The sequence below is a fragment of the Megachile rotundata genome, chromosome 2, assembly GCF_050947335.1.
Source record: "Megachile rotundata isolate GNS110a chromosome 2, iyMegRotu1, whole genome shotgun sequence".
In the NCBI taxonomy this organism is placed as follows: Eukaryota; Metazoa; Arthropoda; class Insecta; order Hymenoptera; family Megachilidae; genus Megachile; species Megachile rotundata.
Genome location: NC_134984.1, coordinates 9,657,117 through 9,774,324, shown reverse-complemented (window position 1 = coordinate 9,774,324; position 117,208 = coordinate 9,657,117). Strand labels below are relative to the sequence as shown.

Sequence of the window (117,208 nt, the reverse complement as noted above, 5' to 3'; positions counted from 1 at the left end):
GTGTCTTCTTTCTTGATAGAATAAACTGCATTCAAATTTTCATTGCACAACACTGAACATTCTGAAGTTCACCTTTTAAGTGCAAAAATTTCACAATAAATTTTTCGTACCAGTATCTATAATGAATTCTAAAAATTTTATACTAAATGTTCATGTTTAAACTAACTCAAATTATAATTTTCAGTTTAGCAAAATAGGAATAGAAATTTGAAATTAAAGTTGCCAAAAAAATATAATAGTATTGACTAATGCAAATACTCAATAAATAGGGACCAATAACAGAAACAAATAATTTTCTGAACAACTTATAATGTGAACTATATTATTTAATACTAAGCAATGAAATAATATTGGATAATTGAAAACATGGTAGATAATTATATGTAACAATTATTAAAAGAAAAAGGCAAAGTAAAAAGTTTTCAGATAATGAGTTTTTCAAAAAATAAATTACATTTTACACAACTCAAAAAGTTTTTCTCTTTATAAATAAGATTTTACACATTTAGACAAAACATTACATTTGTTTAATTACAACGACAACGTATCTGAAACAAATCTCTAAAGCAATCCTGTTTTCATTATCTCAAAACTTCGCAGCACGCATTTCCTTAAAATTTTAAAAGAACGAAAAACAAAAAAGATACAGATCGGTCCAATTGTGCCCACCGTAGCATTATTTGCTGGTTACTTTTCTGTAATGATATCCTTTATTGTCTCTATTTTACAAAAACAAAGAAGCAACACTGATATATTGCTTGACCGACGACGACGACGACGACGTAACTGATGATATATAATTCGTTAGGAAACGTGGTGAAGGTTCGTCTACGCTGTGTCGCGTTTATAAAATCAATCAGCTCAACCCGCAGAATCGTATTCTCTACAATGCAACTAGAAAAATAGTTCTATTCGAGACGATGCAGATCATACCTGTGTGTCTGACGTTTCTCGTCTCAACAGGATGATATTAATCAATGAAATTAAAATTCGACCTGGGGCTTTCCAGTTTTCAAGAACTTGAAAACACACTACCAACAGACTTTTCTCATTGTAATAATAATAATTATAATAATAATAACGATAATAATAATAAAAATAATAATAATTTTACCATATAAATGATAGAAATGTTCAGGCGCTAACTATGTATACAGGGTACGATGTAACATTTAAGCTTTGTTTCATGGATGGATTCAGCACTTAAATAAAGATTCATATAAATGTACGTTTAATTTCACCTTGTTTCAGATTTATAACGAGTTTGATCTTTTAATAATAATGAAAAGTAATGCACTTAGTTTTGGGATTGGAGTACATTAATGAATTGAAGATTTTCAAGGAATTAAAGGACGATGAACATTTTATATGCTTATATGAAGGTGTAAATATTAATACCAAATGTATTTTACTGAAAACTTTTATCTTCTATGAAAGTAAATACAAGTTTCTCTAAAACAGAACTCGCTGTAACTCAGAAACAAGATTAAATTGAACATGTACAGGTAGATGAAGGTATTCACAGCTAAAATAGATATAAATTACTACTGTACAAAGCACCATTTATACATATACTTAACATAAGTTAACATTTCTTTTTTATTATAATGAGAGGTAGTATTAGTTACAAAAGTATTCGAACTCTGTTTACAAGTATGTTTCAAGAATGTTACGCAGTAAATTTTATTCAATCTTCTTTAACTGAACATAAAGCGCATAACATAAAAATTGTTTCCTGTTCTAGCTTAGCTGTAAATGCTGTTCGAATACTTTCATACGCCAATGTATATTTATATGAAGTCATTTTTTTGAAACTGTTTTTAAGCGTTGAATCTATTTCTGAAATGGGTCCCACATATTACATTGCACCCTCCATATACATGTACATGTATGTGTATATACATACTATATACACATAACATTTTAACAAAATTATTGGGATTTTACAGTAGGACAGTCGACAAAATTTCAGATGTACAATTGATGCAGTGAATACAAATTCTCGAAATTTCTTCTCGAACATACGTAGCAGCTTTTGGAAATGAAGCATTAAAGGAGAAACTTGCATTCAGTGCATGTTTAGTGCAACCAATATAAAAACACGGGCAGTTATATTCAAAAGAAATAAAAAAGAAAAAAAAATAGAAGAAAATAAAGCGTGAAAGTATGCGTGTACCACAAACGGATTCGAGAAGCGCATTTGGTGTTGAGATCGAATGGTGCACACATCAACATAAAAAAAATTAACGTATTCTTTTGATTCAGCGTTACGATCAAAGAATTGAAAACAAAAATTGAAAGAAAATGCCAATGTACAACAGGTATATACATGGTCAGACGAAATATAACTTGATAGGAAATGATTCTGTATATAAAAATTGATTGAAAATGCGATATGAGCCAATTAATGTAATGATGAATGACATTGCTAAAATTTATCGTTAGTACGCGAAAGTTTCTATTATTTATAAGTAATTATAACTATCTCTCAATGACTTTATTTACAGATTCTTTTTATGATATTCAGTTTTTATCTAAAAGTGGTAAAAATCGATAGATGATAGCAAAAAATATTTTGTAAAATGAAAGTAACAAGAAATAAACATAGTATTTCAAAAATGTTAATGATGATGTGATTGGCTTAAGTCGAAAGTGTGACAAGTGCACACACATTAAATTTTCTTGAAAACCAAAATTGTTGTGCTACTTTTAAATTATTTTTATGTAAAGAACCATTTCTCCAACCGTGTATATACTGTGATGTACCAGAAAACTAAAGAGAATATAAATCAAAAACGATAGTTTAACATTGACTGAAAGACGAGAGAAAATAATAATAGTTATAATAATCATTCATAATAACAACAAATGGCAACGTGCGTGTTACTTATTCGCGTAAAAGTAATTCCCTGTCGCATATTTATATCCTCGCGTTCGCATCACCATTTGCACCTTTTTTTTCTTTCTTTTTCCTTTTTTCCACTCTTCTATACTGCGTCCCTTCGAAACACAACAACGCTTTTCCTTTCGTCAAGGACAGAAACTCTTATTCGTCGCATACATACATATGTACATACACAAAAAAAATGGCAGAATATGTTTTACTGGCTAACAATAAGTTCTTCACGAATTGAGGGAGAATAAATTATGGGAACAAAGTAATTCTTCTGTTTAAAATCTACAGAATAGATCAAAGTGTCTATTCTGGTGAAATATAATGCAAAGGAATGTTGCATAATTTATTAAAGTTTCCTTTCCTTCTTTTTTTATTAAGTAACCAACCGAAAGTCAGATGAGAAAACGTCGAATTTGTGAAATTTTCATTGTCAAATATTGAACGATGACTAGACTGCTAGGCGTACATCACACACACGTTACAGGGGTCATTGATGACCGGTGTTACAAATTTTATTAAATAGCAAAGAAAGAGAAGAATCATTGGTAATTCAAAATGGCAAACTGAAGTAGAATAAAATTAATCCTAACATATTGACTGCTATAGTGACTAGTGCTATAAATTTCGATTAATAAATGAAACGAGACCCGATTACAGCTAAAATTACACCAATAATTCTAGATAAACTTAAAAAATTATAATTAAATGATTAATAGGAAGATTTTGAGCAGCTATCGATAGTAAACTATTGAAATTGAAAGATTGCCCAATGGTATTCTGTTACAACGTATATCATTACACATACGCCCATTGTGAACGCGTTGAACAATCTGTAAGTGCCTCGCTATCTACAAAAAATGGTCATCCAATTTATTTTCAGAATAAAGTGTGTGCATGTACATTTCAGCATTAAGAGGATTCTTATTTTCACCTCTGACCCTCTTCTGACACCAACGATTTCATAAATATAAAAAAACAGCACACGGGAATAAAAAAAAGAAAGAAAGTTTACTGCAAGAAAAAAGAAACAGTAATCACACGTAATTATCGAACAAACAGAAACATGCAACAATAAATGAAAAACGTTCAAAACTTTTTTTTCCCTCATCATTTTTCGTTATCGTGATATTTCGTATATTTCTCGACGCACCTGCTGCAACCTACAGATTTTCGTTTTCGTTTCTTCATTCTTTTTTTTTTATTCGATATACAGTTAGCCTCTGCGGCCATACTAGCGGCTCGATCGTTTTACAAATTAAACGTTGGATATTTTTTCTCGCACTTTTCGTGTCGTTTTTCTATTTATCTTTTTTTTTAATACATATCGAAGTTTATCGAGACTTTCGATAAAAATCTCCTCTCGCTATACGCACTCCCTGTACGTGCACGCGTCTGCACGCACGCGACTAAAGAAAAAACAAAAAGAAAAAAAAAAAGGAAAAAAAACACGAAGAAATTAGAGCGACTTATCATATCACAGTATCGTACGCAAAGCTTATATGAAATCGCAGATAGAACAGCATAAAGGCCAAATGGCGACACTATACGCTTTTTTTCTTCTTCACGGTATTATAATTATCTGAGGAGGACAATATCTTTTTTTTGTTTGTTTATATCTCACTTGTTAAGAAGAAGCATTTGAAAACCGCATTCTCCGCACACTTTCTTCCCCTTTTTCTCTCGCACATGCACTCTTTTTACACACTCTCATTCTCTCTGCTACTCTTTCCTTTTTCGTTTTTTTTTTTGACTTCTTCATTTATTACACACTCCATGGCAATGACTCACATCCATGGTCCATGATAACTTTTGCACGAATTTGAGGTTCTCAGTATTATTAGTAACAAAATAGTAAAGCGATAGCCGTTTTGGGTTTGTACGTATTCCGAGAATAAATCGGTGTGTTTGGGGTTAAATTTATAGAACTCCATTTATCTGAAATTTTGCTAAATTATAAGGTGAATAAGAGTTGTTAGACAACGAATTTAATTTATGAAAGACAATTTGATGAATTTGAAAAATAAATAAAAATTGGAATTATCTGTCAAAATGCATGGGTATATTGAAATACTAAATTTAGATTCTTTAATGAAAAAATTAGTGCTTATCTGTAATAATTTATAATTTGTATATTCGTTTGTTAGTATGTTTATTATACAGCTGTTAAATTTAGCAATGTATTTAATAAAATAATTATTAAAAAATTAGCAAAAGGTATGAAATACAAAATCTATGGATTTTTAATTCATAATTATGTGTTAATTCACGTTTGACCTCTAAATGATGATCAAATAACAAAAAGAAATATTTAAATGACATTAAATTCAATAAATTACATAAGGTAGCAGAAGGCTTAATTTAAGAAATACAACAGTTACAATTAGTTGTATGTGTACATAAGTGCAATTGTAATTAAGTAATTAAAATTATAATGTTTCACTATACTTTGAATTTCATTGAACTATACTATGAATTTCTACAAAAACAATATATACTCCACATAAATAGCAGTTGTGCTTCAACTAAAATTTTAAACTGTTCTAAATAAAATTTAATTATTAAAGTATTCATTTGCAGAGATAATTTTAATAACTAATTGAACATTTGAACCTTCGAACATTGTTTTAGGAAAACAGTGAACTTTGTGCAACTACATTTTATATTAATTAAGTTATTACATATTTTGAACGTATTGCGCTCGATGGCTATTATGATGAATATCGTATTCGTTAAAAATAAAAATGACTTGAATATGATTGTAATTATCGTCTAAAATAAAGCATACAAATGTATTTTAAGAGTAATTGTAAACATAGCAAATATCGATTTCATCATGAAAGTCGTTTTTAAGGAAATAAAAAAATACTGCAAATTCATATAATTCTAAAATGGACGGTAAAAGGATATACATCTTGAGATTGAATGTATAATAAACTGTAATATGTAATAACTTAGTTAATATATAAAATTCACACAATTTTTTAAAATCACATATGAATAATTTAAAAAATTGTAAAGGAAGGAGGAAAGCATATTGGACCCCGAAGAGTCAAATGCGTGGGCATTAAACGTAAACATGGCGGAACTCTTGTCCTGTTCACACAAATTCAAATAAATGGAATTCTACTCATACTTTCTTGACAAATCGAATTTTCGTAAAAGAAGAATATCTTCTTTGAATATTGCTTTCAGTTTTACACGCGTGATTTATTATCTGAATACGTACCATCACGGCAAAGTACAGTATGCAAGTAATATTCGACTGTATTTAACACATAATTCGCCTTTTATTCATTTTGGCCATTAAGCTCAGCAAAAAGAAAGAATATCTCGATCGTAAAACTCGCGATTATCACAATTACTTATCTATACTCTCAAATCACATTGATAATAAAAAAAAAGTGTATACATAAATAAACTTATATCATATTTTGTAGTTTCACGAATCACTGTAGACATTTTTCGCGAAATACTTTTTAATCGATTTTCAGTCAATTTCGACGCGTGAGAAAAAGAAAATGAAATGAAATGAGAATAAAGGAACTCGAATATTACTTTATACTGCTTACTTTCTTTTTAAATACCCACGAAAGGGAAAACTTTGGCAACATACTAAACGTTGGCAACAACATTCTTTCTCTCCATTGTTCGTTAGTTTTCGTTTTCATTTTTTTTGTTAGTTTCAGCTGGGCAGCACAGCCTTTTTCATACACGCAAAATAATTATCTTTTTTTGTGAGTTTCTTAAATTCTTTTTATACGGCACAAGCACTCGGTGATAACTTTTGTTTGCTCTTTTACCAATTAATTAGCGATATAATAGTTAATCGAGTAGCTTCATTGTAATTCGTTAATAATTATTCGTAATAGTTATCAATATATGTATGTACAGCACAGAAAAACTGTTTCACACTGAATAACAAATTGTACAGTGATACAAGGCTAACACTGAGATCGTCGGATTCTTTTTTTCTCTTTGTTTCTTTTTTTCTATTTTTTTTCTTTTAAATATCGTTTTGCCTTTTTGAACACCATCGACGTGGTGATTTGTTTCGAACAATCACTGATTAAATATTTAAACATTTCTGGAAAGCTTCAACCGAATGCGAATACAAGACATTCAAGCAAAAACGAAAATCGTGCGTCAAAAATGTTTAAATAAGTCGTTATACGATTATTGTATAATTATATGATCGATTGGACATACACAGTTACCTTTGTTTACGATGTTTCGCGTGAATTGCATTGGCGATAGCAATTGAAATTATAATATTCTTTTAACCCTTTTGCTACAAACATTGTTATTTTTATCATTATGAAATGATACGTGAAAAATTAATCGTCGTTTAAGATCTTTGATATTAACACCTTATTAGCTTGTACATGGAACGTGATTACATTTTGGATACGTTAACTGATCTAGATTTAAACGGATACAATGGTTTAATTAGTATTTTAACAAATTTTTATGTATTGGAAAAATGATATCTAAATGAAGATTTTTAAATGTAAAAAAGAGTTTAAATTTTTATTGTTTAGTGAACTGTTCAAGAGTTACTAATCAAAAATTAGAAAGAGTAATTTATGTTAACAAGGTTTTCTTAATTACACAGTCAATTTAAATATAACTGAATTATTGTTGATAATCAAAGGTTTCATTAATTTTTAATTGGTGATTCATCAACAAGTATATTAATAAGTGCCTGGTTTGGTTAATAATTATTTAGCAAAAATTCTTGAAGATTTGAAAAAATTGTGTTGCTAATGTTATATTCATAATGATAGTATTCATTCTTGATTTGAAATATATCCATTTTTATTAACATGTTGATTGCTATGGGATTCAATAGTGAATACATAATTTTGAGAAATGATGAAAGAAAAAAGTTTGCAAGTATTATTAAAATTACACAAGCAACTTTAAATAGTAAACTTAAACATTGAATTAAAAAATTAATCCTCGATGCGTTGATTGCCATTAATCATTATAAGAATGTGATTTAATAAAATAATTTACAAAAGATTGAAAACCTGTTAAATACTATTAAAATTGCACTAACAGCAAATAAAAGAAAGCATTTAATACAAAAATTATAATAAAGAGAAAGAATCTCTTGAATAACAGTATGTTTATACCAATCTGAAAACTTACATTGGGAAATTAAACAATGGTTTAAATATTTCTTAATACAATAGTCTTACTGTACTGTCCATTTTCATTGCACCTGGTATCAAATATAAATATTAATAATCAATGAGAATATTCATAATTAATTAAAACATTGAAGTATTAACATTAATTATTAATTAAAACGTTAAAGTATTATTAACAAAACAAGTGAAGGATTTTAAATACTACTGAAATAAGTACTTCAAAATAGCAATCTGAAGCATCGTATTAGAATATTAATTTTATTTATATTTTATATTAATATTTATTAGTTATAATGTTTGTTAATTTGTATTACTATGTGCAGTTAGATCTGGTTGCTTCTACTATGGCAATCAACATATTAAATCATTACAATTTCTTTAAAAATACCTTCAACATACAAAGTTGGAAATTTTACTTTAGAATGCAAACTAAAGCAAACAAGTTTGCTCTACAATACTAGGAATCTACCATATAAGTACAGAACTATTTATACCATAACAGTCAACATGTTAATTAACGTCTTAAACACAGAAATTTACCATCACAAAAATATGTTTTTATATAAATGTTGTTCAACAGTGTAAGTACTTTGAATTAGTAACCTACGCAATTGAATTGTTGCAGCAAAAGGGTCAAAAGGAAAAAGGAAAATATGTTTTATTCACGACTCAATGAATAGCATCTCATAGAATGACGCTTTCTGTCAGTGTGCTCTCGTATTTGTACACACACGTTAAGCATTCACGAGTTCAACAGTTCAAGACGGGATAATAACATCAACTATTTAGCTTCCTTTAAATTAACACATTGCGCGGGGGTTGTGATTCAATAGAATACAAGCAATTGTAACAAACGTTTGACACTTTTATCGTCAAGCTTAAACAGCTTTACTGAAACCTCTATTTTGAAATACATTGACGTATACAAGGTGCAAAATTCTTAATATCAAGAGAAAATAAATAGATGTTTGATGCAAAAATACATTAAAGTTATGGAGTAAATTTTGTTCATTTCCCAAAAAATTTCTGTGCAAGTTTTATAAAACAATACTTTTAATAAAACTTGAATCTACTTTTTAATGCAACTTGAATTTATTATTACATAATGTAAATTAAATTTGTAATCTAATATAAACACCAAATTTCTCTTGATTTTTAAACTTTTTCCCAGAATTTGATCATTAAGTTAATTTACATTTGTAACAAGCTTTTACACAATTTTTAAAGATAACAGAAGCATTAAATTAATTTTTCAATCTGTAATTTACTAAATCATAAACCTGAAAATTTCAGAATTTTTCCTTGCACACTTTCCATTACATAATTATCATTAAAGAAATGATTAGAACTTGCTACTGATTATATAATGGCATCTTTTTAATTAAGTATCCTTGTCAAGATAACGTGAACATTTAATGAATCAAATATAACGATAAGAACACGTGAACGTGATAAAAATCCTCGAAAAAATTTCCTCCATAATTATTCATTTATTTTTTTCACTTCTATGAGAAATCTTGCCACGCTTTATACATGTGTTAAATATTGAGAACGAGCAAAATGAGGCACGCAATGTGTTAATTTACATCGTAGCGTTTCAACAGTTCAACTGAATCTATATCGTTAATAATATAGCTGAGAACGAGATGTGCAATAGCGATTTCTTTTACCTAAATTACAAATTTCTCACGATACGAACCGTCAGGTTCGATTTGTGCCCACTGCGAGAAAAACATATACACTTTATGTTACAATACAGACTACAAGAGTGTTCGTGGATAAATGCAATTAGCCTGTCATTTAAACAAAAACAACGGTGTCTCTTTATTATTCACATTTTTAAACGCCTTAATAATGAAAACAGAAAAAGAAAAGATTCGCTTTTTCAATGTATACTTTTTTCCAATTAACCCTTTGCACTCTGACTCTTTTAACCAACTTTAATTTATTTTTATTTCAGGTTCGTTAAGTAAATCTCTGCAGCATAAATAATAACTTTTTCAGAAAGAATAAGTATTTGTTAAAATCAGTATAAGTTTTTGCCCTTTTTTTGTGGTATTTGAATATACAGGGTGTTCAAAGGAACTTACATTAATAAACTGAATCGAATGTTTAATGAATGTATATCGAAAAATCAACAGTTTTAGAATAATGAGAAATTCTTATATTTGCACATTTACAAAGAAAATATCTTTGTACCGTAGAATTGCGAATTCAGTAATTTACTGATAATTCTGTAATTGTATTGAGTCTACAAGTACATGAATGAGATCAATATTTTGTATATAGATCATACTTTTCCAATTTATAAAATATATAAATAAAATTATAAGACATTTGTAACTTTGGTAGAACAAAAGTCAATAATGGAAAAAATGTGTCTATTGTTTTTAAAGTTTTACTTTCAACTTTTGTTCATTTTATCTTTGTATCAAGCTTTCATTTGTATGATCCACATTTTGCACCAATTATATTCTAATAAGTTTAGAAAATTCAATATATGCCACATTGTAGCATAAAGTAATAATCAGTGGATCATTTTTATTTCAATGAGCTGAACATGTATCATGTGAATTTCAAAATTTAATTCTTAATTATAAAACAGGTGTAATTATACAGTATTCGTTTAACTATTAACCAAAAATTTTCTCAATTTTGTTGAAGTTTTCTAATAAATATTGTTAGTCAGTAACAGTTCCATATATAACATGAAATAAATAATTTAAAAAAAAAAGTATAATTATCCAATTATGAACCATTAATATTTCTGATGAATGTAGATAATATTATGTATAAATGAAAAGATACATGTTCAGAGCTCTAAGATAGTTCTTAATTTTTGGATACAAATAATATCCCTTGTCTATTAATATTTTGTTAATAAAATTATCATTATGAATGAGCCATCTGATAAAAATGTTAATTGCAATATCAACAAAATGCTAATTCCAAAAAGGATTTCAATTTGCACCCAAAAACTAGTACCAACATAATAATTCTATTACAAAAATAAATGTAAAATTCCTAATAACTGAAAAAATTGATTTTTCAACATATATTCGCTAAAACTTTTTTAAGCAGTGTAACGCTGATGTTCCATAAGTCCTAAACTCTTTTATCAACACCCCGTATCTGTGCATGTTTGTAGCGCAAAGGGTTAATGATCACTATCGATTCAATTGTTATACGTTCAGAAAAGAACTGTGTATTTATATTTGTGTTCTTTTCTCATCGATAAACCGCGTGTTACAAATATGACATCGTTTCAGCATAGCTGCCACTCGACGCACGCTAATAAACAAACGCTCTATGGTCCTATTTTTCATCAAGTACTTCTGTGCTTAATCTCTGCGAACTTAGCAATGTTGGCCATTCGAACCGGTCAACGGCACAGGCTGATACTGCATTCTACTAACGTTTTAAGGCGATGGAGCACCTGACTTTTAAATAGTTTCCTGCATATCGGATCATAGATATACCCTGAAGAAACGTCACCTATCCGCTTAAAGCAATAATAAAACGATTATTCTTTATCGCCTGACGTAATTAGAATAATAAGGTCTTACGATTAAAAATGAATTCGTCATAACTGAATGTAGTTTTGTCTTCGACTCTTAGGAACTATTTTTGTTGTTGTTTCCTCATACTGTATCACAGTTCACTAAGAAATATTTTTGTGACTTTCTTTCTTTTTCTGCATGTTAAAAATGTATAAAATAAACAGTATAAAACAAGCGAATGTATATTTTAATGATTCACATTAAATTCCTTTAAAATGTTAATAATGAAACTAAACGTGGTATTCGCGTTTACGAAGTCATCTTTCTTGAAAATTCGTTCAGCGTATAAAGAATGACCTTTTCTTCAAGGTATATTCCAAAATGCATCGATAATTTTTTCTTTCTTAAATATGTTACATTATCGTAGAATTATTCATTTGAAAGCTGTACCCCCAGCTGTACTGTTACTATATTGTTGAACAAAATAGAAAATATCAATGGAGCTCGCATTCATTTCTTTCAGTAAAATGAATTTTGCAAAAGAAAGCAATAACAAAAATTGCCAATTTCAAGTTGTTAATAACTATTAACTTCTCATTAATAATAATAATATTAATAATAATAATAATAGTAATAATAATTATAATAATAATAATAGTAATAGTAATGATAATCTAATTAGACAAATACACTTTCATTCCTTTATATGAAACTTATCTGCAGTAGTCTGTTATTTTATGATCACTTTCAAAGGCGATAAGTTTTCACACACTTTTCATCATTCATATCGTTTTTCTGAAGATGCGTGAAATCTGCATTCGAATCAAAACACAATGTAAAGTCATTGTTTCGCTATTTTGTTCATCTATCGAAAAATAAAATATATGTTGGAGGTAGGCTTCCTGTACAACGAATAGAATCGTCATGAAAGGAATTATATTAAATCCGTGGTGTTTCTGTTTTTGATTGATTACTCGTATAAGTTTGCTTTCGTTCTCTTACTGTAGATCAGTAACAACCGTAAAGTGTATTGATTACTTTTTGTTTCGCTCAATTTAGAAAACTAACACAATTCCGATAGAAATTCGAGAAAAAAAAAAGAGAGAAAAAACGTAACTTCAAAATAAAATTGGACATCTGCTAGTAGAAGAACACCTACATGAACTACACACGCATTCACACCATCATACTTTATGATCACAAGCAAGTATTTTATTATAATTATCATTACCAGTAATTAATAATTAATTATTCATTAAATAAGCGAGTCTGTGTAAAAATTTAGCGTTTTTTTGTTTGTTTTGTTTCGACACATTCGCACTTTTTTTCTCACTGTTTCTCATTCAGTTTATGACCTTGAGCGCAACCTTTTTTGCAAAAAATCAGTTTATGATTCCTTCCTTTTTTTTCTTGCTTTTTTTGTTTTGTTTTGCTTTAAATCTCTTAAACTATTATCTGTCGCGGCTGGAAGAAGTAACCACTCCAATAAAGTTATAAGTCAATCACACTATTTTTTTTTAATATTTTACACGTGTTCAGTGACACACTTACATTCACCATTTTCATTACACTTCATCACACATCTTTATAGCTTTCTTTACTTTTCTTTTATGCTGTCTTAAATAAAGTACATGTAAACTAGCAACCACTATTTTTCATTTTAAACTTTCTAAAGTTTTTTCTTGAAGACTCACTGACTGCTGCAACAATCCTTGCTTTAAGACGCTGTTCTTTAAAGATCATCTCGGCTGGCAACTATTCAACGTAACTGTTAGTAGTTTAGTAATATTTCTGACGGACGATCTCAATTTGGCATAGTTAACGTAACGGGCTCTTTCATTTTTTTCCTCAACTATTCGTAAACTTTATTACAATGGCCTACATATGTACTTGTTTACTTGAAAGGCATCAGCATTAAACCACTGTCACAGCACACGCAGTTCTTGAAAAACCTGCTTCGTGGTCAATTATTTAGGTTAATTTAAATTGCCTCTATATTTTCTTCTCTTCCAAAATGTTTCACTTTCATGTCGATTCGAAAGGTGTTTCTTCAAAACATATACCAGACATTTTACGAATATATGAATTTTCACACTTTTGTACAAAGAAATTTTGCTTTCATACTTTTCGAGAGCAAAACATAATTTGCTCGTTAATAATTTCAGTCAAATATCGTAAGAGACGTCAATACTGAGACTTTAATGTTGCTACAACCTTTTCAAAGGTATTTGTAACATTTCAATGTATGTACAGTCAGAACGTACAATGTGTAAGTCTTGTCTTCTTCTGGTGATTGACTATTATATACATTATCTTTTGAGGCACGTTTTGCGCCAGTTGGCTTTACAGAATTATCACTGATAATTTAACTCGAAAACTATAGCATAGCTTCTTTTACTGTGATCGATACCAGAAGTTGCAGTAACTTTTTGATAATGGTTCGATCATCTTCTTTCTATTCAGATACATATTTGGTCTTGCATTTTAGTAAGCAGACTCTTTGAGCTGTTTACACTTTATAACAGATAACTTGCGATAGAGGTAATTGTGTAGTACAAAAACATTGTGTTATTTACCCCATATTCTTAGTGCCCATTTCACTGACCACTATAGAACTGTATGCGACCACCTGCAGTCACTGGCATTTCTCTCATAACAGCATCCCAAGCTATATATTAATCAAGAAAAAGAAAGTATATTGATTTCTATTTCAAAAGTTATAAGTAAATATTTTATTCTAGTCATATATTAAGATATTAAAAAAGCAATTTGAAAAAGAATGATTCTCAAATAGGCTATCCTTAACAACATGTAAGAAACAATATTTTAATATTATTTCTTTTGAAAAATACAAATTACTTTTGTGCTATAAATTGGAGAAAAACTTTTGCAAACATCTTTTAATAGCATCAAAACTTGAGAATCACTTTTAAAACATTAACCCATAATTTTAATTAACGTATAATACAATTACACTACTAATACAGTGCAGTTTCGTTATATGGCTCCTATTTGTGCTCCTAAAGCTTCTGTTGAAGGTAAATTCTCAAACTGATAAATTAAGAAATTCTTGAACTTTAGAATTTATAAGCTATATCACGAAATATATGAAACTCCACTGTGCACGTTCAGTAATATACTTGCAAATTTTATAAAACTTGAGAATTACTTACCTAAGCCAACAAACGAGACGATTTTATCATGATTGTACGTTTGTATATTAACATCTTCTTCAGGTGCTACATACAGCATAGAAAAATCTTCTTTCGGTTGATGATGATATTTGTCCATTATTCCTGGAGGAGGTGTTGGTGGCGGCGGTAGACACGTAGGTGGAGGAAACCTTGGAGGGTAACCCATACACGGTAATCGCTGCATCATTACGGGATGCATAGGCTGTTGCGTTATGTGAGCATTGGGTGGTTGCATGAAATTGGGTGCAAACTTATCGCATCTCATATGTTTCTCAAATATTGGAGGATATCTATCGAAATTAGGTGGTTTACTTATAAGCGGAGAAACTACAGAAGGAAAAACGGAACTGGCAGTTGAAGTTTCTTCGGTTACTGAATCTTCGGACAACAGAAGCTGTTCGTTAATTTCGAATCCAAACCTAAGCTCTGTTGGCAACTCGCTGTTCTTAGAAATATCGGACGAACTTTCGTCTAGTAATATGACCGCAGGTCTAGAAGCCTTTTGTTTATTAGATGTCTGAGATTCTGATTTCTGTAACTGTTCTTTATCCACAGGTGCACCTTGCTGTTGCTTAGTTTTCTTCGATTCAACATCCTCCTGCTGATCTTGTTTAGAATTAACAGAATGTGTATTTCCTGACTTAACCATTTCATGTTTCACATTATTGTTTTGTTCTTTTATTGTTTTCGTTAACTTTTCATTTTTAGTTAATTTTGTAGCATCTGAATCAGTGCTTTGAATTTCTTGTGTCGATTTTGGATTATTCTGAGTACTGGATTTTTGTAGCTCAACCTCATCAGATGATCCCGTTCCGGGATTATTTTTGTTTTCAGAATGACTAATGGAATTTTCCGTGATAGATGATTTTTTGGTATTTTCATCGGGATGAGAATATCCAGTTTTCTTGAAATGTTGATCTTCGTGCAATGCCTGAGTTTGTACACTTTGATTGTTTTGAACGTAACCTCGACGTGATCGAGGATTGTTACACCTCATGTTCAGAGTCGCATCTTTATTATTAACACCATTACCACTAGTATTATTGTTGTCAGCATCGGCGTTACAGTTCGTTATTGCATTATTGAGCTTCGATGGCACTGGATTCGTTACTGAAACTTCGTTTGAAATTGTGCTATGACTATTAGTATTTGCATTTTTTTCTTGTTGCGTTAAATTCTGACGCATTTTTTCAACATCTTGAACGTACTTTATAACCTGAATGTTTTTATTAATAGCTTCTTCTTGAGCTTCTGCTTTTTTTCTTTCTGTTAAATTTTTCATCTTTGCCAAAGTTGGGGACGGCGGTTTTTCAAAGCTAAGGTTCAAGATGTGGTTTGAATGAGTGAAATTATGTTGCCTTGTTTTTCTATCCGAGTGCTGTAATTCATCTAGGCTCGGATAATAATCCTGAGGAATTTTATCTGGTTCTGAAGGTGTTTTAGGTGGCACACTAGGCCAAGAAGACGTATTTAACATAGTCGGAACTATTGTAGACATATTTAACACTGAATTGTGTGTCATATTAATAGTTGCCATGCGAGCTATATCTGCGTAACTTGCCTGTGGCGTTCCGCCTGATGAGGTAGCTATTTTTGATAAATTGTGTTTGGACGTGTTCGATGTGACTGGCAATGAATGGACAGAATCGGAATCACTGCTATCCGATTTATCGCTGAAAAAAGGAAAAATACTTTGATAGCATTCGATATGCTTTCAATAATGGCAAGAAATGTTAAACAGGCGAATTTATGTTTCAAATTTTCGTAATAATATATACAAAAAACCTGTTGCATTAGTAGTTACCTTGGGGGCATACTACTCGCTGATTTTCTTCTAAGTTCAGGAGAAAGCGGTGTTCTATATTCATTGGAAAATCCCCTGGAGGTTTGAAGATAAGATCCAGACGTTGCCAAATTCTGAGCTCTACTACCACTAGAACTTCTTCTCTGCTTTTTACTCTTCTTCTTTTTCGTAACTACCAGGAATTCTGTTTCATGTTCAGGTTCTGGATTGATTTTTTTATTGGAGTTTCGACGACTAGCATAATCATCCCCAGTATCATTGCAATATATAGACTGACCTTCTTCAGTTCCCCAGGATCGTCTATCACCACGACTATCGATAGCTGCATCCCCTGTACTTCTTTGTTTCGCACGCCGTAAAGCAACGTTAATCGTAGCTATTAAATTAAATATAAGAAGATATTAATACAAAAAAATATTTTCCTCTAAACGTATGAAATTAATATAGAATACTTACCATGTTGACTGGATATACTACTGGCACCACTAGAACTAACACTTTTTTCTGTTGTGAGGTCTTCAAGTTTAGTCTTAGATATTTCTTCAAGAGAATTAGATTTCTGCAACTTGGCAGGTAACTGTTCCCTTTTAGTGTCTTTTTCTCTACTCCTTGGTTTTGCTCCAGAACTAGTTTTTACTCTTACTGGATTACCTGGCTTTCCTTTTTTGCTTTTAGATTCCTTGTTTTCGATAAAATTAATTAAACTGTCGATATCTTCATTACGGTGTCCTTCAACTTGTTCAGCATTATATATGATAACGTTAGGTTCTTGCGACTGCTTTCTTCTAGATTTTTTTCGTTCTCCGTTATAGTTTTGCACTGCATTTCCATTTTCATCTAAAGATTTCTTTTCTCCAGATGCCGTAGTATGCGATGTATACCTGGAACCTTCTGCGCAAAATCCATATACTTTAAATTGTTATAAACTAAAGGTTTAATATATATGTAAACAATTAGTTAAAGTATTATTAAATAAATGTACAAGTAATTGTTTTACTAATTATTACTCAAATCTTACTACCTAAAGTTAACATAATTAATTATCCTAATTTGACAATATATATCTTGACATGCCACCTACCCATTGTAATATTCTGTGTTTGCAACGATGCGGACATCATGGAGCATAAACTTGGAACTACTTTACCCTGACTAGTACTAGAACTGTTTGCAGTCCCACCAATACCACATTTCACGCTATTAAAGGTCTGGATGGAGAGGGCTCCAGTTACCTCTATACCATTCACAGATATTTTTGATTTATCTTGCTTTCCACTATGTTCTCGGAAAGAAAAATCTATAGTAGTATCCACAGGAGTTTGAGCTATGTCAAATGTAGGACGTGATATATATTGAGATCTACGTGGTTCAATGATTTTCATTTCAGTTCCTTCATCATCTTCTGTATCTAAAGAGTGAGGTCTCTGAACCCCACTTATTGTGGATCCCACATTCCTTTCACTAATACTACCCACCTGAAATAAATAATATAGCAATAAAGAATAAGCAAAGACAAAAGTTATAAAGTTATGTATAAATGAAACGTGGTAGAAATTCATAAACAATAATTGTACTAATAATATATAAACTTTTTTATTTACCTCAGTATCACCTAAATCGATCAACATGTAATCTGACTTATACTCTGGTGGTGGATTATCTGATTCAAGCATTTCATTTGTCCCGTGTTTTCCTTTGTTACCTCTTTTCTCGCGTACTTCAAGTTCAGTTTCAGACAAATCTTTCTTCGTATCTTTTTTATCTTTTTCTTCTTTTTTTGTATTAGTATATGATGGTTTGTCTAGAGATTTGGATTTTTCTTTATTGGTCCAATCATATGTTGTTCTTTCTTCACAGAAGCCCTTCTTTATAAATTACAAAAATATACATTCAATTATATGCCACATGATAGTATTATATAAAACCCATAAACGTCTTTATTTAAATGTTTTAATTATATATAAAAAATTATAATTGTATCTAAAAACTTATTTAAAATTTCAAAATACATACCTTTTTATCAAACAACAAGTCTAAATTAGCCAACGAAGCAAGATTATGCGATGCATTAACATTTGACGGTAACGAACCACCTTCCCTTTGTCTAGCAGATACACTAGGTCCTGTATATTTTTTATTCTTTCTTCTACTTCCTCCGTAAGTATGGCTAGATCCAGATGTTAAGTAAGCAAAACTACTATCAAATTCTGAAGTAATAGGTTGGGCCAAGTTTTGTAAAGATCCTCCGTGTGTTAATCTTTCAGACACAGAATCTCGTTTATGTCTTCTACGATTTGATCCAGGTAAACAACGTGAATTAGTTATTATCCTACGACCTTCCTCAGTTTCATCAGCCTCTGCTTCTTGCAGTAATTCCTACAGTAAGCATAATTAAATTATTATATTAATTTTGATAAAAAAAAATAAAAATATTATTACGCTTACTTTAAAAAGGCTTGATTTTCCTTCACGATCCTTAGGACACTTATAAGTTATAGCTTCATCCAGTAATGCACGTAATTCACCTTCATTTAATGTAGATAAAGTAGCTGGTTCTTCCTAAAGGTTATAACAAAAACAAAAGGAACATTGGAATTAGTTATATGCAAAATATTAAATCTTATACAATATATGTAATGATACTATGATATGCCATCAAAAAATTAGGAAATTTGTATAAGCAAAGAACTAGTAAATATGCTAAATCTATTTATGCACCTGTATATTTTAAAACTATACATCATAAAAGATTAAAAAGCACTTTTCATTAAAGAACAAGTATTATATAAGATACAATGAATTGACAATATTGAATATATAATTATATAGAATACAGAAATGACATTAATGGACCATGAAAGGTTATATGGAACAAAAAATTAAAGCAAATTTAGTTTAATCATCTATATATTACAGTACTGACACATTGTAATATGTTTACGAACACTTTGTTTGTAACCTATACATGACGTAGAAACATGTTTTGCAATCTAGATTCAAATATGGAAAGTATGCCAAGAGACCAATTCAAACTTTAGGAGTATACCATAAGTGAAAATACATTTAAAGATGTACTAAAAAAGTAAAAGATAACCATAATTTCAGCTATAATTTGTTTAAATTATTTAATTATTTTTATAATTATATGAACTAATACTTTCATATATTACTACTGACATTATTCAATTGTTTATAATATATATGATTTAAGATACATATCATTTTTTAATTAAATAGATATGGCAACCATACAAAAAAATATTTTAGATCAAAAATTATATTATAACAATTAATTATAATACAACAAATAATCTATGTATAATAAAAAAATGTATGTTGTAATATTTTTATGTTATTTTCTATTTATTCTAAACGCTATAGTATAAACTAGACCACAAGGTAGATAAGCATGGATATAGATAGATTCAGAGTGAATTTAAGGTTTCACTTATTGGATTTTATGAAGAAATATAGAGACCACATAGAAAAAAGTGTATTAGTCTAAATGATGTACTTTAATGTTATAATTAATACTATATTTAGATATTACATTTGCATATTATTTTAATCATATTAATTATATATATATATATATATATAATATATATATATATATATATATATATATATATATATATATATATATATATATTCAATTTCTATGAATTCTAAGATATTAAATTCTCAACTTGCTCTAGTCATTAAATTTTGAGATTTTTCTGTGCATCCAATTTTTATCTTTATTTCCAAAAATAATAACCACTATATATAATATAAATTAAATATAATTGTATTCAAACGTGTACAACAATTTACATAACCATAAATATTTTAAGTTTATACACACATTTAATATATCGATTTATAAAATATTTTAATGAACCATACATGTCATTCATTTTCATGGCAATTTGGCTAACATTGCCTTGCAATAACCTGACTGGTTTCATTTATAGCAAAATATCTTATCAGAATGGCTGCCTATGTAAAAAATAATTGACTACTGCAGTCTTTTTTTTTTTTTTCTTTCATCTGAAACAATACACAAACACTGATCGAGACAAAGCGTTTAGTAATATAACTACTGAAAGCTACATATAAAACCTGTAAGCGATTGCTTGCAGAATATGCCGTTTTTACGAAGATAACAAAACTTATTGACCGTGAATCGTCGTGCATACATTGAAACACTTTATACGTTTTTCGTAGCTGAGTTAATAATAAGCTCTTATCGTACTTTTAGCAAAAAAGGAAAAAATTATCATTCGTTTCGCAGTGTTGAGTAACATGACTCGGAAAAAAAAATATTGTACGAATAATACAAACCAATCATCTTTGAAGATTTGGTAAAGCACTGTTAATGAATACTCGTAAGTCCTTGGAAACGGGAAAAGGATAGCCAATAGCGAAATTTATCTTTGCTCGTAAATTAAAATAGGACACATATCAGGAATGAGTTTGGGCTTGTCCAGAGATCGATAGGGGGTCGCGATTAGCTAATTGAGACACGAGATACCGGGGTGACTTACAGACGAAGGAAAAATCTGCTGGGCAGTGCCGGCACGGAATTTATATTTTTAGAGGGCACCTGGGTCGGCTGCAGTCGTCTTTGCTTCGTCGAACTGCAGTCCTGCAGTATAGCACCGTTACGTAGAGATTTTGCGCGTTCGAGCATACGATAAACGTAGCCAACGATATGTTATCACTGTTCACAAGAAATAGTATCGGCAGTATCAAAACTATGCTGCCGATTTAAATGCTATTGTGACGAGCGGGCGCGGCGCGCTCTTCTCAGCATGGCCGCCGCCATTACACTGAGAACACGACCATTCCAGGATCGTAACAAGCGGGGGCCCCTAATGTCCGCATTCGTTATCCTTTGTCAATCTATACTGCACTGTCATATGCCCGAAACAGTTATATAAATTTACAAAATTTCTTTATTAATTACATTCATCTACACTGGCGAGCATGGTAGGGAAAAGTGATCCCACCACTCGCTAGTTTTTGAATGATAAATTTTTAAATATACAAACATTAAAAATTGGAAAGTTAGAAATGTTCAAATTCACTAACTTTTAAGTTTTCAAATTTAGAAATCCAAAAATTTGCAAATCATCAAATTTAAAATTTTATAAATTCGAAAATTTGGAAATTTTTTAAATTACATATTTGATTCCCTAAATTTAAAGATAAGTGGTGGAAGACTCCTTCCCTACTTTAGTTAATAGAAGCCTATGTTAGATTTGACTATGTATTGTAATTGTAAAACAAATAGCTTGCCATTTCATAAATTTGTATTCAAAATGTATAAATATTAAAATGTTAAAAAAAAGTTTCACTTCATTGAAATCAATTTACTTTGTATAGATTGGATACTCTTCCATCATTGAACTCACATTAAGGTGATTGTATTGCAACAATAAATTCATAAATTAAGAGATTGATGAATATGACAAATGAAGTGATAGAACTTTTAATATAATATTGACATAAAATACATCAGTAATACAAAATAAACAAAAAATAAATATTTTTCTTGTCAGTCAAAGGGTGTAAACTACTGAGAGAAATACAGCTGCCTTTTTTTCAACACTCTATTCTTAAAATTGCATATTAAATCATTTTTATTATTTTTTCCAACAAATTCTTAGATAATCATTCCTACATTATAATTAACAATGTACCTAATTTTCATACACTGTATATGATATATTTTACAATCTTAAATATACTTATATCCATCTTAGTATAGTTAACCTTTATAAAATTTCATTAGTGTTTAGATATCATCATTATATATGTTCAGTTATATTTTAAAGAAATTTCATAGCAAAGTGTGTTTGTAGTACAACCACCTTAAAATTTGCCGATGCAACTCTTGTGATAATTATAATATAAATATATCAGAAATAACAATTATGGTAACATTAAATTGTTGTAATGTCAAAATAATAATTTAAATCAGATCAAAAATTGTCATCAAATACAAAAATTGACACAAATGAATGCTTGGTATAAATTTATATATCATATATAAGTAACATTTAACTAAACTATCAATCTTTCAGTTATATTGTAATGCAATTAACTCTAAATGAAAACATATGATTGACTGCTATTAAAGAATTATAAAATCTAATTATATAGCAATTTAATGTAATAGACAGTAGGCATTATTTTATGCTTTTAACTCATGAATTAATAATGTTTATTAGAAATATAATAATAATTATATTTTCATTAGTTTCACATTCATTATCAGTGTACTATAATATTGAACATTAAAATAAATACATGCATAAATACATCTGTTTGTCACTTTTACGTGTTCATAAGAAAATTTACATTTCCAAAAAGATCTTATCGAGTAAATTAAATAGTCATTTTAAATAGACAATTTAAGTCAATTTAATAGTCAATTTAATTCAATGTCATTGACAATTTAAGTAGTTATTTTAGCAATTATATGCCCATTTTCCTATAAATAATTGAACTTTCCTATAATAATATTTGTGAGTTTATTAATGTAAATTTTAGAAATACATCATATTCTGCAATAAACTCCTTATATTTATAACTCACCTGCTTACTGTCTGAGGTAACACTGGTTGGTGCACTTTGATTTGTTGAATCTAAAGCAGTATCAGCATTCGTCGAAGCACATTCTGCATTCGAACTCTGACTACCAACAGTTTCAATGCCTACCACTGGATTTTCACTAACTCTTTCATTAGAGATTTCACTGTTGTTATTTTCAGTAGTTTTGTCAGGAGCTACTGGTTCTTGACGATGTTCTGGCCCTGGGGCCATTTTGATTGAAATTGACAGCGTTGTGTCCGCTGTACTCATAGCTTCATCATTTTTCTTTGGTGTTTTTAAGGTCTAATGACCTGAATTATCTGATCACAGAGAACAATTCCAGATTCTTGCGTTTCGTATCATGTTAAGTTTATTGGTTTTGTTCATGATATATTAAACCATCACAACAATCACGTCCACACAAATATTAACATCTTTCACTGATGTCACAGAAGGTTAAGAACGATCGGCTCAACCGATCACAAGTTCAACTTGTGAAACTCGATTCAAAAGAATGTACGTTCAAATAACAACAATTATTTCTATTTAAATCGTGAGATTCAATTCAAAAAAATCTATCCAGTTTACTCAATTTTACACGCGCATGATGCGCGCTGCTAAGGTGACAAAAATGGCACCGTCCACCGTCTAGTGTCGTGACTGTCGATCAATCAGGAAACTGTTGTCTTTACACATTTAGCGGGATACCTGAACCAATATTTAACCACCAATCTTGTTGCGCAAAATTGTTGCTTTACATGTGTCGAACGCGATAAAACAAATTTAGGAAAATATCATGATTTTTCGACTTAATTCTGTTTTATAAAAAGCAAAAGAAAAAACACCAACGTTCGCATTCAAATTAGTTCAAATTTTAGTGAGATACGAATTCTAACGCCTTCAACTATCGTTGTTTATTTCAAAATATTTTGCAGATCTCTGTTTTATATGTTAATTTTTTACCATCCAGGTTATTTTAGATTTGTTTTTGCAGTTTCAGTGAAAAATATTTACTATATATTTTTGTAGTTCATAAAAAAAAAATGCGAAACAATGGAAACACTGATCCCATTTATATACTGTGTTAATATTGATATATTCATTTGAAATTATTTGTAAAGTTTATGGTTCTATTATTTTCTTCACTTTTCTCCAATATTGAATAAATAAATTATAGTTGAAAATAAATTTAAATTACTCCGTTCACGTTCGATAGCAGGAACAAAATGCTTTTTCTGTAGTACTTATTAGAATTTGATTCCAGTAGTGGAAAGTTGTATCTTCGCTTGACATGTCAGTTTACTTGTGTACATGTTTGCAATCTTTCAAAAGAAAGACGTTCATGAAAGTCCAATTTTGGAGTTATAAAGTGAGCTTCACAATCGTCGTAGTTCGAAGTACTCATAAATTCAAAATGGCCGCTGTCGATATTAAAATGCACACTTTTCTTACGTACGCTTCTCGAAAATTTCTTTTTACACAAAATGCAATCTATTCATAGCATTGTTCCAACCGTGTACGGATGGAAGACACGAAACTGTATTTATCCAAAATGACGATAATATTTCTGACATTGCTTGTACACACATGCACACACACACTAAAAAGTATGTATAGTTTGCTCTTGCTACAGTTCTGCCGTACAAAGGCTTCGGAAGACACTGAGATCACTTTTAAAACATTTCACTGACAAGTAGGAATATCCTACGGAGTTAGAAATATCTGATCGGATCATCGGAGCGGATTCCAAAATCGTCGGTGAATTATCGATCGCTTGCTGTTACTTTTGTACGTACAGTTTTTTGACAGCAGCACAAAAAACTACATCGACAGCTTTTATATTGATACATTCAATTATAACGTAAACAGTAAATCCTGTTACTGAGATTTATTTTAAATATAATATTAATTGTATTTGAATGAAAGGAAAGTAGTCCACCCAAAACTTCATCGCACGATGTCCGAATCCATCCGTACGGTTAATCAATTTTTTGCACTACAACATTTCACTTGATTTCACTACTGTTTAACATTATTTTTAGCTAATCACATCAAAAAGAAGTTACAGGAAAACTGACGTAAACCTGCATAGACAGTTTTCAATAAACGAACGCTTTTGCGCAGAGAAACGGCGGACCAGCCGTTTAGCCTCCGAAAATGTCGTCTGGCTTCAGGAGCGTAACTATACGTCAAGCTGCGTACTACAGTCACACTTTTTTAATCAATTTGAAACAACTCATAATAATATAAAAATACATTTTTATAGTTAATTTTTGTATTTTAAACAGCAATTTACAATATTGTAGTAAGAATTGTTTTATATTTAAATGATTAAATGTAGCACAAGAAATATATAAAATCTTATAAATATCTCTTGTTTTATATAATAAATAGTAACGCAAGAATTCTATTTTATGAGAAATATGTATTTTGCAATTATATATACTACAAATAAATATGAATTGAAAAGACGCATACAAATATTAATAGCTACGATACTGTTAGCAGTGCGATTGCTATATGCGTCACTAAAATCGATATATCTCGAACTCGAACTACAGAGCGATATAACTGTCGATTCTACCGATTCATTGACGTTGTATGTTGATATATACTTCCTAAGGTAATTTAGATTAAATTGAAGACAGTAGAGTGTGTAAAAGCAGGTGGATAGTTACAAAGTTTGTAAGTTTAGAATTGAAGAAATATTATTTAACACGGTTGACTATAGATAACAGATCTTTACACTTCGTTGCAGATAACAGGTTCCGGTACAATTACATTTCCAAAACAGTGGGGGAAATTCTGAGGCGGTAAAATGACACAATCTGAGAATATTTTTTTGTTTGTGCCCAACATTATTGGTAAATAAATATTTACAATTAAATGTGTCATAAAAATCTGTATGTAATTTTAATTTTTTATACGCGGAGAATTATGAAAATAGTCTTTAGACTGTAGCAAGTAAAATATAAAGAAAAAAAATAATATTGATAACATATTCAAAGCTTCATTTACACAAAAGTACATTTCATTGAATATAAATTTTTGTGTTTTATTAATGAAATAGAATTAATTTATATAAAGGTGTATATTTAGGTGATATCTTTTATGGTTAAAAAATGTTTATAACATACTTTACATTGTAAATAATTTTTATAATTAACATTAATAATGTCTTTTCTTTATGTACTGTTTTAAAATTAAAACATTTTAATTTTTGCTTAGTGTATAATATAACATATGATTAAAAAAAAGATTAAATACATAGCACTTTAAAGACTTCTTGTATTGATTTGTTCTAATTTATAGATTGTCTTTTTTATGGGATATTTTACATTGTTATTTAAAATAAGAAATTATTATTTATTAATTACTAAACTGTATTCAGGATATTTAAATATTAAAAATTAAAATAGGAAATGAATGCTTAGAAGATACTATAATTTTAATACAAATAATGGTAGAAATGAAGCTTTTACAATAACCAGAAGTAATTAAATAATATATGAAATGAAGACTTAAATTTGCACATATATATTAAATATTTTAAACATTATAGCACACTGTATATAATAACAAAATATAATACGTGCATATGTGTATTGACAGGCTATGGCAGAGTGATTTTGGCTATTATATCCTTTTATTTTATGAAAACTAACCACATAATTGCATCATGGTGTTACATTATTAGTGCACTATTAGATGCAGTGGATGGCCATGCAGCAAGATATTTTAATCAAGGCACCAAATTTGGTGCTATGTTAGATCAACTGACTGACCGTGTTGGTACTATGTGTCTTTTAGCCATATTATGTGTGTTTTATCCTTCATACTCATTCTGGTTTCAATTAAGCATGGCCATTGACATTAGTTGCCATTGGATATATTTGCACACGTAAGGAACTGTTTTATCAATGATGTATATTTATTATATACTGTATACATAATTACTGTAATCGGTACATTAACATATAAGAGTGCACAGAATATTTCTTTATTATATCACTATAAAATCTTGTTATGTTGTAGGTCTCTGTTGCAAGGAAAGACAAGTCATAAATTTATTGACATGTCTGAAAATCCAATTATGAAAGTATATTATACCAATCGTACAGTTCTATTTATTATGTGTGCTGGTAATGAAGCTTTTTATGCTGCTTTGTACCTTTTGTACTTTACAGAAGGACCCACTTGTAAGTTATTAATTATATTTATACTACATGTATAAAGAATTAATTGTAAAGTATAATATACATTTTTATTTCAGTGGTTGGCATGAGTTTATTCAGACTGGTTATGTACCTTTCTGCACCAATAGCTCTCGTTAAAACTGCTATTTCTTTATTACATGGATATGTATCTTGTATCAATTTAAGTACAATTGATTTAAAGGAAAGGCAAGAACTAAAAGCAAAATAAGTTACTGCACTATCTAATACTTTCTAGTCACTCTAAATGTGATTAATTAATTGATCTTCCTAATTTAACATTTGTTATATGCAAATATGTATTTACATTGGTCAGTCCAATTAAATGTGCCACATTTAAAGCTAAAATTGACCAACTATTTTATTATGAAATAGGTATGTAATACTACTCAATGTTTAATTTCTATTTTAATAACCATGCTTCAAGCATTACACATTATATTCCAGTACAACTAATGTTTAAAAGAAATACTCCATTTAATGTTAGTTCTGTTTTTATGTCTTATAATATTTTTGTACTTAGTAAATGATGATATTTTTGAATATATATATATATACATATATGAATTATTTTTTTTAGCAAATATATTTTAATAGAATAACTGTTAAGAAAATATTAATAAATGTTACACTGCTTCTGATCTTTAAATATTTTAATGTAATCAGATAGAGATATATTTGATGTTTAATCATTGTGTTGCATTTTTGTTGGTATATATATATATGTATCTATAATGTATAAATTTAATGTGGAACGTGTATAAAACTGTAAGAAAATATTTAATAAATATTTTTGTCCCTTGTACAATATTGACATAATCTTTATTATACTACAATTATTAATACAACACATTATAAGTATATTAATACAGTTAATTGTATTAACACAATAAATATATAATAAGGTATACAAAATAAGTTATACCAATCTTACATACATTAAAATTAATTAGCATTAAATATTTATTTATATATATATAAACACATGTTTACTATGCATATGAATCAATTTCTTTCACTACTATAAAAACTGTTCATTTTCATTACATTAAAGCAAGTAGTAGTCTCGTAAAAATAAAAAGGAAAATCATTCATTATTTAAAAAATTGGCATAAAAGAAAGGGCAAAAAACCGAATACGAAATAGCATAGAAATATCTGTAACATTGCATCAATGTTTGTAATCTACAATTTCTACAATAAAAAATTTCGAAAATGAAACAACATAATAAATAATGAACACATCGTTTGTTTAACGTATAATATTTATAACGCAGCTATTATTGCTATCGAAACATTTTGCTAAATCATTATAAAAACAATGGATAAATTATACAATGTGACACGTGTTTTCTGCAACAGTAACAAATTTTTGCCAAATACACACCGTATATTTTTCTATTGTAATATTCATTAAGTTGACGTATCTAATCATACGAAAAATTTCCGATATGCGGCAATACTTAAATGACAAAATGATCAACTAACCTCAAAAATTTTGTTCTCATTCCCCCGTCATGACCAGTCATGTTTCGGCGCCATGTTAATACTTCAAACTATTCGCGCATGTTGGAAAGTTCACAAAATTTGTATGAAATTTTTCTTGTCGTTAAACTTCTCTGAAATAAAACTTCCACTAACTAAGCTTACTAGGGTGAACAAAAACGCCCCACTTGAACAACGTGTACTGTTTGCACTGTATTGAGGTATCGAAACAAAGTACAATATTTATAAAAACAGATGAGAATTCTTCACCGGCTTACTACGGGATGATTCGCGATACGACAGCGCCAATGTCGTCAGCTGCCTGTAAAGTGGCGGTTTTTTTACTGGTATTTGAACTTGCGGCTAACCGCTATATCCTCTATGAGATAATTGAAAATAGTTTATACAAATACTAGATATATGCGGGTAATTGAAAATTACGAGTTGAAAACTTTTTTAAAATCTGGGTCAATTCGAATCGAATATTTCATTCGAGTTTAGCTTTGTATGAGAATATTGAAAGTTTGTAAATATAAATACAATGAAGTCGTGTTACAGTATGTCCTTGAATGGGACTGTAGGAGCAGAAGAAATTGTGGAATGAATCATATAAGCAGAACTTCCATGTAGCGCTTGAATGTTAAAGCTCTGGTGTCAACATTATAACTCGCGAATTCTAAATTCGATTTTAAAATTTATATTTTACGCAAGATGTATGCTTATTATTCAAAATTCCGGAATTGCAGTAGTTCTGTGTACACAGCTTATTGCATAATTTCATATTAGCGAAAATAAAAAAAAATAATGTTATTTCTTACAATATATTGCGTAATATTTTTCTTACTTTTGCATTTACATAACCGATTACATTATATAATACGAAAATGCTTTTGAATTGCAATATTTAAATAAAATTAAAAAAAATATATCGTAAATCGAACTGTATATCGCAGTCGAACTCGATTTCGAAGCTGGATTCAAATTATCACTCGAATTTATTTATGTATATATGAATGTTAAGATTTACAATTGGAATTCTACGATTGAAGGTAAAACTTTATGTTATTTCTATTGCAATTTATGTATGAGTTGTGGAGTATAAAAATGGTTATTAAAAAATTAATATTCCTTATAAATGTCAGTATCTATCAATCACGTTTTATTGAAATTTATATTTTACAGTATATTAAAATTTAAGTTATTATTATTTTTCAATAGCTTTCATATATTTGTTACAACTTTATAATCTTGTTATCAATAGCTATGTAACATTACATTATTTGTTATACATATAAATTACTAAGTTTTATTGTATGATAAATGTATAGCATGTACAGAAGTTTATATTTTCCATATTTGCAAGGTAAGAAAATTTGTAAAACAAAAGTATTGAATTTTTGCAACGTTTATCTTTATTTTTTAATTCTTGAATAATGGTAAACAAACATTTATTATTATTATTACAGGTAGTTTCAAGCTTCCGTTATAAAAATATTGTATTATGATTAACATATAATATGTAATCACACATAGTATGTAAAAGATTTCGTACAAAATGTGCAAGTGTTATATACACTGTTAAGCTTTCCATATAATTACAAACAAAACAATTTATAGACTCACAATACACAATTATTACATTGTTTACTTTAAATAAGAATATAAAAATTGTTTAAAAATTGAAAAATTTAATGAAATTATAAAAATTATTTGCAATAATATATTTACTCACGTAACACAGTTATTAAATTTTCTTCAAAATTTAAATCTGCTCTTGATGGATATATCAATTTCATGTTACCTTCCATATCCACTACTTTTACTTGTTCTACAACTAAATTGTGATAGGTGGATGTAGTTTCTTGATCTGAGGGGCATCCAAAACCCTGGATGACTAATTCCTTTAAAAACTGGTCCAATATGTTTCTATTAAAGTACAAAATAGCATTATAATATCACTAAAGTATTTTGCAATTACCTTTATAACAGTATGATTAATTTATATTATTATACATTTTTTAAACGAATCAGTTTTGATTATTAATAAATTATAATTTTACCTGCAAACGTGATAAGATGTGGCACTGGTTACCTCTATTAGCATCGTATCAGTATTAACTGACATTTTTGTAACATCACTATTTGTTATTGGTGGGAATGAAATAACTTGTTCTGAAGAATCCAATAAACATGGGAACATAGGTTTTCCTTCTAACAGGTAAAGGTACTTGTGAATTCCAGAATATACATTACGCTTTTTTTCTTTTCTTAAATTATCAGCTTCTGTTTGTAATTGTTGAAATAATGAAGCACCAGTGTAAATTTGATTACGCATTAGTGGTTTAATTTCTAGTTCATTTGGTAGTTTTGCAGTATATGTCAGGTCACCTAAACATGAAAGATAATATTAATAAAAAATATCTTAAACATATACTTTCAATTCTTATTATATTTACCAGGAGTAATTAATTTTACATCATGTGTAGCAATAGTAGCTGCATTTCTTTTTTCACATATTCCATCATGTAATTTAGTTTGAAGTTGAATGAATTTTTTAAAACTGTCTTCTGTAAATTTCAAATTTTTAACAATGCAAGCTGCAATAAATGGTCTAACATTTTTCACGTGTTTTGTAATTTTAATCTCTGGAGTGTCATTTGTTACTTTTAATACTTTTAATTTATGTGTTAAATTCTCTATCGTGTTAGCACTGTTTTCAGATTCTGATAATTTCTGAGCTTTTTTTCCTTTCTTCGATTTAGTATTTGCATTAGTAGAACCACTACTTCGAGGGCAATGTAATTTAATATATTCTATTATTTGTTTATTATGGCACTGATCTACCAATTTTAACAATCTTTTATCTGTTAACTTATTTCCTTTCAACTGCAGTTCTTTTAACTTATTACAATCAGCTATTTCACCTGGAACAACTACATAAAAGAAAATTTATGATTACATAAGTTCTTTATAAAATAATTTTGTATTTTGAAGAAAACTCACCTGAAATTAAATTATCTGCCACGTTTAATATTTTTAAACATGAAAGTTGGTTTATAGCCGCAGGAATCTCTTTAATTTGATTACCATTGACATAAATTTCAGAAAGATGAGTTAATTCTGGGTAACAAACATCAGGGAACGTTTCAAATTGATTGTTCGAAATGTTCAAGACACTCAGTTTGGTATTACCAATTTGTGTAGGTAAAGATTTCAAAAGGTTTGCACTCAAATTCATTGTGGTCAATTGTGGAAGTTTTCCAATTTCATCCGGTAAAGAAACTAATTTATTGCTGGAGCAATCAAGAAACTTTAACTTGTCCAATTTTCCAATTGTATCAGGTATCTTTGAAATTTCGTTCGAATATAATACTAAGTTTGTTAAGTTCAGTAATTTTCCGATTTCTTCCGGTATTTCCTGCAAGCATGTCTGCGTGATCTTTAGATAATTCAAATGTTGTAGGTTAAATAAGGACTTGTCGAAGCCCCGTTTTTGAATTAATTCAGAAATCGCAGGGCCTGACAACACCAACTCGTGTTTATTTTCTGCAGCAGCAGTTTTGATCACATTCCACGAATTATCCATTGTCATTATTGTGGATACTGGTTAGAAATATAGCTAAATTTCTGCCAACAGTATATAGAGCAACGTCATTTGCGACGTTTTGAGGTTATTTGCCGGGCTATGTAATTTGAAACATGCGTTATTAGTTCATGACGACATCTATGCGCGTAAATTCATCTGTAATATAAAATTGCGCAGCGCGTGATTTATTATTGCAGTTTTAAATTGCTGCTGAATAATATTTATAATATCAGAATTTTTTTTTAATTTAAAATCAAATTCTTGAAAGAACAATGTAATCTTTGTAATTCTTTCATTGTTATTACGCATGTTTAACGGTTTGTAATAAATCTGCACCCCACCAAGTCACCCCAATAGACTTTTTTACTACCCTTGTCCTAGACAGCTGTCTATTTTTCTGCAGATGTTAGGGATGGTGGAGATATAACTACATAAGTAAATAGAAGAATAAAAACTGGACAATAGAAAGCATGTTTATTCCCTCAATATTTTAAAACATTTAATAAATTTTATTATTCCTTTGAAACTGTTTTCGAATTTCTCGAATAAAGAGGGTGAGTTTAAGAAAATAATGTTGATAATTAAAAATAATCATATAAATAAACAGAGTAAACTTAGATAATTAATTCACACATTTTATATGTTTAAAAAGTTATTAAATACAAATTTTTATATACATATTCTGTCAAATATACTATGATTAATAATTAATATTTGTTACTAAAAAGAGAACTTGTTTTTTTATAACAAGCCTGTGTCTTCAGCAATGTTCTATTAATTCGAGGGTTATTTTTAAATTTCGAGCGTTGACCCGTATGCAAATTAGGGTTTTCAACGAGTTCTAATAAATGCAAATTATAGCATGGGAATTTGGGGCGGCAACTATCTCGCTTGCGTTAGAGGAAAGAGGGTGTCATGTAAAATTTATCTTTAGGCAATTTAACTATTACATTCTATTATCTATTTTCTTATATACGTGTTGAACCGGTTTCGAACAGTTCTCACCTTGATACAGTTCCCTTTATCTTGACCTGTTAACTGGGCATGACGACTTAACTCGTCATTCGAGCGATAAATTTTTAGTAGATAATATACTCATTAAAAGATCTTCATCATCAAGTATATTCGTATACTTTTACTAAGAAGCAATATTTACTCCATTTCTTTTTTGAACAAAACAGAAATAATGTATCTTCTGATAAAAATAGTCACTGGATTAATAGGTGGAGTAAATAAAGAGAAAATGACATCCTCGAAATTTTAAATATTTATTCTCAAATGAGACAATTAAAGAGAAACAAATAAATATAATTCTAGATAATTTAAAATTAATTATACTTACTTGAATATTAAACATAGAATGTTTACAGTAAACGCGAAACTTTTCCTAAAAATTTTAGTCAAACGAATTAAAACATCGTTTTTACGAAATATTAATTATGAATTATGCACGACACGATAGTATTTATAATTTATTAGTGGCGATTAAAAATTCGACTGAAAGATGGAAACATGACAGATATTATAAATGGTAATCGGCACGTAAAAACAAACGACGGTGTAGATTTCCCAACAAGTGAAAAAAAAGAGGTATCATAATTTTAAAATATGAAGGAAGACTTTATTACTGACCTTCGAGGTTCATCGTCATCGCAGTGAAGGAACTGGCAAGGTCCTCAGGAAATATCGAGTATCACCGATACAGGTTTGCCCACTGGGATTTGCATCTGAATAAAGTGCGAAGGAGGATGTTAATTTTAAACGGTGTGAAAGACCGTTTAGAGCGCCGTACAAATAATACTTTGATTTTTCAACAGGCAATGTCAACTACCGACATTTTTAATTTAGTTGAACTTCCGTGTCTCCAAACAATTCGATCTTTTATATTGTTTATGAATTGGTTATATTACAGTTTCTCTTCCTGCACGATAAATGAAAAAAATATAACCTTGTACACATGACTTTTTGCGAGATTTAGTGGTCTAGAATTTTTTAAAATAAATAAAACTCCTAAGTTTCCAAATCTCTGCATTTGCAAAGTTTTACATTTTTCAATATTTCACTTTTGTAATCGTAAATTTTCCAAATCGTTGAATTTTCAAATACATAAATTTCCAAGTTTTCAAATATGTAAATTTCCAAATTTTTAAATATGTAAATTTCCAAAATTTTGAATTTTTAAATTTTTAAATTCTCAACTTCTCAAATGTCCAAATTCCTAAATTTCTAAATTTCCTAAACTTCAAATTTCTAAATTTCCAAATTTTCAAATTTCTGAATTTCAGTCACAGTTCTGAATCACAGTCGCCATCTTTTTAAATTCCCTAATATTCAAATTATTACAGTTACAAATTTTTAAATTTCTAAACTTGGAAAGTTGAAAATTAAAAAATTCCTAAATCTCTAAATTTGCAAATTTGCATTCCTAAATCTCTAAATTTGCAAATTCTCCCTAATTTCCACATCCACTAATTCAACAACTTCTAATTCTTCAAATCCCCAAATTTGAAAGTCCTCAAATATTCAACCTCCCAGATTCCCAAGCACCTATACATTCAACTTCCCAAATTTCCCCAATGTCCACAATAAAAGTCCCATACCAAATGTCAATCGCCGATTCCCGTTTAATCATCGAACCCAGCAATTATTATTTCCCGTCTCCATAATCTCACCAGCAAATTACCTTCATTAGCGATCGAATCACGTCATTCCTCCGAGCCTCTCGCCATAAAGATGCAAAAGGACATTGTGTCTCGATAAATATTATTTATAGCCATCGGTCGAACGTTCCCTATAGTATTGCCTCTCGACTATCCCGTACGTGACAACTGTAGACATTGTCCAGTTAGTTTCGTGGGAGCCTTCGAGGAATCGAATTGGCAAATCTCAACTTCCTGTTACCCAAAGTCCACGGTTATCAGCCACAGTCCCCGATCGCTTCCGCATCGAGCGGAAACATGGAGCGGATCTGCGGGTGGGGTTCTTCGGCCGCGTATAAAGCTAAGAAGAACCGGTCGATTTTCGTCAGTGGAATCGTTTCGAACCGTGTATCCCCTTTTTCCCTTGAAAGTACACCATGAATTCGTCGATCGTTTGCTCGTTCGTTATTCTCCTGTTAGCCTCCGCTTTTGCGTGGCCATTTCGGCGACGGGACGTGTTGGACAATTCGGTGGACAGCCCTGATGGCGTGATCGCTCATCTTCAACATTTCGGACCGATGCTCTACGGATTCCCGGATAACGAAACCGGGGCAATTGTGGCAACCTGGCATGAGGGTTGGGATAGAAATCCGGAGGAGTTGGGCAACTATGCGGAGGGTGACATTCTGTTTCCACTGCAGCTCGGGAAAAATGGCATCAGAGCGGAATCCGCTCGATGGCCTGGTGGTGTTGTGCCCTATATGATTAGTCCTTATTTCAGTAAGTGATTGTTCATTCTTTTATTTAACACAAAATACCCTTTGATAAAAGTTAGACTTAACGTTCAAGCTATACTTCAAGCTAACGTTTTAACTACTAAACGTTCAAATTTATATCTTGAAACAATTTTACGTAATAAAATAACCATTCATTTTTTAAACACCTTCATACGTTTTTTTTCTGACTTATATTTACTGTTAGTATAATACAATATAACGTATGCAGTACATTTTATTAGTTTCATAGAATATGTGTAATATCGTATTATACTCGTGATGCATACAGTTTGAATGCAAACGAACGTAAACCCGGCTCGTATTTTCCTTGCAGTGTAATTCTGGCTTCAATTTTAATTATAATCAGCACAATCAAGAATTGTTAGACTCAAACGTAATATTTTAACCTTCTTTTGTTGTAATAATGTAGTAATAATTAGATTTTAATAAATTGCTTTAAAAATGATAGGTTAAGGGGTTGAAATACTTGAGTTCTCTTTACAAAAAATGAATTCATTCTTTCGATCTTATTATAGTTTTTGACACATTATTTATTCGTAAGAGATATTTGACATAAATAAAAATTAGGGATAGTTACAGTAACACGAGTTTGAACTACAAAAAGAAATATGAAGGAATTCGAGATCTTTTATTTATAGATTTTAACTGTTAATTTATGAAGTCATAAATATCCCTTTAAATCATTATTACAATTTTCGTATCATTTACAATTTTTGATATATGAATTCTAAGATTCATTAGTGATAAAATGTTAATGCATCACTCCTTGAAATTTGATGACGGTGAACTGTTAACTGCATTCTCGAGATTTCGAGATCGTGACTGAAATTTCTCTTATGATTGGAAGCACTTTACCTACTCGACGTTTGATTGAAGATGAACAGACGATGTATGCTCTGATGCAATGTAGGTTTCATTTGGATATGAATTAATGTAGGAGTTGTCCCTCATCGTTTGTCTTTGATTTTGAGATATCAACTTGAACATATTCGAGTTTCTGAACTTCTGAATTTTCAAACTTTAAAATTCTAAAATTTCTGCATCTTGTAATTTTCAAACTTTCAAATTCCAGAATTGCTGTATCTTGAAATTTTCAACATTTAAAAATTCAGAAAGTTTTCAAATCTTAAATTTTCATATTTATAATCCACTGTCTAAATTCTCAAATCTATTTCTAATTTCTGAAATTCTTAAATTGGCAAAATTGTAAGCTTGAATCTTCATGAATTTAAAAATTGACTAACTAAAAATGAACGCGTTGCAGAACCTCCTTCTTCTGCATCGCCATTTTCTATGGTAAACTTAGACTTTCGCGCGTAACTTAGATTTTTCTTGTTAATAATTAAGAATAATTACAATGGAAAAAATATTTAATCACTAAAGTTATTTATCTATTTCACATACATCCTTTATTTGCAATATTTGTGCTTTGTTTCTTATAGTCTCTTCCAAAAATCTTCTTCAGCCAATTTTAAACTAGAACTGAATACGTTCGAATTTACCGAAATATTCGAATATTTGAATTATTCTAAATATTGAAAATATTCGAATTTCATAATCGAATTCCATCGACACTTTAAATATTCGAACGTCAAAATCGAATGTCATTGACATTCAAATATTCAAATAACAAAATGAAATTTCACTGGTATTTAAATACTCGAACGTCAAAATCGAATTTCACTGATATTAGAATATTCGAGTATTCAAATTTCAAAATCAAATACCACTAACTTCCAAATATTAAAATTTAATTCACAGTCCTATTTTAGACAAACTATATTCTACATTCTCCAAATTTATTTAATATTGAAGTTTATTTTCTATATAAGCATTTGCTTTCAGTGAAAAAGGTCCACATATCACCCTAAATCTAAGTAAGTGAAAAATAAATTGAATTTCAGACACACAACAGCGAAATTTAATTTTCGATGCCATGGAGGATTATCACAAGTATACGTGCATCAAGTTCAAGCCTTACACAGGAGAAGAAAGCGATTATATCAGGATCACTGCTGGGAACAGCGGTTGCTGGAGCAGCGTGGGAAGAATCGGTGGACAACAAGACGTAAATCTTCAGGTTCCAGGTTGTTTAGTGAAAAAAGGCACTGTGATCCATGAACTGATGCACGCTGTAGGGTTCTTGCACGAACAGAGCAGGTTCGAACGAGACGAATACGTGACGATACAGTGGCAAAATATTTTGAATGGTGAGTAATCAAACAATATTAATTGACAATTTTAAGATTAAGGAAATTTGGATATTTGATCTTGTAATTTAGAAAATTTAGAAAGGGGATTTGCAAGATTAGAAAATTTAGGAAACAGAAAATGAGATATATCTGGGTAATTAAATATTTAGGAGTTTATAAATTTAGGAATTTAGAAATTTTGGGATTTGCAAGATTAGAAATTTGGAAATTAGAAAATGTGACAATTTATAAATATTGGAATTTGAAAATTTGGTGAAAAATGTAGAAATTTAGAGATTTGCAGAATTAAAAATTTGGAAACTAGCAAATGTGAAAGTTTGTAAATATTGGAATTTGAAAATGTGGAAATCTATAAATTGAAAAAACTTAGAAATATAGAAGTTTGGAGATTTGAAAAATTAGAAATGTAGGAATTAGAAAATGTGAAAATTTAGAAATTTGAAAAATTGAAAATATGGGAATCTATAAATGTGAAAAACTTAGAAATTAAAAATTTAGGAATTTGGAAATTTAGAAATATTGAAATTTGAAAACAAACTTGAAATATTTATTTCTGTTTTATTTAACACTATTAAAAATAATATTTTCGCAGCGTTATTCTTAAATAAATTTATAAGGGTACATGTATAATAATTTATGATATCAGTCTTCTCTTCACGAATTCATTACACAAATATTAATTAAGAGTACAAATAACATTATTAATACTAAAGTTATTAATATCAACACAGTAAATTAATTAACACAAACGTACGAAACGTGTTAAATTATATCTCCACCAAATTTAATTAACTCTCTCCTTTAATATTTGCCATGTCTGAAATACTTCATTTCGTTACTATAACATTTTTAATTACGTTAAAAGTTAACAAGATAAACATGTTTCATTGGTAACCTACATAACAGAACGCAAGAGATATCAAAATAAATCAAACGTTTAAAGTCGAAAAATAATTAAAAGCAAGTAAATAAATGTTTAAATTACCTTCAGTGGACTGAGATCACTATCGTAACTCCTACTGTAAAAATATGGCGGAGTGGTAAATCTCTTTTACTTCTATTTTTAGTGTTGGCACTCTAGTAATTTGCTCAGCCAACGATATCTGATTTTTTTTGCAGAGGCAATCTTTTTAGCTCCCATTTATTCTCGAAATTGGAGCAACGTTTGATATCATGTTCCGATTTTTTGTTCTATTTTGGCAGATAATTTACGTTAAACCGCTCTATTAAAAGGATAACATTTAGAACAGAATTATTTTTATATTATGGCTGTTTTCTGGTGTTTATTTTTATAATAGACACGTTAGAAGAAAGTTTCTTTGCAAATTAAATTATTCACTGAGAATTGGGGTTATTTTTTCAAATTTTTTAATGGAAAATAACATATTAAAAAATCAGAAATCTACATTAGGAAGAATATTTGTGATTCAGTAACAAAATTTATGTGCATTTTGCATTTTTCACAAAATCATTCAAATACATAATGCATTTCACCCCAACTCAAGTTTTAAAATTCAGTATTTTAGTATAATAGCAAGTCTTAATGTCATTTAATAATGTTGGAAGTAACGGACAAAACAAATGAACTGCGCTATGCGCGTCCGAACACGCATCACGATGCTTTGTCCTACAGTTACAGTTTTACCTTCGTCAACGAAGCACCGCGCATTTTGTAAAGACATTTTTATATTATTAAAGTATTTTCCGTTCACCTCAGCACTGCAGTTTATTTTCCTGGAGCTAATCCTAACAGGTTATGGGCCCAGACACATTCTGGTCGCGTGTGGAAAATTAAACGAACATTTTTTAGTACGACGAATTTAATTCGCGATAGTGCAGTGAGTGTGAAAAGTTGTGAAAAGTTAAAGTTTTTGTCAAGATGAGTTCCTCAACTTCAGTGCGCATCGAACCACTCGGAAAAGACAATTACGACACGTGGAAAATTCAAGTGGAAGCTCTACTGATAAAAAACGACAACTGGAAGTACGTTAATGGCAATAAAATACGACCCGACGTAACTCAGGGCGAAGCGGCAACACAATGGGACGAAGCGGACGCAAAGGCAAGATCCGATTTGATATTAGCAATTAGCCCGTCCGAAATTAAACAAATTAAAAATTGCAAGACATCGAACGAGATCTGGAAGAAATTAGAAGGTATTTACCAGTCGAAAGGTCCGGCGCGAAAAGCGACGCTATTGAAGCAGCTTGCTTTGCGAAAAATGGCAGAAGGCGACGACGTGAGATCGCATATGAACTCTTTCTTTGACGCGGTCGACAAATTAGAAGACATGGAGGTTAAAATCAACCCGGATATGCTCGCCGTTCTTCTGCTGTACAGTTTACCCGGTTCGTTTGAAAATTTTCGGGTGGCCATCGAATCCCGAGATGAATATCCGACGCCCGAAGCGCTTAAAATAAAAATTTTAGAAGAGAGCGCTGCGCGAACCGATAAAGCAAAAGAGTCGAGTGATAGCGCGATGTGGGTAAGAAAATCGACCAAGCCGGACAGGTCAAACACAGCGCAATGGAAGCGCCATGATACCGCAACAGAAGAGCCGAATAAAAACGCGAAGGAAAAACTACGTTGTTTCCGCTGTAAAAAGATAGGACATCGAGTTTCGGAATGCCGCGGACTGTTCCACGGGCAACGGCAGTCAACTGCAGGAATGGCTAAAGAAGATTTTTCCAGTAGCAGTGCACCAGGAGCGAAGGAAGTCGCTTTCCAGGCTGACCAACGCATTCGCGAAAAGGGTACAGAAGGGAAATGGTGTCTCGACAGCGGCTGTTCATCCCACATGAGCGGCGACGCGTCTTCTTTCGTCGAGATGAAAACGTCAACGTGCGATACGTTAAACCTCGCTAGCAGCGCATCAACACAGGTGGAAGGTCAAGGTACAGTGCGATTATCCATAAAAGACTCGAATTCGCGAAAAACTATAGAACTCCGCGACGCGCTGTTCGTTCCCGACCTTCGCATGAACCTTATGTCGGTCGCGAAAATTACCGATAAGGGATGCAGTGTTCTGTTTAGAAAGCATAACGCCACCGTGTTTGCGCCCGACGGGGAAACAATTTTCACCGCTGACCGACGCGATAATTTATATTATGCACAATCCGCGTTTTTTGTGAGCGATGCAAATTTAAAAACGGTAAATGATATGGAATTGTGGCATCGGCGACTCGGTCACGTTAACGAGGAAAGTTTGCGAAAAATAAATCGCGATAAAAGTATACGCGGCGTTTCCTTCGGAAAAGACGAAAAACTACCTACTTGCGAAATCTGTTTGCGATCAAAAATGACAAGATTACCGTTCCCAAAAAGTTCGAACCGTGCCGTAGGTGTTCTCGAGATAGTTCATACCGATATATGCGGACCGATGAGCGTCGAATCGATCGGCGGCGCGAGATATTTTATATTATTCATTGATGATTATACGCGATGGTGCGAAGTCTTTTTCTTGAAACAAAAGAGCGAAGCGTTATCTGTTTTTAAAAAGTTTAAAAATTTCGCTGAAAATCAAACAGGCGCGCGAATAAAGTATTTGCAGTCTGATAATGGTCGCGAGTTTCTCAGTAATGAGTTTAACGAATACCTAAATTCGTGCGGCATTAAAAGACGATTGACCGTAACGCACACGCCTCAACAAAACGGTGTAGCCGAGCGTAAAAATCGAACATTAGTTGAAACGGCGCGATGTTTACTTCTCCAGGCGGGACTGTCGAAGCGATTTTGGGCTGAGGCGATAGCGAACGCGAATTATACGCGTAATAGATTACCGTCTCGCGCTCTCGACGGCGACAACGCTTATTATCGATGGACACGTAAAGTACCGGACGCGTCGTATTTCAAGGTTTTTGGTTCGAAGGTCATAACCCGAGTTCGAGACCGTCAAAAGTCGAAATTCGAACCGCGCGCGCAAGAGGGAATATTCCTCGGTTATTCGGATGAAACAAAGGGTTTTAGAATATGGCTTCCCGACGAGAACCGCGTCGATATATCTCGAGATGTAAAATCGGCAGACGAGACGTTAAAAGGGCCACTGAAAATAAATTGCGAAGAGCGAGCGAGAAACGAGAATTCGTATTCCGAAAATAATGTAGAGATAGATATTCAAAATGATAAAACAACCTCGAAAGTCATGGAAAGCAGGGATCAGTTGAGAAACGATAGTCAAACAATCGATCGCGAGAATAGTATCGTTGAAGTGCCCATAAATCCTTCGCAACAGTCCGATTCTATTCCGACACGCGTGAACGAAGTCAGGTACCGGGTAGGTAGGCCACGAATTATCCGGACCGGGAGCCGTGGTAGGCCGAGAAAAGTACGCGGTACGGTCGAAACTCAAAACGATATTCAAAGTGATTCTCAATCTGAAGGAGAGAACGAATTATTCGAAGACGCCGTATCTTCGCATCCGACGGAATCAGCTGGTATGGCCGAGATACCGCTGCAAACCGCGCTTTCCGGCCCGGATAAAACGGAGTGGCGTGTCGCGATTCGGGAAGAAATAGCGGCGATGTTAAAGAACGACGTATGGGAGATCGTTGAACGCCCTCGTGATCGCGAAGTCATTGGGTGTCGCATGGTTCTCCGCGACAAAATAAACACCGACGGACAGGTGACGCGGAGGAAGGCGCGTTTAGTCGCACGCGGTTTTGCTCAGCGCCCGGGTTTAGATTACGAAGAAACGCACGCGCCCGTTACGAGATTGAGCTCGATACGATTGATAATAGCTCTAGCCGTCGAATACGATATGCAAGTCCATCAATTGGACGTGTCAACTGCGTACTTGAATGGAGAAGTCGATAAAGATATTTTCATGACGATTCCGGACATTCTCCCTGACGCGTTGCGCGACATCATATCGGACGGACCCGTAGAATATAGTGATAAGGCGCGAAAAATGCTAAACGAATTATCGAGCGGCGATAAAGTATGTAAAATAAAAAAGGCTTTATACGGTTTGAAACAAGCGGGTAGGCAATGGAATAAACGCCTCGACGAAGAATTGCGAAACATGGATTTCGTCCCCCTCCATGCTGATCCATGCGTGTATATATTGCGAAAGGGGGAGCAATTTCTCGTTCTTGCCGTATATGTAGACGATATAGTAATAGCCGCGAAAGATTTTAAATGGTTAGAACGCATTAAGAAACAACTCATGCAAAAATTCGAAATGACGGATTTAGGGAAGATCGGACATTGTTTGGGTATCGAATTTGAGCACAACGGTACGGAAATAAAAATGCGGCAAAGCGCGTACACGAAAAGAGTTTTAGAAAAATTCGGCATGTTAAATTCGAATCCCGTGACGTCTTTTATGTATAACGATCGACATTGTAAATAAATGCGTTGTAGTAATTAATTAGCGAAACATTGTATACATCAGCGATAAGCGTACATCCTTGTTTTGAGGGGGAGTGTTGGAAGTAACGGACAAAACAAATGAACTGCGCTATGCGCGTCCGAACACGCATCACGATGCTTTGTCCTACAGTTACAGTTTTACCTTCGTCAACGAAGCACCGCGCATTTTGTAAAGACATTTTTATATTATTAAAGTATTTTCCGTTCACCTCAGCACTGCAGTTTATTTTCCTGGAGCTAATCCTAACAAATAATAATACTAAATACTTTTCAAAGTTTATTAGGTTTGATTATTGCACTGAAAATAGATAGCTGTAACAAGGTATGGTAAAGCACCAATTAAATGTATTTATCTGTTGATAACAATTTGATTTATAAAATGTATAGTAGTCAACATATGTATGAAAGTTGACAAATATTTGTATACTTCGTATATTCCTCAATCGTTCAGTAAAACATTTAACAGCCTATTTTTATATAACATTTCTCTACCATTTTTATTTATTGAACATGCTAGTAAAACTTTGAATAAACAGTATGTGGCATAGAAAAACAAAATAGTTCAAAGCAATTCATATTGTCCTTTTGTTATAATTTTTTAATAAAGCGTTTAAATTTGTATATTAATACAACATCTTTATTTTTGCATATAAAATATGTTGGTAAACAACTGAAACACCTTATGTATAGCATTCTACGTTTGAGATCCGCCATTACTGATCCCTGAATGACTGATCCTTGCAATTAAATATACTGTTACGATTACCCTTTTCACAAGAAAAAAGACAATTCCAATTTTACAAACATGTAATCAACCTTGTAAATAAACGTATTCGACAATAACGGTTTACTTTTCTGTTTAGGACACACTGGAAATTTTGCGAAGGCGTCGAAGCAGACTACCGACGCGTTTGGTGTTGGTTACGATTATGGCAGCGTGATGCATTATTCCGCAAACGCGTTTTCCAAGAACGGTCAACCCACCATAGTGACAAAAGTGAGTAGACATGTAATATATTAAGTCGAAATCATCAAGGTCCATGGCCTGGCGATCTCATAAATAATTTTACAATTTAAACAGATCTCGTAAACTTGAAGATTCGTTTAACATGTCGCGACTAGTCATAATATCATGTTACATGTTGTTTTTGTCGTTTTTATGGAAATTTATATTCGAAATCGTGTTTTTAATGAATTATTAGCTCTGTTGAAGGAATTCGTTAATTTTCTTCAAGTTTAATACTAATTTCACTAGTGTTAAATAGTTAGGTTGTGTTATATGTGGGTATCATTTCAAAGGGAGGGACAAATTTTGATTAAAAAAGGAATTTGATAAAAGGTGTAGTTCTTGAAAAATGGTGATATATTTTGAGATATATTTTGTTTATAATGTCGACATTAAAGGGTGAAAATACTTAGTTGAATAGCTTGGAAATTATAAATGAACTATAAATGTAGTATAAATAGAAAGGTTTTAATTTTTAATACAGAGTTCAGAGATAAAAATGAATTACACAAAACTGCATTCGTTTACTTTTCATTCTTCAATTATCAGTTATTATTTTTTCTAATATTCCTTTTAAGTAAAAAAGTAATCTACTTTTCTGTAAACTTCTATATGAAAAGTATAAAGTAATTAAATGGAATTTTTATTTTTGCATTTCAGAAAAGTTTCCTATATTTGATTTTCTCTCATATTTTTGCATAGAAGAATCTCCAGATTTATGATTAAATACATTGTTAATTGCAACATTAATAAATCTTAAATTAATAAATTCACAAAGGTTAAGTCTACTATATCTCTGGTCTTTTTGGTGAACTTTGACTCTAACGTTTCCAAATATGCTCCTTGTGCAGAGAGATTTGTAATGGCATGATCTATCAACAACCAAAAGCTCATTAAGTTCTAAGTAGGTCACTTGGGGAGCTCTTTCTGGCAATAAAATATTAAACCCTTGCTAGTGGTGGTGATGGAGGATGTATATTCTAGTACAACGTTGGATGGCTTTGAAAATTTGAGAATTTTAAAACTTTTCTACTTCTAAATTCGTTTTTTTCTCTGTTTTTAAGTTTATAGATTTGTAAATTTGTAGATTTGCAAGTTTGTAGATTTGTAGATTTGTAGATTTGTAGATTTGTAGATTTGTAAGTTTATAAATTCCTACATTTATATATTTTTGTGTTTCTAAGTTTTCAAGTTTCTAAATCTCTATGTTCCTCAATTTTTAAATGATTATATTTCCAAGCTTCTACACTTCCAAATTTTTATATTTCAAAATTTTTACTTTCCACATTTCCAATTTTCTACATTTGCGAATTTATATTTCTAGAATCTTCAATTTCCCTAATTTCTACATACTCAAATTCCCAAATTTCTAAATATTAAAATTTCCGATTCCAAAATCCAAATATTCAAATTCCCCAAGTCCCAAGTTCCTTATTATTAAATTTCTCCAATTCTCAAACTTCTACAGTTCCTAATTTTTACCTTGTTAAATTTACAAATCACCAAATCATTAAATTTACATTCTCAAGTTTATAACAAGATGTTCCCAAACTTTCAAACCTTTGAATTATCCAAGAGCACAAATTCCCAAACATCTTAATTCCTAAATTATCCTCCCACATCAAATTTCCTTAAATAATCCTACTGACATAAATGTTCAACAAGAACTAAAAACAATACTTATTGTACATCATACAATAGCCAATATACTCATTTTCAATGACTATTTATTTTTATATGTATACTTTCCTTCTTCTTCCAAATATGAACCTATTTTTGTTCACATCATATCATTACAATTCATTACAATTCACGTTATTTATTAATGCTAGTACATCCACTGAAGTACAGAATATTTTTACAAAATGGCGTACTTCAGTCCCGTTGCATGTCCTGTGGTTGTCCGTAGGAAACTGGCGGCGGCCTTCTAAGTGTTATTGGCGAAATATTCCAGGGTGGCAATAAAGGACAACTGGGACAACGAGAAGGCTTCAGTAAAAGAGACATCCAGAAAATTCGGAAGATGTACAAATGCGGCAAACGGAGACGAAGTTATTGATTTATGGAACCGCAGACGATGGCTTGATAGAGATTTTGGCATCGACGACAAAGAAGAAGAAACTTGAGAATCTAGTCTTTTATAATTAAGCTTTACCTCACCTTTAAACTTTATTCTATCTTTAAAGTATGACGATTTTATTAAAACGATACGAATTTAGAAGCGGTCATGGCAAATCAATATGGATAAAGAGAGAAATATAAATTTAGAGAAACTGTTTGTGTGTGCATGTTGGTGAATGTGAATAATTTTATTGTTAAATATTAGATGTATTCAATGCTATAAAATATTGTAATAAATGCGTTCGATAGAATTATTGTTTTTTCTTCTATAACTATACACTACATTTTTTGATGATAGGTGTATTCATTAGTCTATGTTTTAAGCAATTTTCATTATTTCTGTTTGGGACTTTCTATCATTTATAAAAACGCTATTTTACGGCTTCTGTTATTTCTGTTCAGGAGTTTTTTAACCACTCATTGCATGAGTTTTTTAATTTTATTGAATAATATATTTCTGAACTCTTACTAGTGTGGTATAGATATTTTCTGTTAAAAAAATTATTTAAGGAAAAATTATATAAATTACAAATGTATAATATTTTAAAAAGGGATAAAATATGTATTAATTATTAATACAATATTTATTAACAATCTCGTATTTAAAATTTCAAGTTACAACGTTAATAAAATTCAGAATCATTCTCCTTCACTTGTCAAACAATTATTTAAATTTGTAGCATACTGCGATCGTGAAAATCAACCAGCCCACGTAATAATTCGATTTATCCGAAAATAGAAGAAAGGAAAACGGAATGCGAGAGATATAAATATGAAATTTCATTTTATATTCACATGTCATACATATAAAAGTTCTGTAATCGTACTGATGGCCTTCTGGCGAAATATTTCAGGGTGACTAAAGTAAAACTGGGTCAGACAAATAGATTCAACGAAAGAAAATATCTGAGATATATTAAATGTAAATAATACACGTACTTTTAGCCTACAAAGTAGTTTTTGATATTCGGAAATAATGTTAAGTATATATGAATGTTATTAACAATTTAAACTTCGAGCGATTCAATATTGTCGCTATTTCTTTTGTTACGTCTGTTTGGAGAATTATGCAATTTATCAAGAGTATTCAGGGAATAAAATTATTGGCTTCATTTTTGCAATACTTTTTGCTGAGCATAGTTCAGCTTACTATAAATAGGTTAGGGTGGCATGATTTTACGTTCTTATATAGCAGACGTCTTTCTGAAAATTAATATTGATTTATCACGATTTTATAATACATTTTAAATTGCAATAATTGCGTTGAATACAAAGTGAATAATTAATTAAATTATTACGGCGGATTCAATGTTCCATTAAACATTAATATTTCATAATAATCATTTCAAAGAAAATTAAGGTTGCGGTTACAAAATTAGTATTGGCCGAATCGCAATCATATCAAATTTCACAAATATCCATTTCTGAATTTACTATGTTAACAGATCCTATTTCATATCACGAATAATACCATTGTAATAAATTTCACATTTGACTTATTTGATAATAAAAAAAGTTTATTACACAAATTGTTATCCTCTTATATAACAATTGGGCCAATGGTCATATCAGTCGAAGCTCATATAAAATCAATCAATCAATCAATCAATCTTAGAGAACAAAGGTGAACAATCTCTTTACGTCATTAATTTGTTTTTTTTTACAGAAGAATTTATTGTATAATTCCTATTTGTTTTTATGATTCACAATGGCTTACAATTAACATTTATATCATGTACAAATACACGTTTTGTATCTCTCGTGCAAATTTTATAAATATCCATTTCTGAATGTGCTATGTTAACAGATCCTATTTCATATCACGAATAATACCATTGTAATAAATTTCACATTTGACTTATTTGATAATAAAAAAAATTTATTACACAAATTGTTATCCTCTTAGAGAATAATTGGGTCAATGATCATAGCAGTCGAGGCTCATATAAAATCAATCAATCAATCAATCTTAGAGAACAAAGGTGAACAATCTCTTTACGTCATTAATTTGTTTTTTTACAGAAGAATTTATTGTATAATTCCTATTTGTTTTTATGATTCACAATGGCTTACAATTGACATTATTATTATGATGTACAAATACACGTTTTATATCACTCGTGCAAATTTTACAGAATAAGTATTTAAAAGTATATTAAGAAAGGTTAATCACTGATTATTTCTTACGTACGAGAAAGATTCCACCGTGTACATTCATCTTACGCTTTTTTGCATAAGTTCTTGGTACATACTAGAATGTACAATAGTCCACTCATGAATTTAAAAAAAGCAATCCTCGCGAAGATACATGAAAAGAGTCACGTACACAGCTTCTCTAGTAACAGCTCATTTATTAAATATATTATTTTTTCGATGATAAGTGTTTTCTTTTAGCGTGACACGAGAAAGTGTGACCATGCGAATGTAATAAGCAATAAACACATCACAGAATTTTATGCGCAAAAACCTCAGGGTCGATTTGGCCGCATCATTATGAGCCATGAGAAACATTGTCACAGCTTCATCAAAGTGTCATTAGCACTCAAGTAACTTTGCTTTTTCTCTTTCATTTTGTACCACTTAAAGTCTCGCTTACAATCTTTCAAATCAATCATTGTACAGTTTTTAATCATTTTGATGTTTGTTTTAACGGAGTGTTCTTTGAAAAATTTGCGAAGCTTAGTTTTGGGAGAAATTTTAACAAAATGTAGTTGTTTCATTATTTTGAAAATGTGGTATTATTATTGTTATGACTCGAAAGTGGAGAATATTCGATTATATTTAGATTGCAAATTGAAATAAACAGTATAGTAACGCATTAAGTAAAATAAAAGAAATAAAAAATATTTTTACTTTATATATGTTAAAATATATATTTTGAATCGTTAACATAAAATGTTAAATAAAAATATTAAATATTCTTTGTTAAATATGAATTTTAATAATAAATACATAATTAATACCGCTATTAATTAATAATATTCATTAATTACAAAATTAACGAAACAATGAATGAAATTACTATTCTTCTTATCGTAATCAAAGTTCCTTACAAATGTATTAAAAAATGTTTAAATTTACTTTTTTTAAAAATAAAACCCAATATGAAAAAATATTCTTTGACTTATTTTTTAAAGAACATTACCGATATATTCCTCGTACCATAATTTTTGAGTCACCCTGTACACAAATTCAAACTACTTCCACTATTTAGTACCATTTAGTACTTCCACCTACTATTTTTCTATCGAAGATAAAAAAATCAAACAATATTGACCTTCAAGATTCTAAGAACACACACGTTCCAAGGATGTCACTTCGCCAACCACACCTTCGAGACTCAATAGTTGCCGATAACGTCTTTTTGTCACCTGAAATCGGAAGACTCTTATCAATGAGTGTCCCTGATTGCTTCCGCACGGAAGCATCAATTCAAGATCACATCCGTCACGCCCATTTTTCGCAGGTTATAAGGACAAGAACGTCGATCATTTTTAGCCAGTTTCTTATCACAACGAATATCATTCGTTCCATCACAATTTCACATCCGTCCATTAAACCGTTTCGAAACGTTTGGAATTGTTCTTGGGATCATGGTTAAGATGTTCTTCGTATTATTGATATTTGCTTTCATAACTTTGACGTCCACGCGTCCATTTCGGCGGCCAGGTGCCATAAATAGCGAGATCCATGACATTAATAACTTGAGTGGTCATCTCGAACACCTTGAAGATTTTTTGTACGGTCTACCTGACGGCGAAACTGGAAGAAGAGTAGCAGAATGGAATGAGAACGTGACTGGCAACCCGGAAGAGTTGGGTTCCTATGCGGAGGGTGACATTTTGTTTCCGATGGGAACCGGAAGGAACGGTCTGAGAGCGAGTTCCGCAAGATGGCCGAATGGCGTCGTGCCATATGTTATTAGTCCGTATTTCGGTGAGTTTGTTCTTCAAGATGAATTGCTATTTAGCTTCTTGTTATGTAATATCGTGCACTTGTATGATTAAGGTTAAATTTGGATTCTTTAGGAGGTGAATTTTGAAAATGTGACAACTAAGGAGAGAAGGGCTAATACTTTATTTTTTGGTCGTTTTTAGGGATTTTTGGAGGTTTGAAAATTTGAGTATGGGGTGAGAATTTGAGGACATAGAGATTTGGGAGTATTGGGATTAGGGGATATCGGGATTTGGAGATATGGAGTTTTGGAGTAAAGGGATTTGGGGATGTAGGAAGTTTGAATTGTGGAATTGGGGATGTAGGGATTTGGAAATATAGAAATTTGGAAATTTAGAGATTTAGGAATATAGAGTTTTGGAGTTATTGTGATTTGGAGATATTGGGATTTGGAGTTAAAGGGATTCGAGAATACAGAGTTTTGGGGTAAAAGATATTTGGGGATGTAGGAAGTTTGAATTGTGGGATTGGGGATGTAGGGATTTGGAAATATAGAAATTTGGAAATTTAGAGATTTAGGAATATAGAGTTTTGGAGTTATTGTGATTTGGAAATATTGGGATTTGGAGTTAAAGGGATTCGAGAATACAGAGTTTTGGGGTAAAAGAAATTTGGGGATTCAGGAAGTTTGAATTGTGGCATTGGAGATATAGGGATTTGGAAATATAGAAAATTGGAAATTTAGAGATTTAGGAATATAGAGTTTTGGAGTTATTGGGATTTGGAGTTAAAGGGATTCGAGAATACAGAGTTTTGGGGTAAAAGATATTTGGGGATGTAGGAAGTTTGAATTGTGGAATTGGTGATATAGGGATTTGGAAATATAGAAACTTGGAAATTTAGAGATTTAGGAATATAAAGATTTGGGGTTATTGTGATTTGGAGATATTGGGATTTGGAGTTAAAGGGATTCAAGGATACAGAGTTTTGGGGTAAAAGATATTTGGGGATGTAGGAAGTTTGAATTGTGGAATTGGGGATGTAGGGATTTGGAAATATAGAAATTTGGAAATTTAGAGATTTAGGAATATAGAGTTTTGGAGTTATTGGGATTTGGAGTTAAAGGGATTCGAGAATACAGAGTTTTGGGGTAAAAGAAATTTGGGGATTCAGGAAGTTTGAATTGTGGCATTGGAGATATAGGGATTTGGAAATATAGAAATTTGGAATTTAGAGATTTAGGAATATAAAGATTTGGGGTATTGTGATTTGGAGATATCGGGATTTGGGGTTAAAGGGTTTTGGGAATATACAATCTTAGGGCAAAAGAAATTTTGGGATTTAGGAAGTTTGAAATGTGGGAATTGGGGATATAGGAATTTGGAGATATTGGAATTTGAGGATATTGGGATTTGAAAATGTAGGGATTCAGAAATCCAATTTGGAAATATAGTGATTCGGGTTTACTCTGATTTGGAGGTATTGTGATTTAGGAATATAGGGAATTTGGAATCTACCGAGTTGGGAATATATTGATTTGGGAATGTACAAATTTGGGAGTACAAATATTTGAAAATATAGAAATTTGGGAATATAGGAATCTAGATCTATAGTAGCCTAAAGTTTGTGACACTTACAAGGAACATCACCCAACTGATACACGCCGATGTTAATAAAACTTTCACATGTTATAGAATTCGAAAAAATATTTTACACATATTTTTTTTACATGCGAATATCCACTTTGAAGTCGTAAGAATAACCCTTAAAGTTGGGGTTGAAAAAGCTATTTTCACAAATGTCCCAGGAACTATTAGACCTAGACAATAAATTCAAAATACAAATTTTTTCGTATTGGAAGTCCACTAATAATGGCGTAAGCGAATTTTTGAAAAATTTGTTTATTTAAAAAATATGTTAAAAATTAACATTATTTATTATAAATCAAATAATATAATCATATAATCAAATAAATAACATTATTTGCAAAATCTTTATCTAGGTCTAATTCTTTCCGAAATATTTGTGAAAATAGTTTGTTCAACACCAACTTTAAGTGTTATTTTCACAACCTCAAAGTGAATATTCGCACGTAAAAAAATATATATCAAATATTTTTTAAAATTGTATAGATAAAATACTGTACAGATAAAAATTTGTATAGATAAAATTTCATAAAAATCGTCGTGTAACAATTGGGTGATATCCCTTGTATCAGAACAACTCAATTTTCCGACGGTGAATACGCACAGTTTATTTCAATTATTATATAACACACGTATTATAATTTAGTCTGCGAGTGACATCAATATTACAATCAAAACCGAAATACTTGATCCCGCAACGAAAGTCTTTGCAAATACAAGTAAAGTCCGTAATGACAACAAGTATGTCCCGTAGTGACAAGTTATAAGTGAAGCCTCGTAACAACAAATATAAAGAAAGAAGCGCGTAGCAACAAATATAAGAGAATGAATCGAAGAGAAGAGCGGGCCCGGTGCCCTCGCCTATTTTATACGTTTCACTCCCCTACGACGTCTCCTAGCAACCACCCGATTTCTTCGAAATCTGCCACGTGCCCTCCGTCGACCTTGGCTTCGCGGTCATCCCTCTACGACCGATCCTTGCGATGCCGCCCGCCCTTTGCGGCCGAGCCGCCGCGCCGCCACGCCGCGCGCCGATACCGATGTCGCGCCGGCACTTGCCGGTACCCGCCGTCAAACGGAGCGGTCCGCGCCTTTGTACTCGTTTCTCGAAAATTACGTATCAGGAGACGTCGCCGAGGAGTGTCTTTCTTTTCTGCCGAAGTACGCACCTGGGTTCGCCGGCATTTCGCGGTGGATCAAATACTTATTAATTGGCATTTTTCTCGGAATTTCAGAGCATGTGCCACGTGCCACTTTTGCCACGTGCCACTTTTGCCACGTGCACCACGCACGTGTACATTTCTTAGAAAAATTAATTATCTATCGTCTTCGAGTGCGACCGATCCCGCAGACAGCTAGCCGGAGCGCAGGGCAAGCAAGCTCGCCCTCGCCCGGGTTCTCACCTCTCCCGAGCGGAGTGGCCCTCGGTGTTTTGGTGAGCACCACCACTCCCGGGCGGATTGGTTACCCCCGGTGCTACGATGGTGTTTTTCATGCCGAGACACTCATGGTGTTCGACGAATACGGCCACAGGTTTCCCCGTGCACGTAGGGCTTCGAGGCATGGAAACTCGCCATGCCTGCTGCTTTTGACCAGTCGTCCCCGAAAACCCCGCTAAATTCATTAAATCTTATGTTTATCTTTAAATTCTCATCCCATGCTCTGAAATGCCTCAATTGGCCAGTTCTATCCGTAACATCCCTCGTCAAACCCATTTAATTTGATAAATTTAATTTAATTTTGAAAAGCTGATTCAAACGAAGAGGAATACCTTCCGGAGATCATAGGGTTCATGTTTGTACCTTTGCAATATAGTCAACAATGTACCACTTACAGTTGGAAACGTTTTACAAGCTCCGGGAAACGAGAGTTAATTACATGCCTGCGAAGCAATTATTTCTCTTCCCGTATGTCGGAATGAACGAGTGTTGCAGTGAAGTTTCAATTTGTTACGTTTTAATTAGATTCCACGGTTACAGACGTATGTAGGTTGTTTTGAAATGGTTTAATTAAAAAAGTATCATAACACCGTAAATATTTTCATTTCAACCTCCAAATGTTTGCTTTCAGTACGTTAAACACGCTCGGTACCAACAATTTTTGTACGCTGTATTCAAATTTATTTAATATCGTATGATTTTAGTGAATTTAATTGCAATGGAATTAACATTTACGTTAATTTATTTCAAAATATAATTTTTTGTTTGCGTAATTTGTTTGTACAAATTTTTATTTGTACAAAAATAAAATGTTTTACTAAGAAGTAGATGGTAATTTATTTCGATAATTATATTTGGTAAATATTTTCTATAAATTTTCTAGTTGGATAAAGACATTTATAACTGAATTGTAATGGATGTCTTTCGTCATATAGAAACTTTATAAAACATGATTCAAAATTATGAATTTCGAAATTACTGTATTATTAGGTTACAATGCCTCCAAATTTCAAAATTACCTAATCTTAAAATTCTCAAATTTATAAATCTTCAAATTTTTACATTTATTCAAGTTTCAAAATTTTTGTAAGAACTCAAGTTTTTAAATTCTTAAATCTCTACACTTCTCAAATTTTTAATTTACTGATTTAAAATTACGAGAGTTTTAAATTTCAAGGTCTGAAATTTTGATATTTCTAAATTTAGAATTTATTATATTCCTAAATCTCTAAACTGTGAAATTCCGCAATTATCAGTTCCACAAATTTTCAAATTCTTATATTTCCATTTTTGAAAATTCAAACTACCAAATTCGCAAATATCTAAATTTATAAATTTCCAGTTATCCAAATTTTTAAGAACACAAATTCTTAAATTTCCCTTTTTCCAATTTTCTGGACCTCAAATATCTAAATTTCAGAATTTCCAAATATGCAAACTTCAAAAATTCAGTGCCACAAATTTCCAAATTTCGAAATTCTCACTCTTCAAATTTCCGAAATCCGAAATTATTGTATCTTAAAATCCCAAGTCTCTAAAATCACAAATTCCCAAATTCCCAAATTTCCAAATTTCCAAATTCCTAAATTCCCAAATTCCCAAATTCCTAAATTCCCAAGTTCCCAAATTCCCAAATTCCCAAATTCCCAAATCCCCAAATCCCCAAATCCCCAAATCCCCAAATCCCCAAATCCCCAAATCCCCAAATCCCCAAATCCCCAAATCCCCAAATCCCCAAATCCCCAAATCCCCAAATCCCCAAATCCCCAAATCCCCAAATCCCCAAATTCTCAAATCCTGAAATCTCAAAATTCCCAAATCCCTGTTTCTAAATCACCAAATTTCCAAATTTCCAAATCTCCAAATCTCCAAATCTCCAAATCCCCAAATCCCCAAATCTCCAAATCTCAAAATCCTTAAATCCTAAAATTCCCAAACCTTCAAATTTCCAAATCCCCAAATCCTCTAATCCCTAAATCCCAAAATTCTCAAATCCCTAAATCCCCAAATCCCAAAATTCTCAAATCCCTAAATCCCCTAATCCCCAAATCCCCAAATCCCCAAATCCCCAAATCCCCAAATCTCCAAATCCCCAAATCCCCAAATTCCCAAATATCCAAATATCCTAAAATCACTTCGTCATTTCTAATATACAAACACTACTAACAAAACTACACGACTTACTCTACCCCCGGCAAAAATCCAACTCACGCTAATGTTCCCAATCGTTCCAATGGTAATACTATCAATTAACTAGCATTGTTCACAGAAAATTCCTAGAAAGTTTCACAGAAAATGGTCCAACAAGTCACGAACCTTGTTTACAGACGCTGATCAGCGAAGATTGATTTACGAGGCAATGAACGATTACCATAAGTACACGTGTATCAGATTTAAGCCGTACCATGGGGTGGAGACTGATTACATCAGGTTCACCGCTGGTAATAGTGGTTGCTGGAGCAGTGTGGGAAGAGTTGGTGGTTGGCAAAACGTGAATCTTCAAGTTCCTGCCTGTGTAACGAGAAAGGGTACCGTGATTCACGAACTGATGCACGCTATAGGGTTTTTGCACGAGCAGAGCAGATTCGAGAGGGATCAGTTCGTCTCCATACAATGGAACAATATTCTACACGGTGAGTTTTGACATTTAGCTTGCAAAATGTTATCTTTGGAACATTAATTTCATTTGAACTCCATATTGTAAAGCAAGGGTAACTTAATCTCTTTACACTTTTAATCCCTTCCCGTGCCATTTATTTATCAGATGTGTCAGTCAAGTCTAACTATTCAGGGCTATATCATTAAAATGAACAAAGAAAATTAAAATGTTGTAAGTATTTTATATTCAGGGATCCTTGATAATGCAACTTATAGTTGGATCTAAATTTCAAGTTGAAGAGTATCCAAAATTTGAGTCGGTTTGTTACATTTGAGCTGTAAGTGGAAGGGGTTAATTGTTAGCCATATGAGCCTACTTTGAAGGAGCAAATTCATTCTTGAGAGAATTGAAGGTAATTATAAGAATAGATAAAATTTAATACGGTATCTTTATCTGTAAATAATCTATAGTAAAAATAAGTTAAATTTGCTAACATTTCGAGGATGAAAGTTTGGTCAATTAATTGTATTGAAAAGATGTTTATTATGAAACTAGTACAAGTTCACCCTAGGTTCAACTTATTCTTATTGTTAGCTAAATATATTATTTAGTAGGCATTTAGCTTCGGTGAATTTTAGTAATACTGAAAATACCGTGAAAAACTAATAATAAACAAAATAATATTCAATAATAGTTTTAATAAAATTAACCAGTTAACTGTGGTGATCTTTTTGCAAAGCGCGCACCAGTGTGTATCGCGATAATCAAGTGGTTACGAGTTAACTCTCAAGAATTTATGAATCCATCTCAAATCATTTACACTTTTTATTTGCTTATTTCATTTCGTGTTAACCTCTAAACATTTTAAACATATTACAATTTACGAATATAACTTAGTTTTCGCCAAAATTATAATTTAAATATCAAATTGTAACAAAATTTTACAGCATGACGGATATAGTCGTCATGACACCAAATTCTGCCACATCTCCATGACGGATATAGTTGTCAAACACAATTAACTGGTTAATAAAAATAATAATTGCATAACCTCAATATGAGTGAGGATCTACAGACCTTTAATTGTAAGTATCACAGCTGATTTCTTATCAGCTCACAAGTTCTAGTTCAATTTCTAATAAATACTCAATGAAGTACCTTGTTTTAGTATCAATGCACAAAACCCTTACTGCTATTTCAAAATTAGCTACGAATTGTTTACTTTGTCAAAAATAAATGTGGCTCAGATTTCAACGAAAATTATAATTGATTGAAAGCGATGCTGGCAGGTAATAAAATACTTTTCAGAGTAATAACATCCCTCCAATAAAATCCTTATTTGCAAACCCTTACCAGCGAAGATAAATTATAAAATATTGCTTTTACAGAATTTGTTATTAAACGTGTCTGTTCTTTGGGGTTTACAAACTTTCCAACCACTTTACTTTCTTCTTTGTATATGCTCTTTCTCGAACAGAAATTAAGGAGGTCTTGTTTTAGAAGTTTTTGAAATTAAAAAGTTATTTTAGACGTTTTTGACATTCGAATTAAAATAGGAAATTTCCATTTATTTCTCTGCAGCAGAAGGAAGTCCAATCTGAATTTAACAGTTGTTTTTATGTGACCTGAGTGACAAGTAATTAGAAATACACAAGTTTTTAAAAAAAGGTACAGAGTTAAGTTGTGAGGAAAAGTGATATTAAAAAATAATAAGTAGATTCAGATTTTAAGATATTTAGAATAGCAATGTTTGTTTTCTAATTTGGTACAAAGTTGGTACAACTTTTTGTGTAGAAGCGTTTTTATGGAATCCTTTTAATGGTAATTTTCATCTGCTCAGATTTCTATTGTTTCTCTTCATTATTTCGGTCTCATTGTTTCACTTTATTGTTTCTTCTCATTTTGAGGGTTATCAACTCTTTTGTGTTCTTTCAAAGAGAGTTCATTAGAACTTAGAGAGTTTATGAGAACAATTATTCATAACGATAGTGATATAAAATGTTTCTGGTTTTGAGAAACAAATTATTTGTTTACGATAATTATTTGCATTAATAAGAATTATCATACTTTGTAAGAATCATAGCAGTATCATTGCATCAAGAAAAGTTAGCGTTATTTTTTTTTAACTTCAAGTTTATATTAAACTTGATACTTTTGCAATGCTGAAATTTAAGAATTATTTATACACGATATTTTTGCGTATTTCAAAATTATTTTTATTTTCATTGCGCTGCTTTTTGTGTATTTAAAATTATTTGCAAGCTATTATACAATTATTTAATGTCTTGTGTTAATAATGAAAACTTTCTTTCATATTGGTACAAATCATTGATTATTATTAACTGACAGTAATTTTATATTTAAGATATGATTGATTCTATTAGATTATAGCAGTACTTGAAAAACAATTGAAAACTGTAAGATCAGTACAGTTACTGTAAGATTATTATTGTAAAATTGTGAATTGTAACATTGTTCTTATGCTTTGTGTTCTACAATTAATAATAAATGTAAAATATCTCTTTATTAGGTCATGATAACAATTTCCAAAAGGCTTCGAAAGAAACCACAGACGACTTCGGTGTTGGTTACGATTACAATAGCGTGATGCATTATTCATCGTATGCATTTTCGAAAAATGGAAAACCGACTATATTACCGAGAGTAAGTATGAACAATGAAATGTATTTAACTGTTAAGAAAATAATAAATAAATCTCCAGATAACAGTATTAAATGCTGAAGTAATGCATAAATAGTTAAATATTAAAGAAGTGATTATTATTAAAATCTTAATTTTTCAAATTAATTTAGAGAAAAATGATTATATACAGTTCCTAATTATCAGATATTATAAAATTGGATAATCGTTACATATCAAATAAGATTTCTCTGAATAAACGTTTACAATATACGCAAATTAAAATTAATTCTTTCGAAAGTAAACATATATTTCGACTAAAATATTTTCACAACTTCTCTGATGATTTTTTTATAACAAGAATTGATATATTCACCGCTTTAACGGATATGATTGCTGCAACGTTAAAGAATGAAGTATTTTTATTATTACTTTGACTGTGAAAAGTGCAAGGATATCACGATACTAAAAATAATTTTTTATCGATCGTACTTTTCAATGTTGCAGACTCCAAATGGTTATTTCAGTGACGCTGATAAATATTTCCAAGACAACGTCAGTATTAAACTGGGTCAACGAGAAGGTTTCAGCAAGAGAGATATTCAAAAAATCAGGAGAATGTATAAATGCAACAGATATGGTTGATTTTATTTTCGATTAAAATTTTTTTAAATTCTGTTACCTGGAACTAACTTTCCTTGCAGAATTTAATTTAAATTGATTTACCAAAACTTTTCAAGGTTTCTAAATACAAAAGTTGATTAATAGATAAAATTGGGTAAAAATTTAGATATAAATCAGATAAAAATTAGATAAATTTTGGATAAAATTAGATAAAAGTGAGATAAAGTTAGATAAAGTTAGATGAAATTGAGATAAAATTAGATAGAGTTAGATAAAATTGAGATAAAGTTAGATGAAATTGAGATAAAATTAGTTAAAGTTAGATACAAATAAGATAAAATTAGATAAAGTTAGATGAAATTGAGATAAAATGAGATAGAGTTAGATAAAATTGAGATAAAATTAGATGGAATTAGATAAAAATAATATTAGATAAAAAACCAGATAAAAATAAGAAAAAATCGATAAAACTAGACTGACTCTACTTCGATCTTAGATTACGTTATTTCTTTTTGTATAAAAAGTGCTGCATAGTTTACTAGTTGTAATTTATAAATGAAATATTGTGTATTTTAATTTATAATTCATTTAAGTATCTTGTTATGCATTATTTTTTATGGAATATTAAAAGATATCTCCATATGATAAAAAGTGACAGCAAATCTAGTCTCATTAAAATTTATAGTTTCATATTTACAGTATATATTATATTGACAGTGTAAGAATGAAATAAAGGACTGTTTTATAATTAATCAGGTGTATGAAATTATTTCATCGCAAAATATTCTAATTGCATTTATTTCTTTTTTCTTACATTGCATTCAGACATTTATTAATAGTAATCAAACTTTTTTATTATGGTCAGAATAATATGCATCATTTTATAAATTTTGTCAAAAGACATTTTTAAAAAAATTTTTTCGTATTATTATTGTATTCTTCACTTCATTGACAATTTTTGATAATCTTTCTCAGCAAATTACATGTATCTATTAAAATATTTGTATTTAATACTATCGAACTATTTACAATAGCTCTCAATATTTTTTTCTAAATAAAATGGGCTTAAAACCGAGGTAGCTGCCTTTACAACGAAAAACGATTAAAAATTTTTCAAATTCACCGTGCAAAATTCAATTTTTGTATGTTACAGAAAAGCTTTAAGAATTTGTATTCGATTCGTATTCCATAGGAATTATTTTAATTTTTTATTTTCTACGATGATCGAATGCGCACAGCGCTACCTTAGCCTTTTTCATTGAAACACTGAAAGAAATTTCTAATTAAATCCACCACATCGAAGTATTTAAATTCAAGAAATTAAAAATGTTTAACTCATTAAAAAACATTCAACATTTACAACTACTTTATCATTACAATTTGTAATTCTTCTCGTAATACAAAGGAACATACTTTTCACTTCATTTCATATTAAGCAAATTACTTATTTTGCCTAATAAATAATTTAGTCATCAATTTCAATTATTTCTTCAAATAATGAGGAAAAACATTCTTAACCTCATTTCGTAAATTCACAAATTTTCATTATTCAACAATTTTCAAAATACCAATTTTTTTGATACGACGTTCGGCGGTGGTCAATTAAAAATATTTTTCAGTGAAGATTTTTGATTTCAAAGGATACTCTTCTTAACGTAAGGATTTTTGTCAGCCAATCCAGGTCCTTTTTATGAAGTCAGCGACTCGTTCGCCGATCATAATAGCAGGTGCATTAGTGTTACCGGAAACCACCCTTGGCATGATACTAGTATCCGCCACTCTTACACCTCTCACACCTCTGACTCTTAATTGATTATCCACGACAGCCAGAGGATCGTCTGGTGGACCCATTTTGCAAGAACCAGCTTGGTGATTTTCTGGTGCCGTGTCGTGTTTCGCGGCACATTCCCAGTAAGCGTCACATCCGAATTTGAGGTGCTCGCAGTTCTTCACTGGTGTACGATCCAATTGGAAACCGTACCTGTAACGTGGAGATTGAAGGAAGATTAGTTTCATATGGGGGTAATGATTAAATAAGGGTATAAACTGTAATTGTAGATAATTGATTGCATTTAATTAAGATTTGTGTATGAATTTAGACTTGGTTAATTGCTAAATGTTGTATTTTAATTGGGGTGCTATGTGTTCTGTGGATATTTATTATATTGTAGTGTGATGTAAGGGTGCACTGAAAAGTATGGTGGGTTTTTGTTCCCAATGAGGCGATGCAGAGCAAGAAATTTCTATTACTAGTTAATTTCTTTGGTGGTGATTTTCGAATTTTTAGGTGAAGGAAGTTTGAAACTTCGAATTAGAGATTTAGAAATTGGGGAGTAAGAAATATAGGGATTTCGGAAGATAGGAAGATAGGAATGCAGGGATTTAGGGATACAGGGATTTAGGGATACAGGGATTTAGGGATACAGGGATTTAGGGATACAGGGATTTAGGGATACAGGGATTTAGGGATACAGGGATTTAGGGATACAGGGATTTAGGGATACAGGGATTTAGGGATACAGGAATTTAGGGATACAGGGATTTAGGGATACAGGGATTTAGGGATACAGGGATTTAGGGATACAGGGATTTAGGGATACAGGGATTTAGGGATACAGGGATTTAGGGATACAGGGATTTAGGGATACAGGGATTTAGGGATACAGGGATTTAGGGATACAGGGATTTAGGGATACGGGAACTTAGAAATACGGGAATTCAGAAATTCAGAAATTCGGAAATTCAGAAATTCAGAAATTCAGAAATTCAGAAATTCAGAAATTCGGAAATTCAGAAATTCAGAAATTCAGAAATTCAGAAATTCAGAAATTCGGAAATTCAGAAATTCGGAAATTCGGAAATTCGGAAATTCAGAAATTCAGAAATTCAGAAATTCAGAAATTCAGAAATTCAGAAATTCAGAAACTCAGAAACTCAGAAACTCAGAAACTCAGAAACTCAGAAACTCAGAAACTCAGAAACTCAGAAACTCAGAAATATGATAACTCAGACATTTAGAAATCAGAACTATTACAAATTTCAGAATTTGTACACTTGTGAAAATTTATGAATTCACAAAACACAATACCTTAAAAACTACAAAATTTGGATATAACATTCTTCAAAAATAAAATACCTTATAAAATTCAAAGACTTGAAAATAAGAAAATTTTTCAATTTTCAAACTTGTACTCTACCTTGAATAGTCATTCTTATTAAAAAGATCCATACATTTTATCTAACAATAAACATTCACGTCAGAACGTCACCCTAACCCCTATTCCGTTACGTCAATGGCTGCAAGTGTTATCATCTTACATTAAAATTGTTCAACGATATCGAAATCGATATAACGCAGTGTAAATTACATCTGTGTACACAGTATACCATACCTACTGAGAGCCTGGGTCTGAGACAACTTGATACCAAATTTAATAGCTTCAACGAGGCCGGCCACGTCATCAGGGTGGCTCAGATACTTCGGGTAAATCATCGGCTTCGACAGAGGATCGTTATTTCGCAGACGAAGATAACCACGGCTCTTCGGGTGCAAATACGTTGGAATGATATAAATCGTGCGATTTGCTCCTTTCATTTCACCGACCATACCGGTTTCTGCACAGTCTGCCAGGTAACCGCCGAAGATCAGTTGCACATCTGGATGATCCTCTTGAGGATTCGCGTACTTCGTGTTTACCATTGCAGTTACCTCGGAAATACCTGTTAAATCATCGAGAAAAGCTGAATTTATGTGTGCTTTATGTCTCAATAAAAAGAATGTGTTCATGGTTTAACAACCTATTGCGTTGTACATAAATCTGGCGATTTCGAGAATAGAGTTACATAGTTTACAGCTTTTATATTAAGTAACGAATGTAGTTTGCATGAGTGCAGTTTATTCTTTTTATTGTCTCTGTTCTGTTTGATCTGTTGCTTTCAATATATTCGTTCTTATCGGATATTTTGTTGAGTTTAATATCTCATCTGTGTGTAAACTTAACCTAACTTTTTAAGTAAGTCTACTCCATTTTTTAAAGTATACTCAAGTTTGAACCCTCGAAAGGTGATTCACATTCACAACAATTTTGAAATAAATATTTTTTATCTAAATCTATATGATATTATAAATACAGTGGGACAATAGTGGTAATTAATCAAAGAGAAATAGTAAACTTCAAAGCATTCTACAAACTTTTTAATTAGAAGGTTTTAAGGTTGATGCATGGCAACAACAAAAATACCTTTGATTACAAAAGGTTAAATAAATATACTCAATTGTAGCACAATATACTGAAAATATTTTGCTAATAAATTTTTACAGTAATACTTTACTGACAAACGTCAGTTGTTATTTATTTAAACAAATGCGTTTTGTCAATCATTCAAATTAATTATTTATTATTTGTTAATTATATAAACAATTATACGGACGTTTACTGTCTTTATCGAAATTATGTACAATAAGTTTTATTTGTTGCAAATGATGATTTTAAATTTCGTTTTTAAATTTATTGATTTTATTAGACGAATTTATTTTAAATTTATTTAAAAATAGTATAGTCAATCATGGTAGAAGAAACGTTATGCATGTACTTGCGAGAAACTTCTTGCGGATGTTCCCCTAGCGGCAAACGCAGGAAGCATATCTAAAAACCGCTGTTTTCTATACTTCATAAAAATTCGTATCGATGTGAAAAATGAAATCAGTGTTTTTTCTGTTGGAACCAGCAGTCACTTGAATAATCAATTGTCCCGTGGGAGTAACTTGCCACAGAATCAGATCAATTAGCGTTTGATTCGCAACTATTCTATTAGAGCGAGGTTCCGGTATTTGTTGCCAACAACTATGTCAAAGATTCTTCGGAGATCTCATGCGAATCTTGAGTCAACACGATGGAAGTTCTGTCTGAGATCCTAATTACGTTGTAGCAATTTCTACCTAATGAACGAGCTCTGAATTTCAGCTAGTCTGATTTCTATAGCCATTGAAATGTTTGACAGGTTTGTAAGATCGAGACAAACGACTGCTTTCAAACTCGAACGGAAATTGTTAGGTTATTGAATATTAAACGACGAATTTCGAAACGTGGTATAGTATTCAAATTTATGCTGTGTCAATTAATTCTTTAAATTTTTTTTCATAGGTTTGTCAGAGGTAATTGATTATTGCCGTAATATTGAGACAAGTGAAGAATGTTAACATGTTGGGATATTTTTTATTTGGTCATTGATTGCACAGAATATAATTGAAATTAAATTTAAAATTCAAGCATGGTGAAAATATCAATTGATTCATATTCACCACGTGTGAATGTGTATTACGTTCTTATAGGGTGAGGAAAATGTAAAATAAAAATGTTTACATCAATATAAAGTGGCTTACTAGTTACTTATAGCAAATATCATTAGATTTTAATCATATAGACTCTAACACGATTTGGTAAAAATTTTGTGGAGAATAATATATAAAATATTATACGTTAATTTTAAAAAATTAATCAAATGAATTAAAATTGTCTTAAACGCAATTTTATTAGAAGGCATTTTTCCAGCTAATAAAAACTAAATCTGCTTCTATTGTATGTACTGCTAATAACCACATAAAAAGTAACAATACTGTAAAGAATAAAATACAAAATATTACTTGTAATTTTTAAAAAACGCCTCTTTTGCAATTTTATTCATAAGTTATTCTGAAGCTATTTTTTTAGACTAATAAAAATTTCATTTCCTTTTACTGCATTCATCGATAACCATACAAAAAACAGTATTATATTAATATCGATTGCAAAACGATGTTTGAACATAAATGAAGATAAAACTAGGCGGTTAAAAACAAGTCAACTAAATCAAAATAAATGAACTTGACGTTTACCTATAGACAAAATGAGGATACATAAGAAAAAGTAATGAAGATAAGAATTTTTTATTATTGAAAGATTGGTTTTCCAGAAATGAGATTGAACTATCCCATTGGACACTTACTAATTTACGTCTGTAAAATTTTTACCGTGATGAAGTTACGTAAGATTTAGTCAATGAAGGGCAGAAATTGGAAATTAAAAATATAATAGATCTTATTGTAATTAAATCTTTTAATATTAGCTGAAGGCTAATAGCTGATTCAAAGGGGTTGATGTGAAAAGGCTGATTCACCCTTTCATTTTATTGTCAAATATTTTATTATTAATTGAAGGTTAATAGCTGAACTTAAGGGGTTGATGTGAAAAGGTTGATTGACCCTTTCAGCGAGTAAATAATTTATGAAAAATTTCAAACGAATTAATTTAAATTTTGGATTGTTTGAAATTCTACGAGATATGTAAAATATGTTACCACATTGTATGAAATTAATAACATAATATTTAAATTGATAAGATGTACAAAATTACCAAACACTGTGAACGAAATATAAATAATATAAATACAAATATAAATACAAATGAAATATAAATGCAAATATAAAGTAAAACTATAAATATAATACATAACTATAAATATTGTATAAATATAATCCATGTATACCATACTTGAATATACAATTACTAAATAATTGTGTCACTAACGATAGCTTTAAGATAATAAAAATTTCACAAGAAATAAAATAACAAAAATTTCTCTTATTAACAATTTGACCAATTGCACTAAAATTTTGACACCCTATTATCCATTCAATCCACTGATTAAAAAATGATAAAGTATGGATTCGTGAGATTGGAAGTAGGGCTAGGATGAAACGGTCTTTTCCACTCTCTTTTTCTTCCTCCTTCATCTCTCTTCTGCCGTAACCATCATAAATTGATCGAACGAGGGTAAACAGTCCGATCGGAAACAGGATTGCATCACTGGCAATCGAGAAACGTGTACGAAATCATTGTGCAATTCGCTTTCACCGATTCACTGCATGGAGGATGGCTCTGTATCGATCATTTACGAATGCAACTTGCACGAGTGGACAAATTTGTTCTTTTCATCATCGACTGTCTGTGTTCTGTTTGATTCTTGTTGCTATCAGTACGTTCGTTTTTATCGGATATTTTGTTAGAGTGGATTATCAATATATTTATGTGGAACCTTAACCTAACTTTTTGGGCACTGTATAGTATAATTGTAGTAACATTAGTAACAGAAAGTGTAACTGTATAATACAATAATAATGTATTTTTATATTCTGACATTGCATGTTTGTGAACTATGCACTATGAATCCATTTTGAGTGTGATATAGGGACTTTTTATAGAATTTTTATATTATATGTTATGGTTGTATTATATTATATTTTTTACATTTATGTTATATTTATACTACATTATACTTTATACTACGTTTATATTATCTTTCTTTTATATTTTATTTTGTGTTGTGTTTATATTATATACATATTATATTATATTTTGTGTTATGTTTGTATTATATTCATGTTATATTACATTTTCTGTTATATTTATATTATAGTTTGTATTATGTTGGTATGATAATTATATCAAATTTTAGGTAATGTTTATATTATATCAGTTATAGAGAGTCATTTATAATTTCTCTTATAAATAACAATTTTTATTAATTTTTTCAAAACAGAAAATTCTTCTCCATCGCTTCATAAACATTTGAAAAAATTTCTATTAAGTTCCTATCAATTATTTAGTCAGGAATATATGTTAAAAATAATTGTCAGAATACGTTAATATGATTTAACCAAATAATAGTCAAAGTGTAATTAACAAGTTTATCTGAAATCTGTAATCGTGTCATTGTGTCTGAACGTGCAGTAAATTCGCATTATATTGACGAATATTACCATTTAAATTTGTATTTCAACGTGCAACCAAATTGTGCTTTGCTAATAATAATAAACAGAGACCACACAGTACATTACCAGTAATCAAAATCATGTTTAAATCAAAGGGTAAAACAAGATCGTATATTCTCCATATTAATTTAATTTTTCTTTGTGAGTAAATTTGTAGACACTGACAAAATTGCATTTAAAAATAATTATAACTTGTAAATAATTTTCAAAAATCTTCTAGCTACATTTAATACTTTTAAAAACAGTAAAAGAAGATTTATATTTGTTAATTCATGCGAGTTTCAACATAAACAAAGTCCCTCATAAGAAGACAACCTGTTACCCTGCTAATTTTATCAAATTAATACAAGCTCTCAATACTAATAATGCTATCCAATATATCTATGCCACAATATCTTAACGATATCGAATAAATCATTCAGTTTCAACGCGTTACAAGATGACAAACTTGTCGAACTCGCCCAACACAAAATGGTCGAAATAGCATTGGCCAGCTGTTAAACCGGTTAGACGTAAAATCCGACAGCGAGATAAGGACCTGAAATGGCAGGCCAGGGTCACAAAGAAATATTTTGCAGAATGTCAATGCACTTCATGTTATATATCGAAACGGAACCCTGAAACAGACTGCAGCACACAGTTCTGAAAGTCGTGAAATCGACCTCGTTATGTGGGAGCTACGAAAATTTCGACATTCGGTTATCTCCCGGTCGTCGGATGCAGTTTTGAATTATTTCTCGAGTTGAACGGGATAAAAAAAGAACTGTAACCACTGACCATTTTTCACCTGGATTGGGTAAGTTGTGGCTATTTTATCCGTTGCATAAAACCATCAATTTTATCCTTTTGTTATAGAATAAAAATAGGCTGCGGTTGGCAAAATACTTTACAGTTATTTTACGTGCATAAATCATGTAGTAGTTTGATTTATGAAAGCATGACGATCTTTGTTTTGGTTGGAATTAAAATTAATTTGTTGGAGGAGAAAGATGAATGAATATGGACTATCTCACAAGGAAACATATCGAACCGCGACACACCGATTTTAATGAAACTTATGTGAAAGATAGTTTTCAAAAAAATATTTGACACGTATTTTTTTTTATCGGCAATCGTTCACATTGAAGGGGTGAAAATAGCCCTCGAAGTTGGGGGTTGAAACCATGTTTTTGGGAATATCTCCGGAACGAAAGAAGATAATTGAATTCTTTTTTTTGTAAATTGTTCGTCTTTAGATAGGAAATTTTTGTGCGTAAAAAAATTTCAAGAAACTTCATTTGTTTAAATAATATTTAAAAAATTCATCATTTTTGTTTAAATTTTTGCACTAAATGTTGATCTATTTTTTTGCAACTTCGTGTACGTAAACTATGGACAAAAATAGAGGATACGTGTTTTTGGAATTTGTTGTTTGTTGCAATGTTTATTAGATATATAATTTAACATCACCTCCTGTGAAGAAGGGCAATCATCATTTTTATTAAAAATATCATTATTTTTACAATCCTTTACATTATTTTAGAGATTTTATACCTCTATATATGCCGTTCATTGATTTCTGAACAATTATTGTAAGCGTCACAGGTATGAACGTGACGCGGTTACAATCATCGCCGTAAGGAACATAGGCTTTTATGGCCAATATTGTTAAAAAATAATTTAATTTATTTTTATTTTCTGAGTTTCTTAAAAAATCCCAATGTTTCCAAAAGTTCTAAATATTTTATTTAGAATGAAGTCTTTACGCCTGTAAAAGTATAAAAGCAGTATTGGCCATAAAAGCCTATGTTCCTTATGACGCGGCGTTAATCATAACCGCGACACGCTCATACCTGTGACACTTGCAATAATTATTCAGAAATCAATTAACGGCATATATAGAGGTATAAAATCTCTAAAATAATGTAAAGGATTGTAAAAATAATGATATTTTTAATAAAAATGATGATTGCCCCTCTTCACAGGAGGTGATGTTAAATTATATATCTAATAAACATTACAACAAACAACAAATTCCAAAAACACGTATCCTCTATTTTTGTCCATAGTTTACGTACACGAAGTTGCAAAAAAATAGATCAACATTTAGTGCAAAAATTTAAACAAAAATGATGAATTTTTTAAATATTATTTAAACAAATGAAGTTTCTTGAAATTTTTTTACGCACAAAAATTTCCTATCTAAAGACGAACAATTTACAAAAAAAAGAATTCAATTATCTTCTTTCGTTCCGGAGATATTCCCAAAAACATGGTTTCAACCCCCAACTTCGAGGGCTATTTTCACCCCTTTAATGTGAACGATTGCCGATAAAAAAAAATACGTGTCAAATATTTTTTTGAGAACTATCTTTCACATAAGTTTCATTAAAATCGGTGTGTCGCGGTTCGATATGTTTCCTTGTCAGATTAATAACAAAAGACATACATACATAGATAAATGTAAAAATTTATGTGTAAATTATTTTGATCTATGAAACAAATATGTGTTTCATGTGATATGTTTTTTAATACAATTACAATTGTAATAAACTCTGTCGATTTATATTTTCAGGTGATTAAATTAGTTGAAATATTTCATTATTATTATTCAATAATTACCCTAATTTTAATATATTCGAGATTTAACTTTTTATTCTTTTTATAGTTTTGCTATTTTTGTACATTCAAGATTATTTTTATAAATGAAACACTACAAAAAGTTGTATAATAGTTATTATACTATTTAATTAATTTAAATTTAGTAATTTAACTGAAAGTATGTTTAAATATATTTCACATACATGTCTTCGTATTTATCCATATTTTTGTGTATATTAAAAAAAATAATTTCATTTAATACTCTAGCTAGTGTTACAGAATAATATAAATGTTAATACTGCCAGAAATTTTATGAATTCAATTTAGTTGTAAATAAATTATATCGAAGTCTTTTTAGTTAACCCTTCACTTCATCCTTATATTTGTCAATAAAGTGTTAATATAATCTCGTAACTATGTTAAGATGTTTCTATTTCAATAGCCATGTACTAACGATAAGCTAATTACTTATAAATTTGAATATTAGAATGTAAACAGGTTAGGTTAAGTTAGGTTAGGTTGTGGTAAACAACTCTTAAAACGTGAGCGCTGATAAATTGTGCAACGATTAATTTATGAATAAAATAAAGTAGTTTTAATAAGAACCAATGAAGAGTGAAGGACACACTGTGAAAATCTTGTATAAAATACTATTACTATCTTAAATTGATCCTTAATAACGTTTTTGTACTAAAATCCAATATACAATTTATTTAACTTTCGATACGATTTTTATTATACAGTTTTTGTGTTCGCGACTTATTGCAGTAGGAAATCAAATATTTAAGAATGCAAATAGGATGTCTGATAAAAAATTTCAGTTAGGTAGACGTATTCTGATTCTATCAATAACTGCGTAGAATAAGTGGTTCTTTATTGATATGCATCGAAGAATGATTTATATACCATACAGTCCTGTCAAGCTGCATATTATGGTATAATAATATACTTGAAAAAATGTTGTGATTGTCAAAAAAGTATTAATTACGCAGCTGCAGATTTTAACTAAAAGAAAAGCAACAAATTCTAGTTTTATTTAAGTGTAATTTGAAAATTGTTAAAACTTATTTTTAATAAAGAAATCTGGTAATTAATCATAAGTTTTGCGTTTCTGATTTAATTTTTACATCTCCAAAATCAGTAACTTTTATATTATTTAACTTTGTGAGTTTTATACTGTTTGTAATTTGATTATTATTTTTTTATATTCTGTTATTATTTATTTTTTATACATGAAAAATTAGCGAGTTTTATGTTATTTGACTACCACTCTAAAATAATTATATTAATGTTAAAAACTGAGTAATTTAATATTAGGTGTACCGAAAAGTATTCAAAATTTCTTCGATGATTTCAAAGTTTTTCTATGAAAAATCGAAGGACTTTTTTTAAAAAGGGAACAATTGCCTTTAAGCTGGCAAAAAACGCTAGAAAATGATGGAAATTATTTTGTTGATTTAAGATTTCTTTAATAAATAAATATTTTTCGCCAGCAAACAAAATTTTGATTACTTTTTTCGGTATCCTTATACATATATCAGAAAATGAAAGAATTCGATAATTGTTTTCATATATGTCATCCATGGGTGACATTTAAACCACACGAGCCTATTATCCATATTATTAAATATTCGTTCACTTATCTAATTATCGAAAATTCCACTAACTACATGAATTACTATTACAACTACTATAATTATTACTAATAACAACTATAAAAATATTTGGTAAAATTTGTTAAAAATAAAAACACAACCTAATTAAATTTTCAACTGCTTCAATGGCAGTCAATGTGTGAATATAAACCTTGTCTACAAATGTAAACATTCAAACTCATTTTTAAAAGAAAAATCAATTGATTAAAGAATGATTAAAGAATTTTTAAGACTTTTTTGTTAGAATTCTAATTATTTCCTCACCTGTGCCAGACATCAAACCATCTCGGAACAAAAGATATTCCATGGCAGTAGCCCAGTTGAGGGGAGTCGTGTCTGTATCATTGATGGTGAAGGCCAACGTGTAGGCGACATGATTGTGAAGATTTTTACCGACACCTGGTAGATCGTGCACAACAGGGACACCAACGGCACTCAATTCTTCCCGTGGTCCGATACCGCTATTCAGAAGTATCTGTGGTGAATTTACAGCGCCTGGAGGAACACACAAAAGCATTATTCACAGTCATGCAAATGAAGCTGCTTCTGAATGGAGGAACCTGTAATATTTTTAACACATAGTTCAGAATACAATATCAACATTATGACTACGCTAAAACGAGTCGTTTATTTTTTATGCTCCTTCTACTTTTAGATTCGAGTTGTTGATTGTCTTTTATGACCGATGTGCTTTTTTAATATTGTCGCCACTGTGGTAAATTGCGAAATTTTCAATAAATGTTATAAGTTAGTGTTTTTATTCTATCGTCAGATAATAGTTTTATGTTTAATAAATTTTGTATAGTTTCGTTACGAGGTTATTTTGTTTATTTTTAAATGATGGTAATTAATAGTGTGTTTATGCATTTGTGATATCAAAATCTGCAAGGTAGATATAAATCATTCGATTGACAGGTTGTAGATATAGATTACGTAATTTATTACATTTTGCAGACCTTGATTAATGCATAAATTTCTGCAGTCATAATTTGCAATTACTTGCATTGATGTGTCTTTTACTTCCTCAATGTTCATTATTTCTAAACATTTAAACTATTAGCGTCAAATACAATTTGAAGTCTCACGATCAGTCTAAACTGCTAAGAAATACTCGAGGACTTTTAACATCATCTGACAGAACAATTTACCCTTTCACTACATTTCTTATTCAATCGAGAGAAACCTAATATGTGTTCATAATCAGAAAAAGCCGCATACGTGTACATAATTATATCTCAAACAGAAAATAATTTCCGAAGTGAGATTGTTGAATTAACTGCACCAGCTTCTTTAATAACAAATTCCTTAGAATTTTGCAATCCTAAATTCCATTAAAATTTTTTATAATTTTCTTAGGAATTCTTTATAATTTCCTTAAAAATTCTTTACAATTTCCTTACAGTACATAAAGAATGTCTCTGACTCAAATTAAAATTGTAGGAAGAAAAGTCTGATGATTAACGTGATTAACCTTCTGACAGCTGCTATTTCTATTATAATTGTTCGTAGTCCTTCGAGAGTCATCACGAACCTGTCTTCCGCTGCAATCTTTTACTTCCTTCGTCCTTTGGTCATGCAATTTCATTCGCAAGGAAATCAATATGCAATCCTTATAAATCATTATTCTTCTCTGAATTTGTTTATCAAGACATCAATTTGTTTAACAACAGACAATTTCTAATATTAAATACAATATCTAATTTTCAATTATTTTCAATTATTTTCATTCGTCAAGAAATTTTGCAGACGGTTAATTTTAATTCCCAAAGTAAGCAACTCGTTTCGTTCAATTTGAAAAGAACCCTACATTAAATAACGCTTGAGTACTCACTCGTCATAAAATTGATTCGAACATAAAAGATCATAGATTGCAACGAAAATACTATAAAAATGTTATTAGATCAATATCGAAATGATTACCTCCGCTTACGACCACCTCCTTGGCTACCGAAACACGATGAATCTTTCCATCATGAACAAATTCTACACCGACTGCTCTTTTATTGTTATCGAAAAGGATCCTCGTGGCTGTAGAATTCAGCATCACATGCAGATTCCGACGATTCCTGGCTGGTCGTAAAAATGCTCGAGCAGTTGAAAGCCGCGAGCCATTTCTCGAAGTTGTTTGAGCTATGGCGAACCCTGTGTGCGTCCTTCCATTCAGATCTACGGGACTATAACCTGCAAACAGTAAACGCAACGACTTTTAGATTTACAAAATCATCTGATAAATTAGAACATTTACAACTATTTTTATTATATTTTTTTAAGCATTTTGTAGTTTGTATTTTGGAGGAACTTTATTTATACAGTTTAAAAGTTTATCTACTTCTTATTTTAGAAGATTGTAGTGCTTTTTTCAAATCAGAGTTCACCATTTGTAAGACATTTCTTCAAGTGTAATTTAAAAGGTTGGTTTCAATTTTAATTTGAAAGTTTAACTTTAGTTTGAAAGGTAGACTTCAATTTTAATTTAAGAGCTTGACTTTAACTTTGGTTTAAAAGGTTGACTTCAATTTTAATTTGAAAGTTTGATTTTAACTTCAGTTTGAAAGGTAGACTTCAATTTTAATTTAAGAGTTTGACTTTAACTTTGGTTTAAAAGGTTGACTTTAATTTTAATTTAAAAGGTTGAAAATATTCTTTGCTCAAGAATACATTTTTTATATTATCATTCTTTCTAAAGAAACAAACTATGTATTAAACTATAAAATATTTACACATATATAGTAGAGGTAAAATCATAATTTGAATGTCATCAAATTTCATATTTTATGTAAAATTCAAAACATTCATATTTTACGTAAAATTCATAACATTCATATTTTACATAAAATTCGTAACATTCAAATTTTACGTAAAATTCGTAATATTCATATTTTATGTTTAACTAAGCTTGAGGATATCATTTTTGAATTTTGTTGCAAGTTTAAATCTTCGTTATATAACCACAAAAATCTGATTAGAATGAAATAAAAAATCTAATTACAATGAAAAATTTGAATACAATTTTTATTTTCCAACAACATTCACTTTATGCTAATATCAATTTTTTCTTGGAGATTCGTTTCGTTGAAAAGGCACGTCACAAATCATAACAAGGTCGTACACGTTAATCGACCGATCGAATTATAACCGGTAATTATCGAATAATTCAACAAGGATAGAAAGCTACCGGTGAAAATAGTGTCGCAATTAGATAAGTAGTAGCCGAGAGCAAAGATCTCGTAACGCGTTGTTTGGTGGACGTCGCCAAAAGGGGTCATTAGACTCACGCGAGTAATAACAACGAAATACTACAGAAGAAACAAGTTCTTCGTGATCATGTAATAACAGGTTGCGGTATAGTACTTTTAAGTAGATCGTCGGGTTGATATTGTTTTTGTATATCACACTTCTCAGGTATGTACGTTTCTCGGAGATATTTCTTCTCGATAGCGTTGCACGAAGATTTATGAACTTGCAATAACAAGTACAATCTATTTTCTTGATGTTTTAGATACACTTGATAAGGTTTATTAGCATTGTTATATTGTTAATTAGTTCGCAGTATTTCGAAAGTTTAAATTTGAACGAGTGAGCGCATGAACTCCGCCATTTGCTTTCGATTTTAGGGAGCGTAAGACAATTTAGATTATGCTGTTTTTGTATGTAAAACATGGTACGAATGATTGAACGCGATGATTAGGTTTTTCATTATACTTTCCCAATTATTGCGAAAGCGTTTCGTTAGAAATCTGATAATAGCGAAATAGTTTTAGCAATTTTTTTCTATGAATAAATAACATTAAATTTATAGATGCAAATAATGTGACTACATCGAGTGGGAGAATAAAATTATAAACTATAATAAAATATATTGGACTACAATATTCAATACAAACTACAAAATACAAAACAAAAAATGCCAAATACAAAATATAATATAAAATGCAGAAAATATTGAAAGTACAAAACATATAAAAATTATAAGAAATATAAAATATAGAAGGACAAGAAATGTAGAAGAATAAAAGTGATAAATTTATAAAGTTTAAAAAAACTAAAGTAAAAGAATAAATACAAAGACATAATACATTATTGAAGATATGTTAAATGTGGATATGCAGTTTAATTTTCATATATCATTAAGAATAATGCAATAAATATATGCAATGCAATAAGTATATATTTGATAATATCAAAAACGTATAAAAAAAGTAATATAAATTGTTAATTAATTTTATTAAAAACTGATGACATTATAAGATTAAGACTAAAATTCATAGTCCTATCACCAAATAAAGATAGATAGTATCCAATCGAAAATAATTACAAACAATGCAATCTTATTATAAAAACGATTACAATCTTGTAATAATTTCTCACTTCCATCGTTTATTTGAAAATGATCTGTCGTACAAGATATTTTAACAATTAAACGATAACTTCCGAAGAAAATGAAATGTACATACCGAGTTCTTTTCCAGCCTCAAGGATAGCGTAACTCAAAGGTGGATGATAGGGGAACTGAGTGACTGTGAGCGGTCCACCAACACCATGATAACCATAATCCATGGTGTTTGCTTGAAGATTGTCTTCGCTCCTGATGAAATATGGAAGGACATCTTGATAAGACCATCCTATATTGCCAAGCCTGGCCCAGTCATCGTAATCCTTTCGTGAGCCTCTCATATACATCATTCCATTCATAACGCTTGTTCCACCCAGTACCTGTGTAACATTTATATGCAAGCTTTGTTTATTATGAAGAACGGACGTTCATTTGTATATAGAATCCTATAAATTATACTTATTGTTAGAACTAATTTCTTTCTTGCAATTTTATAATATATTTCATTAATTTCTCTCTTGCAATCGTATAATACATTCATATATTGTAACTGTAATATATTCATATATTCTATATTATACAATATAATAAATATTTATATGTCTGTTTATTTCGTTAACTTCTTCTTGTAATTTTATAGTATACTTCATTAATTTTTATATGTTTTTCACTAATTCTTTTTTACGTGCCATTTCACTATACATCTTTTTAATATTTCATATATACTAAAAATTGTATAAATATTTTATAAAAATAATTTAATATATTCGACAAACAATTGTATAAAATATGTAAATTGTTTATTACAATAGAACAAGTGAATATGAAACTTGAAGAATGAATATGTGCATGTGGAGAACCATCTGATATGACCATCTAAAATCTAATATTATCCTGATGTTGACGAAATCACTTAAAAGAAATTGTTTGTGAAATTGTATAGTATTTAATAAGGTTTTTAACATGATTGTAATGCATTTGTATTAGTTGCTAATGATACTTTCAAGGTCAACAGAATTCCTTTCTACATATGTGCTACATATGTGCTACTGTAAAACACTTATTAAATACAATGTTTATTAGCAATTACTAAAAATATTTATTCAACCAGTCTATCAATAACATTCTTCAAAACAATAATTCAATGATTTTAATAAATAAATTTGGATTAGAATAAATGACAAAGCAAGTTAGACAGTTCACTCTGTATAAGCAAGTAACCACCACTTTTGATTTCATAACTTTTATCACATGAACAATGATTGTTACATCACCTGAAACCAGCTCAAATCTCGCTTATCTTAAATCGCTAATTTCAATTTGCCTTTACACGTGGCTTTGTCTAAAATCTTCACATATTTGCATTGAACACATTTTGTGATTTCTTCACAGAAGAATGCTCACGCTTTCGCTAATATTTCTCTTAAACATTCACAAAATGCCTGTAGTATTTCTGATCTTATTTAGACGTTTGATAGGTACGATTATAACACTTTTACTTATTAACACTTAACGGATTAGAAGTATTTCAAGTTTACTTATCTAAGTTGTTCACACGAAGAGAAACTGTTACTAAACATTGTTATATCAAATATAAAAAAGAAAATATTTATTCGTTAATATTAGAAATAATATTAACGCAATATTAGAAACGTTAAAGTTAATATTACTCGAAATATTAGAAACCCAACTGCTGTAACTGACATGTAAAAGTACTGTAAAATAACTGCCATAAGTAAAAGTAGTATGCTGTCTTTATAGTGACATTGGTCTGGTAAGGGTTAAATTAACTCCTCAACCTATAATTTTCTAGACACTTGCGTCATTCACAGCTACCTAATTATTGCTACAACGTTAAAATGGCTAAAGAATGTTAAAATGTTAGGTATATTTTACCTTCAGCAATCCTCGATAATATAGATCATAATTAGAATTGAACCCAAAGTTAGATTGTAATGAAAAAACGAGTCTGGTTTATCACATTCCAAGTGTAGTGTGCGTTATATGTGTGACACGTAGATGTGGAGTAAGATGTTAAATTAACCACATTGCTTGTAATAAGACTCGTCAAATATCACAGCTTGTCAAAAATGTTTAACCTCTTCTTGTGCTTTGAGGCTCACTCGTGACGCACTTACAGCTCAAATGTGACAAATTTTGCTTAAATTTTAAATATTCTTCAACTTGAACTTTAGATCCATCTATAAGTTGCATTATCAAGGATCCTTGAACATAAAGTGTTTATATTCTATATATTCTAGAATATTTGATAATCTATAATAAACTTTATATTTCATAATATAAAGTTCATAATATAATATAAACTTTATATTTCATAATATAAAGTTTTAATGTTATAGTCCTGAATAGTTAGTTAGTGAGCTGACTGACGTATCTGATAAAGAAATGGCACGGAAGGTTTAAGTTTATTATATTAAAATTTATACAGAAAAACGTCAATTGTATCTGCATAAAAATCGAGCTTTGAATTGACACCAATTTGTATAACTGAAGATCCATAAATCCAAACTACACCTAACGCTTCACGTTCTTTATTTATCTTAACAGTGCAGTAATTAAGTAGCTCTGATTGACGCAACCATAAAAAAATTTGTAGGTTAAGGAAATAAAAATAGCTCAGTTCGGATAACAAATGTGTTGAACGATCAAATGAATGTCAAATTAGATAAGTACCTTTCCTCTGGGCCAGTAGCATTTTCTATCGTCCTTGTTCAAACACGCCCCTTCCTCGCTTTCTGTGTTATATTGCCAGTCGATGTCAGTTCCAATGAAATTGAAGAAAAACGAGGGTATTTGAGTTCCGGTTGGTTCATCTAATCCAGCTTCCAACAATAACACTGAAAACCTTGGTTCCTCTGATAATCTTGCTGCTGCTGTCGCTCCGGCGCTTCCTCCTCCAATCACTACGAAATCGTACCTAAACACAAATGCAAACAACAAATTTAATTTCAGTTTCTCTTTTACTATACTTTACACAATGTATCTCGATTGAATATATTGATATAGGAGAATTGGTTTTAATATTTGTTTGAAGAATTAAGATTAACATTTGTTTGAAGGATTAAGATTAACATTTGTTTGAAGGATTAATATTAACATTTGTTTGAAAGATTAATATTAGCATTTGCTTGAAGGATTGACATCATTTGTTTGAAGGATTAATCCTTTGCGTTCAAGAGGTGACCTAGTCCACATTTGATGTTATACAATAATTTGAATATAAGCATTTCATAACTATTTCTATAATATTACACATGATGTGTTATGTATAAATGTACACATGTGATGTATAAACACAGTGAAACAGACAATGTATAATGTAAATTATTAGTAGAAGAACGCCAACAAAAATTCATTTAATTTTTTAACAAACAAGTTTTAAAGCAGCTGTTTGCAAATAACCAAAAAAACCTTTGAGTGCAATGGGTTAACATTAACGTTTATTTTAAGAATTACCATTAAAAGCAACTTTGTGTTAATTTCAACTCATTGTAAAATCATGTGTCACTCTTTGCAACACACTTTCCTGCAAAATTTAATATATTCGTAAATTTTGCTTGCCAAACAATTCTTTTCTAGTACAAGTCTTTTCAAAACTTGGGTATATGAGTACTTAACATGTTACACACATAGCTTCATTTGTTATTGAATGTATTCATAACAGCCATAACTATGGTCTGGAGTTTGCTCTTTCATGCATCAAATGTCACATTTTTCATCACAAAATGAGATATACAAAGAATACGTAGAAAGTGGAACTGTTTCCTTATTGCTGCAAACTCTGCAATCGATGTTTACACTTCATAGCGTTCAAGTGATAAACGATACAGCTGTCAAAGTAAAGAAATTTCAATGCGTTTTTTGCTTCCATTGAAAATTTTCAAGCTGGGCATTTACATCGTTCATCATTCGAACTCCACAATTATGCATAAGTTTAAAAAATTGAGTAACGAGAGTAAAAAGATTTGAATGTTCTTCCTTTAATGTAGTGCAGGGAAAATGGTATGAATGCTATATATGAATGTTATATGTGATTGGAATGAATTATTTATGGAAAATGGTGATTGAATTGTGCGGAAACTAGGGAGTAGAAAAAGCGGTGATTTAGAGAAGTTTAGATGCAAGATGTAATTTAATAATGTGGCATGACAAAACTGGTGCTTTAGGATTATTAATTATATGTAGTATACTATTAATTAAATAATATTACTGTTATTTATAAAATAATTATTGCAAATATTATTTATAAATAATTAATATTAATATTATTTATAAATAATAATATTTATAAATATTATTACGATTATTTATAAAATAATTATTGCAATTATTATTTGTGAATAACTATTATTAATCTGACTTACAAATATTATTATTTTTAAATAATATTACAATTATTTAATTTTATTAGTTTTCCTACAAATTTAATAAAAAATGTATTTAGTTTAATATTGATGACCATACTAATTTTTAAAATTGTTCAATATTTATACATAAAATAAATACAATAAGGTCATTACACAGACCTTGCTACTATGTTACATGCAACATAAACATCCAAAGTTATTACAAACATTTTCATAACAGCCTGGATATTTTTCTACTGAATTCCCGCCGTGAAAATAATTTTCTAAAGAATGTCCGATAGTAAGACTTGCATTCTTAAGAAGAAATTTTAATCTTACGTTGAAAATTTGACGGAGTTAAGATAAGCCAGTTTTTTTATTAAGGAGCACAAAAATAATAAAAGGGCAGTCCTTTATTAAATAAAAATGATGAAAAGTTAGTTCTTCATTAAGTAAAAATAGTAAGAAATCGGTCCTTTATTAAGTGAAAATAATAAGATATCAATTTTTAAGTGCAAATAATAAAAAAATTAGTTCTTTGTTAACGATTGAATAATCTCTTCTTTATTCCAATAATAAAACAATGTAAAACAATAGTAAAAACTAACAATATAAAACAACAATAAAAACTAACAATACAAAACAATAATAAAAACTAACAATATAAAACTACAATAACAACTAACAATATAAAACGATAATAAAAACTAATAATATAAAACAATAATAAAAACTAACAATATAGAACAATAATAAACGAGCAATCTGCATCATCAAATAAATCACCTAAATGCTGCATTAAATTATCTAAGCTACAATAACATTTCAAAGTGTAATAATAATAACAAACATTGTAATTAAACTTACAGTAATAATCAATTATATTTCTATCTATAGATTAACAAAATCAAACTACAACTTTCTCATACCATCATCTTTTAATTCTGTTCTTTATACAGGATGTTTCAAAAATTATGGCATGAATGGCCGAATGATTCTGCATGTAAAACTAAATTGAAAAGAAAGAATAATATTTTTCCATATTTGCCTTCATTTTTAAGAAAATCAAATTTGCAAATTCCTGAAAATTTCACAAACACACAAATTTGTTTATAGCCTTTGAAAATGACAATTTCAATATTTATTAGGTTAACTAAAAAATGTATACATGTTACAAATTTATGTCTCATTCATAAAATTCTCGTCTTGTTCATAAATTTATTGTTAAACAGTACCTTGCTTAATACTGTTACTTACAGAAATATTTATTAAATTTTCAATCAAATTCATTATTATTGTTGTTAAGCAGTGTTTTGTTTGATATTGTTACTTACAGAAATATTTATTAAATTTTCAATCAAATTCATTATTATTGTTGTTAAGCAGTGTTTTGTTTGATATTGTTACTTACAGAAATATTCATTAAATTTTCAATCAAATTTATCATTATTGTTGTTAACCAGTGTCTTCTTTGATACTGTTACTTACAGAAACATTTATTAAATTTTCAACTAAATTCATTATTATTGTTGTTAAGCAGTCTTCTTTGATACTGTTACTTACAGAAATATTTATTAAATTTTCAATCAAATTCATTATTATTGTTGTTAACCAGTGTCTTGTTTGATACTGATATTTACAGAAACATTTATTAAATTTTCAAACAAATTCATTATTATTGTTGTTAAACAGTGTCTTGTTTGATACTGTTACATACAGAAATATTCATTATATTTGCAACCAAATTCATCATGTAATATTATTAACATTACTTAATATTAGTGTATCAATAACATTGTACAGAATAATAAAAATATATTTCAACAGTTGTACTTTCATTTATTAACGCACAATATGACATTTTGCGTATTTCGAAACTGACCATGTAACAATTTAGCATAATCATGTTACAAATTGAAAACTGGGTTAGAGAAGTCCTAGGTAAAGGCGAGCGAAAGGTGGATTTCTCAGGAGTTCATTGGGGACCCTCGCACCAATTGGCAATGGTATTTTGAATGCCACGAGGTGCATACAGTCGTGTGCACTCTGTGAAATGTACACTTGCCTCGTTGAGGGACGACAACTTACTTTTATGTACTGAAATATGAGCCTGAACGGCGAGTGTCTTTTATCGCGAGTTTCGTCAACTGTTTGACACGGTAGAGCTAGTGAAACTTTCAGGCGAAACGTGGATGTCACGTAAAGATGAATGTACTTTCATACGGTTATTTTCACTTTTCAGGTTTCTGAAATTCCTTTAAACCAACGGGTTGCTGCCGTGAAGGTTAGTGACCATGGTCTAAATATATCGTTTCAGAGTTAAAATTAAGAACTTAAAAATTTGGGGATTTGGAACTTGAGAGTTTTTTTATTTGGAAAGACATTTTAGAAGTTTGGTAATTTCAGAAGCTGGAGATTTGAAAATTTGGGAATTTAGGAACTTGGAACTTTGGGAATTTGGGGATTTGACTTGTAATTTGAAAGTTTGTCAATTTGGAGAATTGAGAACTGCGAAATTCGTGAATTCGATACTTGATAAATGAGATACTTAAGTTGAGACTTTGAGGACCTGTAAATTTGAAAATGTACTACTTCAGAAATTTAAAGGTCAACAAATATCGAGTTGACAAGTACAAATTCAACGATTTGAAAATTTATAAATTACTGAATTTGTTCCACTCTTTAACAGCTGATTGTTCCACTCATTGCTTGTATCAGCTAACTACAAACCAGACGTATCCTTAAACATGTCACATCCCCAGGTCATTAGACGTTTTCATTATCTCGTCACACGTCGCCAATTTCAAGTCAGCACCGTTAGACTGTCTGTGCATTTTAGACTACGTCTGTCGTCACATTCGACTTCATGTGGCAACTCTGACCTTCCATATCGAATCTCCCGAAGTTTCACTCGAATAATTCGTTAATCAATCGGACCGGCAATTACCGTCTCCCAAGAAAAGGTGAACGATTTTCAAGCAAAGTGCATCGTAACGAAAGGTTTAATAGTCGATGTGGTTGCCTCAGAGCGCATCCGGCATAAGTGTAAGTAGAGATGCGGCAGGCAGATGTGACGCAACGTTGGAGAATTATTGGAACAATGGAACATGGACTATTACGCGTGGATACACACACGCAACAATTTCACGGATAAGACATGCATGGATGCTCGCCTTATGAGATAGGCAACAACGGCATAGTGATTTTTTACGGGGACGTTGTTATGTGAACCGTGTCCGCGACAATTAAGACCATGTTTAGCGGCGATGTCGTTCTGGAACGCGAACGGGTCGTTGCTCAAGGAAGTTTATTGGTTCACTGAGATTCTTCCGGTCTTTCCGACACGTTTCGTTGCTTCGAGTGTTTCAGAACAATTATGCGCACGAATAGGGAACAGGAAGAGTTTATGGAGCAAGCGCGGAAGAAACGGAGATGATGATGCTATGAGATGGGAAACTGTGACGTCTTTACGGCGATTATTTTTAATTTTCTTTGCAGGAAGAGTTGGAAGGTAGTGCTCACCGTTCATAACAGTATTCTTGTATTTGAGCTTTGGTAGTTTTTATCAAATTCTGGAAGATTATTTTGGTTAAGTTTTGTTTGTAATTAGTAGTATCTTAAATGAGGTTGAACACCTTGCAAAATAGAAATTATTGGTTTGAGATCTCCTTGAAAAATAGATTTCTTCACAAATATTCTTCTTAAAATTTTGTGTTGGAATTTATAAAATGAAATTTGGTCTATAATTTATACAATGAAATTTTGTCTACCATTTATAAAGTCAAATTTTGTCTATAATGTACAGCATGAAGTGCAATTTTGTCTGTAATGTATGGAATAAAATATTGTCTATACTTAATAAAATGAAATATTGTGTACAATTAATAGAATATATTTTTGTATATAATTAATAGAATGAAGTGTTGTATATAATTAATAGAATGAAATGTTGTGTATAATTAATAGAATGAAATGTTGTGTATAATTAATAGAATAAAATTTTGTCTACAATTAACAGAAGGAACTTTTGTCTTGTTAGAATATACATTTTATTTGTTTGTAAAAATACATTAAATGATGTTTCATTAAAATAAACTAACGTACTACCATCAAATTATATAACTAATTAAACTTGTATCTATTACAAGCTTGATACAGTTATTTCGTGACTCCGATTAGAAGATTCGCCGCCATGACAGTCACTGCATCACAAAAGTTCAGTCAAACTAACGAATAAGAAGAAATAAAGAAATAAAACAAGTAAAATATCTGTGAGTACTATTAAAATTACACCAACAATATAAAATATCAGATTGAAAAGTTTAATATAAGATAATTGAATTTTACTAACAAGAAAATTTGTAATATCTCCAAAACTCGATTTTAACAAGTGTCTTACTACAAATGGCTAATTCTAATATGGCGGCAAGTTTGCTAACGCGCGGACTGTTGCAAAGAACCTATAACTAGTAAAACACGTAGTAATATGTATTATGTATTAGAAACTCTAAACACTAACTCGAGAAGGTTGTAACCAAGACATTATGTGGCATTGATCTACGATCTACAATCTATTCAGAAAGGTCTAAGGTAAATGATGTCATTATCGGACATATAAGACGTGTTCGTTTAAAAATAGTCATTCTATAAATTTTTCAGAAAATCCTTTCAGAGATTGATTGAACTGATTATCAATTTTCAAGTGCAATATTTATTATGAATGAAAATTACATTTTATTTTATTTATTTATTTAGTTTATTGATCATCGTGATTTGTTAATTTGATTTATTAAAATTGATTGTAATTTTTAATTATGTAAATAAAGACTGATATTGCCTTATTAATTTGAACATTGTTTTTGTTCATTTGAACAAATAGTCATATAAGCTCATATATTTTAAAAATAAAATATATGACTCTAGAAATACACATGAATGTAATATATTATAAGAATTCAAAATTTTTAAAATAGTAAAAATAATAAAAATTAAATTAAAGTTTTAAAATAGTAAATAAAAAATTTTTTACTTCAATATTTTAATATTTTATTGAGTATCACACATTTTGTTTGTCATTTTTAATGAAACGAATTAAATTGCCCATTAAAGGAAACAATATACAAAGGGGTACATTTACCTAATTGCAATGTGTCTTAAAATTAATAATAAGAATTTTGTTTTCAATATTCGAATAATTACTTAGAAGTTTCTTTTCCAGTAACCAATAAAGAACATCGTCATTATGTACCCCCTTTTTTCAGAAAATGTAAAAGGCAGCTACGACGTATGACATTTGCAAGAGGAAAAGGGAATTTTAATATCCATCTTTATAATCGTTGAAACGGAACAGTGAAGGAGTCTGTAAAATATTTAAAAATAAGTCGGACGACTACTCATAAACTGAACGAGACTCCATTAAGTTGCGGATAATTCTCAAACGACGAATAATTCTCAAACGACCGAGCACTGAAGAGAAAAATTTAATCGGCCGGAGGATTTTAAAGGCCATGTAATACAGATATAACGAGAATATGAAAGCGGACTAAACGAGATTGCTTAGTAAGATATTTTTTGTGAGATCGTAATTACACGAGGTACATTATAATATCTTGCTATTATTTTTCATTTTTGAGATTTGGATTTTTACGAGAATGAAAAATTTGAATTCGAGAATCCGAGAGTACTTTGGAGATCCGAAGGATTCGAAATTTGAAGATTTTGAAAGTTATAGATTTGTAGATTTATGAATTTGTAGATTTTAATATTCGGGGAATTGGAGATGTAGAAATTTGAAGTAGTGTACATTTGCAGAATTTGTAGAATTTGTAGAATTTGTAGAATCTGTGGAATTTCTTGAATTTTTTGAATTTTTTGAATTTTTTGAATTTCTTAAATTTCTTGAATTTGTAGAATTCGTAGAATTTGTAGATCGAAGATTCCTAGATTGAACATTACTTGATCGCAGATTGGTAGCTTTATTTTGTAAATTTGTAGATTTGTAGATTTAAGGATTTAGAAATTTGTAGATTTGCAAATTTAAGGGTTTAGAAATTTGTAGATTTGTAAGTTTATGAATTCGGAAAGTATTTGGTGATTCAAAAATTTGAAAATTCAGAAATTTGAGTGTTCGGGATTTGGAAATTTATGCATTTGAAACTTTGGGAAATTAAAAATATATGGATTCGGAGTTGTAAAACTAGAACGTCATAAATTTAAAATTAGAACGTTCGAAAAATTAGAACATTGCAATTTAAAAATTTGTGAATTGCAACATATCTTTCAAATGTCTCCGCATAGAATTACATATAATAACAAGGTGTCAATCACTTCACACAACTCGCACTAATGAGCAAACCACTCATTCAACTTTCCTTCTTCAAATGAGCAACATTGCACTCCAAAAATCTTATTTAATATCGAAAAGTGTGTGTGTGTTTGACTTTTAACAAACTTTTGCCTAATTTTGTCAGTAATTTTGCCACTTCATTTTATCACAAAACATAGGACCTTCGTAATAATAATAATAATCATATTAATAATAATCGACATAACCCCTGTAATAATAATTATTAATACCCTTCATCAATGATTACTCTCTTAACTTAAAAAACCTGCATTCTACTCCTTGTACATTCAATGCACGCTTGTACTCAATCCCCAAAACAGCATATATTTTTAAAACTTCACCTTTTGGCTGTCGAGAACCCAGACGATTCACAGATAAAATTAAAAAGAAAAAAAAAAAAATAAATGACATTTTTTAATCTTACCTGGAGTTCACAGTGGGAGGTGGCTGAGGTCTGTTACATGGGTCCTCAAGGTCGCATTGGCTGCGAAGAAATACTTCTAGAAGACCCATAAAGAGCATGAAGGATGGACCGCCACATGTTGACGCTAAAGTTGGACCAGTCGACGGGGTTAATGGACAATTGCAGCTCATCTGGAATTTTAATTAAAAACTTGATGACGTCAAACATTTTTGTCGATTTTAGATGACGGTAGAAGTGGCTTGAAAATGTAAGAACTTGAAATTCGTTTAAAATTGTTAGGTTGTAAGTTATAGTTCAATATCAGATGGTAAATTTGTTCATATGGAAAAATGGCGTTTATGTTATATTATTATAATACAATATTGTATATTATGATATGTTATGGAATAACTCTTGTATATTAGGTGTAAGTTCAGTATTTTGTGATAATGGGATATCATTTATTTTATGTTATTACAAAATAATACTAATAATATGTATTATGGATTTTTAGATTTATAGGTTTGTGGATTTATGGATTTGCGGATTTAGAAATTTGGAGATTTAGGGACTCCAAATTTTGGAGACTTAAACATATACAAATAGAGAAATTTAGAAGTTTGGAAATTTGAAGATTTAGAAATTTAGAAGTTTGGAAATTTGAAAATTTAGAAACTTAGAAGTTTGGAAATTTGAAGATTTAGAAATTTAGAAGTTTGGAAGCTTGGAAATTTGAAGATTTAGAAATTTAGTAGTTTGAAAGTTTGGAAATTTGAAGATTTAGAAATTTAGAAGTTTGGAAGCTTGGAAATTTGAAGATTTAGAAATTTAGAAGTTTGGAAGCTTGGAAATTTGAAGATTTAGAAATTTAGAAATTTAGAAGTTTGGAAATTTGTAAATTTGAAAATTTGAAAATTTAGAAACTTAGAAGTTTGGAAATTTGAAGATTTAGAAATTTAGAAGTTTGGAAGCTTGGAAATTTGAAGATTTAGAAATTTAGAAGTTTGAAAGTTTGGAAATTTGAAGATTTAGAAATTTAGAAGTTTGGAAATTTGTAAATTTGAAAATTTGAAAATTTAGAAACTTAGAAGTTTGGAAATTTGAAGATTTAGAAACTTAGAAGTTTGGAAGCTTGGAAATTTGAAGATTTAAAGATTTAGAAATTTAGAAGTTTGGAAGTTTGAAAATTTAGAAACTTAGAAGTTTGGAAATTTGAAGATTTAGAAATTTAGAAGTTTGGAAGCTTGGAAATTTGAAGATTTGAAGATTTAGAAATTTAGAAGTTTGGAAATTTGGAAATTTAAAGATTTCTATATTGAGGAATTTGAGGAATATGAGGATATGGAATATTGAAAATTTATTATATATCTAATATAGTATGTTATAAAGTACCAACTGTGTCACATCATTATAAAATAATGCATATAATACAATATGTGTATAGCAAAATAGCACATGTGATACATTATTCTTAAGCTAAATATTTCATGTAAATGAGTTAACACTTATGTCATTATAAATGTATACATATATGTATATAATATAATGTATCATGTTGCAAAACAGTACTTGTAATTGTTGTACATGAGTACCTTCAAATTAAATATTTAATGATGAGTTCTTAAGTATATTATTATTAAACATATCTTTAATATACAATGTATATTATCACCCATTCAAGCAGTTTATCATTTTCCACTAAAATTTTTATTCCTGTGCCTTCAATGTCATCTGAAGGTTACCATACATTAGATCATTGATTTCATCTTAAAATTTCAAATATTAACAATAATACTGTTAAGTAAAAAATACAAAGTTTCATTTAAAAAGAAAGATCTTCAAACTTATAGATAACAATTATGATCTTGAGAATTATAAAAAAATTTCAAAGTATTGTTCATTGCAATATGTTTATAATCAAACGAAAACTATCTTTTATTTAAAATATTTTTTGTCAGATTACCTTTCTTAAAAAATTGTGAAAACATTACAAAGTGTGAAGTGAAAAGTGTTACATGAAACATTCCGTATTATTTATTTCACTATAACGTATCTTTGTTTATTAAATAATAATAATAATTGACTGATACAGCATTTAACATTTTGCAAGATTTCATTACAGAAACGGTTACTAACATTTTCCGCGCACAATCAGCAAAGCCTAATTAACTCAACACTCCGAGTAAATTCAAAGTCACTAGAACAAATTGTTGCGTTTGGGGCGAGCACAATTATATCTTGATTTAATTAGTAGCGAGCTGATACAGCGACGCGGTATTCTAGATTGTTTGTTCGAATTATGAGACGGCAAATTTTGTGTCCAATCAAGCGGAATACCGCTTTCATTCGCAACAATGAATGAAGAAAGGAAAAACGATAATCATGCCACTTTCTATTCGAATAAGATGTAAATGATTAATTCGCGTGTTTAATATAGACACACCTGCTCATGTTTTTTTAAAGCAATTTTAGGTTATTTTTGGAGACGAAAGTAAAAAGTTTATTACACCACTTAGCAAATTACAGTTTTTGTATTTAATGTTGTACAGAAAGACTTTTTCTATTTCAGACTTTATTTGAAAGGATTTTTATATTTATAGATTTTACATACAAAAACTTTTTATATTTAGAAATTTTGTATACAATCTTTTTTTGCATTACACCACTCAACAAATTACATTTTTTGTATTTAATGTTACACACAAAGACTTTTTCTACTTCAGAGACTTTATTAAAAGACTTTTGAAAAGATTTTTATATTTAAAGATTTTACATACAAAAACTTTTTATATTTAGAAATTTTTATATAAACATTTTTTTGCATAAATTTGATGTGAAAAGATTTTTTGTATTTAAGAGATGTTATATGTGAAGATTTTTTATATGTATATAAAGATTTTATGTGCAATGATTTTTCATATTCACAAATTTTCTATTTGGAGATTTTATATATAAATATTTTTTGTATTTAAAAGATTTTATACATATGCAATGATTTTATCAATTTAATAGAGTTTTTTTTTAGATATCCTTGTGTGCTAAATGTAAACTGTGCTCTCTGTTTGTTTACAAGTTTTACAATTTTTTAAATTCAGCAATGTAAAAAATACAAGTTTTTAACTTTGAAGATATTTGACCTATACACAAGTTTTTTTTTAAATACAAAAATTAAGATTTTTAATCATAATTTAATACAAGCATACATATTTAAAAATCTTCTAAACTTTTTAAGAAACAAATTAGTAGAAAATATTGTAAATTAAATATTGCACAAATTAACTATAAAAAAATATATTTTTCTTTAAAGCATTTTATATTAAATTTCACAAATTTCTTTATCTTCATACGTAGATTCATCAGCGAAAATAGATTTGTAAACCTCACCTGTAAACAATGTTACACAGCACGATGTGCTTTCCTGTATATCGTGACATGTGTCGAGATTGTTCAATTTCAGAGGGAATTGGATTCATTCGGTGTATTGCAGAGAAATTCATCAGTATCGAGTTCCGAGAACACCATATGAACTCACGTTCATCGATTTCAATAAATGAAAAAGCTGCAATATTTGCAGGATCATTCGTTACGAGCTTTTATTCCTGCTACACTTTTATAACGATCTGTAGAATACAGATTTGTCCACCAGAATTGCCTCTTTTATTTTTAGCAAGACAACAGAGAGAGCAATGTCAGTTTCAAAATACTGTTTCTCAATTAGGTTATTTCAAGGAAGAACAATATGTTGCACGAAATTCCAAATTTTCAAATTTTTAACTTTTCAAATTTCAAAAATTTCAAGTATTAATTTCTCAAAAGTCCAAATTTTCAGATATCCAATTCCTCAAAAGTCTAAATTCACAAGTCATCAATTTCCTAAAAGTCCAAATTTTCAAATATTCAATTTCTCCAATGCCAACAATTTCAAATATTAATTTCTCAAAAGTGTAAATTTACAAGTATTCAATTTCTCAAATGCCAACAATTTCAAATATTAATTTCTCAAAAGTCCAAATTTCCAGATACTCAATTCCTCTAAAGTCTAAATTCACAAGTCATCAATTTCCCAAAGGCCAAATTTCCAAATATTCAATTTCTCAAATTTCAAAAATTTCAAAAATTTCAAATATTAATTTCTCAAAAGTGTAAATTTGCAAGTGCACAATTTCTTAAATGTTGAAAATTTCAAATATTAATTTCTCAAAAGTCCAAATTTCCAAATACCCAATTCCTCAAAAGTCTAAATTCACAAGTCATCAATTTCCCAAAAGTCCAAATTTCCAAATATTCAATCTCCCAAATTTCAAAAATTTCAAATATTAATTTCTCAAAAGTGTAAATTTGCAAGTGCACAATTTCTTAAATGTTGAAAATTTCAAATATTAATTTCTCAAAAGTCCAAACTTCCAGATATCCAATTCCTCTAAAGTCTAAATTCACAAGTCATCAATTTCCTAAAAGTCCAAATTTTCAAATATTCAATTTCTCAAATGCCAACAATTTCAAATATTAATTTCTCAAAAGTGTAAATTTACAAGTATTCAATTTCTCAAACGACAAAAATTTCAAATATTAATTTCTCAAAATTCCAAATTTCTAAATCGCCAATTTCTCAAAAATCCAAATTATGAAATATTAATTTCTCAAAATTCCAAATTATGAAATATTAATTTCTCAAAAGTCCAAATTTCAAAATCGCCAATTTTTCAAAAGTCCAAATTATCAAATATAAATTTCTCAAAAGTCCAAATTATCAAATATAAATTTCTCAAAAGTCCAAATTTCGAAATCGCCAATTTCTCAAAAGTCAAAATTATCAAATATTAATTTCTCAAAAGTCCAAATTTCGAAATCGCCAATTTCTCAAAAATCCAAATTATGAAATATTAATTTGTCAAAATTCCAAATTTTAAAATCGCCAATTTCTCAAAAGTCCAAATTATTCAAATATTAATTTCTCAAAAGTCCAAATTATGAAATATTAATTTCTCAAAATTCCAAATTTCTAAATCGCCAATTTCTCAAAAGTCCAAATTACCAAATATAAATTTCTCAAAATTCCAAATTTCTAAATCGCCAATTTCTCAAAAGTCCAAATTATCAAACATTAATTTCTCAAAAGTCCAAATTTCTAAATCGCCAATTTCTCGAAAGTCCAAACTATCAGAAGCTTAAATTTCCAAATCACCATTTCTGAAAAGTTCAATTTCCAACTCATCAAACTACTCAGTAGTCCATATATCCAAATCCCCTTCTACATCAAGTATCTAACATTCAGACTCCACGAAAACCTTCACCTCCTCCATCAACGCGTTCTAATAACTCAAAAAACTGGAACGCAGTCATGCAACGCACTGATTGATCTTCATGACAGTAAGATATCAACTTCTCTCCTCTTACATTCATAAACAATAACTCATCGAGTGTCGGCGCGAACAAACATTATCGCGTGAACATACCTTCAACACCGTTACGTTCACTGACCGAGAACCATACCGCGTCTCTCCATCGATTGCGAAAGTCTCGTGTAATTTTGCAGCTTCATTTTTTGCCGGTCTCCGCGTTTTTTTAATCTCTACGTCCTGTCGGACTTCCACATCTAGTAATTGCACCGGTTACTGGCTGTCGAGTTTCAAACATAAATGTCGAAACTTGCTGAAGGAATGAATTTCGTGCCCTCGACCCGAGAATGGGTCAAATCGTTCTCTTATCAGCATGCGACACTCGCACCTGCCGCACCTGCTGCAACGGATGAATGCGTTTCTAACCTGACTTTTTACCGTAACTCACCTCGATGATTTAATTACTCGGATAACTGCCAAAGAACTGGAAAAAGGTGCAGTTAAACTTTTGGTGGGACATTTTGTTCGGATAGTAATCGACAGACATAGAAATGAAATATAATGAATTTAAGTGTTGGGACTTATTAGGGAGAGTTTTAGACTTTTTGTTTAGGTACATAATTTATTAAATATGGAAAAATAGAAGTAGTATTAGTTAGGCTAAATATTCAGTCAAGAATGTTTAAAAAATAAATACATATTTTAACAAGATTTTGAATATTGTTGATGAAAGAAAATATAGCAACTGAATAATGTACTAAATTTCACGTTGTTTATCATAATTAGTTATAATGACCTGACATTATAAATATTTCTATCATTAGTTAAATAAAGTAGCACTGCTACTATAGACATCGATAGGTAGATGTCATGTAAATAATATCTAGATAATATCCACAAAATTAAGATTATAAGTCATGTAGTTGAAGACAAATCAACACCCATAAACGTCCTATTGATATTCGATTTTAAAGATTGATGAAGGGTTTAATATTAGGTCGAGTCATAAGTAACTTCCGATGCAGCTAAATAGATTTTATTGTGTGTATGGTGAGATTATGAAGGTATAAGTCACCACGAGTTGTTGAAGTCAAATTTAACGATTACTGCGGATAAATACATTCAGCAATTGCAAAGAGTGCAAGAGAAACTCCTAGAAAAGCGCCCTGCACTCGTCAATCGCAGAAATGTCATTCTTTTACACGACAACACGCGACCGCATACAGCAAGGGTGACTCACGAAAAAATTCTTGAGCTTGGATGGTCTGTTTTACCACATCCACCTTACTCCTCAGATCTTGCCCCGACAGACTACCACCTTTTCTGTTCCTTACAAAACTTTTTAAATGGAAAAACCTTCAATTCTGAAGAGCAAGTCAGGTAGGCTGTTGAAAGCTTCTTCCAGTCCAAACCAACCACATTTTACAAGGAAGGAATTGATAAACTACCAGGAAAATGGGAGAAGGTTATAGAAAATAGTGGCGAATATATAATAAAATAATATAATTTTGTTGTTTAATGAGAACGAAATAAATGTCTGATAAAAAAAAGGAAGTTACTTATGATTCGACCTAATAAAAGAAAAATTAAGTCAGGAAAGTAAATGATCATTGGATGTCGAGGATTGACACTAACACAATCGTCGTATGATTCTAATCATAAGGTGTTCACTACATTGACGGTTACAAAGGAAGATGTTAACCCCTTACACTATTTCGACGAGTCTGACTCGTGACGCGCTCATACTTCGGTTATGACCAATTTTACTCGAATTTTGAATACATTTCAGTTTGGAGTTCAAGTCCAACTATAATTTGCATAGTCAACGACTGCATGATACCAAGTTCACATAACATTTCAAGTTTCTGTGTCTGTTTCATGCTATGGCTGAAATTAGTCAGTTCTGACTGACGCAGTCGACAGAAACATCATAGTGCAAGGGGTTAATATCTTTCAATATTAAATTTCAATAGTAAATTTCAATATTGAAATTTCTATGGATTTGAGAAACTATACAGCATACCCAAAAATGGAATCATGGCGTCCTAAAAAACGGGATGGAGGAAGAGTTTTTACGACAATGAATTTACATTTTATATGAGTATTTATGGCAACAATTTTATCATCGAAATAATCTTGACTTAATAGTCAACTTAGCATATTTAACGAACATCTGAGCACAATATGTAACTTGTAAAGTTTATAGAATTACATTAATCCTAGATTTACAGTTGTTTAATGATCATATTTAAATTGAAACTGAAATATAAAAATAAATAATACGTAAAGTTTATAATTCTTTATTTCGACGAAAGTATCTTAATAATTTTCATTATTAAAAATACGAAACCTGTAACTTCACCAGCACTCAAAAAGTATTCTTACTAAAAGTAACTTTAGCAACATATTAACTTTTGAATTTTGATATTCAGAATTATTATATCTTGTCTGTATTCAATATTCGAAATGGTTATAGTATACTTCGTTCATATTTATTAAATACTATCGGATTATGCAAAAAAGTGAAAAAAAGCTGGTGTCTCAAGACGCGGTTTAACCTAAGTGAGAGTTCTGAGACTCTTACGGCTTTTATGTTGCATCTTTTGTGGGTAAAGTTTTTGCCAAAGTTGCTTAATGTGAAGATCTCTTTTAATGAGATGGCTTGCGTCACTATCATTGAAAATAAACGAGGAGTTTGAAAACGGATTTTCTTATTTATTAAGAATGTAAACCTGTGCTAAAAAGATCTTTGTGGTGAAAGATATATTGCATGCATGATATATGTTAATAAAACAATACTTGCGGGTGAAACTCGAGTCAATTTTCGTAATTTACAAAAAATATTCGAAGAGATCAAGTAATACTCACTAGATTAACAATTAGTCACATCAAATTAACCACAATCATCTTTCACACTTCATCTTTTATTACTAAATCAAACAAATGTGGTCGCTAATAATCTAAGAAGGTGCAGACTTACGCATTTAATTAAAAAAACAAAAAACAGCGTTTATTTCTTGTACAAAAATCAATTAACATTAAGAGTCATGTCAGTTATTTCTTCAAGACATATAAATTTTCATATTTATCTATCGCACATTTCGGAGGAAGCCATTTTACATAATAAATGATGAATAATTTTGTGAAATACGTGAAGACCCAATAAAAAATAGTTGAATATTACAAAAATTGTTTACTAAGTTTATTAAAGAATGAAATGAAATTACTAACTGAACGATTTTCGAAGGGTGAGCGTGAAGTGTTAGGTTAGGTTGCTTGATATGAAGACTTCTGCTAATATGAGACTCCAGCTAATCCCCGTAACTGAGCTGTAAAAATCGTAGGAATGCTGTTTTATTTCGTAACTAATCATGTATGTGCATTTATTCGCACATTGGCTGTGAAATCGTTTAAATATCTTTGGCGAACACGTATTTCAGAAATACGTTGCAGGAAGTTTTCGAAGTTATTTAATTTAATTAAAAATACGTCAATAATGTTATGTATGCAGCCATTTTTTAGCATTCATTACATTTTATTACATATGAAGTATTCAACTGAGTCGCTTTGCTTAGAAATAATTTAATGATTGATAAGATTTAAAAATGTGGAAATTTTCATACTGAGAAATTGAGTTGTAAGTTATTGAAAATGTGTATATTCAGAAATTGAGAAAGTTAAAAATTCGGAAATTTTCAAGTTTAAGAATTCAAAATCACGGAAATTGTTATAAATTTATAAACTGTCAAGTTTGGGAATTTTGAAATTTGGACGTTTAGAATTCTGAGAAATATTAAATTTAGAAACTTAGGAATTCAAGTATTTGCAAATTTGGGGATTTAGAATTTCGGTATTTAGAAATCTGGAAAATATCTAATTTCGGAAATTTAGAATTTGGATATTTAATGATTTGGAAAATATTCAAATTTGGGAATTTAGAATTGGCATATTTAGAAGTCGAATATTTACAAATTTAAGAATTTAGAATTTCGATATTTGGAATTGGAATATTTAAAAATTTTAGAATTTAGAATTTCGATGTTTAGAAATCTAGAAAATTTTCAAATTTGGTATATTCACAAAAATTTTTCAGACATTCGCAAAAAAGAATACAGATAAAATTTTCAAATTTGTCAATTGAGAAATTTTCAAATTCATCAGATGACGTCCTAAAAGATGTACCAATCCAAAAATTAAAAAATCCACCAATTTAATTTACTAAAATTTATAAATTTAAAAATTTGGCCTTTTAAAAATTTCAAGTTTCCTTTATTTGGAAAATTACCATCAAATTATTTTCCTATATTTAGCAAAAGTAATGAAATCGCGGCTCATTTACATCATCAGTACATTTTAATTACCTGTTCTAATTAACAATCCAATTATGGAAAGGCTAATTGGACGAATATACGAATATGCTATTTTTGTTCTTAATAACAAGATTCTTAATTTATAATTACATAACAAATTTCGTGCCGTCAAAAATTTTTCCGCTGGAAAGTTCGTTCTTGTACGCCTAATCGTCGGAAAATAGAATTGTTATAGCACCTGTTATAATTTACATGGTGTTAACGCATGGAATCGTGGTAACTGAGACGAGGAAGAGTCTCACACTTTCTTCGGTGATCTTTGTCACAAAGAATGATTCCTATGAATTATGCATGGTTCGACGTGTCGTAATAATTATAAAACACTATTAAATAACCGTCTTGTTTCTTTGTACCGCGGACAACGAGTCTTTCTGCAACAGCACTTTGTACCATCTGTTTCGAATCGGCGAATAATGTTACTTTTCACGCAGTTCCGTAATGATCCTCTTAATTATTAGGTTGTTGTATATCAAATCGTGTTTTTCGACACTAAACCTGACATAACAGCGTTTATATCGTATTAGACTGCCGCAGAAAATGGCGTTTATGCCGCGTTAAGCAATGCAACAAAATGGCGTTTATATCGCGTTAATGCAACAAAATGGCGTTTATGTCGCGTTAATGTAACAAAATCGCGTTTATGAAGCTTAAGATTTGAACAAGATTATACGGATATTTTGTTCCCGTTTTTAATAGGAAATTGTCTATAGAAACAAACGAAGAATCAATTAATTTACATTTTAATCTTCGTGTAATGCGAGTTTCTTCGTATTTATCTTTTGATTGATGACAGGTTATAACAGAACAATAGGTATTGTACGTTCATATTATAAAAATTTATTCTTTTGTAGACATTTATTATAATAATAAGGAAGGTAATAATACTAATGTATTATTAATAATAATACATTAATAAATAAATGAAGAGAGTTGTTCGTCCCATTAGATTTGCAATAGAACGAATATAGGAATTTTTAGTTTCATAAGTTATATCTCCTTGTATTATAAAGTTAAACTATAGTTATGTATTCTTTTTATTACATTGATATTAAACCTGAACAATAAATAACAATAAATACCAATTACAGTAGTATTTCTTAAGAATATATGGAGTACAGTATGCTTCAAGAATAGTGATTTTGAATACCTTTTTATGGTGGCCCTGGTCGCAGTTACGAGCATTTATTGGCTTTAAAATGTTTATAGTCGGATTTTATGAACTGTAGATTTTTGATGGGGAAGTAAATTGAAAATTTGTTATTGTTTGAACGTAAATGTTTGAGGAAAATGAATTATTGAGTATTTGATAATAGAGGGATTTTTTATTAATTTGTTTGTTATTTATTTTAATATTGGGGTTGGTCATTTTGTATTGAGTATATCATGAAAATATTAGGAAATATAAAGAACATAAATATGATTATACTGTATGTATAATATAGAGAAAAAATATTAGAAAAATATTAAGAAACATGAGGAGAATGTTAAAAATATCGAAAATATAAAAAATATAAGAAATATTAGAAATGCAAGAAATATAAAAAATACAAGAAATGCAAGAAGTGCAAGAAATGTAAGAAATGTAAGAAATGTAAGAAATGTAAGAAATGTAAGAAATGTAAGAAATGTAAGAAATGTAAGAAATGTAAGAAATGTAAGAAATGTAAGAAATGTAAGAAATGTAAGAAATGTAAGAAATGTAAGAAATGTAAGAAATGTAAGAAATGTAAGAAATGTAAGAAATGTAAGAAATGCAAGAAATGCAAGAAATGTAAGAAATGTAAGAAATGTAAGAAATGTAAGAAATGTAAGAAATGCAAGAAATGCAAGAAATGCAAGAAATGCAAGAAACGCAAGAAACGCAAGAAATGCAAGAAATACAAGAAATGCAAGAAGTGCAAGAAATGTAAGAAATGTAAGAAATGTAAGAAATGTAAGAAGTACAAGAAAAATAAGAAATATAGGAAATATAAGAAATATAAGAAATATAAGAAATATAAGAAATATAAGAAATATAAGAAATACAAGAAAAATAAGAAATATAGGAAATATAGGAAATATAAGAAATATATATAAAAAATATAAGAAATGCAAGAAATACAAGAAATAGAAGAAATATAAAAAATATAAATAGAACTCAACGAAAATATAAAAACTCATAACAATTGTAAGAAATGTGAGGTATATAATTCATAATATAATGAAAATATTAGTAAATAGTAAGAACATGATAAATTGCACAAACTGTCATTTTTATAAACCCTTAACTTGCACATTGACGATGTACAAATATCATGTCAATCGTAGACTACATATTTCTAAATCCACTACGCAACAACTTAACATATTCAAACATTCATGTCACGATATTACTAATAATTATAGATTACGCTATTCCACTCACTTTTTAATCTCCTCTTAACTATAGCAGACGCAACTTTTATCATGCCAATTTATCGTAAATTATCGATAAGTTAATAACTGCTGAAGCTATAATTTAATTTTCAACCAGCAATCGATCGTATCGAAAAGCCTATCATTAAAGCTTCCGATAAGTGAAGTGTTAAAGTTTTGAAATAAAAGAATACACCATATTTATTTATTATTTCTATCCTCGTCGTTTTTCATTTTCTCAATAACAAAAATTTTTATTTGTTATTTTTTTTTTCAATAACAAGAAATCGATAATTTCTGATAGAAAGACGCAGTCCTTGATTTGATAAAAATGGAGGCAATTAAGGACACGCAGGATTAATCGAATCATTTTATGATACATATCAGTCAACAAAGAATGTTAGAGCAGGCGTTAGCATAAATATGTTCGACAATAGATCTACGTTCACGATAGATCATTAATACAAGTCCTTCAAAAGGAAAATAGTGCAACAAGATTTATTCAATGGTATCGACCATAAAAATGATTCTTATAGAATTTCCCTAACAAGCTATTTTACGTAACTTCTAAGCAGCTTACCATTAAAAGCAATATTTAACCTGCTTATTAAACGGGAGTACACCTTTTACGTTTGTCGAGAAAAAGTCTCTATTAGCTACGCCTCTCTAGTCGTTCGTCTCGAGATTTATAGTCTACTTTATGGCGGCGTAATCACAGGATGTCGGATGTTCCAATGAACCGTATGGAATAGTTTTTGTAAAAAAATCATTCCTGACATTGTTAGAAAAAGGAATGCGTAGAAATGTAAGAAATATAAGAAATGTAAGAAATACAAGAGGAATAAAAGAAAACGAGAAATTGAACTTGAACTTACTGTTTCTTTTATAAATAACAGGGAAAGTTTGAAGAATAATATATGAAATTAAACTTGACTTTGTTATCTATGTTTGAAATGGACTGAACGTGAGAATTTGGAATAAAAAGATAATATACAAAATATAGAAAACTCAATCTCTCTTTTTATTATCTCTCAAATTTTTATAATAAAAATTACACGAAATTGAACTTGAATTTATTTTTCAAATAAATCTGAAAATTTTGGGGAAACAAAAATAAATAAATTAAAAATAAATTAAAAAATAAAAGAATTTCAACTTATGTTTTTTCAAATGAACTGAACATAAATTTTAATAAAATAAAGAATATATGAAATTCAATTTGAATAAATTTAATATATTCAATTTTTCTGTGAAAAGACTCTTCAAATGAACTAACAAATTTAGTAAATTAGTGACAAATTTTAATAAATTTTAATATATTTTCAGTATTTCTGCATTGATCGAAGATCTCTATCTGCATCATTCCTCCAGCGTTTTCAAGGTTAACCTCTTCAGAAATGATTGTAGTAAATTCAGGAAAGGAAATGATTTAACTTATTATTGTAATTATACTTTACTCATTTAATTCTGTAAAAAATGTACAAACAAGTCGTATACAAATGTATAACGTGCAAAAATAATGGTAATCTCCATATATTTCAACATCCACATATGTGACCTTCACTCGATGCATTCAAGAACAAACTAAACGTCCTCACGTATATAAATATCCTTGAAGATATTAATAATTTTGAATATATAAGAGAAGAAAGACTACATAACAAATTATACTAAAAATAATTAAAATAGCTTACAACCTAACCTAGACCATCAAATAAGGAAATTAATCCAATGTTCAAAACAATCAGTCGATTTCAAACCCATTAAAAGAATCACATAATCTTTAATTTCAAAAAATAAATGTAAGATGTTAAAAATAAATATGGTTAGGTTAGGTTAGGTAATGTCAAACCCCATTAAAACAACCACATAATGTTTAACTTTCAAAAATAAATGCAAGATGTTAAAAATAAATGTGGTTAGGTTAGGTTAAGTCAACCGACTTTAAACCCATTAAAATAACCACATAATGTTTAACTTTCAAAAATAAATGCAAGACGTTAAAAACAGATATGGTTAGGTTAGTTTAGGTTAGGTTAAGTCAATCGGCTTTAAACCCATTAAAATAATCACATAATGTTTGACTTTCCAAAATAAATGCAAGACGTTAAAAATAAATATTGTTATGTTAGATTAGGTTAAGTCAACCGAATTTAAACCTATTAAAAGAACCATCACATAAAAATTTAATTTTTAAAATTAAAAATAAATATGATTCAATATAACTAGAAAATTGTACCAATTTCCCTTTATTCTCATCTTTCTGTGGTTATTCAACAAATTAAGACGAAAGAACTTTTGTATATAACCTGAAATATTGAGTTTGAAGGTCCTAACATTTTACGACCGGGATAACCAATATTGAATTTCAATTAATCAACAAGATCCACCGTTATATTTTTTTCACCTGACTAAGACACATGTAATTAATAGTTCTGCCAGTGAAACAGCAAAAAATAATGGACCGTTATTTTTACTCGAAGCTAGAGAGAATGCGAGGCAAGTGGTACGATGAACCTTGTGGGAATATTTCAAGGGAAAGGTAGAATGATTCCGCGATCTTTAATGCCAAGGTATACTGACACACATGCCAACAATTTGAATGAAACAGCTTTACCTCATTACTAGGCAAATACTTCAATTTTCTGCTTTTTTTGTTGCAGCATTAAGTAATTATCTAAGGAAACAGTGTATCAGATTGTTTTTACTGTATCTTACTTCATTTTTACTGTTAATAAGTATGTCTATAAATATAAGGAAATTTAGAATTAGAGGTGAGGGGATGAATTAGGGATTTAGGGGTGATAATTTGGGAATGGAGAAATTTACGTGTACCAAATTTTGAGGTCAGTGGATTTAGAAATATAGAAATTTTTAATTCTGTAATTTTAGGATTTCCGAGTTTACGTATTTTCAATTATTTGAATTTAGAAATATTGTAATTTAGAAATTTAGGTATTGGGAAATTTGGGAATTGGAGAGATTGAGAATTTGCAAACTAGGGAATTGGAGAATTTGGAAACTAGCAACGTTTAGGAACTTGGGAATTTGGGAATTTGGAAATTCGGAAATTGGGAAACTAGCAAATTTTAGGAATTGAGGAATTTGAGAATTTGGAAATTGGGAAACTAGCAAATTTTAAGAATTGAGGAATTTGGGAATTTGGGAAATTTGGGAAATTTGAGAAATTTGGGAATTAGGAAATTTGGGAAATGGGAAATTTGGGAATTGGGAAATTTGGGAAATGGGAAATTTGGGAATTGGGAAATTTGGGAATTGGGAAACTTGGGAATTGGGAAACTTGGGAATTGGGAAATTTGGGAATTGGGAAATTTGGGAATTGGGAAATTTGGGAATTGGGAAATTTGGGAATTGGGAAATTTGGGAATTGGGAAATTTGGGAATTGGGAAATTTGGGAATTGGGAAATTTGGGAATTGGGAAATTTGGGAATTGGGAAATTTGGGAATTGGGAAATTTGGGAATTGGGAAATTTGGGAATTGGGAAATTTGGGAATTGGGAAATTTGGGAATTGGGAAATTTGGGAATTGGGAATTGGGAAGTTTGGGAATTTGTAAATTTAGAAATTTGAAAATTTAGAAATTTGGGGCTTTATATTTTGTAAATTTGTAAATTTAGAAATCTCATATTTATCAACTGTTTCAAGCTTAAAAATTCTTAAATATCTAAACCCTCAAATACAAAAACCTAGAAGTTAAAAATTTAGTACTCTCAAATTTTTAAAATTTTGAAATCTCAGATCAATAAATTTTAGAATTTTTAATCTTACAAATCCACAAATTCTCACAGTCCCAGATTCAATAATCAAGAAATTAAAAAATTTAGACGTTCAAAAACTTAGGAATTTACAAATTTAATAATCCTTAACTTAAAAAATTCAGAAATTCTAATCTAAAAATTCTAAAATAAATCTAATAAAAACTATAATTGAATTCACCATAAAAACACACAACTCACCTGCAAGATTTCATATTAAAAATTTGAATAGTAACGCGTTCCAAAATTGGAATGTGTCTACGAAGATGCCATGAATGAAAATAATCTGCAAAACAACTTCTGTGCTTTGTTCGGTACCTTTCTTTGAAATGATCCTTTTGGTCAACCCGGTTCTGCAAACCAGTTTATCTAGATACATGTATCGAGATAATCTATTCTGATTCCATTCATCGTTGACAAGACTTTTATAAATCGTTGAATATTAATTCTACGGTTTTCTTTTTTCTGTCTTTTTTTTATGGGATTCAAGAAATTCTTAAAACTTTATTGTCGTTTCTACGAATTGTATAGAGAGTCGAAGAAAAGTTTATGTTCTTTTGAATTGGAAAGATGTGTTGATTAAAATGTGCGGATTGTAATAATTGGGTCGTAGGTGTTTATGCATTTGTAAGTAGATTATGGAAATGTAGGCGATTATGGTATGTCACGAGTATGTATACTATACGTAAAATAATTAAAATGCAACATGTGAATATAAATGCAAAAGTATGTAAAAAATTCTTCGACTAGAAGATAAAATTTCTAGAAATTTGGATGAAATTTAATCAGTTTTTTTTAGCGTCGAATGGCAAGATACATATAATTAATATGTATTTTTATGGAAACTGTAAAATTTATAATATATGAAATTTAATGTATGAAATTATAATAATGATAATAATAAATTATAATAACTATAATAGTTTTACTGTTCATATATATAATACACATAAATTAATATAGTATATTAAATCAAATTTAAGGTACAATTCATGTTGCAATAAATAACAAGAACTTTACTGCCATAATAACTTTTCAACCCTATACAATATTGTTGAAGGCGAGGAGATCCGTGGACGAATAGTGTCGTAATTAATTATATACAAAGCACAAAAAACTATTTATTTAAGAACGATACAAAATACAATCAGAATTACGTGAGAAGAATATTAGAGAACAAAACTGAATCGAAACATGCGAACACAAGAAGGAACAAACAATGATGATTAACATCGCTAGATGGAGATAAATATTAATGCTAATTCGTGTATCGCTCTTATATCGCTTTTATCTCCAATAAATATTACTAGAGTAACTGCATGTAGAAAAAGTTCCTTTAAAATATTTTTGCGTTGCAAGATAAAATTATTTATGACGTATTATTACAAAATTTGTGTTCTCTAATTTATGATATAGAAAGATTAACAAACGTGGTTGTGAATTTTATATTTTTGTATTAGTAAAGACAATATTATACTTATTTTACTTATAAGAAAATAATATACTAGATTTTATTTAACATATGCAATATTGTAACTATATTTTATTTAACGGCGCAATATTGCACCTACATTTTATTTATTAATACAGTATTATATTTATATTTTCACATTATATAATGAATTTTATAGAAATTATATATTTTACAATGTATAACGGTTAGGTTATATATTTTTTAGGTTAGGTTATTATTATTAGGTCGAGTCATAAGTAACTTCCGATGCAGCTAAATAGATTTTATTGTGTGTATGGTGAGATTATGAAGGTATAAGTCACCACGAGTTGTTGAAGTCAAATTTAACGATTACTGCGGATAAATACATTCAGCAATTGCAAAGAGTGCAAGAGAAACTCCTAGAAAAGCGCCCTGCACTCGTCAATCGTAGAAATGTCATTCTATTGCACGACAACGCGTGACCGCATACAGCAAGGGTGACTCAAGAAAAAATTCTTGAGCTTGGATGGTCTGTTTTACCACACCCACCTTACTCCTTAGATCTTGCCCCGACAGACTACCACCTTTTCTGTTCCGTACAAAACTTTTTAAATGGAAAAACCTTCAATTCTGAAGAGCAAGTCAGGCAGGCTGTTGAAAGCTTCTTCCAGTCCAAACCAACCATATTTTACAAGGAAGGAATTGATAATCTAGCAGGAAAATGGGAGAAGGTTATAGAAAATAGTGGCGAATATATAATAAAATAATATAATTTTGTTGTTTAATGAGAACGAAATAAATGTCTGATAAAAAAACGGAAGTTACTTATGACTCGACTTAATATATTTCACAATATATAATTTACTGTATTAAGAAGTAGATATATTTAACTTACATATAGTACATACTGTTATGTGCAATATTATGCAGTAATATTTTGTGCAATATGTAATATTATGCAATAATAATTTGTATTTACATTTAAAATTTACCATACATATTATGTAGTGTATTTAATATTTTTTTTAATTAAATGCTTCAGGTCACATGCACTTTCTTAGGTTATTAGTAACCACATTTAGTTGATTTGATTTACTATATCTATTATGTAGTGTATTCAACATTTACTATATTACACAGTATATTTTATTATTCACTAAATTATACATTACATTTAATAATAATATTATGTACAATATTATAAAGTACATCTAACATACATATTTCTACCGACAGCCTACATAATGCAACAAAATTTATGATTTCATTAAAAAAAAAATTGAAAGTAATTTTAAATTCATTAAGAAAAATAAATGTTCGGGACATCTATTGCATCCACAACTTAAATAAATTTACATTAAAAACCTCTTTTACCAGATTATTATAAATGATAAAAAAGCTGTAACGATATTGATTACACAATTATACTTAATAAGTGTAACAAATATGCGTCCAGTGTTCACGTAACATATGCAATATTAAATAAAACTATGAAGATAGATAGAGTAATTCCATATTAAAACAAGTATTAATTATTATTAGACTGTTACATATCAAACGTCGGATTTCGAAACATAGAAAGTTCGACATGATTTACTCGCATAAAAAAAAAAAAATAAAATAGCACTTATATTCGCTAGAAGTTCAAAGTTGGTTGAAAATATCTATATAAACGTTTCATCGACGCTCTTATTGTAAAAAATAGTAAAAAATAGCTGAATCTTGATTAAAACATATAAACAATCAGTTATATAATTATCAGCTTACAATCAATGTTATAAATTAGTAAATATTTCATTTTTAGTCTTTGATGTTTTGAAATGAGAATGGAATCTTTGATCTCTGTGTTATGACGAATCTGTGATGTTCAGAATAAATAATCTCTTCTGGGAATACATTTTATATGCAGGAAAAGTATGAGATATTGCGTCTCCCTCTTTTCCGTTGCCTAAAAAACATTGAGCAAATATTGTTGTACGAAATATAGGTTATAGATTTTTGTTGCAAAATAAGTCGAATATTTTTAGGTTAGTTTGAAGAATTTTGAAGGTTCAAAATCCTAAACTTCAAATATTTAGAAGATTTAAGGTTTTTATATTTTAAGGATCGAAAATTGAAAAGTTATGAAATTATGAAATTATGAAATTTTCAAAACTCCAAAATCTTAAAACCTCAAAAGTTGAAAAATTGCAAATTCCTGTAGCCTCAAAAGTTTCAAAATATTGCAAAATCCTAAATCTTCAGAATTAAAAAATTGTAAAGTACAAAAATCTCAAATTTTCAAAATTGCAAAGTGCTAAAATCTCCAATTTTCAAAATTGCAAAGTTCAAAAATCACAAAACTTCAAAACTTTAAAATCTTAAAGCCTCGAAAATTTGAATTGAAAAATCCTAAAACTTCAAATATTCACAAGATTTAAGGTTTTTATGCTTTAAGGACCAAAAGTTAAATAATTCTGAAGTTTTCAAAATTTAACAATCCTAAAATCTCAAAAAGTTAAAAACTGCAAATTTCTACAGCCTCAAAAGTTTCAAAATTGCAAAATCCTAACTCTTCAAAAATTTAAAAATTGTAAAGTCCAAAAATCTCAAACCTTCAAAATTGCAACGAGCTAAAATCTCAAACTTTCAAAATTGCAAAGTCCAAAAATCTCAAAACCTCAAAACTGTAAAATCTTAAAGCCCCGAAAATTTAAATTGCAAAATCCTAAAATCTCAAACGTTTAAAAATTGTAACAGCCTAAACCCTCAAAAGTTACAAAACCATAAAGTACTAAAGTTTCAAAGTCTCAAAATTGCAAGGTCTTGAACTCTCACATTATAAAAATTGTAAAGTCCTAAAATTTGCAAATCCCAAAATTTCAAACTTCTATAATTTCTATGTCCCAAAGTCTCGAAATTCAAAAATTCCAAAATTTTGAAAAAGTTCTTAAGTTCTGAAATTTTAAAAGCATAAAATTTTAGTAAAAAATGAAAAGTGAAAAAATCAAACTCAATCAGATTTTGCGATCTTTACGTATTTACTTTATATCATAGATCTCTTAGAAATAAACCAAGAGACAATATCACGTAAATTTTCCAGTTGGTTGGCAAAACTGTTAAACCGTTAACTGCAATACTATCTGATGCAGGTTGTTAAACTGTCAACCAATGAATCGTGAATTTTACCGCAGTATCTTGTTTCGATCAAACAGTGGGATCAAGATTTTTAGAGAGTTCTTTTTACATTTCCGAATGACTCACAATGAAAGAAACATTGATGGGAAAGTACCCATAAAAATTTCTTACGTGAACTTTCAGTGAATTTTAATTATACAATTGAACAGTTAACACATATGTTAACACATATGAAACTAGCTACTCGTTCAAAAAAATATTTTAAAACTTGTTTTTTACTGAATGGAAGTTTCTGTGTCATATTTTTGATTTGAATTAAAAATTCATCATAAGATATTGAAACAGAAAATTTCCGTTGTTTGTATAATAACGTAATATATTGCATGTAATGTAATAATAATTGTGATATAATTGAAGTCTTATGATGGGAAAAGCCCAAGAGTGTTTATACAGCATCTTATGACGGGAGAAACCCAAGAGTGGTTTAGAACACCATGTTTATCCGGACATGATTAATATTTATTGAACTGTCATATTGTAAACTCGTTTTTTGAAATCGACAGCCTTGAACCTACCTGAGGGGGCGAATCGTTAGATAGCATCTCTTTCTCTAATCCGACAAGTAACTGTACTGTTGGCTACACAGCCAGTATTTCTACGAAGAGATGCCAAAAGACACCTTTCAAATTTTAACTTAAAATTATTCTCTAAGATGAATCATTTCTCCACAATTAATTTTTTGACTTTTCATACAATAGTTGCTAAATTCAGCGATATCATTTTCTTTCAGCTCATTCTAGATCTAAAAATGTGCGTATGGTATACTTATTTCTACCATGAGGTGTCTGATACCTTAAGGATTTCATGAGAGTGCCTAATTTTAAACCATTTTACATATAAATATCAACACCATTTTGCAGCATCATATCAATTATAATCAAATTAGAGAATCCCGATTTCAGTTGTAACGGAAAATACAGGAGTTGCGGCATAACTTTGATATTCGCTTATTTCCCGCCATGTTACATTTTACACTGCTATATTCATATTTTGTAGGTTGATGAATTAAGCTGGAATTTACAACCTGATTAAATGATCTCTAATAAAAACACATCAGTGTATCAATAAATTCCTTAAATTATCTACATTTAATTGATAATTTGAAATTTCAATAGTTTTGGCAATTATTTGCATTCAAACGAAAAGGTGTTGAAAGACACCTTTTAGTTAAAATACGTATATGTATAAAATCGTGGTAGAAATGTGTTAAAGTTATTTACCTGGATTATATGAAAATGAAAAATGTCAGAAACGCTTCAGCGAAGATATGAGTAATATCTAGATAAAATAAAAGTTGACGCTGAATAAAATAAATCAGGACTCACTTAACTCGAGTAGCTGACTAACCTATTAACACATAACCAATTTCACCCGTGAACATTGGGTCGGAAATTCTGTATTTCTTTAGAGAAAAAAATGAGAAGAGCACGACACAACAATAATATTTTAATGAAAATATAATTATATTATTGTATAATATCAGAAGAATGGAAATTTTATATTATATTATAGTTACATGATTAACATATATTGTGCACAATAGATATAACAGTTAAATGTGTTACAATTTTGTTCTCTTGTGCAATACATAATATAATTATGTGCATATAATAAAATGTAACATTATAATTATATATATAATGTAAAAATACTACGAGGCAATATAATAATATAATATATTATATAGTACAGTAAATATTGTATAATATAAAAATATAATATAAAAATTTAAAGATGTTAATATAAAATAGAAGAGAAATGACAAATGTGTTACAGTAAATAAGAAATTCTAATGCTGCCTTTTGTTCCGCGTGAGCTGTATAATTACATAAATCAATTAGGTGAATATTTCACGAAAACTATTAAAAGTCTCACGCTTTCGCTCGCTCGAGAATAATTATCATTAAATAAGAAGCAGAATTTGAATAATGTGAGCAAATAACATACAATTAGTTTATAGTAGATAATATTATAGACTCCATTTGAGTGTCTTTAAAATTAATTCGTTTCCTGAAGTAATATAAATACAAAAGTAATATGTAAGTAATAAACAATGAGGTAATTACGATGCAATATGAGATTTAATAATAGGCTTTCTTTGTCTCAATTTAATAGCCTTAGTTGACTCAGATTTGGTTAGTCGTAAAATCATAATGAATATTGCATAAAAAGGTTTCAAAAATTACTACGTGTTTTAAACGAAATATTTAATAATTTTCTTCTATTTTTTAAAGAAACTTTTAATATGAATGTGAATATAAAACTTCGACAAATTGTGATTTTTACACTTTTTCAGTTTAGGAATATTTAACCAATAAAATTAATTTTTTTTTGAATAGTGGTAATGTTTTTTTTTTTTTTTAATTTAAGCTTAAGTTGAACTCTCATAAGAGAATTATAAAGCTGTACATGAGGCTTACAGTTAGTTGTACAAAGGGTTATGCAGATTTATGGGCTTACAGTAGAGTATAAGTAATTTTATGTTAACTGACATTTTACATTTTTATGTTATTTTTTTTCAAAAAGCTGTAAATTGCGAGACACGCTTCGATGTTTATGGAGTAAGGATTTAACATTAAGCGGTGGAAAAAGACCGAGTTTGCTTAATTTTTCCATCAGATTGATTCTTTGGAAATCTAATAAGGGACATTGCCAAAGTATATGGTTCAGGTCTTGTGTTTTAAAGCCGCAGTTGCATTTAGCATCTTCTACAATGTGAACATGCGCCAGAGGTGCTAAGAGTAAAACGAAATTTTTAGTCGTCACATTTTCAAAATTAAACAAGTTACAAATTATAGATATTTACAATAGCGTAATTAGTATGACAGCATCCTAACTTTCAAACATACCTGTTAAATTAGAGAAAAACACATTGCTAACGGGTCACGAAACCAACTCGTGTTCTCATACCCAAACGTTGACCGATCACGAGTCAACCCGTCTTTACACTCGCATTATCTATCTCAATTTTTTAAATTCCTTTCTTAAAAATCGATCTTGAAATTTGTACCACGTAACATTGTACTCGCTACGATTCAATTTAATAGAATTTCATTTATATTCAAATCAGCCCAATGTGTGGTTTGCGTGAATCAGAACTTGAATTATGCAAACAGTGAAGCTACGTTTGTACTGCACGCACGAACAAAAATGAATTTGTCAGCTATATTTGATTACGTACATAAAATTTCGACAATTCTTTTTTTCAGTAATAGATTTTAGTTTTTTTCAGTAATAGAATTTTCTTTTTTAAGAGATATTAATACGGGAGTTATAGATATTAATTCTTTAAAAATTATTTTACTTCGTAATACTAAAAGTATATACTCTTCAACATACACATACATTTTTTTAAATACTTGATTAAAATTTTTTCCTTTTAATGTATGAATTTAAAAATGAATTTTGGAATTAAATATTAGATTTCAAGAAATGAATTAATATAGCAATAAAACATCACATGAATTTATATTGTAGAAAAATTGAAATTAAAGATTCTTTAAAATATTTCCCAAAATTGTGTTTACAGCACAAAATTACACTTTCAGTTAGTTTAACAATTAGTGGATGTTTTAAATTAATAAATGCAATTATTAATGGCAGTAAAACTATATTTTTCATGGTTCTGTTAATATACTAATGTACTCTGTGATGAATTTATTTAAAAGTATAATAAATATACAGGTAACAACATTACAAAGAATACTTATTATTAAACATTCAACAATATTTACAATTATATTTATTGATTTATAACATCCATTACTTGTTGAATTAATCAAAAGATTGTTAATTTACATTAACCTAAATTTTCATCCCTTTATTATAAACGAATGATTTTACAAACATCTTGAAAACTTTCCCATTTTAATTTTCTCAAAAATGAAGATAAGCTGAAAAAATATTATTTGATATTTTTGACTAGTTTTTGCATATAAAATCATCCCTTTTTTATTCGTACCGGAGACATCAGAGACATCCCGTGTATTAAAAGCGGATTCCAATGTTACAATCCTACGAATTTGAAATTCATGTAAATTAATGTGTATCTAAACTTGAAAAGCATTTTGAAAGAACGAAACTTTGCATGATGAGATCTTATTTATTATCTTGTCTGGTCCTGTATCAGATATACTTCTTGTCTTGTCGTCCTTTCGTTGTTACACAATTTATGTCGCTTCCTGAGCTGAAGCTATTGTTCAACGAAAAACGTGAAAGACCGGAACTCGTAATTATGACTAGCACACCTCGAGATGGTCTATTTTGAAGAGAAAAAAAAGCTTGTCGTGTTCTTCTCACCGACTCATTTCTCAGAATGTGAATTATTAGCTGATGCAGATGTTGGGTAATTAAAATACCGCCCGAAATAGGAATTTATAAGTTCTCATTATGTAATAAGTTTCATATATTCTGTAATAAGTGCTAGTTCGATGTAGAATATTACGGAAATTGTAGACAGTGAAATTAATTTAACAATATAAAATGTTCAAATTTTAAATTTGTGTTGTCGGTGGTTAATTTTACAATTTTTTAAAATTAACTTTGTTAAAATTAAATCATGTTTTTATATTGATGTAATTATTTGAATTTTTGCATTTTTAAATAGTATTAATATCTTTATTGATGATTTTCGGTTTTATTATTTTATACTAATTAGTAACAATTTTTATAGTTTTTAATATGAAATTGGGCTGCCAATTTGTAATTATTAATTATAGTGCACATATTTCTTGATTATATTTTTGTACTAATAATATATATTACATTAATTTATAGTAAGCAATAATGTAGAATATATATTCACTAATAGTAAGTAGTAATAATAATACACATATGATATATCATATTGTAACATAAATAAATAAAAATAAAATGTAACATTTCTCTAGACCTGTTTTTAACCCCTCTAGATACATAAAAAGACTTTTTTAATTTTGAAAAAAAAAAAGAAATACATTTGGAACTCAGGAGTGATAGTAATATGTAAATACTAAAAAATAAATTTTTCTTCGAAAAATTATTATAAATTAACATCATAACAGGAAAAAATTTCTTATTAACATTTTCGATTGAAAATAATTGTTAGTAAAGTAAGTTACAGATTTCTGCAAAATTTCATATGTCAAACGTGGATGATATGATACTAAAATTAATATATAATACGTTAATGTCAATCTTTAATCTGCAAATGCACTAATATTTATTCAGAACACTTATAAATAATAATTAACTCGAAACCACCCCCATATTACAAAAAGCAAACTGAAAATCTGCCAGAAAAATATTATTCAAAACGGCGATGTATAATAATTATAAATTAAATTGTAGGTATGAAATATGTATTACGTTACAAAAATAAATGATATTATATGTATTTTCAAAAATTTTAAATAAAATAAATATTATGTATATTGTAACTAGAGCAGAGTTTCAAAAATAAGGGGGTGAATTTTAATTTGAGACCATTGATGTTATAAGACAAAATTTTATTTGGTTGTTATTCCTTGAATTTTTTGAAATTTTGAAAAAAAAATTTCATCACATTTCAAAATAACACCCTGAAATTTTTAAACAATTATCATTACTGCTATTGAAATAATAGTAATTTCTTCAATACGTCAGTTTTAATAACTGCCACAATTAACGTTCTTGTAATTATCAAAAAAAGAAAACTCGAAAATGTTTTAATAACTTATTTAAAAGTGATTATTTCCTAAATTGGGATAATGTAAAAGATTTCTAACTTCCTCAGACAACAAATCAAAAATTGAACAAGTTACGTCGATATTCATCGATAATATCAATTTTATGACACAATCTAAGTTCAGAAGTTACAGCAATGTTTACTTTACATATGCGTAAAGTTTTTAGAAGATTACTCATTATACTAACAACGCAAGATTAGTTCATTATTGAGATAACCTGACAGTGAATTGGGAAAACATAATTTCTAGAAAGATTACTAACATCTTTTCACCATTTTCCTGTTCCTCCTAGAATAGTTTAATTTTCTTATTTTTATGCTAAACGTGCCAGCATTATACATAATTTGAAATTAAAATTCCGATACAAAAATGAATAATTATATCATCAAATATAACTGAATATACAGATTAATTTTATGTGTGGATTCCAAAAAAAGTATCATAGTGCTTTTTGCAATTTTAGATGAATTCGTGAACCAGTCATTCGACAGGTTTGATAGTTTAGTGTCACTAACTTTAACTTTAAACCTATTGGAGTATAATGAGGACTTAATTTATAATTAAAGATGAAATTGATAAATAAATAGGGCAGAAGAATTAATTTTTTTACTTGATGGAATGTTGGTTTAACGAAAAGTTAAAATTTAACAAATTGTTAAAAGATTGATTAAAATCTTAAGAAATTGTGTAACTTATAATTTGAAACTTGTGGAGGGGTCATTTGACCCTTTTGGTAGTTTTAGTATTCATTATCAGTATAAATTATCGAAAACATAATGTAAAACCACGCAACATAAAAGAAATTGATTTCTTGATTTTTCCAAATGAGTAAAGGACAATACATCGATTTGACCAAATACAACCACTCTAACCCTAAAATTACCTAAAGAATCATTCAAACCCTACACAAGGTTTCCAACTCACAAGCTTCACCAATATACAGGCTTATCGAATATAAAACCCAACGAAAAATTAATGAATCGAATTATACAGAATTAATGTAACTATGTTTTACCATTTGTTTATTTTAAATTTTGAACCGTGTGTGAATTATGCGTCGGTGGGTTTAAATGTTAATGCACAGACGTGGAGGCAAATGTTGCGAAAGAAACTTACCTCTAGAAGGTCGTTGTCCTTGTTATCCTTTCAAGAATGTTTTGCACTATCGACATCGAGGATCCCCGGCGTGTTTACGTTCACGATACTCTCGCTAGGAACAGGATCGGTGTTCACGGTACCACGATCAACACCAGACTGACCCGATACCATTCTCCATTGCGGTTGTAATATTCCAAAAGTTCCACCACTTTCTTACCTTCCCTTCTTCCAAGTAGCGAGTTATAGAATTCATCCAAACGACTGTCGCTTCATACTAATTTCATCGTATTTGGTTCTGCATAGTGCGTTGAATACATATACCACCCCCTTTGTTTCTATTAACACCAGAACTACCAACCAGTCAAAATGACTGGTTTCAGATTTCTCATTTTATATTACAAAATTTTATTGTCGTGATTTTATGGAAATTCATAATTTTTTTGAGGTACAAAATAGTTCTATATATTACTTGATGCTTTAGTATTTATTTATTTCCCTTTTCATTCTTCGATAAACGAGCATTTAATGTCGGTAGTTTTAGTGTTAATTTGAGCTTACAGCTGGAAATTATGGTTGATATTCTTACGTAGAATTTATTCGAATTGCTTCATAACGGTTTTCTTCATTATTTTTAGTTTTATGGAGTGTGTTGAATAAATATATCACCCTCTTTGTTTCTATTAACACCAGAACTACCAACCAGTCAAAATGACTGGTTTCAGATTTCTCATTTTATATTACAAAATGTTATTGTCGTGATTTTATGGAAATTCATAATTTTTTTGAGGTACAAAATAGTTCTATATATTACTTGATGCTTTAGTATTTATTTATTTCCCTTTTCATTCTTCGATAAACGAGCATTTAATGTCGGTAGTTTTAGTGTTAATTTGAGCTTACAGCTGGAAATTATGGTTGATATTCTTACGTAGAATTTATTCGAATTGCTTCATAACGGTTTTCTTCATTATTTTTGGTTTTATGTAGTGCGTTGAATAAATATACCACCCTTGTTTTTACTAATCTAAGCTTGTAGTTGAAAATTATGGTCAATGTTCTTTAATAGTATTTATCTAAGCAATCGTCGTTTCATACTAATTTTAATTATCATCTTTAGGTCTATACAATACGGTACATAGCTATACCAACCCTCTTTATTTTTACTAATCTAAGTTTGTAGTTGGAAATTATGATCTATATTTTTCAATAGTATTTATCTGAGTAATCGTCGTTGCATACTAATTTTAATTATCATCTTTAGGTCTATATAGTACGTTGCATTGCTATACCAACCCTCTTTATTTTTACTAATCTAAGCTCGTAGTTAAAAATTAGGGTTAACATTCTTCTGAAGGACTGTTGCTTCGTATAATTTTTATTATCGTTGGTTCTATGCATACAGTGCGTTGCATAAATGTATCAATCACCATTGTGTTTATTAATTATGACAAATATTCTTTAAATACTAATTCGTACTGTGTTAATAACAAATTACATAACAAGAATTTGACGTATTAATGTGAATACTTGGTTCATGTAAAAACTGATTTTCAGATGGTTTACATCCCAGCGTAATATTTAATAATTTTAATACGACAATTTTCTTTTTTACACTGTAGAGTATTCTTATACATACATATATAAAAATATGAGTATTCTTATATACATATATTTGTTAGAATAAGAATTTAGACTTCTTGCAATGAGGTCATTGAAAATATGAGGGTTGGTATGTTTATGCAAGGCATTTTGTATGATAATGAGTTGAGGAGATGGCCTAAACATAGGTTAGGGGCTAAATATGGAGTAGTTGAAGTGTCATATTAGAGATGATTATGCGAGTACTAGTGGAAATAGTATGAAATTACGAATCAGAAAAATCGAGAGGTGCAGATAGTTTCTTGTGTTTTGTGTAACGTTGTTAATGTATCATTCTGTGAATTTGTAGTTGTAGACGAAAAGTAAACGCAATTACTAATTTGTGATTGTAAATTAGTAGTAAACACGGTTTCAAACTTGTGATTGTAAATTGCAAATAAATATGATTTCAGACTTGTAGCTGTAAATTACAAGTATACACAACTACAAACTTTTAATTGTAAATTACAAATTGTGATAAAACAAACAATATGTTAATTTAATTTTGTGTGAATACACAGATCATTAATTAATAGAATACTATCAATATTATCAATATTATCAATACTATCAATACTATCAATACTATCAATACTATCAATACTATCAATACTATCAATATTATCAATACTATCAATACTATCAATATTATCAATACTATCAATACTATCAATACTATCAATACTATCAATACTATCAATACTATCAATACTATCAATACTATCAATATTATCAATATTATCAATACTATCAATACTATCAATACTATCAATACTATCAATATTATCACGATCATCAATACTATGAATATTATCAATATTATCAATGTTATCAATATTATCAATGTTATCAATGTTATCAATATTATCAATACTATCACTAATATCAGTATTATCGATATGAGCAGTATTATTAACATTATCAATATTATACTATACAGTATTCTAGTAATTAATGATCTGTGTATTAACACAAAAATTAAATTAACATAGTGCTCGAATATCAGTAAGAATCGCTGTAGTTCAACATATTAAAAAATTTTACTGCTGTGTTTTTTTTTCAACAATAATCTGTTGAAGAGTTAATCTGTCGAAATTACAATAGTACTGAAATGGAAACATTGTTATCTTTAGTTATTAGTTGTATAATGAACATCGTTGTGTGGTAATGACCGCAATTGCATTAAGCGTCCGTGAGCAAATGGATTATTAAATACATATATACTTCCATGGATTATCCGGTATTTAGACCACTTGTTGGTATTTTAGAATATTCAGAACTAATCTAAAATATATTTAATGAAAAGAGATTGTTACAGTAAATAGAGCTTCGGATGAAGTGATTTTGTATTTAATCTTGTAGCATGTGTGTGGATGTCGA

At 29.7% G+C, this 117,208-nt stretch overlaps 5 protein-coding genes and 1 long non-coding RNA gene across 10 annotated transcripts; 3 read left to right on the top strand and 3 right to left on the bottom strand.

Moving 5' to 3' along the window:
• Positions 1–9,848: 9,848 nt before the first annotated feature.
• On the bottom strand, positions 9,849–25,442 carry tyf (twenty-four). Of its 5 annotated transcripts, none has more exons than XM_003705730.3 (10): positions 23,133–25,442; positions 18,993–19,106; positions 18,561–18,923; positions 18,149–18,412; positions 17,629–18,022; positions 17,004–17,438; positions 16,825–16,923; positions 16,548–16,749; positions 14,723–16,416; positions 9,849–14,217 (listed from the first exon to the last, which is right to left on the bottom strand). In XM_003705730.3, the coding sequence occupies exons 1-10, from the start codon at positions 23,397–23,399 to the stop codon at positions 14,147–14,149; spliced, it is 3,903 nt and encodes a 1,300-aa protein (XP_003705778.1). In that variant the 5' UTR covers positions 23,400–25,442; the 3' UTR covers positions 9,849–14,146. The 5 variants fall into 5 exon arrangements, with proteins under 5 accessions (XP_003705778.1, XP_012146501.1, XP_012146499.1 ...); XM_012291111.2 differs by having other exon boundaries at positions 16,548–16,731; XM_012291109.2 differs by having other exon boundaries at positions 16,548–16,923.
• Positions 25,443–25,665: 223 nt separating this feature from the next.
• Positions 25,666–27,692, top strand: Pis (phosphatidylinositol synthase). The gene is made up of 5 exons (XM_003705731.3): positions 25,666–25,814; positions 25,888–25,993; positions 26,742–27,030; positions 27,165–27,328; positions 27,403–27,692. The coding sequence occupies exons 2-5, from the start codon at positions 25,948–25,950 to the stop codon at positions 27,552–27,554; spliced, it is 651 nt and encodes a 216-aa protein (XP_003705779.1). The 5' UTR covers positions 25,666–25,814; positions 25,888–25,947; the 3' UTR covers positions 27,555–27,692.
• A 2,204-nt stretch (positions 27,693–29,896) lies between these two features.
• On the top strand, positions 29,897–31,387 carry LOC143266650 (uncharacterized). The gene is made up of 2 exons (XR_013041594.1): positions 29,897–30,190; positions 30,294–31,387. It is a non-coding gene; the product is annotated as an uncharacterized LOC143266650 (long non-coding RNA).
• On the bottom strand, positions 30,217–32,823 carry LOC100876058 (leucine-rich repeat-containing protein 47). The gene is made up of 4 exons (XM_003705732.3): positions 31,831–32,823; positions 31,284–31,760; positions 30,888–31,215; positions 30,217–30,753 (listed from the first exon to the last, which is right to left on the bottom strand). The coding sequence occupies exons 1-4, from the start codon at positions 32,417–32,419 to the stop codon at positions 30,552–30,554; spliced, it is 1,596 nt and encodes a 531-aa protein (XP_003705780.1). The 5' UTR covers positions 32,420–32,823; the 3' UTR covers positions 30,217–30,551.
• A 17,166-nt stretch (positions 32,824–49,989) lies between these two features.
• LOC100877139 (zinc metalloproteinase nas-13-like) lies at positions 49,990–59,936 on the top strand. Its single transcript, XM_003705742.3, has 4 exons — positions 49,990–50,495; positions 55,866–56,171; positions 58,668–58,801; positions 59,285–59,936. The coding sequence occupies exons 1-4, from the start codon at positions 50,153–50,155 to the stop codon at positions 59,420–59,422; spliced, it is 921 nt and encodes a 306-aa protein (XP_003705790.1). The 5' UTR covers positions 49,990–50,152; the 3' UTR covers positions 59,423–59,936.
• Positions 59,937–60,183: 247 nt separating this feature from the next.
• LOC100876174 (glucose dehydrogenase [FAD, quinone]) lies at positions 60,184–114,364 on the bottom strand. The gene is made up of 8 exons (XM_003705733.3): positions 114,209–114,364; positions 86,917–87,086; positions 78,474–78,717; positions 75,901–76,159; positions 73,367–73,627; positions 71,711–71,941; positions 62,794–63,121; positions 60,184–61,382 (listed from the first exon to the last, which is right to left on the bottom strand). The coding sequence occupies exons 2-8, from the start codon at positions 87,084–87,086 to the stop codon at positions 61,070–61,072; spliced, it is 1,806 nt and encodes a 601-aa protein (XP_003705781.1). The 5' UTR covers positions 114,209–114,364; the 3' UTR covers positions 60,184–61,069.
• Positions 114,365–117,208: the final 2,844 nt, after the last annotated feature.

Excerpts from the sequence above, each read along its gene's own strand:
- LOC100876174 (XM_003705733.3), bottom strand. The coding sequence starts at position 87,086 with ATGAGCTGCAATTGTCCATTAACCCCGTCGACTGGTCCAACTTTAGCG. Across the intron at positions 78,718-86,916 it reads CCTCCCACTGTGAACTCCAG|GTACGATTTCGTAGTGATTG; the intron begins GTAAGATTAAAA and ends ATTTGTGTTTAG. Across the intron at positions 63,122-71,710 it reads TGGTTTGATGTCTGGCACAG|GTATTTCCGAGGTAACTGCA; the intron begins GTGAGGAAATAA and ends ATGATTTAACAG.
- LOC100876058 (XM_003705732.3), bottom strand. The coding sequence starts at position 32,419 with ATGACAATGGATAATTCGTGGAATGTGATCAAAACTGCTGCTGCAGAA. Across the intron at positions 31,216-31,283 it reads TGTAAAATTAATTACTCCTG|GTGACCTGACATATACTGCA; the intron begins GTAAATATAATA and ends TTTCATGTTTAG. Across the intron at positions 30,754-30,887 it reads ACATCTTATCACGTTTGCAG|AAACATATTGGACCAGTTTT; the intron begins GTAAAATTATAA and ends GTACTTTAATAG.
- Pis (XM_003705731.3), top strand. The coding sequence starts at position 25,948 with ATGACACAATCTGAGAATATTTTTTTGTTTGTGCCCAACATTATTG. Across the intron at positions 25,994-26,741 it reads GTTTGTGCCCAACATTATTG|GCTATGGCAGAGTGATTTTG; the intron begins GTAAATAAATAT and ends GTGTATTGACAG. Across the intron at positions 27,329-27,402 it reads CTTTACAGAAGGACCCACTT|TGGTTGGCATGAGTTTATTC; the intron begins GTAAGTTATTAA and ends TTTTTATTTCAG.
- tyf (XM_012291109.2), bottom strand. The coding sequence starts at position 23,399 with ATGAGTACAGCGGACACAACGCTGTCAATTTCAATCAAAATGGCCCCA. Across the intron at positions 18,413-18,560 it reads ACTTGTTGTTTGATAAAAAG|AAGGGCTTCTGTGAAGAAAG; the intron begins GTATGTATTTTG and ends TAATTTATAAAG. Across the intron at positions 18,023-18,148 it reads TCGATTTAGGTGATACTGAG|GTGGGTAGTATTAGTGAAAG; the intron begins GTAAATAAAAAA and ends TATTTATTTCAG.
- LOC100877139 (XM_003705742.3), top strand. The coding sequence starts at position 50,153 with ATGGTTAAGATGTTCTTCGTATTATTGATATTTGCTTTCATAACTTTG. Across the intron at positions 50,496-55,865 it reads TGTTATTAGTCCGTATTTCG|ACGCTGATCAGCGAAGATTG; the intron begins GTGAGTTTGTTC and ends CCTTGTTTACAG. Across the intron at positions 56,172-58,667 it reads ATGGAACAATATTCTACACG|GTCATGATAACAATTTCCAA; the intron begins GTGAGTTTTGAC and ends TCTCTTTATTAG.